This window comes from Acomys russatus, chromosome 1 (assembly GCF_903995435.1).
Source record: "Acomys russatus chromosome 1, mAcoRus1.1, whole genome shotgun sequence".
Classification (NCBI taxonomy): domain Eukaryota; kingdom Metazoa; phylum Chordata; class Mammalia; order Rodentia; family Muridae; genus Acomys; species Acomys russatus.
In genome coordinates, this window is record NC_067137.1 from 112,934,122 (window position 1) to 113,077,307 (window position 143,186).

Consider the following 143,186-nt stretch of genomic DNA (forward strand, 5'->3'; position numbering starts at 1 on the left):
ACTTCCCCTGCTCCAAAAACTTTCATCTCCCTCCACTCGTTCACAGCCCACAATGTGGCCTCCCATGGTGGGGGGGCAGGGCAGGGAGGGAAGGGCGGTCGGGGGGAAGGAGGTCCCTCTCCACCCTGCACCTCTCATAGCTTCTTTGGCTTTACCTCAGTTGCCCCCGCCTCTCACACTGGAGCTCAGGGTGAAAGTATGGTCCCAGGATAGAGTGCTTGCTGGGAGTTGCTGGGAGCTGAGACCAGCTGAAGGGAAATCGCATCCATCTCAGTTCTGTCAGCTGCCCTCAGGACTAGCTCTCCCAGGTCTCCTTCTTGCCTTTGTCAACACAACTACAGTCCTCACAGCATCTGGCTGAAAAGCAAAAGCTCATACACCTGCCTGGAGAGATGGCTCAGAGGTTAAGGGCACTGTCTGCTCTTCCAAAGGTCCTGAGTTCAATTCCCAGCAACCACATGGTGGCTCACAACCATCTGTCATGAGATCTGGTGCCCTCTTTTGGCATGTACATGCAGGCAAAAGATCGTATTCAAAAAAAGCTCATACAGCTTGCACCCTGCTCAGTCCCTCCAGAGGCCCAGGCCTCCTGCAACCAAGAAGGCCTGTGTGTTTTCCTTCCAGCCCCACCACGGCAAACTACAGACACAGAGCCATGATAGTTGCTGCTGGAGACCCCGTGCTGTCATGTACTGAGTTCTCCAAGGCACTGTCTAGAAATGAGAATTCCGCACTTGGAATCCATGGCGGTATCAGGATATCAGGAATATTAGAATCAGGGCCCAACCTACTCTCCAAATATTGTTACCTTCTAAAGAGCTGGGTTCGGATGTTGGCGTTTCTTTCTTTCTTTTGTTTTGTTGGCTTTTCAAGACAAGGCTTCTCTATATAGCTTTGACTGTCCTGGACTTGCTTTGTGGGCCAGGCTGGCCTCAGACTCTCAAGTGCCAGGATTAAAGACGTGCGCTACTACCGCCCAGCAATATTTTTTTATTTATATATGAGTGCTCTGCCTGCATGTACACCTGCATGCCAGAAGAGGGCATCAGATCACATTATAGATGGTTGTGAGCCACCATGTGGTTGCTGGGAATTGAACTCAGGACCTTTGGAAGAATAAGACAGTGCTCTTAACCTCTGAGCCATCTCTCCAGCCCAATGTTGGTGTTTCTTTGGGGGGAGGGAGATGCATTGCAAACCCTAAGCCCCACTAAACAGTGGAGTCAGACCTCAGACTGATGGCATAGCCTCACTCTTTGCCCCTGAAGCCGATGCCAGTGGCAGCCAGCACTTCAGGTGGCTACGGTGGCAGTGCTCTTGGCATTTAAAACTCACAAGCGCCCCACAAGCCAAGCACTGGGACATCCCTGCTGTAGGGTCTCTGTATATAGCCCAGGCTGTCCTCAAATTAAAAACTCTACTTCTGCCACCTGAGTGCTGGGATTGCAGGTCTGTGCCATCATGCCAGGACCTTTTTAAAGGTGAGACGATTGAGTCATGGGGGGAGGGTGGGGGCATGGTATAGGAAGACTCCTGACGACAGGATCTCATAGGAACAGAGCTGGAATTTCAACTGCTGTCCTTGACACCTCGCTGAATTTCCTCAAGACCCACCTTGCTGAGAACAGGGTACAATGTGCACCTATGTTGCTGGAGTACCCTAGGAGCTCTTTAGACAGGCCGCTGACCCCACTGACCCAGCGCAAGCACTGGCAGAGAGGAAAACCTTGGAAAATCCTTCATTGAAGAAAGCACTTCTCAAGGCCTAAATGGCAGGGCTGGATTTAGCAAGGCGGAGCCAGGGGATGGTGGTTATATCAGGCTGACTCAAAGCCCTCTTCTGGAGCAGAGGAGATAGGAAGGGGACAGCTTTCACCGAGAACCGTAACTGCGGGAGGCTGTGTGTGGACTTAACCTCCAGGTCCCTGCTCCAGTGGAAATGTCCTTTGAAAGCTCCATTCTACTCATGAGTGGGGACATCTCAGCAGGGGGTGGAAGCCTGAAGAAAGGGGACCAGCTGAGCAGGCCCTGTGCCTTTCTCCTTTCCACAGATCCAGAGCCAGCCTGCACCCCAGCCCCCAGAACCCAGAGCGCTGAGTGGTGAAGCTGCCAAAGGGGCAGACCTAGATCCATGTTAATGTCCAGAGCGAAAGCTCCCAGGGAGCCAGTCCCGCTGCCGGGGGTCCATTATCTGCGTCAGGCGGTCAGCTGTCACAGCTGAGTGATATTTGACAATTGGATAATACTTGTATTTTTAGGCATGGGTCACAGAATCCTTTTGTCTGCTGCCAGGTCCGCCCCCGACACACTGGGACTCTAAAAAGTAGAGCCTCTGGGTGCCCAAAATTAAGGCTTTTTGTAAAAGTGGGTGGGTAGAGTCTGCAAGGCTGGACACTGTGTCCTAGGGTGAGAAGATCTCTCCCCGGGAGAGGGGTCTCTTTAGTATCTTGGCACAGTGTGGTCACTGTAGCCGTGCTAGCCTACAAATGGCCAAACCCATGCCCTTGTGGCCATGCAGGAGGGGCAACATACAGGTTAGTTCCTCTGCACAGGATGGGTGCCCACAAATGGCCAAACCCATGCCCTTGTGGCCATGCAGGAGGGGAAACATACAGGTTAGTTCCTCTGCACAGGATGGGTGCCCACAAATGGCCAAACCCATGCCCTTGTGGCCATGCAGGAGGGGCAACATACAGGTTAGTTCCTCTGCACAGGATGGGTGCCCACAAATGGCCAAACCCATGCCCTTGTGGCCATGCAGGAGGGGCAACATACAGGTTAGTTCCTCTGCACAGGATGGGTGCCCACAAATGGCCAAACCCATGCCCTTGTGGCCATGCAGGAGGGGAAACATACAGGTTAGTTCCTCTGCACAGGATGGGTGGTGGCATGTGGTATGGTGACAGGCAGCAGGTGAGCACACCCAGCCAACCTACCAGGATCAGCAAGATCCATGAGATGCCATAGGCAGGCTGCCAGCATGAAGCGGTGTGACGTGTGACCAGAGGGGTCTAGTCAAGCAGGTGTTCGGAAATAGAACGCCCAGATCAGGGGACCAGCTGCGGATCAGACAAGGACAGTGCTGGGCCCCAGGCCTCAAGCGGGGCTCCTCACCCCTGGGCACTTGGCCTGTAGGACCAGCTGGTTCTTAGTCCTGGGTGACTGTCTTCTCCACTATTGGACATTTAACAGCACCCCCTAGCCTCTACCCAGCAGACAGCAGCCACAGCCCTTCCCAGCTGTGACAATAAGTCTCCTTTCACATCTGGAAGCCCTGCCATGGTACATGATGATGCAAACATGGCCTCTCTGGGGCACACGGTGGGAATCCAGCCTTGAAGGGACAGCAGGAGCAGCAGCTGGCTCAGGGGAGAAGGCATGAGACTTGGGTCCCAGTGGTATGGCTATTTTACATTTGCTTTGTGTTGAAGCTGGACTTGAAATTGTCACTGAAGGCAATTAGATAGTTATACTCTCATTTAACAATTTCCATTTTAACAGAGAAAGCCCACTGCATCCAACCCCTGTTTCTTTTCAACTCTGCTTGGAGCAGCCTCAGGTCAAGCCTTACCCGTGAGCACCTGGGGCTGCCCCTAGAATGCCATCAGAGAAGCAGCTGTGTGGGGCCAGACTTCACCCACAGCAGGCCCCAAAATGGCCGCCGACAGAGGCAGGGGAGTTGCTGCCCTTGGCTTCACTGTCCTTATGTGTAACTGGGCGTGAAGGGGCTGCTCACTCAGGGCAGTGGAGCTGAACTAGGTGAGGTACCACAAACATGATGCACAAAGATGGAGGGGAAGGGTTTAAAGTGCAAGGGTTCAAGTCCCCCTTCAGGCTGGGTGCTCTGAGACATTGCTAGAGGCTTCAAAGCGGTTCTCACCCAGGCACATTGGAAAGAAAGCACACACAGATGCCTGAGAAAGTAGGGGGCCCCTCCCCTCACTGTTGTGAACAGAGCGGTGAACCCGGATGTGCTAGTGTTCATGTAAGAAGGATCAGAGTTCTGTGTGTGTTCCCAGGAATGTATATGATATGTACATATGATAGGGGTGTGTGTGTGTGTGTGTGTGTGTGTGTGTGTGTGTGTGTGTGTGTGTGTGTGTGTAGAGACATCACCATGTATCCCTGGCTGTCCTGGAACTCATTCTGTAGACCAGGCTGGCCTCCAACTCACAGAGAGCTGTCTGCCTCTGCTTCCAAAGTGCTGGGATTAAAGGTGTCTGCGCAAAGATGTCTGGCTGGTAGTCCTATTTAACGAATGAATAATAGTGAAAAGGTGATATATAAATAAACAATGGAATTAAGTGGGTTTTTTGTCTTGTTTTGTTTTTTTGTTTTTGTTTGTTTGGTTTTTTTTTTGAGAGGGTCTCACCATGTAGTCCTGATCGGCCTGGAATACAATAGAATTTTATTCGGACAAACCAAACCACAAAGCTTTCAGAAAAAGTATGAAACTGTGTAGTGCTACCTCAGGGCAGCGATCTGGACTCAAAAAGACAAAATGTTATGCTCTCACATAAGGAGCCTGGCTCACCAGGTTCGGCTGTGTGTAAGTGGGGGCGAACATAGAAAGGGAGCATGAGAGACGGGAAAGAAGCCTTGAAAGGAGGCAGTAGGAAACACAGGACAGGGGAGTGGAAAGGAAGCTGTGGGGAGGGTAGAAGAGTGAGGTGCGGTCAGGGGGATTGGGGGGGGGACAGGGAAGGGGGAAGGAAAGCAACGAAAATGCGTGTTGCTAGAAAATGCCATGAGAGAATCTATTATTGTGTTTCTAACTTTAAAAAGAAAAAAATAAAAGAGAGAAAGTAGGAGGAGGATTGTTTGCAAAGAGGAAGACATCAGGAGCAGGGAGAGGTGAGAAGAGAGAATAATGTGAGGTGACGTGTGAGTGTGTTACGTGTGTGTGTGTAATGAAACCCATTATTTATTCATTTTATAATATTAATTTTATAATTAATATACACTAGTAAAAAGGTTTTAAGAAGCACAAATATGTCTATAAAGGATTTTATACCAAGCCCAGCACATTGTAAGTCTCTGGCCCATGACATTGTTATTTTAATTACTATAAGAAACAACACAGGTGGAGGGGCTGGAGAGATGGCTCAGAGGTTAAGAGCACTGGCTGCTCTTCCAGAGGTCCTGCGTTCAATTCCCAGCAACCACATAGTGGCTCATAACCATCTATAATGAGATCTGGTGCCCTCTCCTGGCAGGCAGGCACACCTACAGGCAGAGCATTGTATACATAATAAATAAATCTTAACACACACATACACACACACACACTTCAAATGAGATTTATTTTATTCCACTTTTGTGTGGATTGGTGATCTGGATGGGACTCAGCTGGATGGTTCTTTGAGTCTTGGCTGGGTTTGTACACAGGTGCAGTGTCAACTGGTACAGTTTAGCACATGTCATTGTTAGCTTGTGTGATGGGCACAGAGGACCTGTGAGTTGGTGTGTTGGTTTCTGATTGTGGCTATAAGTTGTCACACACTTGGAAGGCTTACCAATCACACGAATTTCTTATCTCACAATTCTAGAAATGAGAGTTCAAATGTGGAGCTACAGTCAAGATGACAGAGGGCGTATGACTTCTGGTGGATCGGGAGATAATCAATTCCTTGATACTTTTTAGACTTTTTTCTGTGCATGGATGGTTTGACTACATGCAAGTGTGTATGCCATGTGCATGCCTGGATTCATGGATGATTGCTAACAACAGATCCCAGGTCCTCTGCAAGAGCAACAAGCCACTGAGCCACCATCATCTCTCCAGCTCCATTTCCTTGACATTTTAAGCTTCTGGAATTCATGTACATCCTGTGGCTTGTGGGCCCTTGCAGCAATGCGGCAGTGAGGATAAATAATGAGAGTGGATACATGCATACATACATGAATGAATGGGTGGGTTGATAAATTTACAGGTGAGTGGATGAATGGGTGGGCTGGTGGGCAGATGAGTGAATGGATAGATGTACGGGTGGGTAGACGAGTTAGTGGGTGGATGAGTAGATGGACACATGGACAGGTTGCTAGCTAGATGAATGAGTGAGTTGGTGGATAGATGAGTGGATGGGTGACGGAGGCATGGATGTATGTATGAATGGTTTGGCTTGTGTGCATGCGTGTGAGCGTGTGCGTGTGTGTGTGTTGATTAATGGGTTGACTGGTGTATGTGCCTGCATATATGGTATATGTATATATGTTGGATGGATGGATGGATGGATGGATGGATGGATGGATGGATGGATATATGGCTTTGCTGGTGTCTGTGGATGTATGGCTGGTCGATTGGTTGGTTGGATGGATGAATGGATGGGTTGGCTGGTATGTGTGTGTTTATGCATGTATGTATGTTTGGATAGACGCATGGATAGATGAATGGGTTGCCTGGTGGGTATGTGTATGAATGGACTAATGGGCGGGCTGTTGAGTGGGTGAGTAAAGGCATGTAGGTGTATAAGTATGGATACTCAGAAAGCCTTCTGGCATCCCCAGTACTGAGACCATTGAGGAATATCTTCTTTTCCACCCTAATTCCAGAGCTGTCATTTTCTCCCCATCCATCAGCCTCAATGCTTCCCACCCGGCTTCAGGGAGGGAACCTGCTGTCTTTCCAAACCTCCCACAGAACTAGTTGGCTCTAGTTATGGGAAAATAAGTCTGCCACTTAGTCACCAGTGATGTCAGTCGGAGACCCTTTAACAAAGAGATTCGTTCTGCTTTTATTTGTTGCTACAATGAAGAGCATGAAAATTTTAACAGCACCCTAATGGGGACCAGCTGGGAGAGACACCGGCTTTCAGAGCCTCCTTGCCTCTCCCACCTTCCAGCAAAAGCCCCAACCCCTTAGGACAACCAATGTAATGGACGCTCTCACAGGGCTGCAGGTTCTGGCCCAGCTCAAGAACGCCTGCAGTCCTCTGGAACACTGATGATGTCACACTGGTGATGTCACACTGGTGATGTCACAGTGGAACTAGATATGAAGTTGGGCTTCTCCTGTGCTTTGGGCACCTGTCTTTATTTTTTCCCACACAAGGGCTTCTTGTGTTGTAGAATTTCTACCCATAAAACCCCAAAGCTTTGAAAATCACACAGGATTAAGCTGGACTTGGGTATGTGCTATGCAGCCTTGGACAAGTCAGTGATGTCTCTGGGACTAAATTCTCTGCTCAGAAAAAGAGCCAAGGGAAGACTTGAGTAAGATCATGCCTGTCAGAGCCTGATAGACTCATACTTGCGACCCTCTGGCTACGTGGGGGAAGAGACGGAAGGCAGACACTGAGAGAAAGACTTAAAGGCACATGGCCAGTAGGTCTCATGTGGAATTAGATCTGAGAAAAATCTTTTGGATTATTGAGAACAAAGCTTGCAGAGCCGTGCTGTTTTGGGCCACACCAGCCTAGAGACACACATGCATACAGGGTGCATGACTATTTTTTTAAGTATTTAAATTTGTCACCACTGGGCTGGGAAGATGGCCCATAGCATGTAAAAGCACTTGCTACATAAGCTTCACGACCCGGATTCCACCCACAGAGCCCATGAGTAACACCGGATGTGGCGGGCCTCTGTAATCCTAGAACTCCTGCCGGGAGATGAGGGCAGAGGCAGGAGAATCAGCCAGAAGCTCATGGAGAGCTAGCCTGGAGGACTTAATGTAGAAATGACAAGGGGAGCCTCTGCCTCAGAAACAAGATGGAAGGAGAGAACCCACTCCTCAAGGTTGACCTCTGACCTCCACATGCACACGGTGGCATGCACACGCCCATACTCACGCAGCAAGCAAACAGTTACAGTTTTTAAAAAAAATAGTTCTTACGGGATGGAAAGATGGCTCAGAGGTTAAGAGCACTGGCTGCTCTTCCAAAGGTCCTGAGTTCAATTCCCAGCAACCACATGGCGGCTCACAACCATCTATAATGAGATCTGGTGCCCTCTCTGACTTGCAGGTATTACATGCAGGCCGAACACTGTATACATAATAAATAAATCTTTTTAAAAAATAGTTCTTACTTGAACTCTGAAATCTTGCTCCTTCTTTGAACACGACCTCTTGGCTGTGGGCAGGTCCCCAAGGCAAGAAGACTCTGCTCAAGATGCCCTAGCTCTGCTTACCATCCTTAAGGTCTTGCTGGTCTCTGGGTAGCTGGTGGTCTAGGGACTGCATTCACTCCTTGTACGTTGTTGGTCTCACAATAGGTCACTCACTAGAAGGCAGAGCTGGAGGGCTACTAAGCCACCTTCAGATCATGGCCCTGAGGTAGCCTTCCTGCCTCTTTTTAGACATTTGTTGTTGTTGTTGTTGTTGTTGTTGTTTTGTTGAATCAGTAATTTACTCTGTATCCCAGACTAGCCTAGCACTCATGGCATTCCTCATGGCAAGAGATGGGATTCTGAGAATGAGCCATCCTTTGACAGCTGTGGCAAGGATCAGGCGCAGCATCCTGCAGCACCATGGGTGGAAGGGCCCAGCGGCTGTTGATGCTCCCTTATCATTTAATGAAGGGTACCATGAATCACTGCCACCCCAACTCCACTAGATTCTGGGTGACAAGTTCCACAGACTGAGGCGTTAACTTCAAAGGAAGGAGGTCTCCTGAAACCGGTTGTGGAACTCTTGGCTGGAAAAAAAAAATATTGAGCCCTAATTCTCATGGCAATTCATCTATTCTATTCCTCTGCTTATCTACAAGATGTTCCTGATAGCCTAGGCCGAGATTTTTAGCAAGAAATTGGATAAGAGACCATCTCTTGAGATGGAGTCACTAGCCATGACCTTATCTCCAGGAGAACCAGCACTTCACTTTATAAATCATTTATAAAATTGTAAAATATTATTATTATTATTATTGATAAAAACTTTCCCAACAACAAAGTTTCATATGGTTATACGTGTGTTGTTGGAAATGGGCTTTGGTATACAGTTAAGAGAGCCTTAAATAAAAAATTAAAAGAGTTTAAAATCACACCTTGAAGATTCACAGAAGCATAGATTAGACACTACTGACCATAAGAAATTTTAACCTGCTCTTGGAATTTTGCCATTCACCTTGGATAATTTTGTACTTTCCTGTGCCAAATAACAATGATGCTCTCTGTCCTATCCGTGATTGCTCCACTGCACACATCTTGTGTTCTAATCGTGATTGCCTCACTGAACACATCTTCTAAGAGTTGTAATATTTGTTTCATTCTGTATAAAAATCCTTGTTTGAGAGCTGCAAAATACACTCAGATTCAAACTGCCTCTGTGTTTGTTTTCTGTTTGTCACCGCCAAATCCTTACCCACCTAGTCTTTGGTCCTCATCCCAGGGACCCTGGCACCCGGCTGGGGTGGTCCGTGGCACATCACCATGGAGTGCTGGTCTCCATCCCTCCTGTCCCTATTTCCAGCACACACTCAGATTTTAATACATGTAAATGAGAGATATTTTTTGTTTGGCCCCTGCAGTTTCATTGGGGGTAGAACATGCCTTTCAGCAAAGATGTAATGGCAAGGAGCTGGCTGATTTGTGAAATGCCTTCTCTTGGTTTATAGCCCAGCATATCCCTGTGCCCCAAAACTCTGCCTGTGGCTGTTCAGAGGCTTGCTCTGACTGCATGGAGCCCCAGTACCTTCTAACCCCTGCAGAATGCCCCCTAGCCCTTCTCCCACAGCTAAGAGTGATCATTCGATTATCACAGTGTCTGTAGCAGAGCGATGACTCCAAGTTCAGTTCCTAGCTTCCAAAGGATTGACTTAATCAGACCCAGAACTGAAGCAGGGTCCCCCAGGAACATGCATCCAGAGCTCCATGAGGTACAGTGACTGACTGAGTTATGTGTACACATCTGTGTATGTCTCTGTGGACATGGGTGGGTTTGTGCATATGTGTGCCTTATATACATGATGATTGTGTGTGTTGAGTTCCAGTCTGTAACTGTATGTAATTCAGTATTATCTGTGTATGAAGGCATTATGTGTATTGTACATGTGCATTTGTAGAGTGAGAGGATGTTCATTTTAGGTTATGTATGTAAGCATGTGTATGATGTGTATGTGTTTGTGGTATATGCTTGTGCATAGTATATTCAGGTTTGCATTTGTGAAGCTCATGTGTTTGTGTGGCACAGGTTATGACATATATGTGCATATGTCTATGGTATTTGGGGTGTGTGTGTGTATGTATGATGTGCAAATGTGTATGTAGTCTGTGAGTAGTGTGCATGTGTGAGAAGTATGAGCATGTGACTGTCTATGATGCATAGCATGTATATCTGTCAGTGTGCATGTGTGATGGCTGTGATTGCTTCTTCCTACCCTTATGTGACACTTGGCCATGGGTGTAGATACAGGGCTCCCTGATACCATCTGGTACCTTGTTCTCTCCATATGACCCACAGTGATGTGGAGCAAAGGTTTGAGAAAGGCTGACACTGCCATGAGTCTTGTCTACCTTTCCTCCTCATCACCACCACCACCATCATCATCACCACCATCACTACCATCACTACCATCATCATCACCACCACCACCATCATCATCACCACCATCATCACCACCACCATCATCATCACCACCATCACCACCATCATCACCACCACCATCATCATCACCACCATCACTACCATCATCACCACCATCATCACCACCACCATCATCATCACCACCATCACCACCACCACCATCATCACCACCACCATCACTACCATCATCATCACCACCACCACCATCATCACCACCACCATCACTACCATCATCATCACCACCATCACTACCATCATCACCACCACCATCATCATCACCATCATCACTACCATCATCACCACCATCACTACCATTATCACCATCATCATCACCACCACCACCATCATCACCACCACCATCACTACCATCATCATCACCACCACCACCATCATCATCACCACCACCATCATCATCACCACCATCATCACCACCACCATCATCATCACCATCATCACTACCATCATCACCACCATCACTACCATTATCACCATCATCATCACCACCATCACCATCATCATCACATCATCACCATCTACATTATCTATCTTCATTCCTGACATACAATAGGAGCTCATTAATCTCTATTGTTTTTTGCGGTACTGGAGATTGAATCTAGGATCTCTCCCATAATTAGCCAAGCATTTCACCAGAGCCACCCCTCCCACCCGCTAGCCCTGCAAGCCTGTGAGCCCTCTAGGAATGTTCTCAACAATCATCATGTTCGAGGGCTCTTGCTAGATGAACAAAAGAGTTCACCCTGTGCACACCAGTCCGCCTCTACCTCCAGCCTACCCCATACTTGCTCATGAACAAAGAGACATGGTGGGAAGGGTGGTGGCAGCCAATTCTCATGACTTAGTACATAGGCTTAGGACATCAAGATCAGATGAAAACTCGCAAAGCATAAAAATGCACACATTGCCAAGGAGACCGTTAAATGAGGTGCCACTCGCGTGGGGGAGCACATTAGGAAGGGTTATCCTGCTGTTGGTCTTGTTTGAAAGAAATCATGTGGAAATAGAGACGGTGTGAATGTGAGCATGCAGAGGTGGCCCAGTGAGGTGCTGTGGACTTGCTGGCTCGTTGCCCTTGAAGTCCTTGCGAAGTTGCTCTTCCATAGGGCAGGAAGAGTACAGTGGAGCTGCCATTTGCTTTGCCCTTTGTCTGAAAGTTCTGGAATATGATGGGGCTTTTCCAGCTCAGATGCTCTGCAAAGAAGGGGAGAGTAGGAGGAGACAGCTGCTGAGAGCCATGACTGCGTTGTTATAAGTGGCAGTGGAGATCAGGAGACCCTTCCATTGGCAGCTGCCATGGTTCAGCAACCCCTCGTGATGACATCATCAGGTTCTCTATCAGGAGGGGCCAGCCTGGACCCAGAGGAGGGTATAGGGTTGGAGGGCTGCTCCTCGAATCTAGACTAGACTCAGTTGTCTGCAATGAAACTGATTGATTCTAGAGCCTTCCCTCCATTAGTCTCCCCCAGGACACTTGGGTGTCCTAGTGTGGTCACAGAGCTTTAGTATCAACCTAAGCACAACGAAGAACATCAAAGCAGATCATGGACAGGACACAGTACTGCAGATCTGCCAGGCAGGATTGAGAAAGCCTTCCTGAGCAAGCGGTCCCCTGCCCTTGTTTAACATGCAGACGGCATGTTCAAGTACCACCTCACGCAGTCCTTACAACCCATCCCTTCAAGGACACAGTCAGGGAGACTGAGAACTTGCTCAAGGTCTACCGCCTTAGAGTCGCTGTTACTCAGGGCCCATGCTCACCAGGCTGATCCAAACCTGCTTGGGTTCACTGTTCTGAAGAACGAAAATTAAGAGCAAAAGAGAGCCAATGAAGACTTTTTTTTTTTTTTTTTTTTAAGAAATAAAAGTTTAAGTTTGGAGGGATTTGAGAAAACCTGCAAAAACAACAGAGAAGTCCCACTATGCTCAGCCAGCCCAGCTGACCCCTTACATACCACGAGCGTTTGCGAAAATCAAGAGGACATTAACACTGGCACAGCCATGTTAAAGGAACTCCAGGCCGCATTTCATTGGCCTCCATCTAATGGCCCCTTGCTGTTCCAGGACACAATCCAGAACACATACCACACTTAGGCTTTCTCTTTTTTTTTATACTTATTCTTTTTGCTACCTTGTCACCTCCTTCCAAAGGAGAAGGGCCTTCAATTACTTGCATATGCTCAAGGCTGAGAAACACACACAGGCAATGTGAACCAGGCTGTGGCTCAGAAAAATTTTAAGCAATTTCCCTTTACACTCTTCGGTGGATGAGCCCTCTTGGAGAAACTGGCAGCAGAAGGCCATGGGACAGACTGAGGCAGAGCAGGGGCAGCTCTCAAAAGCCAGATGCCAATTGCAATGCTTTCTAACCATGGAAGTTCCCAGAAACTCAGGGTCTCTGCTCAGGATGCCTAATCTAGGCAAACTGCACAGAAGGTCAGGGGCAGCCAGAGCTGGCAAGGACCCATAACAGGAGAGGCCCAGGCCAAGGAGCAGGATAACGTTCTTGCCAGGGGGCCACAAGAGGAGGATGGGCCTCCCTGCTGGAGCTTGTCACGGTTGGGATTGGAAGCCATGGATGAAAACAGAAAGAATTGTTTCACACCTGACTCAGGAAAAAAAAAAAATCACACAGTCGTAAAACTGAATGAATCACCCAGCCAGGCACACGAGCACTCTGGGCAGATTTAGAAAGCATGTGTGTGCTTAATGTTAGTTGTACAATGAGTGGAGTGCTAATGGAAAGGAGATGGGCTGAGTGCAGCTTTCAGAAAACATGGTTTTTACACTGTAGTTCTTCTTTCTTTCTTTCTTTCTTCTTCTTCTTTTTCCTTCTCCTCCTTCTTCTTCTTCTCTCCTCCTCCTCCTTTGGTTTTTTTGAGACAGGGTTTCGCTGTATAGCTTTGACTCACCTGGACTCACTTTGTAGATGAAGCTAGCCTCAAATTCAGAGATCTGCCTGTCTCTGCTTCCCTGAGTGCTGAGATTAAAGGCAAGTGTCACCACTGTCTAGTGACATCATGCTTCTTGACTCACGGATGGATACCTCTACAGGGAAAGCTGCCTAACAGCACACTATCACCAATTCCACAGGGAAGCCCAGAGTGGAGGACCCCACCGCAAAGTCTTTACAACACACTTCATTATTATTGTTGTTATGATGACTAGTTAGAAGGGGAGGAGCCTCCTTATTCCCGCCATAAGACTCTTCGGAATCCTTCTGAGGGTACTCAAGGTATTTAAGACTTTAGACCCCATGGGCTGAGGGAACCACTTTCCTTCTAGTGTAAATGCCCCGTCACAGGTGTGGTCTTTTGTCTGACTAGCAACAGGGAGGCCTCAGGAGTGTCTGCTAACCTGAGGTGAGCCCTGGGTCACTGGCTGGCTTCTCAGACCTCCCTATGAGCCAGCAGCATCCCTTATCTAGGAAAGCATAGGCCACGTGATCCAGGCTGCATCTCAGAACAATTTAGAACACTTCCCACATAGCATCCCACACAAGCAGCATACACATGTACAGGCACACGCACGCACCCACACCTACCTGCCACATCCCATGTGGTTCACACTGCAAGCTCTTTCATTCCCTCCATTTCTCGCCTGTAGCCTGATCTTCAAACCTAAGAACAGACAGAGCTACAGAGCCTTGGTCCACAGGGTTGGTGGGTACTGGTCTCAGGCCCAGTTTTATTTGCTGGTGTCCAGACACACTGGGGGTCCTGTCTTTCTCTTCAGGCTATCCACATGTCCCTGGGAACCATGATGAGGGAGGTCCAGAGGATGCTGAGGACATTCAGAAGGATACTCCTGGGCTGATGTTCTGGCTCATGTGTTGCAGTGGCCTTGCCTTCTTCCTCTGCACAAAAAGGGATTAGTCCTGAGTCAGGCAAGTATAAGACAGTTTAGTACTCTAGGACCCTATTTGGTTTGGGGTTTTGTTGTTGTTTTGTTTTCTTTTCTTTTTCTTTTTCTTTTTGCATGCCTCCCTTGAAATAACGTACCTGGCAGCCTCGCTCTGTCACCTGAATGTACCATGAGCACACACCGTTCTCCAAACAGTGCACTAGCAACCTCAGATCCTCTTCAATCCCCTTCCTGCACCAGACTACATGCATTCCCAGCTCTCAACAATAGTGTAAGTTATCTCACTCCTAGCAGCAGTCAAATACAGATGATTCTATTCCAGTGTGTCCCCAGCATATCCGGGTCCAAAGAACACAAGAAACAAACTGGACTGAACTAGTTTTGGGTGCATGTGCAGTGACTTAGTCACTGTTCTATTGCTGTGAGGAGGCAACACAGCCAAGGCAACTCTTACAAAGGAAAGCGTTTACCTGGGGGCTGGCTTACAGTTTAGAGGGTTAGTCCATGATCATTGTGACAGGACGCAGACAGGCATGGCGCTGGAGCAGTAGCTGAGAGCTTTACATTCCAATCTGCAGGAGGCAGTCAGAGAAAGAGACTTGACTCTCCTGGGCTTTTGAAACTTGAAAGCCCACCCCCAGGTATGTACTTCTCACAACAGGGCCATGCCTTCTGATTCTTCTCAAACAGTTGTGCTAACTGGGGACCAAACATTCAATTATCCTATGAGAGCCAACCTCATTCAAACCAGGAAGGCAAAACTATATCTTCTACTAACTTTTTAGGGAGAGTCCCCTGTGGGTCACCATATGCATATGCATAATTGGATATGCATGTGATTAAAATCAGATGCATTATAGGAAGGGATACATAGGTTAGGAAAGAAGAATATGTGACCTCACGTGTCCATCAAAATAGAGAGCCACCCAAGTCATGCCCTTAGTAACCGGCCCTTCCTTCCTTCAGACCACAGAAAGGTCTCAAACAGTAATCAGCACCATCAACTTGAGCATGTCTCTTCCTAACCTGCGCTATTGCTTTGCTTTGAATAATGTAATCTTGGCACTTATGCAGATATACATAAACCTTATTTTCTTTTTTAAAAAAACCCTTTTTATTGATTCTTTGTGAGTTTTATATCATGCACCTCAGTCCTGTTCATCTCCCCATCCCCTCATATCTGCCCTTCGCCCTTGCAAACTCTCCTCCAAAATAACACACACACACACACACACAAAACCAACAAAAACAAAGCATAGAAAACGTCTCATCATGGATGCTGTAATATGTCAGTGTGCCCCACAGTGTATCCTTTTGTCCACACATCTTCACCTGCAAATGTTCACTGTAGTGAGTCATTGGTCTGGTTCAACATCTCTGGCTTCTGTGATACCATCAATATTGGATCCTCACCATGATTCCTCCCAGTTATCCTGTTGTTGCCCTGTGCCCGGGAGATCCTGAAGTTTGGAACAGCAAGACAGGCCATTTCACACATCCCAACCATTCACAGATGATACAGATGTTGGGGTGGGCCAATTCATCTGGGCCTGGGTGGTAGCTGAGTGGTCAGCCTGCTAGCTCTCCTTTATCCATAACACCAAGGCGAGTTCTTCAGAACTGCTCCAGCTAGGCCACCCAGCACAGCCATCAGCATGAGGCAGGGGCAGCTCTCCAGCTCTCATGCCCCTGGGCCAGCTCATCCGCACCCATGCCTCCAGACCCAGCTCCACTGTGCTGCCCAGTGAAGGAGCAGGGCCCACTCTCCCAAGTGCTGCTGCCGGTGAGGGGCTGGGCCAGCTCTCCCACTCTCACTCCCTCCGGGTTTTCTCACCCATGTCTTTGCCATCAGAGCCAGTTCCACTGTGTTGCTCAGGCGAAGCGCAGGGCCTGCTCTTCCAACTGCCTCAGGTGGTGAGGGAGGAGGGGTGAGGGGGAGGGGACAGAAGGCATCATCTCCCCCTCATGATCCCCATCCACCCAGGCCACCTCACAGTAGAGAGGTGGCAGGGCCATCTCTCACAGGATCTCACCCACTCTCAGGACCCCAGGGCCAGTTCTCCTGACTGCTGCAGGTGGTAAGGGTCCAGGATGAGTCTTATTTTCAATTCTTTGATTAGGAAGCCATTAGCCTTGAAATACCCAGCCCAATCATCAGTAATCATCCTGTTTAAAAACAATGTCAAAATAATTCAGCCATAATCCTGTTGCATCTTCTACCTCATGGCTTCCCCAGATAACTCATGACTTGGGAAAGGACTTACAACCAGACAATATCTCGTAGACCAAAATAGAGCTTTTTTATTTGCAAACATAGAGCAGATACATTAAAAAAAAGAAAACATAAAACAACAATAAAAACATGAAACCATCTTAAAGAATACTGCTGCCACCAAAGTGAACAAGACGCAGGGACCTCCACGCAAGTTTACAACAGGAACCCAAGGGCACACATGGCCCCTTCCCACAGAGCTGAGAGATGCTGAGGCTCTCAGTCAGCTCTGGACTTGATATGAACCAAGATAACACACACATGTTCCAAGACAGTCATTTGGCTTCAATTCTGCCTGCCTTCCCAGAAAGCTGAACTTATCAAAAATTCATGTTTTATAATCACAGAGACTGTGACAAGAGGAGATGGTCCCTCTGTATTGTTAATATAAGGGAACATTTTAAACAATGAATTCAATTGCTCTGGACACCAAAATGCATTTATGAAACACACACACATACACACACACACTTATGCACAAATGCATGCACACATGTACACACACACACACACACACACACACACACACACACACACACACACACTCACACACCTCCCTGTCCACCACTCCATCCCAGGAGCTTCAAGACTTTCCCAGCCATTGCATATTTGCTTTTCTAGAAGAATTTGGTGCCACACATAGCGTTCTCTCAAAGCAACTCTGCCCTGCATCTACCCCTGACATTGGTGGCCTGTGTCTGTTTCCAGCCCTGCCCCTGCGCCCCCCGCACTCTGTCCTAGTGCTCCCAGCTCCCATTGGCAATGGAAGCCAAAGAGCTTGCTGACAGAGTAGACACAGGCGAGAAAGCCCACAAACCCTTCCAACAGGCTAACCAGATGCTGGAGTAACAGTGGTCTGTGAGGGAAAAGCAACTAAAGATGAAGGTAAGCTCCACACAGTGGCCAACTGTGTGGCCAGTCACCCCTGGGTTCAAACACTAAGTGTCTCGCCCACCAGCTAGCTGCTTTTAGGCCGATTCCTAGCCCTGTCTGTGCTCTGGGTTCAGTACCTAAGCATAAGCTCTCGACTTCATAGCACAGGCTGTCAGGTGGGAATCGGGCCACACTGCAGACCTTTCCTTGCGGATCTCTTTTGCTTTCTTCCCTCAGAACTAGAAACGTGGCTACAGGTTCTGTCCCTCATCCAGTGTCACCAGGAGTTCAGGTGGCCTGGCTGTTGGGCTAGCAAGGATCATTCCAGTAAGAAAGCCTGGGATCTCTTGGGATGCTGAACTCCCTCTGCCATTGCTGTCTCCTGTGTTCAGGGATGCCTGGGTACCACTTTGTGAGCACCTATGATGTTACCATGGGAACCAAGAGGGCATCAGGTGCTGGAGGAGGCGGCCGGGGCTGGGGAGGCTATCCTGTGAGGCTTGTGCTAGGAGACTCCAGGCTTTTGTTCTTTTAGTTGTGTTTTTAAAAACAACTCCCCCTTGTTCTCATTTGGATAAACCAAAGACCTTCTTCTTATGCCTTGGGGCTGAGAAAGAAATGTCAGCTCAAGTCTTTGGGTTGCAACTTTGTACTGGAGGGGCCCCTGGGCTCTGTCTATTTGGCAACAGTGGGTCTCAGTGACCTGCTAGAAGGTTAAATGCTGGTCTGGAAAAGCTGTGACTCTCTATCCCTCTCCTGCATTTGCTCCCAGGAGCTCCTTGTGGCCAAGTGACTGGAAGTTACTGTAGCCTCCCAGAAGATTTGAACACAGAGCAGGGTGGCGAGCTCAACCCAGGCTCTACAGGACGGGGGGGGGGGGGGCTGTTTCTACAGTAAATCTCTTCACTCACGGGTGGGTGTTCCATGAACAGACTGAAGGGCTCGGGACGCCTGCTAACCAGCAGGTGCTGGCAGGCAGCACAGAAACCATTCCTGAAACTTCAAAGGGCCATGCCTCTAAGTTCTAACAGAACATAAGCCCCAGATGTGGGGCTCAGAGTGAACCTGAGATTCTTATTCCAATAGTGGCTGTAAACCTAGGTACCATCCAGATCCATTCTACCTTTCTTCCTTCCTAAGAAAAACTGGATTTTACTGGAATGTTCTAAAGCTAAGGTGTGAGGTTGAGAGAAGAAGCAGGTATGAGTTTACTCTTCTGTGTGGCCTAGGATTAGGTATTAGAATGACAAGCAGGTACTTTTCCCACAGGACAGATTACTAGTAAACACTTGAAGCAGTTTGCGGACCAGAAAGTCCATTCAGGCCTGAGAAAGAAGAAAACTCAACGATCAACTACTCATGTCTGCCATGGCTACACTAAAGATCAACTACTCATGTCTGCCATGGGCACAGTAATGAAAGGAGGGAATGGCCCACCACTTTCCTTCATGTTGTACTGGCCAGAATACAAGATTAGAATGAGGGAACAGCAGAGCCTCCACTGTAGGCTGAGCTCCCTGAGAACGGAAGTGGATGTGATCCCTTCTGGGCTATATCTGAAAACTTAGATGTCCACAGTCATACATAGCCTTGGTCCTCCTGCCAGGCTTCAGTGCTCAGAATCTGCACAGCTCAAGGATCTACCTTGAGGCCTCATGGGCTTCCTTTCCTGTCTGCTCTGCCCAGCTCCTGTCTTTCTCTTGCCCCTTATCTGGCCTCCATAGTATATTTCTGCCTCACAGTCACAACCACATTTAATTAGCAGAGGCTGTGAGACACCCTCCCACTTATCCCCAGCTCCCCGTGTCTTCTCCAAGGCCCTCTAGCTCCTGGTGGGTTGAACAGCACCTGTGGGAGTGCAGATGAGCCAAGTCAAGGGCCAAGGTCCTAGTCTGGGCTCAGCATCTTATACAGAACAGATAACTCCTGATCTAGGAGAGCCAGAGGACATCTTCCACCATGGATGGCCTCAAGAAGGAACTCCAGGGGCCAGAGAGTTGGCTCTGTGGCTAAAAGCACTGTCTGCTCTTCCAGAGGTCCTGAGTTCAATTCCCAGCAACCACATGGTGATTCACAACCATCTATAATGTGATCTGATGCCTTCTTCTGGCATGTAGGTATACATGCAGATAGAGCACTCATATACATAAAATAAATAATCTTTAAAAAAAGAAAAGAAGACACTCTAAGGGTTTGTTATATGGGTTAGGATGAACAAGGGATAGGGCACTTCCTCTATCTCTATCTATCTATCTATCTATCTATCTATCTATCTATCCATCATCGTCCCCTTTCTCCTCTCTTCTCCTCTCTCTCTCTCTCTCTCTCTCTCTCTCTCTCTCTCTCTCTCTCTCTCTCTCTCCCTTCCACTCCCCACTCCTATCTCCCTTTCTTTCTGTCTCCCTTCTTAAACAGTGGAAAACACATGCAACATAAAGCTTGGCCTCACAGCTACCTGTGTGCATTGAGCGGCTCTCAGCCTATATGGTCTTTGTCTCTGCTCTCCTCTGTCCCTCCTCCCCATCTGATTAGCCCAGCCTGGTCATTTCCTGTGTATACCTTATACCCTCTGCAGAGCCTGCTGATAGGGTCAGTCCTGGCCCCACCTTGCATGGAAGAAGAACGGGCCCCTCAGTCTCTCTTACTGTCAGGGAGCCTGAGCATCCTCCACAATGTGGCCTACACCATTGGCATCCGGTCTTCCAGGAGTTGCTCATCAAGAGCCTGTCCTTCTCCTTGTCCGAGGCTGTAGAGGAACTCCAATTTCCTTCCTCTAAAGCATCTTAGGACCCTAGTCCTACAGGGAAGTGAGGCCGACGATGGAGGACTTCACAGTGGGGCAGAGGAGGCCTCCACTCCAGGGTGTATGGCAATTCCTGCCTCAGAGCAGTCAAGGACTGATGACCTCCAGGGATAGGCCTGCTGAAGTGATTCCACAGACTAGCCCACAAGAAGGTAACTCTCCCTAACCCCACCCCCATGGATCTGAGGGCAGAGCTGCCACTAGTGAAACAATTTTCCGAGGCCACAGAGATGGCAGCTTGATGGTGCCGACCTAAAGCCCTCTACTCCCAGTATGGACTCCAGGGTCCAATAACTGTGGATTCAAGTCTCACCTGGCTGTGGGCAAGTGGCTTTATCTCTTTAAAAGAGCTGGTTTCTGAGCTCACACTCAGGGGTGAAGAGCTATCAGGTCTCAATCAGGGTGGGCAGTGTGAATATCAATGAAATGCCAGCCCTTCAGTGCCAGCTCCCCCACAGAATGCATCACCTTTGTCGAGTGGGTGGCCCCTCGGCCCTTCTAAACAGCCCCCTCCAGGGCTTCCTGGCTCACCTCTGTGCTGACCACTAACTCCACTTCTCCCTCTGTGGTATAAGCATATTCTCTGCTCCGGCAAGTACTGGTCTACACTCGGAGAACAGAGGGGGCAAAAGGGCAGACAGAGGGGCACAGGTTAGGGGACCAAAGGCATTGATATTACTTGCTCGGATCCTCACACACACACATGCATGGGATGACCTATGATGGCTACACGTGAGCATCGCCTGCAGGATGGAGGAACAATAACACACACACACACGCACGCGCGCACGCACGCACGCACGCACACGTGAGCACACAGCTCTGATACTTCTTTCTAGGGACACCTTCCTACTCTCCATGGTAATTGGCTAGGACACAACATCACAGTAGCAGGTATTTGTACCCACTTTAAGCAAAAGAAGTTACGGGTGAAAGGTGCCCAGAAAGGGCTAGCATCTTATATTCCAGCTATATTCATATGAAAATAGTAATAAAAAAATCAGTCCTCTCTGTTAAAAGTTATGCAAACAAGCAGTCCCCACTGTCACTGTCCATAGTTAAAGATACAGATATGTTCCCCACCCCACCACTACCCATGTCCTGCAGTTTCACCCTCCTGAGCATTTACCACGAGACCTGACCACATTCATAGTAGACTCTGTTTTTTGTTGTTGTTGTTTTTCTCTTAAGTGCTGATTGTTGACCCAGGACTCCTACCTGCTAGGCAAGTGCTCCCTCACTGAGCCATGTTCTAGCCCTGTTTGTTTTTCCTGGGAAGGAAAATGTTAGGAAGTTTTGCTGTTAACAAGCACCTTATCCCCCGAAGACTGTGGTGACCAGCTCTATAGATTCTTGCTGTGTGGCTATGGGGGAGTTGCTTCCCCTTTCTGGGCCTCAGGTTTCTCACCTTTGCTGATGTCCTTTGCCACAGTTATAACCAACTGAAAGACCGATGGTCTTGGTAGCACCAGGATCAGCACCAGCTACCTGGGTCTAAGGTCAGGGTTCATCAGCCTGATTTCCCAGCAAAATGGCTGGATGCAGGGAAGGCCTTGTGCCTGGGGTTATAGACCGAGTCGGGTCACGAGCCCCAAGGTGCTGCTTCCCTGCTTGCCGATGCCCACTGTTTCCTAGGTACTGTGCTAAGGTGAGAACTGCACATGGTATGGCCTGACCCAGCTTCGGGGGGAGTCAGTGCATGTTCATATGGTGGTGACCTTGGAGTCCTGTCCCTCTTAGGGCCTCAGGACTTGTTGGGTTTAAAGTGCCTCTCTAACGCTGTAAAACTGTAGTTGTGTAACTTATGACCAGGCCGAGGGCACCCCCCACTTAACAGACACATTCCATCTGTAAAAAGGGAGTGTTGGCCGGGCGGTGGTGGCACATGCCTTTAATCCTAGCACTTGGGAGGCAGAGGCAGGAGGATCTCTGTGAATTCGAGGCCAGCCTGATCTACAGAGAGAGTTCCAGGACAGCTAGACCTGTTACACAGAGAAACCCTGTCTCAAGAAAATAAGCAGGGGCGGGGGGAGGGTGGTGTTAAGAATTTTATAAAAGTTAAAAAGAAAAAGAATGTCAGTTTAGGGAAAACCTGATCCAGTTTTAAAGCACTTAGGAATCATTCCAGAATTCCCTGGTCCTCTTTCCAGCCTTGGCCATAACCTAGAGTCACCCAGATGTATGCCTGGAGCTCACCTTGCCTGCTCCTGCCCTGGGCCCATGGAAGAAGAAGATGGGACCTGCCCAGCCCTGTAGACCCAGCAGTCTGAACAGTTCTTTCATGGAAGGGAAGAGAGACCTGTTCCAATGGGCTGAGTCTCTCCTCTCTGCCTCGGGTGGGCTCTTGGCCCCTGGTCTGGTGGGGCAAGTGTTTCCACCCTGCTCTCAGCTCAAACCGTGGCCTGTAGACAGGCCAGCAACAGCGATGGCACAGGCCACTGCAATGTGCTTTGCCTTTGGTGCAAAAGAGTCAAGTTCATCTCCTTTTACTTTCTCCTGGAGAAAACACCCAAATGAAACCCCAGCCACTCCCTGAGACTCAAGTGAGAAGCCTGTTTTCAGAGAAGGGCTTGAGGTCACTCACAGCCCAGGCCCCGCTACCATCCAAAAAGTAACACAATTTATGTGTCTGAGGGCTGCAGGCAAGCATCTGCTGGCACCGAGCTGGCTAACACATTGGCAGGACAAACTTAATAAATCATAATTATTCTGTTTATGCAAACAAACAGGCTGAAGTTGCTGACGGAGCTGGAGCTGTAGATGACTTGAGGCCTGGAGAGAGCAAGAGTGGCTGCTGCGTGGGCGTGGGGCACTAGGTGCCATCGCTCTGTGGTGCTCAGTGGTGTCCTGTCTTTACAGCTCTTCTGTTGCTCTCTCAGTATCCCTGTCACTTGTCCCATCTCACTGCTCGGGCTGTGCCTGGCCATCACCACTGCTCTTTATCTAGCCCTCAGCCCACAGCCCTGTGGCTTGAAAACAAGCCACATGCACAAGAGTCCCGGGGCTCTGATTCCATTCAGCTATGTTCACCGCTTGGAGGCTTCTTCACTAACATTTGGATTTCTGGGTGACAGGTTGTCAAAAAAGTAAAATATGATTTTTCCTGCCATCCAGGGATGACACAATGCTAAGGCACAAGTGCCACAAATCCCACTAGAGAAACACATAGCTGGGACTTCCCTAGGCACAAGGAGACACCGTGTCTGAAGTTATCCACACTTGGCATGTACATACAAGGCATGTAAAAATTCTGTACATATTCCCTAACCACGCATAGTACGCATTTAGTATAAATAGACAGAAATGACATCATAGAAAAGGCAAGTTTGTTCTGGGAACAGATGCAGCATTTGGACTGAGGTCGCTCTGGGGGAAGGGGTCTGGTCAGCTATCATCCAGCTTCCCCCAGCAGCCAGCCTCAGGGGGCCTGCAGAAGGTCACCTGTGTGTCCCAGCGGGCTAGGTGGGCGGGGGGCCGTTGTAACGAAGCATGAGTGTGAAGGAGCGGGCGAAGTTGTTGGCCAGGGCGCAGGTGCGCTCCTCCTCGCCAGCTGGCAGCAGGAAGAGCAGGAGCAGGAAGAGCAGCAGCAGCAGCTGTAAGGGCAGCGCCACGCGGCAAGCTTTCCGTAGGAGAGAGCAGGGACTCCACCTCGGCTTCTGCCGCCTACTCTGTGAAAGGACACAAGATAACAAGAGGCACTGTGAGTGACTGGGAGGCTCAGGAGGAGTGGGGCAGGAGGACACGCTGGATAAACTGTGACCCCAGTGCACTGTGGAACGGGGCTTGACGCCTAGTCCTGAGTGTCAATCTAGAATCCCTATGGAAACGAACCTCTGAGCATGTCTATGAGAGAAAGGTCTGGATTGGGGTGAGGTGGGCACACACCACCTAGCAGTGGGTGGTGCCATCTCATGGGCTGCGATCCTGAGCTGAACGAAAAGGAGAAAGTGATTTGAGGACCAACATCCATCTCTTTCTGCTTCAGGACTGACAACCCAGTGTGACCAGCCACCATGATGCCATGGTACCTCCAACCTCCTCCCTGAGCTGCTTTTTTAAGGTATTTTTGTCACAGCGGTGAGACAACCAAGACATGCAACTGAGTTGTGCCAGCCACAAAGATCTCAGCAGCTTCCTTAAACCATTCAGGGGTTTAAAAGGAAGAAGAGTATACCAATAAAAGAAAACCAGCCACCAGCAGCCAGTGGTGACAGAAATCCTTGCCTTGGGGACACAGTCCCCAACTTAATAACGGTTTGATTTAGAAAGTCAAATATACTCAATGGAACCCCCACTTCAGGCTTTAAGCTTTGATCTGTTCTTGGGCTAGGTAGAGCCACGTGGTCCCATGTCCCCCTAGAGATGCTCAGTAGTAGGAGTGAACAGCTTCCCGTCAGCTACACAGTCACAAAGGTGGGTGGGTGAGTGGCCACCTACCAGCTGCTGTGTGGCTGACCTGGGACCCATGTTGGACTGCTGAGGCCAGTGTGCCTTGTGGTAATCTTTAGCCATGGTTTATTATGGGATACACCGTGTAGAGTGCTGAAGAGAGCCTGGGTTTTACAGTGTTGACTGAAGTTGAGCTAGGGCTATTGGCCTTAGTTTCCTCCTGTGTAAAACAGGCAGAGGTCAACCAGTCTCCCAGAGCAGTTGAAAGCATTTAGGAAGCTCATGGCCAAGGTGAGGAGTTGAGCGCAAGGCCTTGGGTGGTGTGTGTGTGTGTGTGTGTGTGTGTGTGTGCCTGTGTGTACCGCAGTGTGTGTGTGTCTGTGTGTGTGTCTGTGTATGTACCTGTGTGCACGCATGACAAATGGAGCCCAGATGTTCTGAGTGGACTATTGGGATAGTGAAAGTGTCCACAGACCATGGGCAGTGAGTGTGTCTGTGGTCACCCTCTGGGTACTGACGGATAGGCAGGTTCTGTGTGGAAGAAAGGTAGCCTCAAGTGTGGTTTGAGGCCAGTCTGGGTCAAAGACAGTGTGGCTGAGTGGAGCCCAGCTATGCACTTAGCTGTGACCAGGGAAGAAGCTGACTTGAGCTGCTTGCTGAGCTGTGTGCAGGTGACTCAGAAAATTCAATGACTCCACGATGCTCCAGCCCCCAATGGCCTTGCTGTGCATAGGATGGAGGAGGAAGAGAGGCTGTCGAGAGTTTCCACAGCACCTGGCACTTGGAGATTTTTGTTTTAACCTCAGCTGTGACAGCCATCCACTATCACGGGAGGCCAGCCAATGCCTTCTGAGGTCTGACATCGCAATGCGCCACCTGACCCAGGCACATGTTCAAAGGCAACCAAGAAAGAAAGAGGGCTTTCACAGAGGAGCTGGGATGCTTGAAAAGTTTTCATAGAAGAGCTGGGGTTGATTGCAAAGCTTCTGGGGGATGCTGTGGCTCAGTAGGGAAGTGCTCGCCCAGCATGCATGAAGCCCTCGATCTCCAGCCCTGGGTAAACTGGGTATGGTAGTGCCCACCTATAACACAGCACTTAGGAGGTAGACCTTCATCCTCACAGACATAATGAATCTGAGCCTAGCCTGGGCTATGGGAGTTGAGGCTAGCCTGGGCTATGGGCTATGTCCCTCTGTGGGAAGGGACAGAGGGAGGAAAAGGGAGTGAAGGAGAAAAACCCACATAAAGAAGCTGCACGAGGGTGGGGGGGGGGGCAGGGGAGGGGGTTCTGCCTTTGGTGGGGATGAGGGCACAAGTATAAGGACCTCCCAGGAAGAAGAGCCAGAGCGCTCCCCATCTGGTTGAAGGGAGGAGAAAGAAGCTATTTCTGGAGAATTTGAGCCATAGGCAGGGACTCCCCCAACAGATGGGCTACTTGTGTACCCCACAACGTAGCCCAAAGAAAACCAGAACAAACTGCAGTCACCAGCAGAGATTTGGACTCCCAAGATTCCTAGGTGAAGATGCCCTGAGAGAAGGGGGAAGCAATCCTGACCACTGCCTGGGAGAACTAGATTGGAACAAAAAAATCTAAATTCCAGCGAGAAAAAAAAATGTAAAAAACAAACAAATCATGAATCTTAAAACCTCGGAAATGCAATCAGGTAAACCCAATGCCACTCCCAGGTGGCACCACAGGTGGTCTGTGTACCAAGAGCCCCACTGTGTGCGTGCCCAGTGTACTAAGGGTCCCACTGTGCATGCCCAGGAAACACCTGCACCTGGCCCCTGTAAGCCACCCAGCCTGCTCTGGAGAAGAGCAACCCCAGTCGGACCAGGACTCAAGTGAAAAGACTGTTTTCAGAGAAGGGCTTGAGATCACTCACAGCCCAGGCCCCGCTACCATCCAAAAAGTAACACAATTTATGTGTCTGAGGGCTGCAGGCAAGCATCTGCTGGCACCGAGCTGGCTAACATATTGGCAGGACAAACTTAATAAATCATAATTATTCTGTTTATGCAAACAAACAGGCTGAAGTTGCTGACGGAGCTGGAGCTGTAGATGACTTGAGGCCTGGAGAGAGCAAGGACGTGCAGAGAACCAAGCACACATAAGTCCTCAGCCCGACAGAGGGTGTCTTTCTTCCCTGTGAACTGAAAATAGTATATGGAATGTTTTAAAGCTGGTGAGAGTACAGCCTCTGCAGAAGGCACTTCTGTTCTACCTGGCTGGCCTCTGTGTGTGCATGTTCATGTGTATGTGTGTGTACATGTGTGTGTATGTGCATGTGCATTGCGTGTGCGTGCGTGTGCATGTGTACACATGTGCATGCATGTGTGTGCACATATATGCATGTGAATGTATGCGTGTGCGTGCGTGCGTGTGTGTGTGTGTGTGTGTGTGTGTGTGTGTGTGTGTGTGTGTGTGTGTATGGAGCCCTGTCATATTTGCACATACCTAACCAGCTAAACATCAACATGAGAATTGTGAACTTGGGCCTTGAATATTCCACAGAGACTGAGTTAAAGAACTGTTCCCCAGGCTTGCGCTATTTGGAGGAAGGAAATCCTTAATAGGCGGGGCTGCAGATGGCTCAGCAGCAAAGAGTGCCGTGTGCTCTTGCAGAGGAACTGGGTTCAATTCCCAGCACCCACACAGCAGCTTACAACTGTAACTCCAGTCAGTACTTCACTACAGGCAAAAACAACAGGGACAAATGACCCCAGATGGGAAACTCTTAAAACGTTGTGAACCAAATCATCTTTCCCTCTTCATAAGCTGATTTCCTCAAGCATTTTGTAATAGTAACAGAAAGCTGACTAACACAAAGCTTCTGTGGCTCTGCTATTTCTGATCCTGAAGGAAGTAGGGAGTGTCTGAGGCCCTCATAGACATGACAATTAAGAGCTTCTGTAACATGCCAATTGGTAGAAAGAAACTTCCTGGCTTTAGTTTAGAGGACTCATTTCCTTCGTTGGAAGATCATAATCGAGTTATTTCCCAAATGTCACACACACACACACACACACACACACACACACCAATGACTGAGCCTGGATTTGAACCCAGAGCATAAAGTACCAGTTCTCAAAACATGGTTCCTGACCTAGAAGAGTGAGCAACACCTGGGAATGTATCAGGAACACAGATTCATGAACTATCCAGGCCAATGGATCAGGATCTCAGTAGGGCTGCACACAGCCATCTGGGTTTGCAAGTCACCCTGTAGGTTGTCTCTGAACACCGAGCAAGTGCGTTTGAGTCAGTGTGGATGAGCATGTAGAACTTTCTAGATTGTTTATTCAACAGAACAATGGCTGACATTTCCTAGCTGTAGCTCAACAGGGCTATTTGGTGAACCTCAGGGCCATGAGCCTTCAGGCTCCTACCCCTCAGAGACCTCTGACCTGGAGACTACCAAACCCCAGCTCCACATACTGTTCCCGCCACCTTGCACCCAGCCAGGTACACAGGCTTTAGGATGGCACACTGTCACTCTTGTTGATTGATGGATTCTGAGCACCTTAAACAGCATTTGGCACAAAGCTATCAATGACTCAATACTGACAAAATAAATGAATGGCTAAGAGACAGTCAGTGGGCACCATGACTGTACCAGGGACCCAGATGTGGCTAACTCTTAGAATCTTCCTGACAGAGGCACAACCTGTGTCATGTCACAGCTAGGAATGTTGTCCAACATAAAACTACAAACTTACTTAAAACATTGTAAGGTTTTTTTTGTTTTGTTTTGTTTTAAGAAAAAAAAACTCTTTGTAACTTTGTAGAATATAATGTTATGTCTTGGTGTCAAAATGTTGGACACGCCTCATCACCAGGTCTAGGCTTCACACATGAGGACTCCCGACCAACTACAAGCAGACTTCCATCTCTCACCAGGGGTCCTCTTTCCTGATGCCTCTGCACTCCATGACGGTCACATAATTCTAACCAGGGAGAATCCTGGGGGACACATCTGCCTTATTATGCTCTGCCTTGCATAAGTCCTCAAAATCAATTCACGGAGCAAACTAACCCAATGTTGATATTTCCATTTCACACATGGGGGGCAGGGGGCCCCAGGACAAGGTGATTTGTCAAGGCCACAAAGCTAATTGAAGAGCCCAGGGTGCATCCTTGGTCTCCTGAGGCTGCCAGAGGCCAGGAATGAACCCAGGGTGCCCACACTTGGGATGCAAACTCTGGGGGGATGAGAGCTCTGAAGTGACCCCGGGTCTTTTGATCCAAGTGTGCTGGGGGCTCATATCATTATGGTCAATGTTTGGCAAGAAAACAAGAGCAACAGTGGGGACAGTAAAGGTCAAGATTGGGGACACTCTCCAAACCCTGGGAGGCCTCCAAGGTACCCTGTGACAGGTTAAAGCATTGGATGTTGAGGCCTGAGGGCTGATGCCAGTCAGCAGCCACATGCCTGGTAGACACATCTGCTCTTTGAGACATCTTTTTTGCCTCAGGCTTAGAGCTGAGTTAAGAGTGCTACTTGGGAGCTGGCATGGTGGCATATGCCTGTAATCCCAGCACTCAGGGAGGCAGAGGCAGGCAGTTCTCTGTGAGTTCAAGACCAGCTTGGTCTACAAAGTGAGTCCAGGACAGCCAGGGCTACTCAGAGAAACCCTGTCTCAAAACAAACAAACACCCTCCAAAACTGAAAAACAACAACAAAAAGAATGCTACCTGGTGTCAATGGCAGGGCGCAATCAGATGCCCTAGCCACAACTGCCCTGGCTGAAATTGAAAATGTCCTGATAGTCTCATGGTTTTGGCTGTTTGGTCCCTAGCTGGTGATCTACACTGTGTATGTGGGGTTCGGAAGTGGAGAGTGGGGAAGTAGAGACTATGGGAGTCGGGGCCTAGCTGGCCAAAGGTTATACCAGGTCTCAGTACCCAATTTCTCCTTCTCCCTCTTCCTCCCCTCCCCCTTGCCTCTCTCTCCCTCCTCCCTTTCCTACCCTCTCCCTTCCTTCCTGGTTGGTCAGGAAGTGAGTGGACAGCCATTCTGGGTCACAGGCTCCCAGCATCCTGGGACATACTGCCCAAGCACAGGAGTCCTGGATACCATGGCCGCATTCTCTGAAATCCTGGGCCAAAGCAAATCCCTTCTCAAGGTTGTTCTCTGGGTTTTGGGGCACAACCCTGGGAAGGGAGCTGAGATGGCTAAGTGCTAGACCTGGCACACAGAGACTGGGCAGTGGGAATGCCAGCTAGAGTGCAGGAACAGGTACCGCTCCCACTTTAGCTGTGAATGGCATAGGGAGAGCCAGAGCATCACAGTGGGCATCAGTGGAAGTGTGCCTGGTAGAGCAAAGGGCTCCACTACCCCTTTCTAATGTACCCCCAGGGGCCAAAGAGGCAACACGATCCAATTTGTCCCGAATAGTCCAGGCTCCTGGGTCAGTCCTGGTTTGCACCTGCCATCACACGTGTAACCAGAGCAGCATTCAGTCACTCTCCAGAGTGCCCTGGGTCTGGGTGACAAGTCCAGAATCCCTCTTCCACGTGTTGTGTCAAGGCTAAGTCATCTACACACGCTTGTCAGTCCCTCCCCAAGCCTGGGGCTTCCTTAGAACACATACCTCAGGGGCCCAACCCATCACAAAACAAATTGATTCCTCTGCCCATACTCTCCAGATTGTATGGAACATTCTAGAAAACCCAGACACCCTGCCCCAGAATCACAGGCCTTCCACATTGCACATTCTCTGCCCTCTAGCTGTGTGGAGCAGATGGCAGACGCTTACCTTCTGGAATGCAGTCAGCTCCCCGGGAGAACTCTGCGTCTGTTATTTTAGGGAAGGGGGAAGAGACAGAGTAAAAATCAGCTAGGCGCGTAAAACTTAAACCCGAGCAGAACCCGTAACAGAATATTCATTTTGTCAGGGGAGTATTTCCGTCAAACTGCCGGTCATCTGGATGGCCTGCGCCAGCAGGGGACTCCATTTAATGAGCTTTTTAACACACTTCAGAGCCAGGTGGCACTGTCTGGATGGGCTTGGCCAGGGCTAGGGATGTGGTCTGTATGGGTTGGACTATGCTGACACCTAGTGGCCAATGTGGCAGTTGCAGGGCCAGAAAAGCCTGGAGTGCCCCAAGCTGTGGATTCTGGGTTCTGGGGCCTGAAGGGGGAGCCCTAGAAGGCCATCTTACCTACTTCCAACTTCATTGTCTCACTTTTGTCATCAGCCTGGAGGGAAGGATGCCCCTGTCCTACATGGGCGTGTTAGGAGGCCATAGCGCTTAAACAAAGGCTGTCATTACCAGTGGTTTGCATAGTCCAGGAGATAAAAGCGCTATATCACCGTCAGAGGGAGAGAGGAGCTGCAACCCATGCGCCCCGATGGCAGCACCACACCCCAGGGGTGTCACAGAATGTTGTCTCTGACAGTGAAGAGCTCCGTGAGCCAAGCTTTTACCATCGGGGTTAGGGGTGGGGGTCAGCTATCCCCTCTGGAGGCTGAGGTGCAGCTATTCCAGCAGAAGGTAGTTCTAGGACCAAATGGGAAATGACATAAAACTGTGACTTGGGGGGGGGGGGCGGGGAGTAAGAGATCCTTATGTACTAAGCAAGAACCGCTGCCCTTATTCCTAGGACTCTAGCCTCACTGAGTGAGATAGACAAATAATATTATGTAAGTCAAAAGCCTGAGACCCAGGAGTGTCCCTCTCTTCCTTTGAGTTGTTACAATGGCCTGGAATATGGATGCACAGGAGTGAAAACACATAGATCCAGCTCTGTCTCCCCAAGACACGGTTGCCTCCTGGGGCCCCCAACCTCTACCCCCAGCACCTACCAGCAGGTGGCCAGAGTCTTTGAGTTTAGATTTGTACAGCATCCAACGGTAGCGAAGACCTTCCAGCTCATTGGAGGGGTCTCTTGCTGGCCTGAGACGAAGCAGGTTCTCGAAGAGATGCTGGCCCTCTGGGATGCGAGCCTCCAGCTCCTGAGAGAGAAGGCAGTGTCATGCCACAGCTACCCAATGGCTCAAGAACCCCACCTGGCTGGAAGGGGTGGGCTAGTCAAGCACCACCTGAGGTATGCTGGGAGATGTGGACAGGACCAGTAACAGAAGACTCTCATCCATGGAAATGTTGTTTGTTTGTTTAATGTTTTGTGGGGCTAGAGAGATGGGTCAGTGGTTAAGAGGTTGCTCTTGGGAGGACCTGGGTCCAATTCTCAGCACCCAAATGTTGGCTTATAACTATTTTTAACTCTAGTCCCAAGGAATCTGATGCCCACTTCTGGTCTCCAAGGGCACCAGGCATACAGGTGGTACACAGGCACACATGCAGGTAAAACACTCAGACACATAAAACAAATAAATATTATTTTAAAATTTGGTTAGCCGGGCAGTGGTGGTGCACACCTTTAATCCCAGCACTTGGGAGGCAGGGGCAGGTAGATCTCTGTGAGGCCAGCCTGGTCTGCAAAGTGAGTCCAGGACAGCCAACAATACACACAGAGAAACCCTGTCTTAAAAAAAACAAAAATAATAAACAAAAGTTTATATGTATGAGCATTTTGCCTGTATGCATCAGTGTGAACCATAGGTTTTGCCTGGTGCCTGCAGAGATCAGAAGAGGATGTCAGAGCTAGGCATGGTGGTGCACATCTTTAATCCCAGCACTCAAGGCAGAGGCTATCCTATTCTACAAAGTGAGTGTGGGAGGGCCAAGGCTACACAGAGAAACCCTGTCTCGAAAAACAAAAACAAAAACAAAAAGAAAAGAGGGTGTCAGATCTCTTAGAACTGGAGTTGTAGATGGCTGTGAGTTCCCATGTGGATGCTGAGAACTGAACCCAGGACCTCTGTGAAAGCTGCAAATGTTCTTAACCACTGAGCCATCTTTCCAGCCTTCATCCATGCATCCAGAATGTTAGAGAGCTCCCAACATGTGAAAGGGCAGTGCGACTGCTGATGGACCACAGTGGTTACTTCCAACGCTGACATGCCGGGAGGGACCATGAGACGTTCGTCATGGCAGTCACCAGCATAAAGGGATTACCGTGAAGCATGCCACTCCGCTGGCATTTCTAAGGCCGGCAGAGTTGATGATGAGTTGGGTAGACTTTTTCTAAGTAGACCACAGTGCCCCCCTAGGGTGATGCTTCCTCTTCCTGGGAGGCCTGAGAGGTGCTGCAGTGTGGGGTGGAGGGGGCATCTACAGGCTAGAGCCTAGGCTTCGAGGCCAGCTTTCAGCCCCGGCTAAGCTGCTCAGAAGCCACCTCAGGGCAGGCTGGACAAGAAGTCACTTTTTTATATGACTGAAGTAGAGGGCGGGGAGGTGGAAAGATTTGCTGTGAGGTGAGTTCCATCCGCAGGATGGGCCATGTGCCGAGAACACAGTGCAACATGTGGACTAACAGACAGGGGAGAGTAATCAGGACAGAGCTGAGGAAAGAGGGTGAAAGTACCGCTCCATGGCAAAGCACTTGCCTCGCTTGTCTAAGGCCCTGGGTTCGATCCAAAGCACAGCAAACAAAATGAAACCAGCACAGAAGGCCCAGGGATGGCCAAGAGCCCTGAGAAGTGAGGCCTCTGTCCAGACTTCCTTTTCCTCTTAGAACTTTTGCCAAGCGGGAGTGGCAATACCAGCTTTGAAAACAGATCTTTTTTTTTTTTTTTTTTTTTTTTCTTTTCCTTTTTTTTTTTTTTTTTTTTCCCTGCAGCCTCTCAAGGGTAAAGGTGATGAAAATAGAAGCCTGGGCTCAGGAAAGGCTTATACGTCATCCCTTTGTTGGATGAGATGGCTGCAGACTTATTCTCAGAGTAAAGGGAGCCGTAAATGAATCTGGGCCTTGAGTGCCCTTGTAGCGTAGGCCCCAGATCATCTTAGTGATCTAAGAAACTACAAGCCTTGAACTTGGACTCAGTTGTCCTGGAATCATAGAAGCCCCCACTTTTTGTCAATAGCAAACAAGATCATCTCTGGAGAAAGAGATTATCCTAAGTTCCAAACTAGTCTTCTATACATTTTTGCCTACAAGAACAATACATGACATAAAGAACGAGAAGCAAAAATATATAACAGAAATATTCCTAAATGCCCAGAGATAAGAGAATTAGTAGGCAGTGCAATTACGGTGGGTTACAGTTTGAAGAGTTAAAAGACGAGCCTGAACATTTCGTCAAGGGTGTGATGGAAGCCAGAGACCGTAACCAACCACACCAAACAGAACCGAATAGAAGTTCATGATAACCGAGTTAAGACCTTAGTAGACATATATGACAGCAAATTAGACACAGCTAAAAAGTGAACTAGTCAAGTGGAAGACGAGGCAGAAAAAAAAAAAAATTCAGAATTCAACACTCTGAGTCAAGGGTGAAAGTACACAAAAGAAACAGACAAAAATACAAAGTGGGGGGAGGGAATGTAGATTTCAATGACGTTTGAGAAAAGGAGAAAAAGATATCAAGGCAGAGGTAATATTTTAAGAGATCTGGTCAGATATATTCCATAAAGACCTTACACCACAGACGCAGTCCAAATGATTGCCAAGCAGGGTAAAAAGTAGAAATTTGGACCCTAACACACGACTGATATTTCATACAAATACAGAAGGGGGGAGGTGGAGTGGGCGTGATGAGGGAGGCTGTGTACCATGACTTAGGTATGAACGCCTGCAGGAGCAGCCACGACCTGGGAGAGGGTCCACCAGATGGGAGGCCAAGTAGGAAGCTGCTGCCACAAGCAGGTCAACAGCAGGTGCAGAGGGGACAGAAACATCCAGGAAGTGGATTGGAGAAGGGTTTGGTGACTGTCCCTTCCTAAACTCATGTTGACTGTACTGGGAGATAGGATCTCTGAGAGAGATGACCTGGCCCAAGGGTAAGATTAACGACCCTCGAGGGTGGGACTGATAACATCACAAAAAGGCCTCTTTTAGATCCCCTCTGCTTCTTCAAAGCTATCACAAAGATAGTGACTAACCAGGTAGCCGGAAGGAGAGGGGAGCTGTGGAAGACCAAATACAAGGGTCCGGTTCCCCACCCCCACCAATACCTTCACACCAGGCGGTGCAGTCTCTTTTCCTTCTCCTTGAATCTGGGATGGCCTGCTGACTTTCTCTGTGCCACACAACACAGAAAAAAACCATATGACACTAGCATGTGACACTAGCAATGTAGTTCTTAGTCTAGGCAGCCAAGGGCCTTGCCTGTTCCCACATGCTCCCTCACACTCTGCAGCCACCTGGAGCAGTCTGGGCTATCCCACTCGAGAATGAGACGTGTATGGTCCATGTCAAGTTTATATCTACCAACGTCCAGCCCTCCACCACAGCCACCTATCTGACAAAGGATAAAGTTGCCCAGAAGATGTGTCTTGGACTCCAGAACGAGCAGAAACCAGGCTGAGCTCAAATCAGCAAATGTCAAAACTGTGGGTTAAATAATAGCTGTTGTTTTAAGTACCTCACGTATCAGGGCGGTTTGCGATACAGGGGCAGCTAACTGATACTGCAATCAAGTGCTCATTATTTTTCGAAATAATAGAGAAATATAAAGTGGGATGGATGGATACATGGATAAATGGATCATTGGTGGTTTCATGGTTGGACAGATGCAAGGAAAAGTTAATTCTAAACTATTTAAGCCAAGAAAAAAATTTAAAAAAAAACATTACTTAGACTCAGGATGGCTCATGTACGAGCATTACATATGAATCCCTCTATCTGAGAAACTCCTGGTGGCGTGAACCACATTAAGGATCATTCCTTGAAACAGACCTGCAGCTCCCTCCCTCTGGTCCTCAAGTCCTTGGAGGTGACTGTTTTTACTGTGGTGAGTCTAAGTAGCTTGGAGTTTTCTGCCTGTAGCCACTGTTCAAAGTCCCTCAGGCGCTGGGCGTGGTCTTCATGCTGGTCACCTTCTTCCACTAGGTTTGCCTGCAGGAAAGCATGGAAGGAGATGTGAAAAGGGCCTGCTGGCCATGTGTCCTGCGGGCCCCACTAACACAGAAGGGACCTGGAGGGGATGGGAGAGGCTCAGAGAGATGAACAGTTCTCCGTTAATTCACATTTAGGAGCCAAGAACATCCTTCACCATCATTTTTCTGGAGCCCAAGAAATCATCACCATCCTTAACCAGGTTGCCTACCCAGTGGCCATTTTCCTCCATTCTTGTGGAGACCTGCACAAAGTGAAATGAAAGCCAGTCCAGCTAAACCACTCCTTGTCCACTGGTGGTGCCTCACTCTTCCCTGATGTGGCTGGAGAGCACTAGGTTCCAGTTCTACAGAGCTGCCTCCCTCCTTCCCTCCTCCCCCTCCCCCTCCCTGCTGCAGCCTGAAGCTGCATGTCAGCATCTTGAACTTAAGCTCCGTCATGGTCTCTGTATATACCATGTCCTTTACTGAGAACACAGCTGTGGCTGTTTGAATATGTCTCTATAAGCTCATATGCTGGAATGCTTGTTTCCCAGTTTGTAGAAATATGTGGGAAGGATTAGGAGTGTGGCTTCATTGGAGAAAGTGTATCTATCAATGGGGATGGGCTTTGAGGTTTTAAAAGCTCACGCCATTCCCTGTTGGCTCTCTCTGACTCATGCTTGTGGATGAAGATGTCAACGCACAGCTACTGCTCCGGCATCATGCCAGCTTGCTGCCGCCATGCTCCCTGCCATGATGGTCATGGACTCTAAGCCTCCAGAACTGTGAACCCACAACAAATGTTTTCTTTTATGAGTTACCTTGGTCATGGCAACAGAAAAGTAACTAAGACAAACGCCTTCCCTTCTCTCCCTGTCCTGTTCAGACCTGAGGGTGCAGCTGAGATTTCACCATCACTAGAAAGGCTCCCTCACCCCAGACCTGGGTATAGCATCCAGCCTAGCTGTCCCAGAATGCAGCAGGACAAACTATGTGCCTAGGACTTGTTAACAGTGCAGTATTGGGCTACTGGGTCAGGACCTGCACCTCTGGTTTGTTTGCAATCTGGAGTCAGCAGTAAGTTTTTAACCCCAGTCCTCTCCCCACATGGGCTGCTGCAGGGGCTCAGAGAAATGAGGGCCAATTTTGTCCTGGGTGTTCCTGACCTTCTGGTGTGACCTGGAACCTCTGGACCCCAAGACCCTCCATCCTCCAGCAATTAATTTTTTTTTTCCTGAGGTCCCATCAGGGGCAAGACCCAAGAAAGTAAATATATCCTGTGAGCTAAACACGCAGTCCAGGCCAAGGAGGTAGCTGTGCTGGAGACCCCTACCTCCTCCCGTGACACCGGATGTGTCCTTTCTTTCAAAGCCCACGAGACAGACTCACCCCATGCCGTCTCCTGGGAATGGGGTCCCGAGGGTTGATGACAAAACCGGCCTTTGGGATGTTGTTGGTGAAAACCAGCTTCTTCCCCGTGTCCACCTCCGTCCTCTGCAGCTGTTGGCTTCTGATGAGACTGGGATGATAAAGGCACTTATTCAAGACAGCCATGTGATGAGCATCCATCAGGCCGCAGGAGAAGCAACACACCAGGGTACCAAGAACAACAGGGGACTTGTGGGCTTCCCTCTTGACAATGACTTAGCAGCCACCTTTTGGGGGGCCATCAGAACACTTCCTAGGCATGCTCACTCTGTTTCTTATTTTTAAACCCACCTTACCAAACCAGGAAGGTACAGACACCTTTTGATGCAGATAAAGAAGCAAGCTCAGTCAGGAACAGGCTGGAGGCCAACTCCCTAGTGAGGGATGACCTCAGATCCTTGGAACTCTATCAGACTCACTGAGTGGGTCAGACGTGGGGGTACCCCAGGTTCCTGGCACCTTGCCTGGTGGTGGGGAGGCAATGTCTGAGACAAAGTGGGGAGCAAGCAAGGCCCTCACCTCAGCATGTTCTCCTCTAGCAGCCGCAGGGCATGCCAAGACTCCGTCAGCTTCTTCAGCTCCTCCTGGACCATGGCAGCCCCTTCTGGGGAAGACTTCTTCATCACAAGCTGACCCTGTGCTTGGAGCAGGGAGAGCTGGACCTCTTTCTCTGGAATCTCAGACAGCAGCCTCTGTGGGACACGTGGATGAACAGATACACATGTGAGAGACTGGTTTGGGGGACATCTCTGTGCCCCAGTATGAGAGTCATCCGGAATGCTTTAGGGGAATGCAGGTGGGAGAATGAGTCAGCATCTTACCTCAAGGCCAGCCTCTTGGGACTTGGCACCCCATGGTTGCACATCCCCTTGGTGTGACTCCAGCGTCTGTGTGGTCATGGTGACCCACTGCCGCAGCTCCGACAGCCGGTGACTGAAGGTACAGTGTTCCCGTACATCCTGTTGACACCTGTCCACGAGGCCCTATGGCACAGCCAGGAGAGCCAGGGTTCTGAGTGCTGCTTGGGGCAGACCCTGGGTGCCACCCCAACTCTGTAAGGTACGTAGACCTGGCTGCACTCTCAATTTCCCCCAACAGGAACCTCACAGGATGGTGTTCCCTCTTCATGGTACAGACCAATTCTGCCTAATACACTTGAGCCTGCATTGTTTTCACAGAGACTACCAAGTGTAGGTGAGGGTGGGGCTCCCATCTACTGTGTGCTCTGTGAATCTGGGAAAACCAGGGGTAGGGATTTGGTAAGGCTGAGAACAGATGCCATGTCTGACCCAGCCATGACTCCTGCCTCCCGGAAGAGCAAGATGCTGCCTCTAAGGGACACACGCGGAGTATCACCTGTCATCAATCCAAATCAGAAGCCGGAGAGATGGCACTGTCTGCTCTTCCAGAGGTCCTGAGTTCAATTCCCAATAACCACTCACATGGTGGCTCACAACCATCTATACTAGGATCTGATGCCCTCTTCTGGCATGCAGGTGTACATGCAGATAGAACCTTCATATACAAAAAATAAATAAATCTAGGAGGAGGAGGAGAAGAAGAAGGAAAAGAAGGAGAAGAAGAAGCTATCCACAAAAGTAAAACGGAGGGATAGGGGTAGCTCAGTGGTAGGACCCTTGCCTACTGTGTGAAAAGCCCTGAATTTGATCCCCAGCACAGGAGCTGTCCACTGGACAGAATGTTCTATAGTAGCAAGAACAAACAGCCCCAGAAGAGATTTGCAACAGAGGCTTAAACTGGTCAAAGTACAGGAGCCTGTAGTGGACATTTTTATTCAAGCCACCACAGGGGAACAATATCAATGTTGCATTTAAGGCTAAGAAGTCAGCCATCACATGCTCTCTGTAAGAGCCATAGGGTGCTACAATGTGACACAGCTGGTGCACAGCTGGTACAACTGCTGTTACCTGCATAAAACGGAGCCAGTTAATACTATAGGTTGGATGAGGGAGGGGCTCATGAGACCTCGTCCCTGTCTGAGGAGCTGCTGGCAGTTGAAGGCTGCTGGGGTATGGGGTGTCATGCTTTACTTTGGGGCATGGCCTCTGGTAGGCTGCCTGTGTCCCAGTGGACAACCTGCACCCATTCCCATGTGGGCGGCACTAACCACTCAGCAGATTCCAGCAACCACAATAAGAGGGTGTGAACGCAGGGACATGTTGGTGATGGTTCAGTGGGAGGGGGAGCCGGGTGGATAGGATGAAGATACAGTGTATGTGCAGATTAAACTGCTAAAGAATAAATACAATTAGTCTTTAAAAAGGAACGAACAGCTTGCGATCCCCTGCAGCACTGTGCAGAAATCTGCATCACTGTGTGGAGGCAGAGCGAACAGCTCTGAGGGCAGGGCAGGCCTTCCAGGGCAAGCGATGACAGACTATATACAGCAGAGCACGAGGAAGGCTGGTATCACCCTAGGTTTTGTCTGGGGTGCTTACATGGGTCTGTTTTTTCTTTAGGATGAGCTGAGCCACGCCACCATGTTTTCTTTTCTGTATATGAACAATTCTATATAAAGGTTTTCAAAGCCACTTTGCTTACCCCGACTCCATTCCTAGGTCCTGTTTCCTGGGCCTGTCCATTTCTTAGAAGTCTGAATCTCCAGCCTTTCACTTCTCTGTCTTCAAGAAGGCTGGTACTGTCCTCAGAAGGATGGCCATTCTCCATGCTTTTGCTCCCTTGCCTTGGCCTCTCTGAGCCCTCCAGGAGCCATCAGGACTTCAGCCGGCTGACACTATCCTACTGTATTACCCTGCAGGCCTCATGCCTCTGCACTGGGCTCCCAAAGACCCTATTCTCTCTGTATTCCTCCCCCCAAAACCCACTGGCAGAAATAGGGGTGCCAGGTCCCTGCCAAGAGGCTGTAAGTCCAAAGAGGGGTTCAGCGTCCCACATACTGCATCTCCTTCAACAACTCATCAAGGACAACCTCAAACACTTTCTAAGCCTTGCTTCTCTGAGTCTGCAGTGCCAGGGCCTGGGTACCAATGCTAGGTAACCACCCCCATCGGCTTCCTGCCATAGCGCAGAAACAAGCCTCTGGGCATGCCGCTGAAGGACTGTCTAGGTTTGTTAACTGAGGTGAGGTGTCCTACCTTACCTCATCTCCCCTTGCCTTGCCTCACCTGGCCCATGTGAGCCACAGCACTCCATAGCTGGGGTCCAAGGCTATGTGAAAAAGGAGGAAACTGCAAGTACTTGGGTATCTGTGATTTCAAGGCCAGCTTGGCCTGCACAGGGCCGTAGAGTTCACTTCTCTCTATGTCCTGACTGAAGATGCAGGGAGACTGGCTGCATCATGGCTCCCAAATCATGATGGACAACACCCTGCAACTGTGAGCCAAGCTGAGCCCTTCCTGCCTAATGTTTTCTTCGTCAGACATTTTGTCACAGTGATGACAGGACACGAAAGTCACCTGGCTGTGAGGGAAGGATGAATTTAACTTCACCAGACTTACCAAGCACTGAATGTCTCAATTAAAAGAGGTAGTTTCTCTTTACAGAAGCATGAATTGATGTCACCATCTTGTGACCTCTAATGACACTCAGTAAAAGTGTCCTCTAATGACCGGCCTAACTCATCATTTGTATATAGTTTTTGGAGATGACATTGGTGGCTTCTAGAAGGTAAGAACAGTGCCTTGTCTCCCTAGTTCCCTTCCTTCATCCCTGGGACTACAGATGCTAGTTTACTGTGTGGAATTAGTGGATTCATCCAGACTCAAGGTGTTGCTTAGGTGGACAGGGCTCCCTAGGTCCTCTGGAGGGCATCGTCACTCCTAGAGAGCTGTGGAGCAGACAATGTGAATGCCATAGGTGCTCCCACTCCATGGAGGGAGTGCAACAGAACTGTCCCATGCCTCACAAATGGCTATGTGGGCTATGTCGATATATCTGCCCATATCCACAATGACTAAAAACCTATTTGTTGTGGCCCTAGGGGTCTAACTCCACACACAGGTACAAGGTCTTTGAAGTTCTAACAGGAACACTGGCTTGTCCCGGAACACACCCATTCTATACACAAAGGTCTTTGCTCTGGTTTTTATCTCACCGCTATAGGCACTGCTGGCCACTCCACCTGATGTGACATTTGTGGCTGTGACATGAAGGGAATGTTTTCTGACCCCTTCCTTATGACCATCTGTAGGAACTTAGGTGTGACTTGATTATAATGTCTCTTTAAGAATTTCTTCTCATTCTCGTCATTTCCAAGTTGTCAGTGAGTGTGATGTGCCCACCTGTGAGCTTCAGGATGGCAAAGGATGTGTTGGTTATGGAAACGGTGTGCAGGGCCAGGTGGGCTGGAAGAAGTTAGCCTAGTATTGAGTTTCCTTGAGCTGTGGCTGCCAGGGATCAGCTCGAACTCTCTCTAAGGCTTGATTGAAAGGCAGACACAGGCCTGTCTAAATCAGTGCGTTGGGAGCCTGGAGCCTGGAGCCTGGTTTTCTACTTGCCTCAGCCAACTGTCAAGAAGTCCCAGGGCTGCAGGGAGCAGAATCAAGCCTGTGCTTGGGTGGCCACTAGAGGGCGCTGAAGATAAGGTCTCTGAGGCCACCAGAGCTGGGGGACAAATACTGTGCACATACACAGGCTGTTGGGCAAGGCCACCTTTTCTGCTCACCTTCTGTGGGCCTCATCACAACGTGAAACGCTTGGCATCACTCACTTATTTGCTGACTCGCTGTCCATCCACCCAAGCCCCAGGAAAGGAGGGCCCTTGTCTGTCAGCGCATGCTGCTTCACCATGAGAGCCCAGAACAGCAGCCAGTGTATAGGAACTGCTCAGCTATCAGAAGTTACACAAATGAGGGTGAGAAGAAAGGGAGGATGGAGGGAATAGAAGGCAGAAGAAAGGACCCAAGAGTGTAGGATTCTAAGACCCGACCCTTGCTGCTCGGGCCCTAGACTAGCCACTTACCTCCAGGGACCTCTGCAGGGTTTGCTGGTCAGAGGAGACCTGGTCTACTTTGTGCTGGTGGCTAGAGTTCCCCTGGGCAAGAGGTCTCACAGCCTCTATCTGTGTCCCCAGATCGAGCCCCTCCTCCTGCAGCCCCTGTGACAGAGAGAAGAACAAGTGAGCTCGGCTACCTGCCCCTCCATCCCAGAAGCCCCACCATCCTGGAATCTCCTCCAACTCAGAAGACACCCCCATCTCAGAAGCCCCTCCATCCCAGAAGACCCTCCAACCCAGAAGCCCCGCCATCCTGGTATCCCCTCCAACCCAGAAGACCCTCTATCTCAGAAGGTCCTCCATCCCAGAATTCCCTCCATCCCAGAGGGCCCTCCCAGCCAGAAGACCCTCTATCCTGGAAGACCCTCCATCCAGGAGACCCAGTGAGGTAGGGGCTCCGTGTGGGAGAGCTGCTGGTTGGACTCCAAGACTAGCATGCTCCCTCTATCAGTGGCTGCACCATATGGGTGGGTCCGATAGATCCCTTTTCAGGGCAAATGAAACTTTAAAATTCAGACACAAGTACCCCAGGGGCACTATTAAAATAAACTAAAGGAAAGGTCCCAGACAGCATCTTGGGAAAGAAACTCACGTCGGGATGCTCACTTGGTCACCATTGGTTGTTAGGAAGAATTATACCCATTTCAGTATTGAAGGCGCAAATGGACCATGCTTAATGCTTTCCAGAGAATGCTGTCAGCTTATACATGAACCGTGTTTGGTTTAAAACAACAAACATTGTGTCATGTGCGTGATAAAAACCAGGAAAGCTCCTCAGCCGGCCAGCAATTACCAGTGACCCGCCTGTATGCAGTCCACACGTGATATAAAACATATCTTCCTAATCTCAAAATTGGTTTATTCAACTGAAAGTCTCCAAACTCACCAAGAACAGTTCATATGATGGTTAATCTTCATTGCCACCCTGACTAGATTTTTATCATCTAGGAAATACCTCTGGGTGTGTCTATGAGGGTGTTTCCAAATATGATTAGCTGAAAAGGGAAGACCCATATTGGATATGGATGGCACCACGCTATGGGCTGGAGTCCCAAACCAAATAAAAGGAGAAAGCGACTTGAGAGCCAGCATTTACTGCTCTCTGCTTTCTGACGGCTCTTCAGACCTCGGAGACCAGGGGTAAACAAAAGAACTGCTTGTCGCTGAGCTAGACTGGAGACTCAGGAGCTTGGGGGTGCATATCCCCCCCCCGACCCCACCCCCCCCCCACGCCGCGGAGGCCAGAAACTGCCAGCTGAATAGGCAGAGATTCTATGGAGACCCAACTGCAGTTAAGGACCTGAACCTTGGGCTCAGGATGGCGGCTGCTTTACAGCTTGCTGCCAGAAGGGGGCGCTCTCTTGCAGACAACAGTGGGCCTGGAGACTCTTCTCACCTGCAACCTTAGAAGCTGGACCTGCTTCCCAGGAAGGTCCCGCTGAAGCCCTTTCTCTGCTTGAGTCCTGGCTTGGAGATCTAGGAGCTTCCTGTGTAGGGGGTCAAAGGCCACCCCGAAGTCCTTGTGCTGGACAAGCAGGCTCTGCAAATAGAACCACGATGAAGAGCTTTCCTCATGGTGCCTCATAACTCTCTCTATCCTAGCTCCTGAACCACCTCCTCCAGGAAGCCTTCCCAGGTGGGCCGCTCTTGTGTTCTCTTATCACACTTTTGATTCTCAGCTATAGAGGCAGAGTTGAGCCAACTGCCCTATAGACTCTGGCACCTTCACTGCCTGGACCCTCACAACAGCAGCCTGTAATCCAGAGATTCTCAACCCATGGGCCGCAACCCCTGTGGGAAGTACCCTCTCACAGGGGTCACCTAAAACTATCAGAAAACACAGATATTTATATTATGATTCAAAACAGTAGCAAACATACAGTTATGAAGTAGCAACGGAAGTAATTTTATGATTGGGGGTCACCACCACATGAGGAACTCCACTAAAGGGTCGCGGCATCAGGAAGGTTGAGAACCACTGCTCTGGATGGACCACTGCTGAGACCTTTCTGCAGACACCTCCTGTGACTGCCTGTGTGTACCTGTCTCCACCAGCAGCCCCAGTGGCTTGAGACAGAGGATCTCACTTCCTGACTGGTTCCCCATATCCTGCAACCCTGTCTCATCCTGCTGATGAGGTGAGATTGCTGGATTGGAGTCAGGTGATGTAGCCTCACCGCTGCACTAGGAGATACCTGCCGGACTCTCCTCACCTGTAAAACAGGGAAACGGCTGCACCTCCCCCATAGTGTCAGCAGGACAGGGAGAAGCAGGTGCCTGGCCCAGAGCCAACACCTGTGGACTGCAGCTATTATTATCATCATCATTACCGGCCACTCAGCAAACTCTTGGCAGCTAGAAGGGCTGTCTACAGAATGCCAAGCTATCGCTTTGATTTAGGGTACCCAGAAGCTTGCCATTAATAACACTCATTCCTAGGATAACGGTGGGTTAAAATTAGCAAATGGTCGCATCTGCATTTTCTATTGCATTTAATTTGTCTGTGTGTGTGTGTGTGTGTGTGTGCGCGCGCGCGCGCGCGCACGTGTGTGTGTGTGTGTGTGTGTGCACAAGTGGGCCCTGGAGACTGAAATCAGGTAGAAGCTGGGCAGCAAGCTCCTTTACTAGTTGAATCATCTCACGCACCCCGTCTTTGCTTGTCCATCAACTCTACGGAAGGTAGTGGGGGTTGGCTGAGATGTAGAGAACAGGGTTACGAGTGCCCAGCAGCAGACAGCTGGCTGGGGAGCCAGTTAGAGGGGTCATCCTGTCCTGTCTACAGATGGAGAACCTGAGACTGTGAGCCACAGGGACAGGGGGTGGAGCTGAGATCAGAGTAACGCAATCATGCACGCACGCACACACGCATGCACACACGCACGCACGCACGCCAGGCTCCAGGGTGAGGCCGCTGATGCTAACCTGCAGTTTGCTCTTCCTCTGAAGGAGGCTGTTGTGCAACAGGTCTCTGTCCCTCACAGAACTTGCCACCTGCTCCAGGAGAGCGGCTGCCCTCTCCTGGCCGAAGATGCTGCCCAGCAGGTCTGTCTTCAGCTGCAGCATCGCCAGCTGCTCCTTCAGGCGGGAGCTTTCTGTTAGAGCTGCCTGTGGGAGACAGTGTATCCATGAACCCCTGAATTCCAGCATCCATGTTGGTTTTCTTTTACCACACACTTCCCACCCCCATGCATCTTGCTACCAAAGTCCAAGTAATAATCCACCCTCTCTCCTGTCTCAGAAACCATGTTCCCCATTGTCACCAGCAGCCGCTATAGCACACGCTCAGCCTCTCTCACCTGCACCTCAGTGCCTGCCAGCCTATCACTTCCAAGCTAGTGCCCCAGAGCTGACCCTCCACACCTCACCAGTGTGAGCCTCTATGCCTCTACACAGTGACCCTCCATCACCAACAGACCCTCCGACATCCTGGAAACACAGCCCTTCTGCCCCTGTGCAGTTCCCACCAAGAACAAGAGGCAAGAGGATCTCTGTGAGTTCATGGCCAGCCTGGTCTGCATAGTAAGTTCTAGACTAGCCAGGGGTACAAAGGGAGACCCTGTCCCAAACTAAAAAAAACTAAATAAAATAGATAATTAAGGAGAGATTAAAGTTGGGGAGATGGCTCAATAATTGAGGTGCTTGCTGAACAAGCCAGAGGAAGAGGTGACAGAGGATCCACCCCTAAAGCGAGCTGGTTAGCAAGACTAGTCACCCCAGTGAGCTCTGGGTTCAATGGAAGAGGTGAAAAAGCAATCAAGGGTGATTTCCAACACCAACCTCAGGCTCACACTCATGCAAGCTCCAGGCTATGGGGTGAGCAGCATTCTCCAGGGGAAGTGGGGCCCACCCTGGTTAAAGATTCTCCATCCAACACCCAAGTAGGCCAGAAAGGGTGAGGGGAAAACTACTGTTCTGAGATGTTGATGGTGGCCCTGTGCCTCGTGGGATGGTGGGTAGTTTTGTTTCATTTGGGGGAATCTTTAATGTAAGTGTATTTTAATATAAAATGAGGTTGACACCTAGCATGTTTTCATGCCTCTCTCCCTCTGTCCTTTGTGTCCGAGCATCCCTGGACACAGCGCATCTCGTGGACCGAGAGCTCAGTGGCAGCATAAAGCAGAGCTTATGAGTCAATCAAAACCCCAGTGTTGAGGAACTCTGCAGTAGACGTTGCCAAATACCCTCCCTACTAGTCCTCTTTCTCCAAACAGCCAACATTTGTTTTGGAAGCAGAGTGCCCAACTGAAGGCCCAGTGTTGTTAGTGTTCCGGACACAGCCAGTCACGTCAGACTCACCATCTTCAGCCAGGCACTGATTTAAGGATGGTCATGTGACCTGCCTGACCAATGATGCAAAAGGTTTTCAGGAAGGCTTCACCTCTTTGTTGGCAGTGCAAGTGGTGATGGAGAAAGCCTTTGGACCCCTGTGACCCCTGTGCAGTTCCCACCAGTAACAAACACTGTTTGTTCCTTGGAACTAGGCCAGCAAGAGACAGGGCTTGGAGCCAGGCAGACCTGGGTTCCAGGTGGCACTGCTGAGCCGAAAAACTGGCCTGATCACCTCTGTGCTCTCTTATAGAACCATTATTACTCTACCTATGGTGAGGTCCCCAAGGAAGACAAAATCCCATGTAGGAGATCATGAAAGTCACACCGGGCTTTGCCTCTTCCAAAGAACTAAGGGTGACTTCTGTCCCTGAGAATGAGTGATGGCCCTTCCTGTACACTTGGTACTTGGATGATGCAGGCATCCCAAGGATGCACTCGTCCCTGGGAGAGTAGCTGAGGTGCCACACAGTGGGCCAGCAACCTCCCCTGCCCCACAAAGCCTGATTACCTCAATCTGGGGCAGAAAAGTGTGAATGGAGGGCAGGTCCGGTAGGCTGGTGGTGATGTCCAGGAGCCTCTGAGCCAGGGACTTCCACAGCTGCAGGTCATTGAGGGGCCGCTGGAAACGCTGCCATAGCTCTGCCCTGGTCGCATTGTGGAGCCTGGTGTTTTTTCCCTTCATACTGCCAGGGCAGTGTAGGACACAGATCCAGGGAAGTGTGTGTGTGTGTATGTGTGTGTGTGTGTGTGTGCGCGTGTGCGTGTGCATGTGCGTGTGTGTGTGTGTGTGTGTGTGTGTGAGAGAGAGAGAGAGAGAGAGAGAGAGAGAGAGAGAGAGAGAGAGAGAGAGAGAGAGAGAGAGAGAGAGGTTAGTCTAGGACTAAGGCCTCTGCCCAGGCTGCCAGGGCAGGGAATACCCTCCTAACAAATGGGCTGCTATGAGTGTGTAAGGACACACCCACAGGAAGCAGGTGTGCGAACACTTTATAAGCACTGACACAGAATGGCACTGAGCACATGCCTGGGGTCTTCCTGAGGGTACACCCTCGGCTCCTTCAGACTCTCACAGAGAAATGAGATACATGAGTGTCCTCCGGGTCTGCAGTGTCTAGAGGCAGGCAGAGCTGCTGTGACCTGCATGGCTTAATGCTGCCAAGCCCCAGTTTCCTCATCTGAAGAATGAGTAGCACACTGCCCCTCACACTGCTCCCAGAAATGCTCCTAACCTGGGATGCCCCTCACACTGCTCCCAGAAATGCTCCTAACCTGGGATGCCCCTCACACTGCTCCCAGAAATGCTCCTAACCTGGGATGCCCCTCACACTGCTCCCAGAAATGCTCCTAACCTGGGATGCCCCTCACACTGCTCCCAGAAATGCTCCTAACCTGGGATGCCCCTCACACTGCTCCCAGAAATGCTCCTAACCTAGGATGCCCCTCACACTGCTCCCAGAAATGCTAACTCAGGATGCCCCTCACACTGCTCCCAGAAATGATTCTAACCCAGGATGCCCTTTCACAACTCCTAGAAACGTTCATAAAGCCAGAGGATTCTTCTAGTAGCAGAAAGCTGGAAAACTGCCTTTCCCACTTAGACCCAAACAAGAGCTTAATCCAGGTTTTAAAAAGAAATAAATGATAAAAAAACTATTTTTTAGTCTGGGGGTTGGAGAGATGGTCAGTAACTAAGAGCACTGGCTGCTCTTCCAGAAGTCCTGAGTTCAATTCCCAGAAACCACAAGGTGGCTCACAACCATCTGTAATGGAATCTGATTCCTTCTTCTGGTGTGCATGAAAACAGAACACTCATATACATAAAGTATAAAACAGGAGTCTGGGACCCGGAGCTATGTTGAGCCTGAGAGCATCCTGGAAGAAAGTGCTGCAGAATGAGCTAGCCTGTGGTGTCCTGTCCCCCAGAGTGAGGACTCCAAATGGGTAGGTTCTGATAGCTACACCATTCCTGAGGCTGGGCACTCGGGATAAAAGGTCACTGCTGCAGAGCTGTCCTCACAGTGAGGTCCCCTGAGTTCAAGCTGGGATGCAGGGGACCAAAAGCCTTCGGTATAAACTACAGAGATCCTAACCTTACTGCCTGGTCAACGCAAACCAAAACCCTTGCTAAGATAGCATCCCAGGGGGCTGGAGAGATGGCTCAGAGGTTAAGAGCACTGGCTGCTCTTCCAGAGGTCCTGAGTTCAATTCCCAGCACCCACAGGGTGGCTCACAATCATCTATAATGTGATCTGGTGCCATCTTCTGGCCTGCAGGTGTACATGTAGGCAGAGCACTGTATATATAATAATAAATAAATAAATCTTAAAAAATAAAAAAATAAAAAAAAAAAAAAGAGGCAGGCAGATCTCCCAGTTCGAGGCCAGCCTGGTCTACAGAGTGAATTCCAAGATAACCAGGACTACACAGAGAAACTCCTGAGGAAAAGAAAAAAAAAAAATGTTTCATCCCAGGCTCAGCTGCTCTTACAAGTAAGTTTCACATACAAGGTTCAAAGCCAGAGAAAGCTGCCCGGATTCTGATAACTGGGCAAGACCAAGCTAAGGGAGGAGAAACCCTTGGCCACTGTGTCTTTACCTGCTCTGTGTATGGGAAGTCCACTCCCCAGTCTAGCCCTGTGTCAGCATCCTGCAGTAGGATCTAGGCACTATCCCAGTTTTACAGATGTGGGGCTTAAAAACAGCTGTGGGTGAGAGGTACTTGCTTCTTGGGGGGAGGGCATTACTCTACTCGTTGCTGAGCCCAACTGTGCCCGTGGCAGAGATAAGCAGAGACTGTGCTGAAGGTACTGTCAGCATTGTCAGAGGCAGAGGAGTGGTGTTCACTGTCAGAGAGCCCTCCCTTATGACACAGCATGGCGAAGCCCTGTTGACAACTCCAAGAGGGCAGAGCCTAAGCTGAGTAGAGACTTGCCATCCCCAGACTCCAAGCCAGCCCTCCACACACAGGGTGCCAAGTATCCAGCACCCTGAGTCCCACCCACCCTGAGTCCTGCCCAACCCTGAGTCCCACCCACCCTGAGTCCTGCCCAACCCCAGCCTCCCGGGTACCTTTGATATTCCTGAATGGTGGCCACCACGCTGTCAGAGAGTGATTGTAGGTCCGGGAAGGTAACAAGTTCCTTCAGCTGAGTTTGTAACCGGTCTACACGGGGTTCCTCTGAAGCCAGTGCAGCCCGTATCCCCTGCAAGACACGACATTCAGGCGCTGGTTAGGTTCCTTACGGGGGACTATAGTGTGTGTGCAGGGGTTCAGTAGAGGCTGGTGACTGGCCAATCACCAAAGGCATGGGCTGGGGCATTTTACCCTTAGGCTCCACCCTTGCTCTCCAATCTTGACCTTTATGTTCCCTGTAGCTGCCTGGTTACACATAGTACCATTTTCCTCACAATGACACTGTGACAAATGCTAGCTTCATTTTATAGTAGCTGTTCCCACTGGAGACAGCCTTTCCCTCTGGTTCTAAGATCATCTTGTTTTTGTTTTTGTTTTTTTGGTTTTTTTTTTATTAATTTATTCTTGTTACATCTCAATGTTTATCCCATCCCTTGTATCCTCCCATTCCTCCCCCCCCCCCCTTTTCCCATTATTCCCCTCCCCTATGACTGTTCCTGAGGGGGATTATCTCCCCATATATTTTCTCATAGGGTATCAAGTCTCTTCTTGGCTACCTGCTGTCCTTCCTCTGAGTGCTCTTAACTTACACCCCACCTCCAACACACACTCTCTCTCTCCTCTCCTCTCTCTCTCTCTCTCTCTCTCTCTCTCTCTCTCTCTCTCTCTCTCTCTCTCTCACACACACACACACACACACACACACACACACACACACACACACACAAGATGACCATGAAGAATAAGGCTTCAACAGAAGGGATTTAGGGGGCGTGGACCATTGGTTAGCAAGCAGGACTCATGCTAAAAAGCATGCATGGTCCCCTTGTAGAAAGAGTCAGGGTGACCTGCTGGGACATGGGATGAAAAAGCTCTCAAGAGAATAAAGGATGGTGTGGTAGGGCAGAAGGGAGATAGGGTGACTTTTTTTTAAAAGCCATTTCCTTTCATGGCTCCCCAACCCCTAGAGGTGTTAGGGACAGAACCTAGATCTTCATTAAAACTACACAAGTTCTAATCCTGAGCTCCAGCACGAGCCCCAGCTATTTCCTTTGACCAAATCATGATATTAGCAATAAGGTCAGGGGTTGGAGGAGTGTTGGGGATCTTTAAAAACTGGGCAAGTCAGACTTCCTGCTATGGTTTGACAGCACTGGCAGCAGAGCCTCAAGCTTTTAGGAGGAGGAGGAGCCCAAGGGGGGGGGCATCCTTAGGTCTTTGGAGGTGTGCCACTGTCTTCCTGACTGGCCCTGCTTTCTGGTTTGTGAGGTGAATATGTATATGAGGTGCCATAGACTCTCACCATGACATAGTGTCCCTGCCGAATGCCCAAAGCAATGCAGCACCTCCAGAACATGAGCCACAACAAACCTTTGCTCTTCATAAGTTGGTTGCCTCAGCTGTTTTGTTACAGTAAAGTGAAGGTGACTTAAGATTTCCCGAGTGGGTAGGAGCCCACACTGCCTTTCCTAAATGGGTATCCTTGCTCGACCTCTGCAGACTCTGCCTTCTGTTTTCCTGTCACCATCTCTGCACTATGAACGTCCCTCCACCTCTAACCTCCCTACTCCCTCATCCCACTGCTGAGGAAGGAAAGGGCTTCAAAGCCCATGTCTGGATGTCCTATTTCAGGCCTCAGTTTCTTCATCTGGAAAATGGGAATAAACACCTGCTGTCAGGGAACTCAGGTGCCAGAGAATGGGGCACACCAGAGAGGGTGTGTAAGGCCGATTGTGATTCTTCACCACAGAGCAACTCCAAGTGGCAACCCAAGGCCCAGCACACCCCTGAACTTACTGAGAAGACCCTCCAGTGGGCCAGCAGCTCATCCTCTGTGGCTGTCTTCACCACGGGCTCCGAGCCCTCCTGAGCCAGCCTCTGCAGGCCTTTCTTGAACTCTCCCAGTTCCGCCTCCAGCTGCTGGCTCTGCTGCTCACAGGCCCCCTTGGACTGCAGCAGGCCACGCAGCCTCCCTTCTTCCTCTTTCCAGAGGACTCTCAGCTTCCCCAGGACTCCCCGCATCTCCTCCAGCTCCCCTGAGATCTTCTCTGCACCCAAAGGGGAGGTGTTCCGAATGACACCCACGGCCTGCGCCTCCAATCTGTTCAAAGACTCCTCACCCCGAAGGAAATCCTTGGCGATGTCCTGCCGAGGGTGGTACGGAGACAGCAGGAAAGCCAAGGTTAGCTTTGCTCTTGGAGCAGACCTGGGGACCATCGCAAGCGTGGACTGTCAGCCCTAGACACCGTGGGCTTGTGAGATGGGAACTGTTGGCTCCTGTCTCTTCCAAGCCACTAAATATTTACAGGACAGTGTCTCTGGTGGGTGTGTCTGTCTTCAGCACTGTCTCTTTTAATGTCACTTTAAAACAAATCGACTTGAAGCCACCAGCAAGCTATGCCATGGAGCCACAAAGAATCAAGGGCACCAAGCCTCACTGTGTGCACTGTGTGTGTGTGTGTGTGTGTGTGTGTGTGTATACCTATTTAGATTTTGACTCGTATCTATCTATATCACTATATCTGTACAGGAATGTAACTTATGTAGCCCAGGTTGGCCACAATATATAACTAAGTATGGCCTTAAACTTTCCCGGTACTGGGATTACAGATATGTGTAACATGCATGGTTTTTATATCAGTTACAAATGGCACTGGCTTCCCTTTACAACAAGTTTTCTTTCCCTTTTTATGATGGGATGTCATTATAGACCCATATATATGTTTACCTTTACCTTTCCTAGGCCAGCCTCAAAGTTGCAACCATTCTACCTTAAACTCCCAAGGCCTCAAAGTTGCAACCATTCCACCTTAAACGCCCAAGCACTGGGCTGGTGGCCATACACTCCCACCAAACTCTTAAGTGTTCTTTCTAAATAATGTCCATCACCTTCTTCAAAGGCAAGTGGATTTAAACATAAGTTAGCAGACTCAGTGCAGGGAAGGCACAGGAGTGGACTGTGGATGATAACGGGCTGCCTGGTCCAAAGGCAACTCCAATTCCCCCAGACTCCAGCAGGTAGTCCAAATATCCCAAAATGAGCTCATCCTGGACCACATCCCTGTTACACGCAGGCTGTGCTCACCATCTAAGCTCCTGCTTCTTCTCTATGCTTCCTCCATCCTCTACCGCCTGCTGTTCTCCCCTCCCTTGCAGACACCCTGGCCACATCCAGTCCGCTGGCCATGCTCAGGCTACCTCTTTCTCTCTCTGTCCTGGACTCTTCCAGATGCCTTTGGCTGTTCTCTCTGTGTCTGTTTGTCAATCAAAACTTTCCCCTTAACCATAACATAGAGCAGTCATGTCTGCTGTTTATTTACTGCATCCCTCCCCCTCCCCACACTGCATATATCTGGTGCCAAAACTCTTGCACATACTAAGTGCGGGATCTAGAAGCTCCCCAAGACCATGCAGGGTGGCCTGAACCCACTTCTCCTGACCACAGTGTGGTACCCACCCAAAGCTCTTCACCCTGGCATGACTGGCATTTGAGTGGGATGATTCTCCATTGGGGTTCTTCCCTGGCCACTGTAGGGTGTGTTGTCACATCTCTAGCCTTCATCATCTGGAAGCCAGGGGCAGCACCCACCCGGACTTGTAATGAATAAAAATGTCTCCTGACATGCCATGCACCCCACATCTGAGACCCACGGGTCTAGACCAGGCTACTGCTAATCCTGCAGGTCCAAGCTGTCATATGACACCCCAAATGCTTTGCACTAGATCCCCTGATTCTCTTCCCAGGAGTTGGTGCTGTGGCGTGACAGCGTCTGGTGTGACAGCTAATATAAATCCCTACTTGCAATAACTACATAAAGGCTCTCCCTCAGCAGGCCCCCGAGCTGCCCTAGCTGGGACACAGCGTCCAGTCTGGGTCGCAGTGGTGTACCTGTAGCGCAGAGAGACGGTGCTCCGTGGCCAGCTTGCAGGTCCTCCCCAGGCAGCCGTGTACCTTCTCCACCACCGCCTTCAGCCACAGCTGGAACTCCTTCACGTGCTCCCGGTACTGCTCGTGCTCCTGCGCCACCCGTGTCAGGAGGTCCACTCTGTGCTGTAGGGGGAATTGCCTGCCATGAGGGTCCCCAGCCTGCCTAGGAGCCCACTGCCTGAGGCTGGGGTCCTTTAAGGCCAGGAAACAATAACTGGCTTGGCAGGCAGTGGGGGGTGGGGGGGGGAGATTCTGTATGGATGTGTGAGTGCGTGACCGCAGCAGAGATGCTGGGGTCAGAGCCAGACCCTGAGTTCACACATGCCAGCGCTGGCCGGATCAACCCTACAGCTGGCGTTTTCGCCTGCTATGTATGAGGAATGCCACTTGATAGGGTATGGGGATAGCATGAATGGCATATTAAGGACCCAGAAAACTGTCCCTCTGAGCCCTCGCCCCCTCGCTCTCACCCCAGGGTGGATGAGCTAGTTCCATGCAAGCTCTGTAAACTCTCCTCCTCACCCACAGGGGTCTCTCATTTTTACCCCAACTTGACAGACAAGGACACTGAGGCCCTGAGAGGTGAAGGGACATCCCCAAGGTCACCCAGCTAGGACAGCCAAAGAGGTGGAGGTGGGGCACGGGGTGGGGGGGGGCGGTCAGGACTGTACAAGAAAGGTAGCTGAGCCTGCACTCGGGAGGCAGAGGCAGGCGGATCGCTGTGAGTTCGACGCCAGCCTGGTCTACAAAGCGAGTCCAGGACAGCCAAGGCTACATAGAGAAACCCTGTCTCGAAAAACCAAAAAAAAAAAAAAAAAAAAAAAGAAAAGAAAGAAAGGAAGGAAGGAAGGTACTGAGCATTACTTAGAGAGGACGCCATAAAGCAAACCAGTAGCCATGTCGTGTCCCTCAGCAGTTTCTGCTTCAGTTCCTGCCCTGATTTCCTTCCGCCGATGGTGGACACTAACCTGGAAGAGGAAGCCCAATAAACGTTTTCCTCCCGGAAGAAGACTCACTTCTGGTCAGAGCTTGTATCACACCAACACAGAAGCAAAGCAGGCCAAAAGGAGTTGCAGAGAAAGCGAAGGCAAAAGAGGCTCAGGGGCTTTCTCAGTGCGCCTCTTGTGTGGCGGGCCACCCATAAGCCATAGTGCCTCTTGTGTGGCCAGGCATCCATAAGCCACAGCCTGCTTAACAGCCACTGATCATGGGATATGCCCTCCTGAGAAGGTGCATGCCAGAGTCAGGAGGATCTGAGACTCTCATGGGGCCCAAGCTCAAATCCAGACAGCAAGCAGGAGACTACACTCTCCAAACCCACAGAGGGATGAAGGGGGGACCCTCAAGCTGGGGGGACCCCAGACTGTTTCTATCAAACTAACCGCTTTCGGCTTTGCCTATCATGTACCATCGTCTACTGCCATCTTACACAGTCACCTGGAAACTGCTTTCATTGTGTCATGTAACCAGCCAGACAGCGAGGAAGAAATGGCCTTGTTCCTGTCAAACCTTTCATTACAGGTCCCACAAAAACGCGAACTTCATGTCACTTTTGTACGTCATGAAACAGTCAGCTTTGACATTTTTCCCTGCCTGTTTCTACACCTAAAAGCTGTTCTTAGCCCAATGCCAAGCAGCCACTGGAGAGGCCAGAGAGCATAGCAGCTGAAGGTCGGTGACCTCAGCACCTCGCTGTGGAGCAGGCCACATCTAGGGAGGCCCTGAGCCTGTGGGAAGCTGAGTCACAAGTCCTCCACTGAGGAGGGCAGACCAACTGTCTGTGCGCAGTTCTTCTCCTTTGAGACACTGTTCATCCAAACTATACAATACCAACTCATTAAACCTCTGCAGTAACTACAGCAAGCACACGAGAGAGCGCGCGCGCGCGCGCGCGCACACACACACACACACACACACACACACACACACACACACACACTTTAGAGAGGTGGCAGCCAAAGCTTAGGACCAGGGTACTTAGGAAAGAGATGAGAATTCAAGATAAGGACCACCTGCATCCCAAAGTAGAGCCTTGGCAGTGGCCACCCGCTTCCATGATCAGTCATTGACCTCCAGGGAGTTGCTGGGACCTCTTCAGTTCCCTCAATGGTCTCCACTTCCTGCAGTGCGCTTTGCCCATAAGCACCCTCCAATCCCAGGAAAGGCTCATGGATGAGACACAGTAGGGTTGCAAGGAGCCTTAGACTCTAAGAGCCTAATGGTGACAGATGAGGGTGGGAGGGGGCCCTCCCAGGAATGAATGGTGGTTAACTCTGCCTCTGTGAGTGATGAGGTGCTGCCCCCCAAAAAGTCCAGAGTAAATAAAAGTCTCAACGATGAAGTGAGTGGTGGCAGGCAGGAATCCAGATCAGTGGAGTGCCAGGCACAACAGCCATTTCAAAGCCTAGCTCAACCAGTGGGAAGGGTGACTGAGCGGCTGAGGGCCCTGCCTTCTCATTAAACCAAACAATTAAACCATCTGCAGCAAGCAGAGTTGTCAACAATGTCAAAACCCAAGCAATTAACAGGGCGGCTTGGATTTATGTCCCCAAAAAAGGGCTGCAGAAAGTCTAGGACCCATGGCCTGATGCCAGGCAGCCCTTCTCAGAGGAAGAGGGAGGGTGTTGCTGTTTGCCACTCGGAAGCAATGGTTTCAAATCAAACAAGGAAGACACTCCTAGCACTAGCTGGGCTGCCTGCACTTTCTTTTTGATGCTTTGAGAGGAGAGAGACATTTGTTCAGCTCTACACTTGGTCTAGAAACTTCTTCTGGGGTGATCCCAGAAGCCAAAGGTGGGGGAGGGTTCTGCCCCACCGATGAGAGGCTTCAATGTGTCATATGTTTAACATCTATAAAAACAGACCGGGGATAGTGAGGTGCTAATCAGGTATCTGCTCCTCTGCTGCCAAACCTGGCAACCAGGACACACACAGTAGAAGGAGAGAAGGTTAGAGAGGCAGCTCAGTAGCTCAGCACACTGGCTGCTCTTATAAAGGTTAGCAGGCTGGGGAGCCCCATATCCTCAGGACCGGGTATGTATGTGTGTGTGTGCATGTGCGAGTATGTGTGTGTGCCTGTGTATATATATGTGTGTGTGAGTGCATGCATGCATGCATGTGTATGTCTGTGTGGGGGAAGGGGGTGTTGGAGGGCAGGTTTCTTTTTTAAAAATATTTTATTTATTATTTTATGTATGAGAGCTCTATCTGCATGTACAGCTACATGCCAGAAGAGGGCATCAGATAATATTATAGATGGTTGTGAGCCACCATGTGGTTGCTGGGACTTGAACTCAGGACCTCTGGAAGGGGAAGAGCAGACAGTGCTCTTATCCACTGAGCCATCTCTCCAGCCTGAGGGCAGGTTTCATAAGCAGTTCCAAACATGTGCTATGTGTCACACAAAGATGCTGCTTCTGCCTGTCCTTCATTCTCCTGAGAATAAAGGCTATCCTTTATGGTGGCCAAAAACAAGGGTTCAAAACCTAGTAACAGTTAATGAGCAAGGCCCGCCCCCCCGGGTAGCAGCAGAGCCTGGCCTGGAACCCAGTCCCTGCTCAAGCGCTTGGCATCTCTAATAGATTTCCATTCTGCTATTACATTTTGGATGTGAATGTCCCCTCATGGCTCATGTGTAGGAGGCTTGGTCTCCAGCTGGAGGTGCTCTCGGGAGGTGACTGGATCCCGAGGGCAATGACTTCATCAATGAGTCAACCCACTGATGAGCTTGAGTCAAATGGGCTGTTGGAAAGTGGAGACTTGTGGCTCCTCCTTCTCTGCTTCCTGGATGAAGAGGTAAGCAGCTTGCTTGACCACAGCTCCCTTCTCCCCTGATGTTCTAGCTCACCTCAGGCTCAGAGCAGCAGAGTCAGACTGAGCCATCTAAAACTGTGAGCCAGATTTAAACCCTCTCACCCTTCAGGCTGTCTTCTCGTGTTTCCTCGCAGAGATGGAAACCGACACCCTGGCATAGTATAGAACGTCTTTCCTGCCGTATGGTGGTGGTACTTGTGTTAATCCCAGCACTCAGGAGGCAGAGGCAGGTGGATCTGTGTGGGTTGGAGGCCACCCTGGTCTACATAGTGAGTTCCAGCCCAGCCAGAGCTACACAGTGAGACCCTGACTCAGAAACAAATAAGCACACTCACTTCAGAACCCCAAGCTAGCACAGTGACAGAGAAACAGGGACAATGAAGGCCAGTTCCCAGGCTGCCTGGCTGAAGGAAACACACTGATGTGTTAAAGGTAGGTGTAGAGATGATCTCCATTCACATTGGATTAAGGTTTGTCTATGTATATTCAGTTGTTAACTGATGAACTGGCAGTGAGCTACATTCTGGTATTGTCATTACTATGACCCATTACCAGCCTCCTGTTTTGAAATCCTACAGAAAATGCCAAGAGTATTATCAGACGTATCTCACTGCTGATCGGTTGTTATAAAAATCTGACGGCCAATAGCTAAGGCAGGAATGGAAGGCGGGACTTTCTGGCAGAGAAAGGGAGTCTGGGAAGAAGAAAGAGGGGGTCCTTCACCAGGAGAGACAAAAGGAAACAGAAGTGCAGGCCTAGCTAGTCACGTGGTAGAACAGGGCTGGGCTGGACAGGCTAATGTAAAGAAGCTAGTTTGAGAGTCTGCCCAGATAAGGCCTATGGTTTAATATGTTAAAAAGTTGCCGTGTCTTTAATTTTAGCTGGCAGGTCACCAGGTCTTACAACAACTGTCATAGCAAAGTGGAGCATGAGATCCGAGGTGAGGGCACTAGGCGAGCTCACAGAGCTTCAGTATGACTGAAAAGCTGACAGGGAACTGATAATGTGTGCTTGAAACTGGCCATCCCCAGAACACAGAGGTTAGAGGAAATTAAGTACAGAGGGAGTTTGGAAGTGCTGAGAGAGAAAAAAGTAAATGCACATAGAAAGGGAAGTCTCTGGAAGAGGGAAAAACGGAAATAGAAATGTTTTGAAATGTGCTTAGGTACCAAGGAAAGAAAAGAAATTGGATATAGACAGTCCTAGAGGGAAAAATACTTAAGCTAAATAATTAGGTGAAATTCCAAAGGAAGGAGAGAGAAAGAGAAATAGAAGTGTTTTGAAAGGTGTATGGACACTAAAGAAAGTGAACATGGACAATCACAGAAAGAAATACTGAGTTTGAATATAAAGAGTAAATTCTCTGAGGGAAGGAGAAAGAAAGGGAAATAAAGTCTCCGAAGGAAAGAGAGAGAAAGGGAAATAAGTAAAAATGTTCTGTCAATGTACATAATAAAGTGAAGTCTCAAAAGGAAGGACACCATTAGCAAGATTAAAAAGAAAATATTTTCCATGTTAAAAAAATGGAAAAATACGTCGGTAGTAGAGGCACACGCTTTTAATTCCAGCACTCAGGAGGCAGAGGCAGGAGGATCTCTGTGAGTTCGACGCTAGACTGTTGTACAGTGTAAGTCCGGGACATCCAGGCGTACATAAAGAAACCCTGTCTTGAAAGATTTTAAAAAGGAAAATACTATAGCAGAAGGTCCTTGGACCATATAGTTTTGTTTTAGTTGTCATCACAGAGCTAGTTACAGTGTGTTCAGTAGTGATTACAGTTTTTGTGTCTTCTCTAAGAAACTTCAGAAGAAAGTCGTGCAGCTCCATTCTGCTTTGTCCCTCAGCTTTCCGGATGCCCCTGAACACCAAGCGGGGAGAGACAGAGCAGAGTCTAGAACGGATGGGCCCCGCAGGATTCTGGTCCAGCTTGGGGCACAGGGGAGAAGGTTTTCTCCAGGGACTTGAGCATCATAGCTCTCTAAGATCAGTGGGCGATTGTTGCTCTTCCCCAAGAGGGACAAGAAGAAAGGAGCAGAGCAGCTCCTCTGCCAGTGACAGCAGGGGCTCTGGCACCAGAAGCTAGGCCAGGCGGCAGCAGGAGCTCTGGGCTCTGAGACTTGGCCAGGCAGTGGTGGTTCAGCTGGCGGAGGCTGCAGTGGATGTGGTGGCTGTGGCAGCTGCGATGGCCACAACAGGAGCCTGACCAGGGGTCCAATGATGTTCTTTGGGGGGGAGGGGGAGAGCTCGGTAAAAACACCCAGTCTCAGATGATGCTCAGTGAAGTAGCCTGTGCTCTTTACTTGAGGTGGTCAGGCACTGTGTAAACCATGGTCAGTGGGAAGGGTATTTGGGGGTGAACGCATTCCATTGGCCAAGACTAGAATACTGGCAATGCTCTATTTACATGAGGAAGAATTCCAGGTGCTGTTGCTACGTGACTGGCTACCTGTGACCACCTTGGGGGTCACCGTGCTACATGCTCAGAGGCAGGCACAGATACAGGGAGGGAGCTGTCCCATTCCTGCTGTCCTAGGATGAGCTGGAACACGCTTCACCGTGTCAGTCGTATGCCAGTTCCTCTGGTGGCACAGTCCACATGCCTCACAAAGCAGACTTAGGTAAGAAGAGAACTGAGACGTGGAATGCTAAATTACAAGCAATTAAAAATAGAGGAAGGGCTAGGCATGGTGGTGCACGCCTTTAATCCCAGCACTCAGGAGGCAGAGGCAGATGAACTGCTATGAGTTTGAGGCCAGCCTGGTCTACAAAGTGAGTTCAAACAAAGTGAGTTCAGGATATCCAAGGCTACACAGAGAAACCCTGTCTCAAAAAAAAAAAAAAAAAAAGAATAGAAGAAGGAAAAAGGCTCTACCCAATAGAATAAAAGAAATTGATAGCAACTGAAACTCAAAGCTCCCTATCTATGAGATGTTTGTCAGCTCTTTGTGCTAAGGGTTCACTAATGCAGTGTGGCAACACCGAAATTCCAAAGACGAACAGCCAAGGCTTTGCTGCTATAGCATGAGATAAAACAGCTGACCCAGAACTTAAGACTTTCCTAGTTTCTTTGCTTGATTTTGTTTGAATTTTTTTTTCCCTAATAGTGGGAATAACTCATTAGCAATTATGGAAAGAAAGATTCCAGAAAACAGATATTTTGGCAAACTGCTAGAAATGATAAGTGACCAAAGTTAAAATTACAATTACATGGAGTTGAGATTTAAGGCTTAGTGGATATCTGAGCAGATGTAACAGTAATTTCTCTGGATTCTTAGAATCCAGCTTGGCCACTTCTATGGGTATCTACACAGCTCCTAGGAACTGAGACATTATCACAAGTAAAACAAAGTATGAAATGGATTAAAAATATAGGACCAAAAGTGCAGATAGGAAAATTAAGGCCATATGTGGCAGATATACTCATGAATATATGGGGAAGAGATCTATTGCAACAATGGGAGACAGGGATTAGCATCCCTCCAACTTTAGGGATAAACCATAGGATAGAAGATATTCCTCATAAAGGTATTAAAAAGTGTCTCCCAAATAGTTACAGACTGTCCAGGTTGTCCATAAGCAGGACACAGGAAAGGTTGGCTCTCTGAATTTATGAAGAGGGCTCTACCTTTAAGATGGTTAACTGACAAGCCTGTTGGGGTAGAGCCCTAAAGTGAGGATGGTTGATCCAGGAGCAGCCAGAGGCTAAACATATTGAGTCTACCAGCCCTTGGAAATTTCCTGTATTTGTCATTAAAAATAAATCTGGAAAATGGAGGATGTTAACAGATCTAAGGGCAATTAATAAAGTCATTCAACCGGGCGTGGTGGTACATGCCTTTAATCCCAGCACTCGGGAAGCAGAGGCAGGCAGATCGCTGTGAGTTCCAGGCCAGCCTGGTCTATAAAGCAAGTCCAAGGCAGCCAAGGCTACACAGAAAAACTCTGTCTCAGAAAACCAAATAAATAAATAAATAAATAAATAAATAAATAAAGTCATTCAGCCTATGGGTTCCTTACAACCTCAAATCCTCTTCACTTACTTGTTACCTTAGGCATAGCCTATTACAGTAATTGATTTAAAAGATTGCCTTTTCACACTTGGGAGGCAAAGGTAGGCAGATTTCTGTGAGCTCAAGGCCAGCCTGGTCTACAAAGTGAGTCCAGGACAGCCAAGGCTACACAGAGAGACCCTGTCTCAAAAAAAAAAAAAAAAAAAGATTGCCTTTTCTTAATACCCCTTGAAAAACAAGATAAAGATTTGCTTTTACTGTGCTCATACTTAGCCATAAAAAGCCAATTTGAAGACACCAATGGAGTCTTGCCATAAGAAATATTAAACAGCCCCACCTTGTGTCAATACTTTGTACAACATCTGTTAGAAACCATTTGTAAATGCTTTCCTCAATCTAAAATTTATCATTATATGGTTATCTTATTGGCTGATTCAAATGCAGATGCCTTAGAAAAAATACTTGATGAAGTAAAGGGAATTTTGCCTTGCTAGAGATTACAAATTGCTCCTGAAAAAATACAAAGAGGAGATCCTATCAATTATCTAAGATATTATATAGGTTTACAGAAAATTCGACCACAGAAAGTACAAATCAGGAGAGATCAATTACAAACTCTCAATGATTTTCAAAAATTTCTGGGAGATACTAACCAGTTATGGCCCACAGCTGGATTAACTACTCAAGAGCTGAGTAACTTATTTGAAGCCTTACAAGATGACAAAGACCTAAACAGTCCAAGAAAATGACCAGCTGAGGCTGAGAGAAAGAAATTACAGGGTCCACATGCAGATCGGTTGGATCCAAAGCTTGATCCTCCTTCAGTTATTTTGTCTTCTTTGTTTTTATTTTTGGCCTGGCAGATCACCAAGATATTATGACAGATAATATCAGCTGTGGGGGTGTGTACCACACCCTGACGGGATGAGCTCAGTAGGAAATCACAGAGCCAACAGGAAGCAATCTACCCATAGAGGAGACACAGTGACACGGAGTGTGCACCCCTCCTGCTTCCGTTGTTAGACACATGCTTACTAACAAGTAAGGACACAACCCCACTGCAGGCAAAGGGACATTTTTTTTTTAAAGGAAAGGAACAGGTGGACATCCTAAAGACCAATAAAGAAAAGCAGAATTTCTTAAAAAGTAATCATTTAAGACAATAATTGAGTGAACAGCTGCAAACAGAAGTCAGGAGGAGACAGGGGGATGGGCAGAAGGACTGGAGTCAGGCGAAGAGCAGCATCAGATGAACTTAAGGGATGAAGGGGAGAAACCAAAGATAAGAAAAGAAGGGAAGTGGGAGGGAGAGAGAGAGTAGGAAGGATGGAGGATGATGAGAAGCCACGGGGGACATGGACAGCACATTCCAGCCATTGGTTTGTGCGGGTTTATTGGGCATCCACAAGTGGACAAAGTGTATAAATGGTGGCATATGGGTAAGGAGAAGGCTGGTGGACAGGTAACCAGGTGCTGACTGGATGAGCGAGTGAAAAAGGATAGACAGCGAGTAGGTGGTGGGCAACAAAAGTAGATGGAAAGGATCAGCACATGAGAGGAGGATGGCTTGATGGTGAGGAGACGGGTGGGGCGGAGGGCTGAGTGGATGAAGAGATAAACAGAGTGGTTAGTCGGTGAGCGGTAGACTGATGAATGAGTGACCAGATGGGTAGGAGAGAGAGGAGAATGTGTAGATTGATGGATGGGCGGGTGATAGAGAGTGAAAGGGAGGCTTGGTGATACCCTAGGGAAGGGAGCAGATGGACCAGGAACTTGAGTGGAAAGTAGGTGGGTAGATAAACTGATGGTGGGTGGCTAATGAAAGGATGGGGAGGAGACGGACTGGCAGGGAGTGAGCAGAAGAGGGCTGGATGGGCATATGGGGTGGAAGGTGGATGGTTGATGGTTGATGGATGATGGAGCCATCCGTGACTTGCCTGTGCCCTGGCCTTCACAGCATCATACTCAGCCTTCATCCTTTTCTGGGCATCTTCATCCACGCTGGGGTCTCCAATCCTGTTGAAGAGGGAGCCTGCCTCCTCCAGCAGCCGGTCCAGGAGCACAGCCTGATTGTCCACATTGTGTAGCATCACCTGGGCATGGCTCAGCTGCCACTGCTTCTCCTTCAGCCCCAGCTGCAGCTCCACAGGGGGCTCCAGCGTGACCACCATCTTCTGGAACCAGCGGTAAAACTCATCCCGAGCCAGCAGATACTCGCTCCAATGCAGCCACACCCACTCGATGCGACTGTGGGACAGAGATGGTGAGGCTGAGAGGCCTGCCCCCTGGCTCCTGGGTAGAGAGATGCTAGCGCTGCCCAGACACTAGGAGCTGTGTTATGGGGACATGGTTGATGCCTTCTCTGCACCAAGTCACACTCCAGATTCTAGATTCTACTTATTTCCCATGAAACCTCGTGTCCTATAAGAAACCTCCCAGCTGAGGCCAAGCCCAGATCCTAACCTGCTGGCTGGGGTGGTGGTGGTGGTGCGGGATAAGGTTCAGGGGCCCTGAGCCACCCCAGATTAAGACTCTGAACTCCCACTGCCAGTATACAAATCCTTCACTGTGTACACAGTGGCCCCAGACCCTTAGCATATGCTGCCTGAAAGCAATTAGCTTGAGACTGTAATTGATATTGGGCCGAAAATAAACTATCTGTGGGTCAGTTAGTGGCCACCAGGTGGGGATGGAAGATGAAGGGCCTGTGTGAATGCGCAGGGTATGGTAGCCTCTCCCTCTTCATCTGCCTCAGTTTCCACCTCTGGTGTGGAGATGCCTCTATCTTGGCAGCCAATGTCATGACATTTGTTTGTAATGTTGGCTAGAAAGGTTTGGAAGGCAGAAAGCTCTGTTCAGTCATGTACCACCATGCTCAGATTTACATGAGCTCTGGGGATTTGAACTCAGTTCCTCATACTTGCAAAGCAAGCACTTTACCCACTGAGCCATCTACTTAGTCCGGGCCAGGCCTTCTATGTCTCCTGTTCTGCAGAGGACACATATGCAAACCTATTAGGGATGCTGGTGCAACAAATGGAGTGTCCAGTGTCCACCTGCCATCAGCATCACGCTTACATGTTATTAGAAAGAGGCACCGGCCTGAATCCAAAGAGGACATGCTGTACTGAGAACCCCCTAAAGCCTGAAGAAGTGTAACTCAGACAGGAGTCTCGAGATGGTATGGTGATGGGCAAGGCAGGTCACCAGCATTTGAGGATGTAGCAGTGACATCCCCTGACCGTCCCCACCTGTGGCAATGAGTCATGTAGGTGACCGTCTCTTCCCACTGGGACTTGATATCCCTCAGCTGGGCCAGGATCTTAGGCTTCTGGCCCTCCTGGCAAGTTGCCAAGAGGGCCTCAGCCGCCCGCAGGACCAGTTCCACCTTCATGCATCCCTCAGGCTCCAGATGGCAGATTTTCTGTGGATAAAACAGCCAGTTTCCCAGGGTCAGACACACCAGGCACAGGCAATAGTGTAGCACCGAGATCTGAATTCCAAGGCTAGAGTAGTTTCACCTCAGCTTGAGGCCCTACACTCCTCTGATGTGCCCTGGGCAAGCAGCTGAGGCCTTTGGGAAGAGAGAGAAAGCTCGGGAGTTTAGTCATGACCTTGTCCGCTGGGCTGTGTCCAGACAGGGCTCATTCTCTCCTGGGATGTGCCTTTTTCGTCCTGTATGAGCAGATCAACCTCTCAGACTTCTACATGGAAGAAAAGGGCAGGCAGTGTACATCACTGTGTGGCCATGAGGTGACGCCCTCAAGTCTGCTGTCAGAGGCTATTGTGGTCCCCACCCAACCAAAGCTCAAAGGGAGTCTGCCACACTGCTTTGCCCTTTGCTCCCATTGGTGACAGGAATTCTACATTCCATACTCCATTTCTGATAGGTGACTCACTCAAGGACACCTCAGAGCCTTGCCTACATCCATCCAGTCTGTGTCTGGCCTGTCTCTCCCAGCCTCTGCCCTCGTCATCTCTCTTTAAACTTGTGTGTGTGTGTGTGTGTGTGTGTGTGTGTGTGTATGTGTTGTATGTGGGTAAGTGTGGGTGCATGTATGCCACACACTGTACATGTAAAGGTCATAGGAGAGGACAACTTTCGGGGGGGTCTGTTCTCTCCTACTGTCGGCCCTGAAAATCAAACTTGTGTTGCCAATTTGACAAAAGTTTGTCAACTTTTTGTCAATTTGACAAAACCTAGAATCATCTTCCAGAGCAGATGACCCTGTCTGTGAAGGAATTGTCTTGATTGTCCATTAGTGTGGGAGAACAGCCCACTGTGGGTGGCACCATCTCTAAGCAGGTGGGCCTGGGCTGTAAGAGAGAGAGAAAGAAGGCAAAATATTCCTCCATGGTTTTTCCTTTGAGGTTCTGCCTCAGCTTCCTTCAATGATGGATTCATCCCTTTCCACTCCAAGCAGCTTTTGGTTGTTTTTTGTTTGTTTGTTTGTTTGTTTTTTCAGAACCACAGGGGAACAGTGTGTAAGCCCCTTTACCCTTCTGATCAACCTCGCCAGCCCTGTACCGCATCATCTCTCAGGGATGCACCTGCTCATAGATGTCCTGTATCTTTTATCTCATCCTGTCTTCAGCTCCTCCGAGGACCAGCATGGGGCACGGCAGATGGTTAACCTCAGCTATTGTAACTAATAATTGTTACTATTCCATTTCACAGACATAAGCTTGGCCTCCTGATCAGGTGACTGGACCAAGTCCAGGGCCATTTATAGACTAGGGCAACCTTTGGCAAGCATTTTGTTAACTGTTGCCTAATTGTACAGGCCCTCCCCCAACACAGTCCCCGGCACTCTTTTTTGCTTCATACATAAAAGCTAGTCCAGATAACGACTACAGTGCATGGTGACAATGTGAAGACTTCCCACTCACACGTGTTATAGAAGAGCGAAACTAAAGAGCCCCTCCCCCTCCTCGCCCCTGTCTCTACGTGGGACAAGGTCAATTGAAGGTGGGGAGCTTCCTTACAGGAGAGAAAAGGTGTGGGGGGCCACCCTTAGTGGCTCTTGGCTTAAAACATAGGCAATTCCACCTTGCCTGTAGGCTCCATTTTCTACCCCTCCAGTTGGCACGTAGCAAGCTGAGGTCCTGGCCCAGGAAGCTGCTTGCTTACCTTATCTCTGCAGCTGCATTCTCAGAACTAACCCTCCTATCTTTGAAATTTTTACTACTGAGATATATAGCAGAACAACCTTATTAGGTCCTAGGAACCCGCTTGCTTATCACCTTCGCTTACTTTCTTATCTTGAAGTTTTTACTACTGGGCTAGAGAGCAGAGTAGCTGCCATTAGGTTTCCATAGCAACCCTGCTCTTGCCCCTCTGAAATTCTATAAAAACCCTGCGAAATTTTCCAATAAATTGATCAGAATTCAGACTTGCCCTCATTTCTTCATGTCTCCTGTCCTTTGTTCGCTCCAGCATCCCCTCCCAGGTTCTGTTTGAAGACCCCGCAGGCCAGGGCAGTTTGGCACCCAGACGTGTGGCCTGAGGCACGGGGGAGCGTGCAAGGAGCACTGTCTTAAGACTACAGTCGCATCATACATTGAGGTCCCCGCAGAGAAAGTCCACTCTGTGAGTGAAGACCTGCACAGAGGTCGCCGCGGAGAAACGCCCACTCCATGAGAGAAGATCCAAGGTAAGCAGACGGTGATATTATGGGACAGGGAATTAGTGTACATGAAAAATTCATAGGTGGACTTAAAGATTCTCTCAAGGCACGAAGAACTAGGGTTAAGAAAAAAGATGTAGTTCATTTTTTCCTCTTCCTGAAGGACATTTGTCCATGGTTCCCGCAGAAAGGAACCATAGATGAGAAAAGATGGAAGAGAGTGGGTGATGCTTTGAATGATTAAATGTGATTAATGATATCTTGTGTGTTAGATACTTTCACGAGGATATTAAAAATGTATTAGAGGAAGGTAAAATTTTTCTTAAAGAAGAACTTAGAAAAAGTCTGGGGAAATGTGAAAGTCGGCCTACCCAGTCCTCCCTTAAGGACCCCTATTAAGCCCAGTCTGCAAATCTCCTCTGCCTGAAGAGTCCCCTGCCATACCTGGACTCTAGTCAAGGAATTAGGTGAGGTGGCTGCCACCCTTCTTTGTCCTCCTTGTCTGTCTCTCTGTCTCTCCACGTTCTTTAGTTTCGCTTTAAAGCTCGAGCATTTGAGTTAGTCGCATGGTCAGGGTTGCTCTTTGCCAGTGCCAGGAGGCTGGAAGACGTTCCTGACCACCAGGAGGGGGAGTCAATCCCCCCTCCACTTGGGGAGCGCTCACAACCTGCCTGATCACCTGGTCCGATCCCTCACTTGGTTCTGGTTTTGGTGTAATCCAGATTATTGCAGCTTTTTGGCACCGTTTTCTATTTTTGTTTATTTGTGTCTATTTGTGTGGACTTTCTCACTATGAGACAGAAAGAATCAACCCCCTTGATTGTTGTCTTAGACTACTGGACGGATGGACGGACGGACTGGGGCATATAACTTGTCCCTCATAGTGCAGAAAGACAAACCTGTCACTTTTTTGTCTGTCTGGTGTTTAAATGTTTTTTTCTATATTATGTTCTGTTAGAGAAAAAAAGAACAAACTTTCATCTGCTGGCCGTTAGTTCTAACTCATTTCAATGATTCTCAAGAAAAAGAAACAACAAAAACCGATAAACTAGCACTGTCTGTTAATGCCTGGCTGGTGCTCTGGAGGGGTCCAGGGTGGGGTCCCTGGTGCTGGATGCCCTTCCAGTTTGCTTCACCTCTTGGGTGGCCAGAGCTGATGGCTCAGGCAACCGATCAGAATTGAAAAGGACAAAAAGGAAAGGGAAAGAGAGCCCAAGGTTTCTTCTCTAGGGACCGGCTGTACTGAGGCCGAGGAGAACTTAAACTGGCCACAACTTTCCTGTGGCTGAGGCTGTAAAAGCGGCTTCTGGCTGGAAACTGCACAGGGGCCATAAAGGGAGGCTCTTTGATCTGTAGACAGGCCTCTTTGCGGAGATCTCCAATAAGTTGGTGTAAACTTAGGCTTATTAGCCACAGAAGGCTGATAGCCCTGAGTCGGCTAATTTATTTGTGAATCTACAGAGAAATAAGAAGTAAGAGAGAGAAAATAAACCACTCACACACATACATTCAAGAGAAGAGGATCAGGAGAAAAGGTGGATGAAGTCAGGCATCTTAACTTCAACTGAAGTTAAGCTTCTCAATTCTCCCCACCACGTTTATTGTGGAGGACCGTGCTTGTACTTCTGAGAAAAGGAAATTACCTCATAGTCAAAAGAGTGCAATTAATCACAGAAACAGATCAATTCTAAAATATAGCAGGTTACATGTTTTAAATCTAAATATTTCTTATCTATGTATCCACTACATAAGTTCATGGTGAGCTCAGAATGACAAAGGTTGACAGGGTCTAAGGTTAACTGGGTCTGAAACTTACAAGAGTAATACAACTTATCAATTAGGATGGACCTGACTATACATTATCCAGCTGTCTCTTAGAAACTGGTGAGTAAAGACGATGAAGACAGTGGGACTTAGGAGAGGATCTGGGAGCCTTGTGAATACAAATATGCTTGTGTCCCAGTATCTGAACCCACAGGAAGCAGGCAGTCCTCTTTCCATTTCCAGGGCTGCATGCATACACGGACACACACTCACATAAGCACATATACAAATACACATAAACTCACACAGATACACAGACACACATGCACACACAGACATGTACACATACAGACATACACACATGTGCACGCATACACACAGCCCAGCCAACCGCCTAGTTAGCTCCTCTTCACTCCCTTTCACGCCTCACAGCCCGCCAGCAGGTGCAAGCTTTCCCACAGCAGGCAGCCGAGGAAGGGCACTGGAGGACAGTGATGTTGCAGGTCGGAAGGACGCCAGGAAGCCAGTTGGAATCAGAGAAGACTGGCTACATTTCATTTCACATACTCACTCACGGCAACCTGAAGGGGAGACAGTGTAGTGTAGTGTAGGGTAGGGTAGTGTAGACAGGCTTAGTGTAGTGACAGGAAATCGAGGAGGAGCATGTAGGCTTGTGAGAGGTGACAGCGGGGGGCAGGAATATCATAGATATGAAGGACTAATGCTAGTGGCAGCTCTGTTTTGCTTTGGTCAACAATGGGAACCATGGGGGGTTTCAGAGGGACCAATAAGTCTCTTGATGGCCAATCTCAACTGTCAACTCGCCTGAATTGGCAGCCACCTGGGAGATTGGCAGCACATCTCTGGAGGTGTCTGTGAGGTCTCTGACCAAATCAACACGTATGTGCCCTGTACATATGCCACATATGTGTCCACTGAGGCCAAAAGAGTGTCAGATCTCCTGGAGCTGGAGTTACAGGCAGTTGTGAGCTGCTGAACATGGCTGCTGGGAACTGAACTCAGGTTCTTTCAAAGAACAGCAAGTACCCTTAACTGCTGAGCCATTTCTTCAGACTCTCCCAATCTTGTAAACACATTTTTATTTGTTTGGTCTTTCTTTCTTTCTCTCTTTCTTTCTTTCTTTCTTTCTTTTTTAATTTTTTATTTATTTTTATTTTTGTTTGTTTGTTTTTTTTCAAGACACAGTTTCACTGTCCTGGAACTCACTATGTAGACCATGCTGGCCTTGAACTCCCAGATATCTGCCTACCTCTGCCTCCCGAGTGCTGGTATTAAAGGCATGGTGCCAGAGGAAACTGGAAGACAATAGATCCCCTATAGCTACAGTTAGAGATGATTGTGAGCTGGCTGACATGAGTGCTGGGGTCCAGATTCTAACCCTCTGCAAGAGCCGCAGGCATCACTCCAACCTTGAGCCAATGCTTTTCAGCCCCTCCCACAGAGGGTAGAAGCAGATCGTTCCAGACTCATCAGAAGCCTTGGATTCAAAAAGTAGGTACTGGGCAGAGCCAAGCCTGAGCCAGTAGAGTTAAGAGACCCATCCAGATATATAGATGCACCCCCTCAGATCAGAGGGACAGCCCCTGTCCCTTGTGACCAAAATATGGACAAGCAGCAGGGTCATCTTGTAGAACTTTCTGGAAGATCGGAGCCTCAGCTCCAGACCCCCTGATCAGAATGCATATTTAAGCAAAATGGCCCGGACATCCGAACACAGTTCCGAGCATAAACAACACACTGATCCCTCAGCCAGAGCAGGAGAGAGATGGCCAACTCCACAGAGCTGCCAAAGTAGGGCCACTACTTACCTCTGTCTCCCGTAGCCGTGCCTCCAGTGCTGCTCGGGGCCCTTGCGTGTTATCATTGACCTGAAGCTGCTCCTGTACCACCTTCATCCACGCCTGGGCATCCTCCACGCTCCTGTCAAAGTCCTCCTGGGGCTGCTGCGTCATGGCACCTGTATAGACTGGTAAGGACCACATGAGGTCAGAGGCTACAGAGAGACACCAGGCAGTAGACACAGAATACCAACCCCCACTCCCACCCCACACAGTGCTCCCCACTTGGCACAGCTGTCAATCCTGTGTCCAGAGCTGGACATGGGCAACACAGGCCTCAGCTCTACTGTGGTAGCGTTAGGCCAGTAGACAGGTCCTTGGCGTGTAGCTTCTCTGTCTAGTTCTCTAGCTTGGGAGAAGGGTGGCTCCTATCCACTTTCTCGGGCCCTCCACAAGAGACTCTCAAAGCTCACAGACAGGGAAGTCACAACCCCAAATGAACTTGATTTGAATGGACCCAAGCCCTCAGTGGAAGGAACATTGCCTCTGGCATCAGCCGGACCCACAAAACCCCCAGAGCACTCAAGAAATGAATGTGGCAGGGAAAGGAAACGAAAGTATATTATCCCTACTTCACACCAACTTGGGTCTCTAGCAGTTCTTGTTTGTGTCCCTCCATGGCCCCGGGGGCAGGGCTCCTCACCAACGCAGGCAATCATCTGGCCCAGTCCCTCTGATAAAGCCCACCTGTTCCCTAGGGACACCTGCCAGCTGGGCTAAGCCACCCACCCCCACCAATCCCCTTGGCTAGGCTGCTGCTTCTAGCCTCACCCTGCACTGTGAACACAAAAAGTCTCAGATTTCTCATCCAGTGTTCTTGAAATCCCACTAAGCCGGGGACAAAACTCGTCTGTGCATGTGTGTGTGTGTGTGTGTGTGTGTGTGTGTGTGTGTGTGTGTGTGTGTGTGTTCCGGCTCTGGGTGTCAGCTGACAGTGACTAGAGCCTGCTTTGGATTAAGGCTATTTACATCCACATTCCATGTAAAAGGATTGGGTCTGACTTATCTGCCAGTCTCCCACGATGCCTTGCACAGTGACGCCAAGGTTGCTGGCAGGAGCAGCCCAGAATGGATGTACATTGTAACATCAAGTGCCTCCCCAGGCCATGGTCTCATTATTTTTGTTTTATTGCAGTGCTGGGGTAAGAGACAGGCTTGCATCTCTGCTAAAGGAACTAGCACGGAGTTGCCTCCCAGCAGTGCCATTTAAAATGACAAAATGGGTAGGACATGAGAGTAGGAGGTGCCTATAGGGCAGGAAGTAGGGGTCTAAAGAGGGGGAAACAAGAGAGTGTGATGGGCAGGAAGGAGAGAAAACTCCTAAACTATCACATGCTCTCTCTCATATGTAGACTCCGTGTTTAATTATATCACACATGTAATCAAAGCAGAAGGGAGACCATTTGGAATGAGGATGGGGGACAGAGGGAGTGGGCAGGGGACACTGTGACAGGGCAGGGGACAGAGTAGTGAATGTGACCAAAGTACAGGGATATATCTGAATCAAAAGTCAGAGACCATGGACCATGAAATCTATTATTCTGCATGCTAACTAAAAAAATTAATAAAAAATAAAGTGGTTAATAGAAAGCAACCCCCATGCCCAACCACAGGACGTGCATTATGTTATATGGCCCTACTTGCACTGGAAGCTCCACAGCAGCCCACAGAATGCAAGCACAGCAGGGACTTGTGACCACCAAGGATGTAATACCAAGGAGTGGGGCAAAACTCCTTGCATTTAGTAGCTACAACTCTACACCTGATTCCAGCACTCAGGATCTTGGAGTTCAAGTTCAGCCTGGTCTACAGAGCGAGTCCAGGACAGTCAAGGCTACACAGAAAAACTGTATCTCAAGCCGAGTGGTGGTGGTACACGCCTTTAATCCTAGCACTCGGGAGGCAGAGTCCAGGGCAGCCATGGCTACACAGAGAAACCCTGCCTCGAAAAACAAAAAACAAACAAACAAACAAACAAACAAAAAAAAACCCTATCTCAAAAAATAAGGCCGAGCAGTAGTGGCGCAGCCTTTATTCCCAGTACTCAGGAGGCAGAGGCAGATGGATCACTGTGAGTTCGAGGCCAGCCTGGTCTACAAAGTGAGTCCAGGACAGCCAAGGCTGTTACACAGAGAAACCCTGTCTCGAAACAAAAACAAAACAAAACAAAACAAGGGAGAGAGAGAGAGAACACCACCAACAGGAGGTTGGATGGACAGCTCAGCCATTAAGACCACCAGCTGCTCTTGCGGAGGCCCTGGGTTCCATTCGCAGCGTTTACTCTGTGGCTCACAACCACCTGTTACTCTACCTCCGAGGGCATTTGACGCTCCCTTCTGGCCTCCACAGGCACTGCATGCATATACATGGCACACAGACATACAGAAAACAGAAATAAACAAACCTTTAAACAAACCACCTCTAAAAAGGACAAAAATTTTAAAACAAAAAAACGCTACTTGCATAAAAAGGTTGGGGACTCCCCATTCCTGGCCCATGTAACTAAGAGTTGAGGGTGTGTAGAAGTAGGCCAGCCCCTCCAAGGCCAGGTTGTCCATACATATGACCTGAGGCTTCTCCCATGGGGAGAGCCACTGTGGCCTCAGAAGCCATTTGGCTTAAGGATAACTGTCCACGCCTGGTAAGATCACCCCTAAGGGTCTCTTTTCTCTCATATTTATTTATTTATTTTAAAATAGTTGTTTGTTTTTAATTATGTGTATGCATGCATGCATGTCTGTGGGTGCCTGTGGAGGCCAGGGCTGTCAGATCCTATGGAGCTGGAGTTACAGGTGCTTGTGAGCCTCCTGATATGGGTGCCGGGAATTGAACTCAGGTCCCTTGAAAAAGCAGTACTCCTAACTGCTGAGCCATCTCTCTAGCCCTCTTTTACTTTTGATCTCACAAAATTTTGTGAGATTTTTCAGGAAAGAGCAACCATCTTTTTTCGACTGAAAAAAAAATAAATAAATAAGAAGAAAGCCCTAATTCCGAACATGACTAAACCTCTCCAAAAGCCTTGACTGGGAATCTGGCTGGCTCAATTCCCATGGCACTGGGTGGAGGAATTTGTGGCAGACAAAGAAACACAGACAATGGCCGTGCCAGCAGTGTTGGGCCAAAGGACATGGGCATGGGTGGGTGGTGCAGAGCAGCCTGCGTGCTAGGAGTGGCCGCTGCTAATTCCAAACTCAGCCCCCAATGCGTTGTTTTGACATTTTTCTAGAAACTTAATATGTACCCACGGCCACTCCCTGCCTCTCAATGCTTCTTCTGAAATGCGCCTCCACGTGTGCCAGCCTCTCCTGCACGTGTGCATCAGTTCTTTGTGGCTCTGAACTGCTGTCCTGTCGCATGTCTTGTCTGGCTTCTGAGATCTCTGTTTTTCTTTTTTGCAAAGGAATGCAGGGACAGAAAATCATCCCCTGAGCCTCAGAGGACAGCAGTTTCTCCCTGAGACCATAGCAGTGGGTCTAGCAGAGCCCTTCCAGGGTGGGGCTTGCAGAGGGAAGTGCACTGGTTAGGTGACCCAGTCGTGCACCTCACAGCAGGCAGGGCTCAGCCCAGCCTCGGGTGGCATCTATACTGGCTGAAGAGGCTACAGGTAGAGTTCAGGGCATCTGAACCTCTTGGGCAAAACTGCCACACCCAGGAATTTAATTAAGGAAGCATTCAGGCCCCTGGGCACTGCAGCCCCAGCAGTAAATAAGCAGACGCCCCAACAGACAGCACTAAGACTGGCAGCTGCTTACAGTGCATGTGTGACTGCAGGTGGTAAGGCCCTTAACAAGTGCAAAGGATTTAAGGAAACCAGCCATGACAGGACCCACTTAGCAAATATTGAACACAGATAGACAGACAGACAGACAGACAGACACACACACACACACACACACACACACACACACACACACACACACACACCTGCCTTATTAACACAGTAAATCACACAATCTGAACCATGGATCTTATAACTCCTGGAAGTCTGAAATAACACTGAACATAACCAACACTCGGAGACGGGTGACAGCTGCACCATAAACTAAAAATACATGTGACAGAACACCAGCCCTGCAAATAGCAAAGGAGCTTTGCTGCTGCCTGTGTAAGTGCCGGAAAACCATCAGCTCCAGGTCAGGTCGAGGTCAAGGTGGAGTCAGTTTCTCATCTAACCTCATGGGCCCCTGAGTTCTATTCAGGGGCACCCCGAACACTGAAGTCTAGCCAATGGAGAATGGAAGTGAGTGTAAGAAGTGAGCAGGTGAAAAAGCAAACAAAAGGCCGGAGAGATGGCTGAGGGGTTAAGAGCACTTACTGCTCTTGTAGAGGACCTGGGTTCGGTTCCCAGCACCAACTTGGCAGTTCACAACTATATGTAACTAGTTCCACAGGATTCAATGTTGTCTTCTGGTCTCTGTGGGCACTAGATACGAACATATTACACACACACACACATACACACTCACAGGCAATCACTTAGACAGTATCCTTGGTTATCAATTTGACTACATTTGGAATTCATGTAAAGCCAAATGGCTGGATATACCCGTGAGAGAGTTTTTCCTTATAAAATCTTCTGAAGTTGGGAAGACCCACTTTTAAGTTCCACCTTTAGTTTGGGCCACACCCTCTGCTGGCTGCCTATGTACATGGAAGAAGGGAGCTCTTTCTCCTTGCCTGCTTGCCCTCACTGTCACTGGCAAGCCCCTTCCTTCACTATGCTTCCTATAACCTGTTACACATTTTGTGAAGAACTAGAAGGAACTAGAAGTTTCCAAATATGAAGAAAGCGAAAAGAGGGCCACTGAGCACAGGAGAGGGATACTGAGCATGGGAGAGGGATGCTGAGCACAGGAGAAGGATGCTCAGCACAGGAGAGGGATGCTGAGCATGGGAGAGGGATGCTCAGCACAACATACCTTGTGCATCAGTACGGAATTTGTACACTGTGCTCATAAATGTGTGTGTTATTGTGTGTCAATTTTTTTAAAAATGTAAATTTAAATAAAGTCTTAATCCTACAGTTTTGGCCTCCATATACACTGTATTCACTTGTACATAACCACAAATACACATAATGAATTTAAAACCTTTTTTTTTTCTCCATAATGTCCTTAGGGTGGGAAAGGGAAGATATGAGCGATGGGGCAACAATGTAATGTGAATAAATTATAAAAAATTAAAAACTAAAAAAAGAAATAAATGCTCTTGAAGAGTCTCTTAGATACCAAACATATCTTAAGTAAGTTCATTACTTAAAATTAATAAACATCCTTTTTTCTGACTGCTCTTTCAACCCATATTTGTGATTTAGGAGTCCCAGTTATCTGGGAGATTATTTAAGACTTCCGTATGGACGCAATGGAGCAAAGGAACCAAAAAGCCGCCACAGGACAAAAGGGCCCTAGAGATCAGCCACTAGAGTGCAGAGAAAAGGGGATGGTGACATCACCAGACCTGGGCTGGAGGTGGCAGCCACTGTAGCCCAAAACAGACACCACAACCACAGGACTCCTCACCCAGCAGGACAGGCCACTTGGAGCAAACTCCAGCCTTCTTGTGGTCGGCCTAGGTAGAAGGGCAGCGCAGCCTTCAAGGGATGGCCTCCCATTACTGTGCTGGGTAGTTTTATATTAACTTGACATAGCTAGATTTATCTAAAAGGATCCAATTGTAAGGCATTTTCTTTTTTAAATTTTCTTTCTTTCTTTGTGTGTGTGTGTGTGTGTGTGTGTGTGTGTGTGTGTGTGTTGTTTTTGTTTGTTTGTTTTTTGAGACAAGGTTTCTCTGTGTAGCCTTGGCTGTCCTGGACTCGCTTTGTAGACCAGGCTAGCCTCGAACTCACAGGTAAGGCATTTTCTTAATTAGTGATCCATGTGGGAGGACAAAACCCATTGTGGGTAGTGCTGTCCCTGGGTTGGTGGTCCACAGTCCTGTAAGAAAGCAGGCTGTGCAAGTCACGATGAGCAAGCCAGTAAGCAGCACTCCACCATGGCCTCTGCATCAGTTCCTGCTTCCACGACCCTGCCCTGTTTGAGTTGCTGCCCTGGCTTCCTTCAGTGATGGGCTACAATGGAGAAGTGTATGCCAAAACAAACCCTTTCCTCTCCCACTTGCTTTTGGTCGTGGCCTTTCATTGCAGCAATAGAAACACTAAGACAATAACTGTAGGCACGGATGGGAGGGGGAGAGGCAAGTAGATGGGGGCTGGGCCAGAGCCGAGCACACTGCCCATTCGAAGGCTCCCTTTACCCTGATTCTAGCTCCCAGAGCAAATGGCTGAGCTACAGTTGGTGTCAAGGGACCAGTCTTGCAGGAAGGACAGGGTTCTTGGCATTGACAAGAATATGTAACCTGGCCTCCTGCCAGCTTGGCCTCCCCCTGTCTCCCAGGGTAAAGGAGACCCCCCCTCTTCTTTCCTTTCCCAAGCTGAAACTGCAGGGGAGGGCCCCTCCCTACTGCCACTGGTAAGATGCCAAGTCCTAGCCTCATCCTCCTGTGCTGGTTTTTTTGTTTTGTTTTGTTTTATTTGTCAACTTGATATGAGTTGGGGTCATCTGGGGAGAAGGAACATCATTTGGGAAAATTATTCCAACAGACTGACCTGTAGGCAAGTCTGCGGGACCTTTTCTTGACTAATGACTGAGGTAGGATGAGTGGAGCCACCCTGGGCATGTGGTCTTGAGTGGTGTAAGAAAGCAGGCTGAGGAAGCCATGGGGAGCAAGCCAGTGAGCAGCACTCCTCCATGGCCTCTGCCTCAGCTCCTGCCTCTAGTTCCTGCCCTGAGCTCTTCCCTTCATGATATACAATGAGTTTAATAGCCTTTTCCTCCCCAAGTTACTTTCTGGTTATGATATTCATCACGGCAATCAAAAGTAAACTAAGACAGACGGTCTCACACACACACGTGCACACACACATGCACACAGGTACACACGCACACACACACACATGTACACATGCACACACACACGCACACACACACACACACACACACACACACACACACACACCCCACCCTGACGGCCCTTTCTGAAATCCACTGCGCACTGGCATAGCTGCAGTATTACTTGCTTTCCAGTGAAGCAGGGCTCATAGAACCCTGCTCAGGACACCCCTAAAACACAACCACACCCCCTCAAATAAAGCAAGGGGCAAAGTCAGGCTCTCAAAGTTACAGCACACGTCCAGCACTGTCAGCCCCATCCCACGGTGAGGAAACCGAAGTCAGAGAAGCACAGAACCTGCCTAGAAGCGGTGATTCCAGCTTCCAGGTGATAACAGCTGCAGCCAGCACTTCCGGGGCGCCCTTCACGTCCCTGGCTCTATAGCAGAAGTTCTCAAACCTGTGGGTCTCGACCCCTTTGGGGCCACCAGAAAACACAGAATTTAAATTACAATTTGTAAAGTTATGAAGTAGCAACAAAAATTATTTTATAGTTGAGGGTCACCACAACATGAGGAACTGTAGTAAAGGCTCCTGGCGTTAGGAAGGTTGAGAACCACTGGTCTTTAGGAAGGGTTTATAACTATCCACTTATTTACCCTACAGAGAGCCACGTAGGCACCTACAATCCTTCTGTGGAGATAAGAAAACTGAGGTTCTCCTGGACACAAAGAACTAGCCCTGCAAGTAGCACATACTGGACTTGAACCCAGGATAGCCCAAGCCTAAGCCCTTTGTTCTTAGCTCTGAATGCTACAGAGCTTGCCTGCCCCTGCCTATGCTGGGCATACAGAGCAGCCAAGTGATGCAGGAATCTGGGGCTACCAGCCCTCTATGGGCCATCTTCAGAGACCTGGGCCATCTTCAGAGACCTGGGTCTCAGCTCAAGAACTTAGAGTTTTAGACAAGCCCTATAGGGGCAGCCAGACCCCCTCAAACTTGCTGTACCAGCGGTTTCATGCTGTGCCCTCCCATCTGGCCTACTGGCACTTTGTTCAGGACCCCAGAAGGTATGGAGAGGAGATCATGACCAAAGAAAGGTAGGTCCTGCGGTGGCCTTCTGAGCACTTACATCCTGGTGCTCCTGCCTGGTCACCCTAGCTGGCCCACCACAAACTGACCCTCAGTCCTGAGGGACATGCTCCCTGGGCTGTGACTCACCAGACACCGCAGTGACTCAAGCTTTCCCTGCCACACATGGTTCCCACCCTCTGATTCTCCTTCCCTCTGACCTCAAACACACAGAAGGAATGTCATGATCTGAGCCACAGCTGGTTTTAATCCCAAAGCTCCTCTGCGCTACCTCTGTGCTAAGGGGGATGGCAGAAGACGCGGCAGAGAGATGACTGCCCAGAGTGCCAAGGGCATTGCCCTCAGGATTTTCTTTCATGGTGTTAACAGAAGGTGATTCTAAGAATGGAATATAAAAAGGAGGGCTGGGGGACTCCTAAGAACATGGCCAGCAGGAACTGGCTGCTGAACCAGGCACCTGCATGCTGCCCGGTTAGCCTTGCACTTCTCCAGGGCAGCCGATTCTAGAGTCTGGAATCATCTCAATGTTTTATCACATCTTGGAGGTAACAAAACAGTAGCAAACAGGCTCAGGGACTGAGTGAAATGCATACAAGCTCTGGGGAGGTGAGGTACCACTGCCTCTCAGTCTGCTAGCTATGTAGTCAGTCCTCTTTGATGCCCATGGCTTCCGCATCCATAGATGGAGCAAACCACATTGATTGTTTGGTTGGTTGGTTTGTTTTGGTTTTTCCAGACAGGGTTTCTCTTGTAGTCCTGGCTGTCCTAGACTTGCTTTGTAGATTAGGGTGGCCTTGAACTCACAGAGATCTTCTTGCCTCTGCCTCCTGAGTGCTGGGATTAAAGGAGTGTACCACCACACCCAGGCATTGTATGCTTTTTGAGATAGGGTCTCACTAATCTTCGTTGGGCTAGAACTCACTGTGTATACTAGGCTGGCCTTGAACTCATAGATATCCTCTGGCCTCTGCCTTCTGAGAGCTGGAATTAAAGGAATATGCCACTCTCTGGCCTCAGTTATTTTTGTTGTTGTTGCTGCTACTGTTGTTATTTTAAGTTGCACTTAAGCTAGGCACAGTAGCATATACCTGTAATCCCAACACTTGGGAGGTGGAGGCATGAAGATCAGGAGTTCAAGGTCAGCCTCAGTTATGAAGCAAGTTTGAGGCCAGTTTGGGCTATATGAGGCCCTGACTCAGTGCGTCTCCACCACCACCACCAACAAAACGATAAAACTCTTGCATTCATCAGCTAGCACACTCCTGCAATCCAACCACATAGGACATTAAGCCAGGAGGATTGCTATAAGTTTGAGGCTATCCTGGCCTACACAGTAGCTTTCAGGTCAGCCTGAGCTACATAACAAGACTGTGTGTGTATGTGCAGATAAATGGTCCATAGCTGAGGAAACTGGCTGCTGTCAGGGCCACCTCTGTCCCTGGATAGGCTGCCTGTACAACAGCATCTCCAAGGAGCTGCCCCACGCTCTCTATCTATAGGCTTGGGCTGGGGGATACCAAGATTCCTCCTGGGGAACTCTGGCATTGGCAACTCAAAGGCAGGAGGCCACTGTGGGCACCCCTGATGCAGGACAGGGCTCCAAAGGCTTTCATATGGCTCTCTAGATTTGGGTGAAATTAGCACAGGTTTCAGGAGGACCTCCAGTCACAGAGGCCCTTAGGGGTTCCCTGCCACAAGGTCAGCTGCTGATAGAGTGGGCAGAATGGGTCTGCAGGCATGGGGCTGAAATCTGCAATAGGTAGATCATGCTGAGGTGGGTGTTGGGACCACTGAGACCTGACCTGGTTGAGATGTGGAGTGCCCCATCCCCAGCTGATGCCAGCCAATCCACACAGCTAAGCTCTATAGGAGGCATGTTAAATATCAGTATTTCACACTGAAGGTGGTTATGTACACACGCATGTGCACGCGCGCGCACACACACACACACACACACACACACACACACACACACACCTACACAAACCTCTGAAGACCAACAAGCTAGGTCCAGTGGCACCTACCCTCAAACCCTTCAGAAACTCTGGAAGTCCTGCTGAACCAAATTGCCAGAACTTATCTGTCAGTTTCTAAAACAGTGAGATAGGAGCTAGATCGAGGACTCAGCATCTAAGAGAGCACTGCCGTGCTTCAAGACAACCAGAGTTAGATTCCCAGCACCCCCGTGGAGGCTCACAACCTTTCAGTTCTGGGGATCAGATGCCCTCTTCTGGCCTCTGTGGGCACTACATGCACAGGTATGCATGCAGACAAAATGACCAGACACATAAAAGACAGTAGTGGGACAGAGACAGAGTGGAATCAGAGCCAGGGAGTGGGGTGGGGGATGGGGAGGGAGGGAGGGAGGGAAGGAGGGAAGGAGAGAGAGAGAATAAGAGAGAGAGAGAGAGAGAGAATGAATATGAGGGAGTATGTGAGAGTACATGGGCACGTGTCCATCTTGGCTCCCTGCACTCTGACCTATCCTGCCTCATCCATTTCTATTCCAGAACACAGAGCTGCCTTCCTCTTTTAGAGGAAGACAGGCCACAGACAGGCTCCCAATTCTAATGGTTGCCCTTACAGGAAGCTTCTGGTAGATTTTGTAGAGTAATCAATAGTCCTGCGTACTGTTCTCTATCTCCCCAGAGGCACGGAAGGTCACCTGAGAAGCTGGCTGTTCTCCAGGATGGCAGGGCTCCCTGATGTCACCTCCCTGTGGCAAACATGTCTCCCAGACCTGGAGCTCCCAGCAGTCTTAAACTCCAGCTTCTGTTGCCTTTTCCCCCAGCGAGCTGTCTCTCACATACCCATGGAGTTCAGTACCTACTCTGAGGAAAAGGCACCAACAGAGTCCCACTTGGGAAGTGTGGTCAGCGGAACAGACAAGGCCAGAAGCCTTCACTTAGAGACAGAGCTGCCCCACCCACACCTCAGCAGGGAACACAGCTCTGACATGTCCAAGAACTTGCAGAAGGACTATCGAGGGGCCTGCCTCACTGGGAGGACAGTTCACCAGCCCCTGGCCTGGGGAACCTCCTGGGAAGACCTGACTCAGCAAGGCGGAATCCTCCAGGAAGTCACATCTTGTCCCCACAGGCACCTGTCAACCCCAGCATGCCTGTGCTCACCACTCGCTCTGGTACTATCTGGTCCTGGAAAATTAGGCACATACCAAGCTAGCATGGGCCCAATTTCCAGTACCTCTGTCTCCACAGACAGGATGCTTGTCCAGAACCCACTAAACCTGCCTGGCCAGCTAGCCACTTCTGGGCCTCTCCCAGGAAACTTGTGCCTCCTCAAAGAGCTGTCAGCCACAGTGACCATGGTCCTCTCACTACATACCTCCAACTGAGACCTCAGATATAACAGCTCGCTGTCTCCCCCTGCCCCCAAATCACTCCCTCTTGTTTGACAAGACAGTCTTGCTATGCTGTCCAGGTTTCAGACTCCTGGCTCAATGGATCCTTCTGGCTCATCTTCGTGAGTAGCTGGCACTATATGTGTACCACCGTGCTAGCCCCATCTTGCTGATTCTTACACTTACGTTCCAGTATTCCCTTGCTGGGCTTCTGAGCTTGTAGACTCCACCACTGCCCAAGGCTCTCCACCCTCCACGCTCCCTAGTGTGCTAGTGCCAGGCACTGACTGGAGGCCATGGGGATGAGGAGCTGAGTGATGGAGAGGCACATAGCGAACAAGAACCTGATCCAGGTCCAGGGGGGATATTATCTGTCAACTCCTTGAATAAGTGGCTCTCTGAGGACAAAACCAGATAGTCTGAATCAACAGGCAAGAGAGTATAAAACCAAGAAAACAAATAGAGTCATTCAAGATGGATGAGGCAAGCTGAGCACCAAAAGGCACCTCCACAAGCTCTGGCCCATCCTCCTGCAGGCCCACATCAGCTCTCTCCATAGGATCTGGACTGCCATGTAATTTCTGAAGCTGCCACAAACATCATCAACACTGAAGATCAAAAACGTGCTAAACAGGCCTCTGAGCTCCAAGTTTGTATGCCCATGTGCCTTGAGAACATAAACACACGAGCCAGGCACAGTGGTGCACGCCTGTAATCCCAGCACTTGGGGAGGCAGAGGCGAGTTGAACTCTGTGAGTTTGAGGCCAGCCTGGTCTACAAAGTGGGTCCAGAACAGCCAATGCTACACAGAAAAACCCCTATCTCGAAAAATAGATAGATAGAAAGATAGATAGATAGATAGATGGATAGACAGACAGACAGATAAAAATAAACACACACAAGGCCTTGCCCCGGCCTGCTCTGATTCCAACCCCTGGAACAGCAAGCACTCCCAACATGTGTGAATGGAGAGTTGATGAATCTGGCAATGTTCACAGGAATCTTCCCCCTGCTGGAGTTTAGTAGGTCCTCAAATGTGCTCCCTCCTTATTTCCTTCCTTGATATACACTTTCAACCAGCTCAAGAAGCCTGAGAAAGGCCAGACCCAGAGGCAGGAATGGACTTCAGATAATGCCCTGTTCACACTCAAGTAAGAGCTTTCTGAAGGCCACAGGTGTGGGACATAGGTCCTAGGGCAGGCTCCTCTGCCACTGAGCTCTTTACTGCCAAAACACGACCAGTGCTTAGAACCTGTCTTCCAGGCCCTTCCGGACGGGTGAGCTTTAAATAGGAAGGGGCACTTTGATTCCCCCAGGACATATTTCTAACAGACTCACTGGAAATACCGGAAATGCTTGCTGCCCCAAGAATGAAACACTATCATTAGCAACTTCTGTTCTAACCTTCTAAAGGCGAACTGTGCCTCGTTACCATGTTACAACTGTGTTCCAAGGCGTCTTAGCCTTGGGCTGGAAAACCAGCTGCAGAGTGGCCTTAAAACAGCTGCGTTAAATACGTCATTGTTCCATACTACAACGCCAGCCCTTGTCTACAGCGCTTCACACTGCTCTAGGGGCAAATCCTCCAGAGCAGAATGCTATAATTAGCTCTATATTATAAATAAGGAAATGAGGTAGAGAGAAGTTAAATAACCTGCTCATGTGCCCGAGGAACCAGGCTGGAGGCTGGAGCAGCTTGGCTCCAGAAGTTTCCCACAGCCACTTGCTCAGCATCCAGTTCGTCAGTAGGTTGTCAAGTTGACCAACTGACTGTCGAGTAAAATAACAGCCGCTTCTGGGAAGCAGGTGAGAGGACTGCTTCCCAGAAGGCCACTTCATGGTGGTCTGTCTTGCTCCCAGCTTCCATTTGTCCACCCTCTAGCTTTGGTTCAAGGTTTGCTGAAGGACCCTGTGAGTAGAACCTTAAGCTGCTTTCCTCCCTGGGAACCTGCAGCCTTCAGTGCACAGGACCAGCCAGCATGCCTGTCTATTCAACCCTGGACTGCTAATCCATCAAACTGTGTCCCCTGCTCAGTGCACAAAGCCCCCATACAGTGGCACAGAGGAGCTTGCCTGTTGCTGTTTACCCAATGAGCATTCACCGACATTCTCAGGAAAACAAGCCTGGCTCTAGCAGGGCCAGGCTGGGACCACCCAGAGCTGACTGCAGTTCTAAGTCTCTGGCTGCACAATAGAGCCCCCTAAAGAGCCAGAAGAGGAAGGTTCTCGGCAAATTCCTCAGTCTCTGCATGTCCCATGGATCCCGTACTTAGTTTTTCACATATGAGTCTGAAGTTTAGCCAAGAGTCTCCTGGGATCTTACTTTGAGATGACATCTACTGAGCCAAGAGTGGCTTCAGACTGGAGGGAGCCTCGCTTAGTCTCCCAGAGCACTGGGAGCACAGGAGGGAGAGATACATCTAGCTTGCCAGGACCACAGAGCATCGCAGGGATAAAGCTATGGCCAGGATTCAACTTGGCAAAACCAAACCAAACCAAAACCTGGAACCAGGTGTGCTAGCACATTCCATTAGTCCCAGCATTTAGGGAAGTAGAGGCAGGTGGATCATTGTAAGTTCGAGGCCAGCCTCATCTACAAAAACGAGTCCAGGACAGCCAAGGCTGCACAGAGAAACCCTGTCTCAAAAAGAAAAAGAAAAAGAAAGAAAGAAAGAAAAAAAGCCAAACCAAACCAATATAACAACAATAAAAACCTGGGCCTCTCTGGAGGATAGGGAGGGGTGTCCTACTTCTTCGCCAGGACCTTCAGATAAAGAAATGATTACCCTTATATAGACAGATACTTAGTTTCCATCAAAGGCACAAAGAGTATTCATCTGGAAAGGATGTTTTCAACAAAACATGTTGGGCATAGTAACAACTAGCTGGAGCCCTCCCTCCTTCAGACCAAATACAAACCCTAACTCAGAGTGATTGAAGACTGAGATGCAAGAGTTCAAAACAAACTGTGAGGAAAACACTGCCCAACCTCAGCCCTTGAGAGGTCAGAAGCCGAAGAACCAGGTGTTCAAAGGTCATCCTCTGGCAACAAGCCAGCCTGGTCTACATAAGACTTCACCTCAAACAATATGAAAAACTGTGGGCCCTCAAGATGGCTCAGCAGGACCAGGCATGGTAGATAGAGCACGCCTTTAACCCCAGCAGTCAGGAGGCAGATGCAGGTGGAATTTTGTGAGTTTGAGGCCAGCCTGGTCTACACAGAAAGTTCCAGGACAGCCAAGTCTACACTGAGAGACGCTGTCCCAGAAAATAAAACAAACAAAAACAAGCAGAAAGGTGGCTCAGCAGGTAAAGGCACTTGCTACTGAAACTAACCCCTAAATCTGATTCCCAGAATCCACAAACCCACGTAGTGAAAAGAGAAAACTAATCTCACAGTTGGCCTTTTATCTTCATATGTATATTGTAGCTTGCACGCACACGCGTGCACATGCGCACACACACACACACACACACACTAATTGTACAAAAGAAAAGTGACCAGACAGTCTCCACAGCCAGTGCTACTGAAAGGTAACTCTCCCCAACTTTACGGTAATCAGTGACCTACAACTGAGCTGTCAAGGTCATCTACGTATGCCAGAGAAGGGTCCTGTAGCTTGAATCAAATGTTAACAATTACAATCACAATAGCAGGATCTCCCACATGGGGCCAGCCTAGCAGTGGCCATGTGTAACTACACTGACAAGCTGAATACCAGGACTCAGGAAAGCATCCCTCACACGTGTCTGTTGTCAGCAATGATGCCAAGCAGGGAACTGGTAACCCGAATGAGGAAGTGAGTCACAATCAATCGAGGGGGGCTTCCTTTTTGAGTCAGAACAGGACATCCCCCCACACCCAGAAGACTGCAGAGATAGACAAGGGTGACATCTCAGCTCCATCGGGCTACCCCCTCCGTGGGAACATTCATCCATGATGTGGGGACAAGCATGGTAGCATGCATGGTTTGGGCTTAGAGCTATTAGGCCTGGTGAAACATCCTCGTGTATTCCCAAAGTACAAGGCTGCCAGGGAGTCTACAGTAGCATTGGACATAGCATGGACAGCAAAGTAGACATTATCCCCAGTCATGTGGGTGAGGCGCCTCTCATCTTCCCACAGATACCATGGTCAGCATCTCTTTTCTCCTGAGCCTGGGAGATGCCAGATTCATCTGATGACAGATCATATTTCAACGCCCACTCAAGGCTGGTGGGCAAGAGATCACAGAGGCCAACAAGCAGGATTGTGCCACCCCAACACCCTGCTCTCCGCTGACCCTGACCCAACCGGTCAGCCTTGTCCCTCCACTGGAAAAATGGCTTCCGTACTGAGTACTCACCACACCTGTGCCTCAGTTCCCCAAATTTGAGGCCACCTTCAGGAACCCATCACCAGAGTATATGTGTCCTTTGGAGGTGCTCACTAATGTCATTTTCCAAAATGGGTCATTGTTGGGCTCCTGGAAGGGACACCAGGTGCCGTGTACAGCTGTCACTGTATGGAGCCTTTGGGCCTGTGTTTCTCTCCCAGAGAGAATGTCTGAAATTCTTATGAGCCTCCCTACAGCTTTTGACCCAGGGAAAACTAAGGAGCTTACCACAGCGATCCTGGCTATTGCTGTACAGGGCCCAGGCGGTTCTATAGAGGAGATGGCTTGAGTTCTCTCTCTCCTGGGTTTCCTGATTCCTAGACAGTCATGATCAATGTATTCAGATTTCTCAGTACAACTGGATGTGTGGATTATCATTTGCTTAACTGCTGGTAAGCCCCAGCGCCCTCAGATTGGGAGGAAGCAGAGTTCTTCAGGGATAAGCCACCATAGACCCCTAGGCACTGCTGGGTTTGGCCTTCTATATAGCATGGGGCCAATTTAATCAACAAGCCACCATTTGTGGTCACTTGGGCCAAGCAGCCAGCCATCAAAGAGCAGAGCAGAGCTAAATCTGGGTGGTGTGGGCTGCTGGGTGGAGTAGGACAAACGCCTGTGAGTCACAGCCTGAACAACTGTACACAGGGGTTACCCTGCACATGGCCGATTTCCTCAGGACACTTCTTTACAGCTGATCTGAGCAGGAGAGTCGAGAGGCAGCCTGCCTGGAATCAAGCCTGACTTTAACACAGCACCAGCCAATGGCTGTCACGCCTCCTGCTCCATAACCAGTCCTGTGACCTGCTGACTGCAACCTGAGGTTTGCTATGGCTAAAAGTGCTTAAAACCTGTGCCCTGCGGGCACACAGTGGGCTCTGCATAAGTGTTTGTTAAATCATGCATTCACCAAATGACTGCCCGCTGAGAAAAGAAAGCAGAGGTGCACGGAGCAGTCCAGCAAAGAGAGAACGACAAAGGAAAATAAGTGGCATCCAACCCCATGGAACACTCTGGGCCATTTGCCTTGAGAAATGTGGTGACTAATTGAGGCCAGGGCTGAAGAGAAGGAAACAGGCTGCCCAACAGTGTGCTCCTGGACCAGGCACCAGCCAGCAAGCTTTCCTGGAAAGGGTCAGACAGTAAATACACTATGTGGCCACATGGTCTCTGTCACGGCTCCTCAAACCTGCCCTGAGGGTGTGAAAGCAGCCGCAGATGACCCCTGAAGGAGCTGGCTATGCTCCAACAACACATGATTGACAAGAGCTGGTGGCATCTGGCCAGTGGGCCACCATTTTTAACCATACTGTGCTCAGCTTCATTGTGTCAGAAAAAAGTAGAGATGGAAACAAATGTGGAAAACAGCACAAACAGTAATGCTCAGTACACTTTTGAGATATAATCTAGCTGCTGCTGGTACAAGCCTGAATGGCCAGCACTAAGTCGTCCTCTGCCACAAAAGGATGCCAAGGCCAGCCTGGGCTGTGTGACATCTCTTCTCAAGTAAGAATAATGGTAACAAATAAATTTCCTTAAATCAACAGAACTAAGGGCACTGGTATTTTGATCTAATTTTTAGATTATGTGCAGGTGTGTGTGTGTGTGTGTGTGTGTGTGTGTGTGTGTGTGTGTACACCCAGGTATTTGTATGTGAGTGCAAGTTTCTAGGGAGACCAGAAAAGAGAATCAGATCCCCTAAAGCTAGAGTTATAGATGACTACAAGCCTCTGACCAGGGTTCAGGGAGCAGGAACTCAGATACTCAGTAAGACCAGCAGGCTAAGCCATCTTCCCAATCCTCATTTTTTTAATTGAAAAGCCTCTGGCAGGAGCAGCGGTGGTGGTGGTAGTGGTAGCAACGCACACCTTTAATCCCAGCACTTGGGAGGCAGAAGCAGGAGGATCTCTGAGTTTGAGGCCAGCCTGATCTACAGACTAAGTTCCAGGACAGCCAGACTACATACAGGAACCTTGTCTCAACAAAACAAACAAAAGAAGGAAGGAAGGAAGGAAAAAAGGCTGGCTTTACGGCAACAAAGGTAGTAAGTTCAGAGTTCCTAGATTTTTCGTGTTAAGAGAGTCCAGTACAACATTCCCTGCCCTCGATCTAGAAACCAGACAGGCTTCCAAGTCTTCAGAGTGACAACTAAATCTGGCTTCCTCATCTGCTGGCTGCACTACCTCAGGGTATTAACCTCTCCGCTCCTGGGTTTCCTTATGTGTAAGGTGGGTGACTTCACTTTCATTCTGAGGAAAATATCTTCGCCAAATCTCAGGTCCTATAAAACAGCCCCAGAGCACTCGGGTTTAATCGATTTAATAACAGGGCCAGGCTTTTGGAGGATAAGGGGAGGACCTAAAATGCTCTTGGTGGATGGGGGTGGGGGTGGGGGGAAACACCAGGGTACTTCCACTAGTTTCTCAGAGAATCTTCCAGGGTGTGTGAGGCAGAGGGATGAGGGTCTTGTGAGGGACTAGCCGTGTCTAAGCACGAACTCTTCCAACAGCCTGGCGCAGGACACCCAGGATGCTCAGCCAAGCCGCTCCCCTTTCTCTGCCCTTCTCCCTTCCTACTGCCTGTCTTCCAACATGGCTGCTGTAGCACGGCCCCATGCAGCCCCTAGGTTCACCCCAGCTTGCCTCTGCTCCTATGGGCCCCTCCTTTTCCCCCTGCCTCCCTAGTCCCCATAAACGGACATCACTGCTATCAGGATACCAAGTATCCAGCAGAGTTCACTTAAACTCCTTGAATCCTCCTGTTGCCTTAGCTGCCCTGGAGCTCTCTCTGTAGACCAGGCTGGCCTCGAACTCACAGAGATTTGCCTGCCTAGCCTCCCAAATGCTGGGATTAAAGGCTAAAGGCCCACACCATCACACCAGGCCCTCCTACTCCTTAAATAGATAAGAAATCTAAGATAGCCTGACAGTGGTGGCACTTGCCTTTAATCCCAGCACTTGGGAGGCATAGGCAGGAGGATCTCTGTGAGTTTGAGGTCAGCCTGGTCTACAAAGTGAGTCCAGGGCAGCCAAGACTACACAGAGAAACCCTGTCTCAAAAAAAGGAAGGAAGGAAGAAAGAAAGAAAGAAATCCATGACAGATTCAGAGTGGCTAAGTAACCTGAGCAAGGTCACACAGCAAGTCATTCTGCCTCCTTGTCCTTCCCAAAGGACCACAAAGAGATGGGGAGAGAGACTCCATCCTTAGGCACATGCTTTACATACACAGGTGGTCATCCTGATGTCTCCAAGCCTTGCTAAGAGCCAGTACATTCTTATTACAGTCCCCACAGCCTGCCAGCCATGACTCTTGGTCCCTAGGGAAATGAAGGCCCCCCAGGAGACAGTCTCTGGTGTGCCACAGGTCTTGCTGCAAGTTGGGTGACAGAAAGTCACATGGCCCAATGGGTGACCCCTTGCAAACACAGAATGGGGACTAGTCAAAACCCCTAGGGAGCCCTTTGTTTCCCAAGCGCTGACTGCACTGGCCTGGGCCTCAGTGGAGGCAGACTGCTATCCTTCTTTCTCAGCTTTGCTTCCCTTCCCCTCCCTCTGAGGTGGCTTGTGTTGAGTGAACACAGTCAGACCAAAGAAGAGAACAGTGCTGGCGGCTGTGTGCAGAGCTCTCTCCAGCCAGTGCAAGCTGGAAGGGCTCTCACTCTCCCTGGAGCAGCTGAAGGAACCCAGCTAGCTGGTGGAAAAGGATGGTCAGAATGTAAACCCCCAATTTTCACCCCCTCTGGGGGTGGGGCATGTACACACACACACACACACACACACACACACACACACACACACACACCATGCATACAATCCCACCTAGCTTTCTAAACTGTCTCCTCCCTCCTCTCAGACAATGTTGGCTTTAACTGAGTTCCTGGAAGAAAGGGACGGGCCATGGGCTTTGCATGAAAGGCAAATGCCAAGGTCCCAAGTGGACCCACAAAGAACAAAACTGCCACCACATTGTGGGAGGATGCATTCCTTTGGTCACAGCGGAGGGCACCTTATATACTGGCCTATGCATCTTGTGATCTCCCTAGAGCTGTTGAGCAGCTGGCAAGGGTTGCAGGTCTGACCACTTATATGGATGTATGTATGCATGCATGTACATATGTCTTTATTTACTTATTTATTTGTTGTGTCCGCACACTTTCTCAAACCAGGCCACACCTACTCTAAGCACTGGTCCTAATCCCTAGGGCTTAGGCACACCCTATGAGCCTATGGGGACATTTTCATGTAAACCACCACAGAACACACTTACGTGGCAAGTACTGAGCTCAGGTGAATTTTCCATCTGAGGCCAACTGAGGGCAGTTGACCACCTACTTCCATCCTCATGCCCTCCCCCAAGGCCCTCCCCTCCCCTCTTGAATACTCACAGTATCCTGCAGCCTGTATGTATGCTCTCAAGAGTTGGCCAGAAACCAAGCAGCTTCTTCTGGGGACCACAAGGGGACACTTCCACCAGGGATTGATGGCTGTGTGTCCCCGTCTCTACACTGGACAAAGAAGACCCTGGCTCAGCTCATCCTGCTTCTAAAGTCAGCTGCTTCTGGTCAGTCTTTGCCTCCTGTGCCTGAGTTTCATCTCCTGGGGCCTCCTCCTCACCCAGCTTTGACATTCAGAGTGACACTGCACACACCCAGTGAACTGAGGCAACAGCATCTGTGAGGACACACCCACCACCAAACACAAAAAGGAAAACCATGCAGAGCATGGTGCAAACGACTGAAATCCCAGCACTTGGGAGGTCACAAGTTCAAGACCAGCCTGGATTATAAAGCAATCATCAGGCCAGGGCTACATAGCAGGACTTAAAAACAAATAAAACCACATAAAAAGTAATAATCACCATCATAATATAAAATGAAATTTGATCTGAATTTTTTTTTGAGACATGGTTTCTCTGGCTGTCCTAGACCCACTTTGTAGACCAGGCTGGCCTTGAACTCACAGAGATCCACCTGCCTCTGCCTCCTCAGTGCTGGCATTAAAGGCATGCACCACCACATCCAGCTTGATGCTGAATTTTAAAATACAAAACACCAATGTTAAAACTAGTCAGAGACTTAACTCCAGTGTTTCTGGCACAACACCTGGAGGACTCAATTCTTCCAATGGTCACTCCAGAACCCTGTTTCTGGAACCTTCTGAAAGCTTCCTCACCTGTCTAGAAGAAACTCGGAAAAACATAATCCTTCCTAAAGATTTGTGTGTAGGCTGGAGCCTCTGACCTGGAACTCTCTGTGGAGCAATGCCCTCAGTCTGGAGTCACCCCTAGCTGTGGGGGCCTCCACAATGCTGGTCCTCCAAGAATGTGCGGCACAGCAGGAAGGAGTTATGAGAGCTCCCGCCCCAGGGTAAAGAAGCTGATTAAATTAATCCCGTCAGCAAGCTCCCAGATCAATTGGACGTAAATTCCCGAGGGGGCCCTGCAAGGGCATTGTTGAAAGAGCTGGGTATTTGCTGAGCAAATGGACAAACAAGTTCCCTAACCCAGACTCCCAGTCAATCAGCAGACACCGCACAGAAACCTGCTTCACACTACTGTGGCCAGACTGGAATTCACAGCAATGCTCCTGTCTCAGCCTTCCTAAGTATGGGACTACAGGCATGAACAGGAACCAGCAGCCCCCCCATTCCCTGCCTGCCTCAAGGCTCCTGAATGAGCGATGGGCCCCTGTTCCTGTGAGGTTGTGGGCACCTGTGGGTGCAGAAGCCCTGTAATATATTCTCCAAATTTACAGGACAATGGTGACTCCAGGAGAAGATTCTGAGGACCAGAAAGAAGATCTCAGAATGCTCTGGGAAGAGGCAAACACACCATAGTGAGAGAATTCCCCACACCAGGCCCAAGGGCTGACTCAAAGCCTCCTGGGAAACCCCTATGTTAACCCTCAGCCACTCCAGTATACCCTAGCTCCCTGGAGAGTCCTGGGTTATCAAGACCTGAGGTGAGGGCTCCTCCAGGACATCGGGCCCATCCCTTCGGCCACTTGTACGCACAACGTCATGCCTGAACGTGTGCACGCTCAGCTTCCCGGTGTGGTACAGAATTGCCAGAGGTCTTGCAAATGTGTCTCAAAGGAATGAATGGAGCCGCCACAAAAGTGTAGATTGTTCCTTCATTCACTCCTGACTTAAGTAAAAGGAAACTTCTTACCGTTGCCTCACATAAGGAAACAGGATCAATGGCACGTCTATTACACATCCTAAGAAACTAGCGAGCTGGATAGACACACATTTGAGTACGTCTCTCTGAATGGTGTCTCTAGTTTGCACAGAAGCTTGCTCCTTGATGGACAGTGAGGGGACTAATGGAAAGAGGACAAATTAGTGCCACCCTGGAGTGTCCCAGGCTGTCCCAGGCCACCCCAGGGCTCTCAACCATCCCCACTCATTAGAATTGCCTGGGAGTTTTAAAAAGAAATGGCCTTACTTGCAGAGATGCCTAATTCTATTGGCCTACTAGCAACCCAAGTGACCATGGAAGCATCCTTTAATCAGTACTGTTCAAAGAACCAGAAAGAGCCAGGGATGTAACTGAGCATGCAGAGTGCCTTCAAGGTACACACACAGCCCTAGGCTCAATTCCTAGCACTGCCTATACCAAGTGTGGTCATGGCACATGCCTGTAATCCCATCACTCTGGAGGCAGGAGGATCAGAAGTTCAAGGTCACCCCTTTCCACATATCTGGTGCCCTGACCTTGTAATACCCAATGTCTCTTATCAGTCCTGCATTGTCCTTGGCTTGGAGCTCTGCTCTGAGTTCTACATTGAGAACCAGGAGGTCAAGGCTGGAAATCAGACAGCAGGTCCCACTGTGCTGGAGACCTTGCCGCTCCCCACACCCAGATTAATCCCATAAGAAAAAAAGGCAAAAGGTATGCAGCCTACAGCCTGTCACCTGAGCTGAGGACAGAGTCACCAGCAGCTGTGTCCGCTCAACTCCCTGCAGGTACGGTGGGTGGAGGGGGCAGAAGTGCTCAGCTTCCTGCTGCCTTTCCTCCATGCTTGGGAGTACCCAGGGAGGATTGTCCTGAGGGGGATGGATGCTCAGGGGGCAGGGAAGGTGTGGCCAGCCACTTGTCAGTTAGTGCTGTACCAGAAGGTTATGACAACCAAGATAGTTTGCAGGCTAGAGAACCCAGGTCCCCACCAGGCCTATCAGACTGTACCTCAGGCCCAGGGGAGAGAAAGTGACTAAAGTGTAACCGATCTTTGCATAGGAAGAGAGATGATATAAGAAATACTTGGCTCTGTGAGGCCTCCTGACTTCTTGGGGGACCCAGCAAGATGATAAAAGGAGCTCCTCCCTCCCCACTCTTCCCAGAAGAGGGAGTTGAGGCCCAGCAAGACTGACTGCTCTTGGTTGAAATGAAAAGGCCTTTTCCATCAGCCCGATGACTCTGCAGGTGAGGGGGCCTGCCATCAAGGCTGATGACGTGAGTTCCATTCTCCAGGACCCACAGGGTGGAAGCAGGGAATAGACTCCAAATGGTTTCCTCTGGTCTCCCCTGGAACATTATAATATGAATGCACTAAGTGTGTGTGTATGCACATGTGCACATGCTTGTGCGTGCGTGTGCTCGTGCGCATGCGCATGCACATGTTTAAAGGCTTTCCAGGCCATGCACAAAATCTTTCCTGGTACCCCTCCCAGCCCTCTGAACTTCCCTCCCTCCAGGCTATCACCAGCTGGCAAGGCCGATGTTCGAGCATCCTTCTTATCCACCAAACTGTTCCCACTGAGCAGGGATGTGTCCCTTGCATCCCGCTACCCATTCCATCTCAGTCAAGGCCAAGTACATTGAAAGAATGCAGTACTCCAGGGTATGTAGGTTACAGAGCGGAAGAGCTCGGGTCCCAGCCACAAGCACGTGTCTCTCTGGCTTCCAGACCACAGCCAACTCCTGCTAGGAGCTTTGTGACTAACCTTGCCACTTCCTGTGGATGACAAACACAGGAACTCACAGGCCATCCTCAGTCCTCCTCCATGAAGCCAAGACCTCACCTCGGAGCAGCCAGCCTGGCATCTGGGTGGTTTTTTAGCCAGAGGGAAAAAGCAGAAACAAGAAAAGCCTCCAGAAAGAACCTTTTCAAAATACCCATTCCTTAACACCATTTCCATGCAAAGTTGAGTTGGAACTCCATAAATAGACAAGTAAGCAAATTACTCAATCAGGCTGGCTGCCCAGTGCTGAGTGAACAACCGACCCGACCGACCGTTTAACCTGGCAACCCCAGCTGGCTCACGTGCTACCTACAACCTCCAGCCTGTGGTCAGCAAGTCTAGGTTGCAAATGGAGTTCTGGGGAAAATGGGGGAGGGAATGGGGAGGGTGCTCCAGGGTGGGGCCCTGGCTCTGGAGGACTTAAGGCATTCCTGGGCCCATGGCTTGGGGGAAGGATTTCCTGTGAGGCCCTGGAGCTACAGAGGAGAGCTGCCTGACCGGGAGGCTGGAGGTTAGACTGGTTTGCTCTCCATCTTCACAATCAGGCTGAGATCCCTGCATCCGAGCACCTGAATTCAAACGTCTAACTCCATTGGCACCTGAAGCTGACAAGGGCAGGTTATTTAACCCTCTGTCAAGCAGGGGTGATGTCAGCGTGCCTCTCTGAATTGCTGTGGTACAGAAGGAGAGATAAAGAACACAGCGCACAATGCTGGCCCTCAGCAAGTGTCTCGCTGGCTGGCGGTGGAGGCAGACTGGGCAAAGAATCTCCTCTATGCCCAGCCCACCCATCACTGGCCCCATGCGCTTGTTCCATGGGCACAGTCGACCCTCCACATCCACATGCAACCAGACAGACAGAAAATACTATTCAGCGAACAGAAGCAGCATTGCCCTGAGTAGACTTCGTTTTAATCTTCCCTGATAATACAGCCTAGTGACAATCCACATGGTATACACCTTGGGTTGGGATTACATGTGATCTAGAGTTGGCTTCAAGAGCGCGAAAACCAATGTGACGGCTCATGTTACAATCCCAGCCCCTCGGAGGCTGAAGCAGGAGGACCACAGCGAGTTCTAGGTCAGCCAGAGCTACGCAGTAAGAGCTGGGTGTAGTGATGCTTGCCTGTAGAGGGATCCTAAGAGCAAACAGAAGCACACTTAAAAGAAAAGAGGGGAAAGATGTGTGTAGCATGCGTGAGTTACTTAAGGACATGTTTTATATAGAGATCTGTGCGTCATCCATTTGGTGTCTGTGATAACTAATTTTCATTGTCCACTTGACTGGATCTGGGATCACTACGGAAACAAACCTCTGGGTGTGGCTAGGAGGGTGGTTCCAGAGAGGATTACCTGATGAGGGAGGGCCCACCATGAAGATGGGCAGCAGCACTCCTGGGCTGGGGTCCAGGCTGAAGTAAATGGCAGAGAAAGGGAGCCAGCACGCCACACTTCCCTGCCAATAACAGATCGTGCGCTCCACCCCCAAGCCAAGAAAAACCCTATCTCCCCTTGATCCGCTTTCCCACAGGTGTTCTGTCACGGCTCATCTAAGTGTCTGCAGGGTTCCTGGAACCGACCCTCGGGGAGATGCCAGAGGGAAACTGTACTGAGTGGCAACGCTGGTTGGTTTCTGTGTCGCTCAAGTTTTTGGAGAAGAGATAAGCCAATGGGCAGGGCCCAGAGCTCACATTTCAGACAGTGGCCCAGAGATAAGAGATAATGACAGACCTTGCCTTGAATGCTGGAAGGTGCTACTGTGTGGGCAGAAAGATCTCGCAGGGGCTGGGACCAGGAGCCAAGATCCAAATGGGAATGCTGGGGCGGGAGTGGGAGTGTATGTGTGTGGGTGTGGGTGTCCCAGCCAAGGATAGACGATAGGTGTACACTCTACCAGTGAGGCCAATTCATCTCAAGGCTCCAGGGCTGGCCCTCAGATCTCCCGGAGCAAACAGACCCCTGACTGACAAGGGTCCTTGAGAGATAAGGACAGGTGTCACAGCTTGTCTTGGGGTCTTCCCTTCCAGAACTCACTGAGGCTCTGTGTATCCTGGAAACACTAGGGTCTGCCCCGCCCAGTTCATTCCACAGCCTGGAGCATCTGTTCCCCCCCAGCATTTGTCAGGTCCTCTTTAGGCTGGAAAGCCTTTTGTCTAAGTCATAATTATAGCTACCACTCTCCTGGCTGCCAGTGAGCTGTGCAGATGAATGGGCAAAGCGGCAGGTGGGGAGCCAGGCTTGAGTTCTGGAAGCCAGTGATTAAGAAGCAAAACAAAAGTACAAGAAACAGGAAATGGAAGCCCATGATGGGGGGGGGGTGTTGTGGGGAGTGTCTTTTAGGAGGCGCTGTCTACCAGGTGTGGAAGGAATGCCAGGGAAAGGCAGTTGGCAGAAGTAACTGCTTGCCTCAGGTAGAGAGGGGAGGAAAGTCAGAATGAAAGTGTGGCTTTGTGGGACCCAAAAGAAGCCCAAGGACAGGAAGGGGGCACAGAGCCAATGTTAGGGAAAGGGAGATCTAAGGTCCCCGAATACCTACTATAAGGCTTCTAAGTGGACAGCCTTCATAGACAACTAAGCAGAGCCTCCCATCGTAAAGCGGAGGCAATTAAGACTGGTGAAGGTCAAGTGTCAGCTCCTCCCACTATGGGAAAAAGAGGCTGCCTCAATGAGTCAGCCTTTGGCATTATTCTAGTAAATGTTTCTTGGGAGGGGCTCAGCCATTTTAGATCTCACATAAAACGAGGCTTAGCCAGAGTCCCACCACTCCCAGCGTGGTGATGATGGCCTGGGCCTAACCCAGTAAACCAACCTCCCCATGCTCATGAGGCCACAATGTCGTCACACTACCATCAACAATGGCATGGAGGAAGGTAACTAAGAGAGAGAGAGAGAGGAGAGAGAGAGAGAGAGAGAGAGAGAGAGAGAGAGAGAGAGAGAGAGAGCGCATGCATTGGGCAAGAGGCAGGAGGTCCATTCTTGACCCTGACATACTAGAAGATTTGAGTTGGCCAGGCTGGGGAGATAGCTTGGTTGCACGAAGACCTGAATTTGATCCTTGGAACCCACATTTTAAAAAAGGTCTGTGTGTGTGTGTGTGTGTGTGTGTGTGTGTGTGTGTGTGTGTGTGTGTTGGTGGGACACTGGTACACTTGTAATCCCAGTACTGGGTGGACAACAAACAGGAGGACCCTTGGGGAAGAGGTAGAGAGAGAACACTCAGGCTCCTTGGTGGCCAGTCCAGCCACATCAGTCAAGTCTCAGGTCGGTGAGATACCCTGTGTCTCAAAAATCAAGATGGATGGCTAGCTCCTAAGGAACAAACTCCCCACATTGATCCCTGGCCAACACACACACACACACACACACACACACACACACACACACACACGTCTGCTTGTGGAGACTCAGCTTCCCTGTATGCAAGGTTATAGGCTCAGACAAGGCTATCTAGAATTCTGGAATTCTCTTACTGTCCAGTGCAACTGTCACTTATAAGCACCAGTTGAAGATTCCTAATCTGAAAACTGGAAATGCTCCAACATCCAGAACTTTACAAGCACCCCCATGATGCTACATGTGGTCTCCTGTGTTCAAAAACACAACGGCAGTAAGAATATCTCATACACAAGGTCAGGCCAGAAGAACACCCTCCGATGGGAACAGGGAAGGTTGCTAGGAATTTGAGGGTGTGCCAGATACACCGGGACAAAACCAGGCAGGCCTCCGGTGCACCCCACCTCTGTCCTGCAGATGGCTCGTTCTGTGCATGAGGGGGTGTGGCCAGGCTGGGCTGTCAGCTCAGAGCCTCCTGCAACCTGACAGCTGCAAGGACCCCACCCATCTGTTTTCCACAAGGCCATTTCCCTGTGGCCTGCCAGGCTGGCCTGACTTTCTGCTTCTCGGGAGTAAAAACAATGTGTCCATAGCCCAGTACATGAAAAAAATGAAAGAACTGTCTTTCCGGTTCTCACTGAAGGTTCTCTTGCCTTGCCATCATCTGCAGCGGGATTTGGAGGAAAGCACCCCACATCAGTGAACCCGTTTCCCTAACAACATATGGATACTGACCATACCCAGGGCACTATGCAGTCTGGGGATGAATTATCAAGCAGGATGAGAAAGAGCAGCTGCCTTAGAGGTCTGGGAAACGAGACTCCAAGCCAAGCTCCTGTACCGCCTTCGGGGATGCTTCTATTCATGAGTCACTTTGCACACTGTGTCTCTTCCGTCTTCTTCAAAATGAAAATAGTCAAATCAGTGTCATCTCAGGCGTGACACCTGTGCAGCCCCACCTGGCCTCAGGAGGAGGCTGAGATGCCAGGGAGTGTGGCTAGTGTGACAGGTGGTATTCCTGTAAGAGTCATGCACAGGTGTGGCCGGCCATTGTGAACTGTCCGCCTTCTGTACATATGTGCCCTATGTTGACCTTGGCCAGGACATTTCTCTGGGTGGTTAAACCAGCAAACTGAACCAGGTGACCTAAGGTCCCTCCAAACTCAAAAATGTCATAATTTTACAATTCGGAAGTGCAAATCACTTAGGCCAGCATGTGTTTGAGATTCCCAACTTTGCCATCGCCAGGCCTTGTAGGATGAATGAAGAGGGAGCTTGTGTCCCCAAAATAAAGGGAACTCATGTGTCGTACAGTGGGACGCATGTGTGTGTGTGTGTGTGTGTGTGTGTGTGTGTGTGTGTGTTAACCCAGCCAGATGAACACCCAGGCCCAATGAATAATTTTCTAAAAGACTCTGAAAATGCTGGTTATTATCTTTCAATTTTACATGTACTATGCAAGACATCTCCTATTTATAATGATGGAATATGGAAATGTTTTTAAAATACATGGGGATGGCTCAGTGGATAAAGTCGGTTGCAGATAAGCCTGACAATGTGAGCTCCGTCCCCAGCCCCACGTGGTGGAAGGAAAAAGCACAATCCTGAAAGCTGTTCTCTGACCTCCACACACATGTCATGGCATGCATGCACATTTACACACAATAAATAAATGTACTTTAAGATACACACACACACACACACACACACACACACACACACACACACACGAGCCCTCTACTGGGCTGAAGAAAAAGAATAGAATGGCTCCTCCTAAGAAGGGAACAGGCTTAGCCAGGCATGGTGGCGCACGCCTTTAATCCCAGCACTTGGGAGGCAGAGGCAGGTGGATTGCTGTGAGTTCGAGGCCAGCCTGGTCTACAAAGTGTGTCTAGGACAGCCAAGGTTAACACAGAGAAACCCTATCTCGAAAAACAAAACAAAGAAACCAAAACCAAAGCAAATCAAAACAAAAAGAAGGGAATAGGCTCACCCCTCAACAGTTATCCCCCGAACAGCCTTGCTGGCTTCACAGTAACCACCTCTTGCCCTTCTTTCTCCTGTACACCTACTTAAACCCTGCGCAGCAAGGCATGTCTAGAACCCCAGCAGTCTAGAGCTGACGCAGGAGGCTCATGGGTTCAAGGCCTGCTTGGTTTGCATATTGAGACTCTGTCTCAAAGTAACAAACTTGACCTCAGAATGTAGCTCAACCAGTGATGCTCTTGTGCAGCATGCACGGAGGCCTGGCTTTGGTGCCCAGCACCACATAACTCAGGTGTAGTCACACATGACTGCAATCCTAGCACAGGGGAGGTAGAGATAGGAGGGTCAGGAGTTCAAGATCCTCCTCAGCTATTTATTCTAGGGCACCCTAGTCTACAAGAGACCCTCCCTCCTTTGCCCCCCCCTCTCAAAACAAACAAACAAATAAACAAACACAGGCTTATGTGTGAAGTTAAATCTCCACATGTACTATACAAATTAGAATGTATACAGATGCTTAGCAAACAATTGAAATGTGATTTCTTTCCTAACTGCCAACATCCTTCCAGCCTTGTTCCTTGCCACCTCATGGGGTGTGTGATTTCCAATTAAGGTCGGTGGTTTATCCTCACCCTTCCTAGGTGTGTGCCCTCCACTCAGCCCACCACTATTCTAGTGTTTTGAGCTTTTGAGTTTCCTCAGCCACTTCCTGCTGCACTGAGGAGATGCTAGGCTTGTGCAGTTTGGGCACCAGGCCGAGTGAGGTCCAGGTGACATTTATGTTGTAAAGGCAGTAAAAAGGCAAGTGACAGGGGGCTGGAGAGATGGCTCAGTGGTTTAGAGTGCCGCCTGCTCTTCCAAAGGTCCTGAGTTCAATTCCCAGCAACCACATGGTGGCTCATAACCATCTGTAATGTGATAGGGCGCCCTCTTCTGGCTTGCAGGAGTACATGCAAGCAGAGCACTGTATACATAATAGTAAATAAATAAATCTTTAAAAAAAAAAAAAAAAAGGCAAGTGACAATATGGACCACGACTGTCGCCTTTGGTCTGCCCCACCCCTCTAGGCTCTGGGGAGCATGGCCCTGACCTATCTTCTCAGACACCCTGAAAGGGAGTGACATCACATGAGAGAAGATGAAGCCAGGGCTCCAGATTTGGTGACTTGTCCCCATCTGTTTCCCGGCCGCACAGTCTCAGGCATGCGCGCTAAGTCCAAAGCTAAGAATTCTGAGGTTGGGAGGTGTCATGTCCCTTACTTCTATTTGCTCCTCCTAGTTTCTGTCTTGGCGCCAAAAACTTATTGATGTTACAGGGGTGGAGGAATGTTCACAATCCATGTTCTCATTTCTTTCTTTTTAAAAAAAGATTTATTTATTTATTAAGTATACAGTGTTTTGTCTGAATGTATGTCTGCAGACCAGCAGAGGGCACCAGATCTCATTTTAGATGGTTGTGAGCCACCATGTGGTCGCTGGGAATTGAACTCAGGACCTTTGGAAGAGCAGGCAGTGTTCTTAACCTCTGAGCCCTCTCTCCAGCCCATGTTTTCATTTCTTTCCCTCAGCGGCTTGCTGATGACTGGGATCCACCTGATGGGCAGTTTTTCCAGTGACTCACATGCAACATTGTCCTTGAATTGTCCCAAGACAGGATGCGTGGAATAATAAACAGCATTGACTCAAAGGTCTGGAGTTCAAATCCGGGACCAGACACGCAGCCTGTGGGCAGGCAATACAAGTCTCCTCACCAGCAGGATGCCATCATAGCATCTTTGCTTCCTCCTTGGGACCCGGGAACTGTACAACAGGACACTCCACAGCCACACCTGAACGCCTCTATAGGCTCTCTGTGACCACCCTCCTTCCCAGAGTCAAAGACAAGCCTTCAATATTGAGAGGACCCCAAGGAAGTGACCTAGATTACAGACTGTTTGACAGATTTGGGGAAATCGAAGCAGAGAGAAAAAAGACAGAACAGAGAAGATCCCAGGTACCCTAATCAAGCCCCCCATACACCCCAAGCCACAAAACCAATTTCTTCGTTGCTACATCCCATCCACATCACATGACACAGTGTCTGAGAATATCACGCCCCCTGCTCATAGCGCCCAATGACACAGGGGCTGTGGGGAGCCAGGGTGCCCCTTTTCTGAGACTGACAGGTGAAACAACGAGCCCGAGGTCCCATACTTAGGTGAGGCCAAAGGTCACTCCGATCCCTTACAGCAAGATGACACAGGAGGCCAGAAGCTTCTAGGCTTACAGACTCCAGAGTCCTTTGGAGGCAATGCTCTCCTGCCCAGCCATGCTTTCCAGAGTGGCCGCACCAGGATCCCCAGCAACCTCAGGTCTCTGTATCACTAGACAAAGGGGCTGTCCAGGCAGGGCTGGAGCCATAGTCACTCCAAAGCATGCAACCCCCCAGCCCCCAACACTAGGGTGGACAGTTGTTCCCACAGAGACAGAACAGCTCTGCCACACCCTGAGGCCTTTGTAGGACTGAGGGGACAAACGAGCCTGGGTTCTCATCCCTCCCTCAGTGACTCCAGAGGGTCACTATGACTCCTACATAGACCTCCCCTGGAAGGGCCTCTCTGGCTCCTGGGAGCAGCTCCATTCAGTTGTGGCTGTCAGCAGGCCTGGGGAAGGTGGGAGCCCTCGTGTGCTAGTGTCTCTCTGGAGCACAGCATAGGAAACCCAGCAAAGGAACCCGCTGGCACAGATACACCTTCCTGCCTCCCAGCTCCTGACCCCTGTGAGCTCTTGGCTCCCCACCTCTCCCCCAGCAAGAGGCAAGGCTGAGTAAGCCCTTTCGTGAAAGCCAAGTTCCCTTGCAATAGGGATTCTGGCTGGTGCCGCCTTGAGCAAGTCACACTCCACTCCCCCCCCCCCCCCCCCCATCTCAGCCTGTTTCTTCTCTTCTGGGTAGATGAACGGGGTTGTCCAGTTAGCCTTCAGAACATAGTTGCCGGGCTAGAAAACGAATCGCTTTTCCCCACCCATAAGGGATGGGGTGTTCCATCCCCCCTGCCCCCGCCGTCGCACCACCCCTTGGCACTAAACCCACCCTACAAGCATACCTTCGTTATCCATTATAGAAGAAACCATTTCTACAGAGATGAAGCCCCAGAGCCAAAGATATTAAATGTCAACCACTCTTGGACGGAATACACCACTTTTCAGTTCTGAAACAGACGCCAACTAGGCTATGTGAGACGCCCGCCCAGTTCTGACTTCAAGTGAAGGCAACATCTGAGTTCCCCTTAGGAAGGTAGGATGGGCATCAGCAAGGCTGTGCTGTTCGCCCAAGGTTGCACAGCAAGGCAGATGACTGAAGGAAACCGGGGGCACCGGATGGGACTTCCCTTCCTCACTGCGCGCTCTCAGGTTCTCCCTGGCGAGCTCGCAGTCCCCAGCTTGGGACGTTCCGGGCCCTGGGGACTTGTGCGTTGGCAAGTCTGCCCGCCCCTAGAGGCGAAGAGGGGAGACCAAGGAAGACACCCGGCCCACGGGACGCACAGCTCCAGGCACTGCAGCGTCTTGGGGCCGAGCTTCTAGTGTGCCCGGCATTTCGCAGCGGGTGGAGCGGTTGCATTTGAACCGAAGCTCCGCCCGCCTGCAGCTGTCACGCTGGCCCCCGCCCCCGCGCGCCTCCGTGGGTTCCCCAGACTTCCCGCGGTGCGGTTCCCGGGGGACGCGCCAGGACTGGGGGACGCTCGGGACTGGGCGCGACCCTCTCCGCCCCCGTGCGGCCTCCCACCTCCCTTTCCTCACTCACCTTGCCGGGAGCGGACGGAGCGAGGCGCCGCGGGAGGCTGGGCCGAGTCCCTCCTGCGCCCTTCGTCCCGGGCGGCTCCGGGGCGGGGCGGGGCCGGGTCAGGGCGGGGCAGGGGACACCACGACTGTCCCGCCCACTTAGGGACCCGCCCCGAGCCCAGCCACGCAGCTGATGGGGAACCTGGGCGTAGGACGAACCTCGCGACCAGGAGGGCGGGAATATCGTGTCCATGTCAGTCTAGAGGGTCTCTGGATCCGATCCGAGGTCTTCACTTGCCTCTAGTCCATTCCAGAAAGTCGTGAGGAGAAGGAGGTCGTGGGAAGAAAATTAGCTCCCTGCCCAGACTTGGGGAAAGATCAGCAGGTGTTGTCCTCCTAGAGAGAGCAAGGGACACAGGCAACATCATCAAATAAAAGAATGAGATGACACCCATCAGTCAACCTGATAGAAAGTACTTACTCTACCCATACCTTCCCACGCCCCAGCCCACTAGCCTCGATGCTGTGAACTCCCACTAAGCCCAAGACTCAAGCATGTCCATTTCTTCTTTCTGCTGTTCTTGCCCCAGCTCAGCATCTTCCCATCCCACTGGCCAATCCCAGTTACAGGCTCCACCCCCTCAACCTTGCTTCTGAGCAGAAAGTGTTAAGTTTCTGCTTCTGGGCTTTTGCGCTTGCATCTGCCTAGGGCCAGACACATTCCACCTGCCAGGTCAGCTTCCCCTCAGACCTTGTTCAAACTCATTAAAACAAAACAAACAAAACACCCTAGGGCTCCACAGTTATCTCTTCCATGCAGTAACAGATCCTCCGGATTGAGTCTGTCTCTTCTGGATAGAATGCCCGCTGCTAAAGAGATCATAACTTGAGAAACTAGTACCACATGAGTCTCTCTCTGTCTTCATGACTGGGGTGTGTGTGTGTGTGTGTGTGTGTGTGTGTGTGTGTGTGTGTGTGTCCAGTCCACTTTATAAATGACAACAGAGAGACCCCAATACAAACCCAAGGACAGTCACAGTGCCGCCCTCCTCCCGTTTCTTAGCAGAGCTGGCAAAATAAATTGGTGTAAAAGCCATTGTCCTAAAAGAGATTAAATTCTCAACCAGAACGTATTGGTACTAGAGTGTGTGTGTGTGTGTGTGTGTGTGTGTGTGTTGAGGAGGAAGCAGAAGAGTTACATAAAGCCCAGGATTAACACTGGGGGGTGGACCGAGCTTGAAGCACAAAGCCAGAGGTTCAGGCATTCCTTAGTTGGAGCCCATTCATTAAGTCATAATTACCCTGAGAAGATCACACAAAGGGCCTCCTCCCCTGGTCTAACACCTCTAGTGCTGGGTCCAACAAGTTGCTGCCACATGTCCCTGGGGTTACAACAGCCAGCCGGTGGGGGTGGGGCGGGGTTGGGGGCAAGTGACTAACAGTTACTATAATTCTCACCTTTGGATAAGGCTTTTGCTTTTCAGAATGCTTTCAACCTGAGTCGTCCCCCCCCCCCCCCCTTAGATCCTTACTCCATCTTCCAAGCAGTTAGGAGGGTGTAATTAGCTTTGTCTTAAAGGGAAAGCAAAGCACTGAGGGTTCAGGCGCTTTGTTCTGGGATGGAGCTGGCTCTGTCGCTTCTGTAAATGCATCAATTGGCCCTCTGAAGTCCCATACCTGCAGTCTAAGCTGCACACCTTTAATCCCAGCACTCGGGAGACAGAGGCAGGCAAATCCCTAAATTCAAGGCCAGCCTGGTCTCAAAAGTGAGTTCCAGGATAGCCAGGGCTACACAGAAAAACACTGTGGGTGGGGTGGGTGGGGGGTGGGGTGGGGGGACAACAACAACAACAAAACAAAAACAGCCCTCACAGCCCTCAGCTGGTTAGTCATTCCTGGTTTCCGCTTCTGTTAAAAAGGTCTAATAATAGACACTTGAATGGTCTTGTGCCTGGTGCTGTGAGGACCACTTGGCAGGAGCAGTTGCATTATGGTTCTGAGTCTGATGTGATAGCTAGGGTCCCTGGCATGTGGCTGTTCGAGACTTACCTCAGACATCTGCAGAGGCCAGCCATACGCTAGTATCTGGGAATGTGAGGAGAGGTTTACAGAGGTGAGCTCTCTCTACCATGGACAAGACATTCAGAGCAGTGGGAACTTGAACTCCAAGACTTGCCTCTCTCCGGTTTATCAGCTGAGCCAGGTAACCCCTTCGAATACTTGAGGGGGTCAGCAACGCTATCACACAGGTTAAAACACATAAAGTGTGCACTGCAGAATGCCATCAGATAGTAAAGTGCTGGGACAATTGCTTGGGGGGGGGGGGGGGGGGGGGGGTGGGGTGGGAGCAGGGGAGGTGGACTACAGGAGCTCTCTGGCTAGCCACTCTAGCTGAAACAAGCTCCAAGTTTCAGCGAAAGACCTTGCCTTAAAAAAAAAAAAAAGTGGAGTGCAATAGAGGAAGACATTTAATGATCTCTGCCCTCTGCATGCAAACACACCAAATAACACACCTAAAGTGTTGCATATGTAGATAGATAGATAGGTTGACTGTCCTTATTATCCTTGGCTTGATGCTTTTCGCAACATGCTCTTCGCTTTTCATAAGGCTGAGATGTACACCCATCAAAACCAGGACTTCACTCACTGTGTGTTAGTATTAGTATTTAATGGTATTGTGATTCTGGGTTCTGGGTTCTGGGTGGAACACATTGGGCTACTCCCATACCGCGGCTTTGTGTGTGTGTGTGTGTGTGTGTGTGTGTGTGTGTGTGTGTGTGTGTGTGTGTGTGTTGGGAACTTAGCTTAGTAGTAGAGCATTGCCTAGCATGCAGAAATGCAGAAGGCCTAGGGTTCTACCCTTGGCTCCAGAAAAAATAAAATAAAAATATTTTAAAATTTACATATCTTTATTTAACTAAAGGAGGAATCTGGAGCCATAGTGAGCACGTGGAGGTCAGAAGACAACTTGTGGAAGTCGGTACTTTCTTTTACCATGTGGGTAGGTGCCAGGAATCGAACTCAGGTCATTAGGCTTGGCAGCAAACGTCTTTACTACTGTACCACCGAGCCATATCTCTAGTCTAGGGCTTTGTTTTTCTTCTGGGATCCTTTCCCACTTGGAAGCGGCCCACACAGATGGAAAAAGCCCTGAGGACGCTCTGAGAGCGTGGGGAGAATGCGCAGCTAGGAAGGCATTAACTGCTACTACAAAGTAAAAGTACACACACACACACACACACACACACACACACACACACACACACACACACACACCCTATCTGGAAAGAAAATTCTGGCAACCGGCTGGGGGAGAGCCCCTCGTCATCTCTGGAGTTGAGCACAGGAAACCCCGCCTGAGGCCTCCCTTTCAGAGGCAGCCTGCAGAGGCAACCGCAAGAAGGGCACTAAAATTATGCCTTTCGGAAATTCTGACTCACTCTGTGGGGCTGTTTGTGCAATGCAAAAATGTCTCCCAAAAAGTGAAGTTCCCACTGTTCCTGCCTCCCTCTGTGCTTGCGACTCCACCAACACTCACTGGGAAGCCGGGACCCACTCAGCGAGCCCAGTGTCCCTACACACTGGCAGCTGCTTAGCCAGCCTCTCCAGCAGGCGGCTTCTACATTCTGTCCGCGTGATTTCCTATTTGTTTATGTGTTCAGCCTCCACGGAAAGATTGAGGGGAAAGTAGGGATGGCTTTGCTGTAGCTTATACAGCCCCTTCGTATGAATGGGTAAAACGAGGCAAGAGGGGAGGCAAGAGGTGCACTCTCCGGAAGTCCCACGAGTGTCAGTGCTGTACTGCAAATGCACGGTTGATTCTATCTCCCGCCTCTTGGCTAAGCACGTGTGGAAAGCTCTCACCGGGATGTCCATTTCTGGGGTATCCATTTCTGAGGTGCCCTGGCAGAGAGGTCCTTCTCTGAACATGGAGAGCTGGTTTTCACCCCCACCCTGCTCTCAGCGTCTTTTTTTTTTTTTTTTTAAAGTAGCTTTGTTTCTGTCTTTTGTTTTTCCAAATGTTACTTTATACCTTTATACCTGGGGTACATTTCATACCTTTATACCTGGGGTCCTGCAGGAGCCCACTGCCCTGGTGTGTTCGATTCTCTGGGTAAATTGCCTTCCCTGTGGGCAGCTGCCTCTCAGGGTTACCTCTCAGCGCAGCACCCCAAAGGACTAGAGTGAAGTGTTCTAGGCACAACTTGCTCTGCTTTCGTTGTTGTTTTGTTTTAATGTTTGGATTTGTATTTATTCTGCAGTGCTGGGAATCGAACCTAGATCCTCCTGTGTGCTAGGCAAGCATTCCACCGATGGAACCATGGCCCCAGCCCTTGCCTTGATCTTAGAAAATGAGACTACAGGAGCCGGGCGTGGTGGCACACACCTTTAATCCCAGCACTCTAGAGGCTGAGGCAGGTGGATCTCCATGAGTTCAAGGTCTCAAAAAACAAACAGATAAACAAACAAACAAATGGAGTCCAGGACAGCCAAGACTACACAGAAAAAAAAAAAATTTAAAAATAAAATAAAATTAAAAATGTTCTGAAAATTGAAATGCATCTTTAGAGTGAAGCAAAGAAAGACTTCAATTAATGACTATGTAATTGATAAATGTGCAACTTTTTTTCTGAGGCTTTTTTTTTTTTTTTTTTTTGTCTGTGCAGTATTCACCGCATCGTTCAACAATGGCTATGGAGTCTTACAGTTACAGATCTGGACAGTTGCCAGAAAAGGATATTGAGAACAGATAAAAATGCTAAGTTATAAAGGGCTTCCTTGATTTTGTTGCCATTAAACTATCTGTGAAAATGGTGGGGGAAAAAATGAGGCAATGGTATGGGGTTACGCAGAGCTGGATTCTAGGGTGTCTGACTGAGTTCTAGCCTAGTTTCTGCGATGTCAGTTTGGACTTTTGGGGCTTTAAAAAATAGTCCTGGGTTTGCTTGTCTGGATGGTCAGTTACATAGTTGGTTTTTCTGACACAGTCTTGCTACTTTGTAGCCCTAGCTACCTTGTATCTCCTAATGCAGCCCAAGCTAGTCTGGAATCAGTGGCAATCCACCTGCCTCAGCCTTCCAAGTGGTGGGATTACCACTATTCTTGGCCGGGGTCGGGGGTGGTGGTATCTCTCTCCTAGTTAGCTGGGAGATATCTCAGTTGGGAGATTGTCTCCATGAGGCTGGTCTGTGGACATCTTTCTAATGGTGACCCTGTGGGAAGTACCATTCTTGGGCAGGTGGTCCTGGGTTGTATTATGAAAGCTTCCTGAGCAGGAGCCAGGGAGCAGCATCCTTCAGTGGTTCCCACCTTTACTTCGGCTTAAGTTCCTGCCCTGACTTCTCTCAGTGATGATGAACCTGGAAGTGTAAGTCAGATAAACCTTTTTTGGTCCTGGTGCTTATCACAGCAACAGAAGCAAACCAGAACAATTTTTTTAAGTTAGCCTTTTAGGATATGGCTAAGCTGGAAGAGCACTCGCCTAGCATCTGTGACTCCCTGGGTTCGGTGCCCAGCACTGCCTAAGACAGGCATAGTGGCACATGCCTGTGTCCCAGTCATTGGATGATGGAAGGAGGAGAAGGAGAAATTCAATGTCCTCCTTGGCTACACAGTGAGCTTGAGGTCTTCCTGTCCCAAAATGAAAAGTTTAGTTAGTTAGTGTACATGGGTTTTATTGTAACATTTCTAGCACTCTCTATTTATATATTATATAATGACACTATATTATATATATTTACACTTTGTTCTGATTCACCACCACCCACATTCCAACTGCTGGCTCCACCCTCTTACTGGTCACTTATAAGTCTTCCAGTTGTGGCATAAGGAAAGTAGAAAAGATCATCACTAGCATATCTCTCCAACTTAAGTAGTTGTGAACATCTTGGGACTGGAGTACCTAGGTCATATTCCCAGCACCCACATGGTGGCTCATAGTCATCTGTAATTCCAGTTCCAGGGGATCCAATGCCCTCTTTTGATCTCCTTGGGCACCAGGCATGCATATGGTGCACAGACACATACATGGCGAACACCTTTACACATAAAATTCTAAAAGTGAGGATTTTGATCTTGTTAGACAAAACCACCATTCACTGTGACTCGACATTATTACTGCTAAGTTCCAAGAAATAAAAATACTAACATACAGTTGACAAACTTTGATTCTGAAAGCTGAAAGCCTTCTGGAAGAGGCTCCCAGAAGCCATCGTCTAACTACTTGCTTTACTTGGAGATGATTTTAAATTTACATGCAGTTACAAGAAGTTGCACAGCCCCTCTCCCTTGCCAGCTCCCTTGCTGACAGCATCTAGCAGAATGAGAAGGAGTCACAGGAAGGACACTGGACAAAAGACATCAAGACAAAACATTCTGTCACTGCAAGCTGCCAGCCTGCCCCATCTGCTCCTTTTAAATGCTGGGACCATCAGCCCATTCTTCTTTCTGTATTACTATTTGTTGTTGTCATTTTAAGATAGTTATCTCTACCTCAGATCCTCTGGGTACAGTGGCTTAAGTCTGAAATCCCATTACTCTAGAGGACAAGGCAGGAGGATTTGGAGCTTAAGGTCAGCCTGGGCTTCATAGTGAAGCCACGCCTCAGACACATGCAGAATGTAGCCTTTTAGAGTTGGCTCTTTGCACTCTTTGGTTGGAGCAGATAGTTACACATCCCCCTTGCTGAGCCCTGGCCCATGGCATGGATGTATCCTGGCTTAATCATCTCCCTATGGAGGGACATTCATTGCCTCTGGCTCAGTTCTCCCTTGTGAAGCTGCACTAAGCGTTCCACAGATGCGCCTTCATAGCTTCAGTTTTTTGGTATAGTCCCCATAGGCAACCCACACCCACTGTGTTCTTCCTAATTGTTTATTCCTCCACTGCACATGTTTGTGCGCCAGTAACTGCTCTGGGCCAAGCTTGGAACTGTGGAAATCCAATAAAAGCAAATTACATGTTCCTGCAGAGCGTGTGGGGGTAGCAGCCTGAGAGCACATGGGGCACGGAAACAGCAGCAAATGCCAGGCGGTGCTGCAACATGGACTCCCGGAGGATCCTAGAGACAGAAGCAGGGGAAGGCCTGGGGGCTGAGGGAAGGCCCTCTGGAGACTCTGGGTTATGCATTAATCTTAAATGATGGAGAATACTAAAAATATTTAGTGTTTTCTGAGGGCTTACCAAGAGGCAGGCGACACGATGATTCTTTCCTGTAGCACGACTCTTCTGGGTAGCCTTGATTGCCATCGCACTTTACAGATAAGGGAACAGAGAAAACAACCCCTTGCCCATCATCGCCCAGCTACCGCAAGCCTGCCTCACCAGATATACGACAGGCAATTCTACCTTAGTGTGTGTGTGTGTGTGTGTGTGTGTGTGTGTGTGTGTGTGTGTACATGTGAGCCAGAGGTCAATGTTGGGTTGTCTTCCTCAATCATTTCTTCCTTCACCTTATTTTATTTCTCTGCAGCAGGGTCTCGTCCCTAAATCTGGAACTTACCGCTTCTGCTAGAGTGACTGGCTAGCAAGTCCTAGAACCTGCTGCTTCCTAGCATGGGGTTTTAGGTGTACAGGGCCAAGTCCAGCATTCTTTACAGAGCTGCTGGGGATCTGAACCCAGGTCCTCGTGCCTGTGCAGCTAGCACTTTACCCACTGACCATCTCCCCAGCCTCGCAGTCCATACTGCTCTTTTTGTTTATTTGTGTTGTTTTTCGAGATGGAGTTTTTCTGGGTAGCCTTGGCTGTCCTGGAATTCACCCTGTAGGCCAGGCTGGCCTCAGACTCAGAGATTTTGCCTGCCTCTGCCTCTAATTCTTTATAAAGAAAATAATTTAATTTCCCCTCTATGTGTATGGATGTTTTGTCTGCATGTATGTCTACACCACCTTTGAGCCTGGTGCCCATAGAGGCAGAGGAAGAGAGAGCTGGATTCTTGGAACGCTAACAGAGGGTTATACGTGCCAGTCAGATGCTGGGAACCAAACCCAGGCCTTCTGTAAGAGCAACAAGTGTTCTTAACATTCCTTAGCATCTCTCCAGCGCTAAGGTGTCTTTGTTTGTTTGTTTGTTTGTTTTTGTTTTTGTGTCTCTGTGCATGATGTGTGTTTAGGGCAGGGGTTGTGCTGGAGTGGTAGAGGAGCTTTATGGGGCCAGCTGTAACCTCCTTCCACCTTTATGTAGGTTCTAGGGACTGAACATCAGTGGCCAGACTTGTGTAGCAAGCACCTTTACTGGCTTAGCCATCTCCTCAACCTCTTAGTCACTCAAATTCTGTGTGATAGCCATAGCAGAGGACCATTTTCTGGGTCATGAGTAAATTCCATTCTGTTTCTTAGGCTCTATTTCCATGCAAAGCTCTGTTTTGCCCTAAATGTTAAAGCTTGCTCAGGGTCAAGGTTATCGATAAGATAAAATAAGACAAGAAACAGCTAGCTCTGGTCACACAGAGAAGTCACTTGATGGATCTGGGGCCTCAGGGCATGAGCCAGGCTCAGTACCTCACCTGGGCATGTGCAAGCCAAAGTCTTCTGGTCATGTTTATTATCTGCCTGCCCAGCTTCGGGCTGATGCCACGGAGGAGCATGCAGGGCCTCTGAGGCCGCTGCACATAATGAATGTGGTTTTGTTTTCTCGGAATTGCTGTGTACCAGGAAAGTCACATCCCTGCTCAGCTTTCTCCTTGGTGACTAAACACGAAATATGTGTTCCCGGCGCTGAAGGTCACCCACCCTCCGAGCTTCATCATTCATATTTAAACAGCAGCATACTGCAAACCTGGCCTGTTGGCTTATTCCTTTTTCTTTTGAAATCCACATGCAGACTTCATAATATCAACGGTTCCAGCCCTGGGGTTATTGGCAGAGCAAAAAAGCTCCCAGAATCAAAGCCTCCTGACTGGGTTCTTCTCTGGGCCTGACAAACCCAGCTCACTGAGCAGGCCCAGATGTTTTATCACCCAGGACCCCACAGCCATGAGAGGAACCACCAGTTCCTGCTGTCTTCCCAGTGACCGCTCTCAGGAGGATCACGTAGAACAGTGCTGTGAAGGGCAAGATCTGCCCGAATGTGCCCTGTAATAAACTGACTCCAGCTCAGAACCTTGAAACTGAAACCAACTCGCGAAAAGGGTTCCAGTGAGGAAGTATGGCTACTAGGTGGGAAAAGGAGAGTTTTGGTGTTTGCTCCCTGGAGACACAGTTTTCAAAGTCACTGGAGTGTTCTCTCTCTCTTTGCTTTCTGAACCTGAGATAATATTAGAAGCTGTGTGATAGGCAGGGTGCCCGGCCCTGGCTGACTCCTGAAGGCATGGCCTTGGCATCCTAGTCAGGGCCTCAGAACTCAGACAGGCTTTGTGATACTTCCGTCTGTCCATGGACAAACAGGTGCTCTGATTTTAGGGGCCTGGGCTACCTCTTGATCTGAGTGGCAGGGCTTAGAAATGTCAGACAGGTCCCTGTGAGGGCTGAAAGTGACTTGTTGGGTGCTGTCCTTCCAGCACAATGGCCATTACCATCTTCACCAGCACAACTGTGACAGCCAGCAAGAGTCCTAGGGTGGGGGTTGATGCTTCCTTGTGAAAGGAGGAGGGGCTGGGAAGAGCAATGGGAACCTTACCTGAGATTCCAGCCTCTTCTTTCTATCCCCTCACCGCCAGTTGAACTCTTGGGAGAGAGACAGAAAGAGAGAGAGAGAGAGAGAGAGAGAGAGAGAGAGAGAGAGAGAGAGAGAGAGAGAGAGAGAGAGAGAGTGAGAGAGACAGGGAACATACAATGTGGAACATTAATTGAAGGGATGAAGGTGGGGATGGGGGTGGGGCACAATTCCACTGATGCAGCTATGGGGAAGCTGTATCTGTGCTTGGGTGAGACTTTTCAATGCTGTGGTTGTTTGGGGTCACTCACAGTCCTATGCATAACCCCTCAGCCATGCTTGTTAATTAAGCCTAGAAAACTCATCGGTTCCCCACAGCACTCTTTGGTGGACTCCTGCTTTGGCCAACACTGGTACCCTATGGGGTGAATAGACATTTGTTCACATCTCCCAGGAAGTGTTCACCAAACACTGACCAAAATACATCATATGTATAAAATTGTCGAATAATTAAACTTCCTCAATAACTCCGCCTTATTTTTGGGGGAGGGTCTCTCCTTGAATCCAGATCGGCTAGTCTGCTGGCTGGCAGCTCTGAGGAACCTTCTGTCTGATACCCTAGCATTAGGATTATAGACCCTTGCTGCTATGCTGAGTATTGGACTCAACTCCTCTCTCCAGCCTCATCTTGATCATAACTCTTGATTGATGGGATACTTCTTGAATAGTGAAGACCGAGTTTCACTATGATAGCCTAATTTCAGGAAACTTTATAATCTTGTTCCTGGTGACTGGCACCTGACCCAGACAGAAAACGTGCTTTCCAAGTAATCACTGCAAGCCCTAGACACTGCAACTGCCTAAGACTTTAAAGAGCTTTGGTTTGAAATTTCCTCTTTGATGGTAGAGTGGGTACACAGAGAAAAACAGCAAGTACCACTCAATATGCTCCCTGGTGTGGTGAAAAGCCATGGTCAGCAGGCAGAAAACAAGTCTTGTAGAAAGGTGGTGCAGCCTGGAGTGTAGAGTGGGGGTGGCGCATGCCTTTAATCCCAGCACATACATGAGAGGCAGAGGCAGGTGGATCACTGTGAGTTCAAAGCCAGCCTTATCTACAAAGTGAGTGCAGGACAGCCAAGGCTACCCAGAGAAACCCCGTCTCAATAACAACAACAACAACAACAACAACAGCAACAATAAAAGAAAGGCAAATAGAAGGTACACCCATCCTAGTGGCCTTGGACATGGAAGGTCTTGCAAGCACCAGGCAAAAGGGTCAGGTACCAGTTGAGGCAATTCCTTCAATCCCTTGCAAATTCTTGTTTGTTATTGACATATGTGAAGAAAATGGCTGGGCCCTCTGCTTACTTCACAGGCTCTCCAGATGGTGTAGAACACAGACTCACACACAGGGGCCACTTACAGTTGGAGAAGGGTGGCAAATGCCCAACTTTTTGCCAAGCTGAAAGGGCAAGTGGTTGCCTGTGGTCAGGACTGAGTCCCCAGCACTTCCTTCACTGCCCAAAGCAGGAAACCTGGGCCCTCGCCTGGCCTCACTGTGGCTTGGACATTTTCCATCCCTCTCTTTCCCTCCTTCCTCCTTTTCAATCTTCATGGCTGTTCTTCCACAACTCTACAGACCCAGCATTCATCTTCACCTGGCCTTTCTCTCCAGGCCCATGCCTACCTCCGCTATTGATGAAAAGACTTCTATTGTAGAGGTGATCATAGGAACAATCTCCTCTACGACTATAGCCTGATGATTTAGACGTCCCTCAGGTGCCTTGAGAAGTACAGTGTCCAAAAGTGACCCACGTTGTCTTCTGACCATCCGTCCTCCCATTTCCCCAAATCAGCAAGAAGCCAGCAGGGCTGAGCAGAACCTACAGCCAGCCAATCACAACGGGTGCTTTCCTCCCGTGGGAGCCACCACACTACCGGAGATAAGAATGGTTCCATTTTCCTGGAGTCACCTAAGTGGCTGCTGTATGGGCTCGCTCAGCTTTCCTACCGTGCTCTCCTGACTGAGCAGGCAGAGGCCTTCTGGAGTCTTGCCTCGTAAGGAAGGCCTCCCCATCAGACCCCCCAGCCAGCCCACATTTGCCTTGCCCACTTCGCTGTAAGGCCTATGTCCCTGTCCTGGTTGTTTCCTCTTTCTGGATTTTTCTTCCCTCTTACAAGGAGGCTCTTTTGAGTTGCAGCCACAGTGCTACCCCCTAAGCTTTCTCTGACTCCTGAGGTCCTCTTCGCATGTCCCCTTAACCCAACTCCTGCCAGCTCTTAGAGGCATTCTTTCTTGCATACTGAGTTGCAAGACTGAGGTGTTTGGGACTGTGAGGGTGGGTCTCCTCCTAATATCCTATCTAGCACAGCAGCAGGGGCTGTGGGTGCTGGGGACTGAAGTGAAGGCTTTGCGCATGCAAAGTAAGTGCTTTACCCCAGAACCGAAAGCACGCAGGTGTTTCTCTTTCTATGGCATCTATGATCAGCATAGCAGCCTTTGCTTAGAAGCAGATTTGCTTCTCACAACTGACCAAGGTCCAAATTTATTAAATAGAAGCTGCCAAAAGTAAATTTCTGAGTTTTAAATTGAACTCCTTCTTGGCAGCTTCTGCTACTTGTCGTCCCACTGTCCTGCTGGGAAAGTTAACCATCCTCTGTTCAGTGTATCCACATATACTACCTGCCTGTGAGCCACATAGCGGCTGCGTTGCTCTTCAGCTCTCCTGTTGTATATTGCAACTCTTGTATTCACGTCACGCTATTTTACTTGTGTCCTCAGAGCACAGGGATGTTGGTAACTTGGGTACGTCAAAGAGAAGCTGTAAAGTTCTTCCTTACTGGGAGAAGGTAGAAGTGCATCGAGAGGCCAGTCACAGATCGTTCATGACAGTATCGCTACAACTGTCCTGTTACTATTATTGTTCCTATTGTTCTTGGTTCTTGAGTTCATTTATAAGTTGGCTTTATCACGTGTCTGTAAAAACATAGTATATAGAGGGTTCAAAGTTACTTGTGATCTCAGGCACCCTCTGGGGACTTGGGAAAGGGGGCACTATATTTTAAGTTTCACACTTTGGGACTTGTTGAGATTGTCCTGGATTGTAGACTGTGTTTCATGTTTGTTATTTTAGAATTATGCAGCAAGCAGACCCTACAGACCAGGGATTATGTGAAGGCACCAAGCCACACAATGAATCCTCTTTGGGAACTCACAGGCTAGTTAGTGGCTGAGGCATAATGAATAAATCAATAGAAGTAGGGGCCAAGCAGCCACCAAACGTCATGACACTTATGTTCTTTGGCGCCTGCCACTGTGCACCTTCGACTACATGGCCCAGTGGTGCTTACTACACTTCTTAGTGAACAGGGCCTCCTGCCAGTTCGCTGCTGCCTCCACAAACCTGCTGTGGTTATTTAGGAGGAGGACTCCATGCCCTTATCACTCAAGCACCACCTGATGAACAGTGTCCCAAGGTGCTGGCCGTGGACTAACAGGACGGCTGTCCCAGAAAACTGTTCCACCCGTATGATGAAGGAAGAAAGCATCCATCCCCTTGAAGTTTATTTGCTTATTCATATTTTTTTTTTTAGAAGCAGGGTCTCTAGTCAGCCCAGGCTTACACCTAAGGCTTCCAGATGCTCTGTTTTGGTTTGGTTTGGTTGAGGGAAGAGGGGATGAGGGTGATGGGGTCTCATGTATTTCAGGCTGGCTGGAACTCATCGTATGACCACGAATGACCTCGACTCTCTGGTCTTTCTGCCTCCACCTGTGATGGGATTACAGATATGCGCCATCACACCCTATTCAAGCAGTGCTGGGAACTGAACTCAGAAATTCCGGCAGGCTAAATAAGCATTACTACCAACTGAGCCACACATACCCCCTTTTAAATCTCAGAATATCTGTCAAGTATCAGTCAGTTGTTACATATGCCACAATAAGTTAGCTACTCCATAGGGAAGGAGAAGTGCAGATTTGGGAAATTCATTGATTCCCAGACTACATTATCAGCACTGCTCCAGCTTCTGCAACAACTAGAGACTAGTGCCCCCTGCTGGTCTTGTGGGGTAAGACGGGAGACTCACAAAAATGCCTAGTTCCCCCTCCCCCAAAATGAAGAGACTCTGAAAAAAAAAAATTTTTTTTTAAACTATAAGCAACTGCACGTATTATCCTTGGCTGGTGCCATAGGACAATACGTGCAGTAAACTTCGAACCCCTACCCAGATCTAGCCAATGGACAGGACATTCTCCACAGTTGAGTGGAGAGTGGGGACTGACTTTCACATGAACTCTGGTGTCCCATATTTGACAACATCCCCTGGATAGGGAGACCTGGTGGCACTCAGAGGAAGGACAGCAGGCTACCAAGAAGAGACTTGATACCCTATGAGCATATACAGGGGGAGGAGGTTCCCCTCAGTCACAGTCTTAGGGGAGGGAAATAAGGGGAGGGGAGGGAGCGAGGAATGGGAGGATAAAAGGGATGAGATAACAATTGAGCTATAATATGAATATTTATTCATAAAATATATTTAAAAAATAAACTATAAGCAACAATTTCTTTAAGAGAATCTTATTAAAGCCAGGAGGGTCACAAGGAGCTACAGGCAAGATCCAAGGCAGGGTGTGAGTGAGTGAGTGTGTGTGTGTGTGTGTGTGTGTGTGTGTAAGAGAGGGGCGGGGCAGGATCTTATTAGCTTCCTTAGTCTAGAACACATATGAATTATCACAGGTCTACAGCTATACAGTGTGAAGACAGCTGTGCAGATGGATGGCATTTTCAGGGTAGGACTAACTTGGACAAGTAGGGCTTCACAGAAAAAGTCACAGGAAGGCTGGATCTCGGTTCATCTGAAGAAGGAACCATCCTCTCTTTGCTTTTTTGAAAAACAGAATAGTTTTTTGTTTTGTTTAAATTAAAACCCTCTAGAATTTGGTATCTTACTGGGTTATACTTTCAAAAACACAACATATAGATTAACAAATGCTATTGTTCTGGCTAAACAGGCAGAAAAAGAAATGGTTCTTAAAACTTCTCTCCCAATTTTCTTCTGAAAAAGAGAATGAAAACTTATTATCTCTCCCTATTTTTAACTGGACCACCTTGGCCAAACCCCTGGGGAGACTTCTATCTTGGCAAGGGGAATCCTGCATGCAGTGGACTCTTGTGATAGCAATGTTTTGAAAACATGACATTATCTGGCCTCAAACGTTTGGCAAGTGCCCAGTGAAATTCTGACTCAGCGGGAGCCTGAGGTTCACTCCTCACTGGGAAGAAAACAAGCTTCTTATGTGTTCTTGTGGCCAAGATTATCAGAGGGCCCAGGGCCTCCTGGCACTGACTGGCTCCTTGCTTTCTATGTTGTAGTCCAGGCACCTCCTCCTAGGTCTTTGAGAGGCAATGTGAATGACAGAAATTATCTGCTATTAAAAACCAAACCAAACCCTAAACAAAATGACACTGCATATTAAGTAAGCAGTAGGGGGAAGTGGACAATTTGGGGGAGTTCAGTAACTCCTTCTACCATGTGGGACCTGGTGATGGAACACAGGTCATCAAGCTTGGTTGCACACCATTTGACCCATCTTGCTTAGTTAATTCTTGTACTGTTTGATTCTTTTTTTTTTTTTTTTTTTTTTTAAGAGACAGGGTTTCTCTGTGTAGCATTGACTGTCCTGGACTTGCTTTGTAGGCCCCAAACTCACAGCGATCCACCTGCCTCTGCTTCTCAAGTGTTGGGATTAAAGGTGTGTGCCACCACTGCCCTGCTTTTTGTTTTTTGTTTTGTTATACCATTTGATTCTTAATTCAATTTTACAGGAAAATTTTCCTGTGTTTTCTTTTAGACTTGGTGTATAGTAAAATTCTCAATAAAACAAAGTCTGACAATTGTCCAACTTTAAAGACATATAGGCGGGGTGTGGTGTGGTGGTTCACCCCTGAAATTCTGGCATTTGGAGGCTGGAAAGGAAGACTGCTCTGCACTCAAGGTCAGCGTAAAACCCTGTCCCTCAAAAGAAATAAATACTTAAAATAACGGCATCTGGCCAAAGAGTTAAGTCCTTGGCTTAAAAAAAAAAAAAGAAGAAGAAGAAGAAGAAGAAGCCTGGAGTGGTAGTGTACACCTTTAATTCCAGCTCTTGGGAGGCCGAGGCAGGCAGATCTCTGTGAGTTTGAGGCCAGCCTGGTCTACACAGCAAGTTCCAGGACAGCTAGAGCTGTTACACAGCAAAACCCTGTCTTGAAAAGAAAAGAAAGCGGGGAGAGGGGAAAAAAAAAAAAAAAAAAAAAAAAGCAGCAGCACTAGGACAAAGGGAACAAGAGCAAGCACACTTTCAGAGGTAAAAACATGGTTTGGATTTTCTCATTAGAGGTATGATGGTACACGACAATGTTATAAACCATAAATATCACTCTTATGTAGATATATATGTATGTGCACATAAATACAGTATGCATGTGTTTGCAAGCCAGAGAGCTCACTTAGTATTCTGCAGGACTTTCTGGTATTGCTATAGCTCAGCAGGAATTTAAAAGTGGAATATGAAAGTAACAAAATCCTATGGCCTGCACCCTCTGTTTTGTCTTTCTTTTTTGTTGTTGTTGGGTTTGTTTTTTTGAGACAAGGTTTTTCTGTGTAGCCTTGGCTGTCCTGGACTCACTTTGTAGATCAAGCTGGCCTTGAACTCACAGCAATCCACCTGCCTCTGCCTCCCCAGTGCTAGGATTAAAGGTATGTGCCACCACGCCCAGCTTTTTGTTTTTTGAGACAGGGTTTCTCTGTGTAGCCTTGGCTGTCCTGGACTAGCTTTGTGGACCAGGCTGGCCTGGAACTCAGAGATCTGCCTGCCTGTCTCCCAAGTGCTGGGATGAAAGGCGTGTGCCACCACGCCCACCTCCCTCTGTTCTTTTTGAAGGGGCCATCTTCAACCTGAAATCCTCTGGCTTCAGTCGCTCCAGTGCTGCTGGAAAGACAGGCACACACCACCGCACCTTGCACCCTAGGCTTACCCAGGGAAGGTCAGAGAAGTATTTATAGAAGCCACAGATTCAGGGCCTGGAAGGACACACCAGAAATCCCAGCCTTCAGGAAGCTAAGGCAAGAGACTGTCAGATTTCGGGCCTGACTAGGCTCTAATGGCATGACTGTCTCAAGAAATGTAACAAAAATTAAGCTATAACCAAATTGAAAGTAAAATACAAACCAGTTGTGGAGATAAAGGGAGTCAAAATCCAAGGCCTTGCTACCTCTTGGGGGATGAAAAGGTGTCCTGGGACGGTGGGCTCTGCCTGGGTTCCCACATGCTATTCTAGGTGCTGCCTGGGTGTCAGGTTAATGGCAAGGCCATGATGCTCTGAAGTGACGGGTTACTGGTGAAGTGTCTCACTGGGATGGGCCATGCTTTAGCTCAGTTTCTAGGTCCCAAGAGCCACCTTCAGGATAGGAATGTTTGGTGGCTCCAGCCCTGTAACCCTAGCAGCCATTTCTCTCTTAGGGCATCATCTTCAAAGCTCTGGGCAACAGGGCCAGGCACACCTAGATCACCTGGTCTTAGGAGCACTCCCCCCTTCTAATTTTTTGCTTAATGTGTATTGACTGTTTTGCCTGAATGCATGTCTGTGTACCATAAGCACACAGTGTCCAGAGATCAGAAGAGGGTGTTGGGTTCCCTGGAGCCAGAGTTACAGATAGTTGTGAGCCACCATGTGGGTGCTAAGAATTGGACTCAGGACCTCTAGAAGAGCAGCCAGTGCTGCCATCTCTCTAGCCCAGCCTCCCCCTTCTAAGAGCTGGCTGCAGTGAAGGACACAGGTGGTGGCACCAGGTGTGAAAGAAGGAACAGGACAGTGCCTGGGGCCCACTCTAGCTGGTTCAGGGCTGAGATACAGGAAGACTCATCAATTTTCACTGCCATCATGGTGGTTTGGGAGATGGGTAGAAAGAAAGATTTGTACCAAATACAGCAAAGCCTCATCTGTGTGCAGGGGAGGAAAGGCACAGTTAGATGCCCGAGTCAACATGTTCCCAGGGGGAATTTGGGGCTCTAATTATGTTTTTTAACCCAAATCCTAGGACTCTTGAAAGTAAACTTCCACTCCTCTTCCCCACAAGGACGCACACCCACAGCTGACACACAGGGCGCTAAGAGGGCAATTCTGACCACTGCTTTAGAAGTGTGCCTTTTCACATTTTCACGTTCTAAAGAAAGCCACAGTGTTACATCACGCACACACACTTTAAGACAGTCTTACTTCCAAGTGCTGGAATCAAAGACATGCACCACTACCCAGCTGTGCTACATTAAAAAAAAAATGGGCTCAACGATCTTCCCATTCCGTTACTGTAATGTTACATGACAGCTGAATTAGACATCTGACAGCTTAGAGAAAAAAAAAACTACTTCCTAAGGCAACAAACTATACACTGGGTCTATATAATGGTTTGGTCTTTATTGTCCACTTGTCTGGATTTACAGTCACGAAAAAAAAAAAAAACCACTTCTGATGTGTCCATGAGGATCTTTCCAGGAAGGTTTAAGTAGGGGGCAGGGGGGATGAAGGGGGGTGGGAGATGGGGGGAAGGGGAGACCCACCCTGTTTTGGTTTTTTTTTTGACACAGGGTTTCTCTATATAGCCTTGGCTGTCCTGGACTCACTTTGTAGACCAGGCTGGCCCTGAACTCAGAGATCCACCTGCCTCTGCCTCCTGCGTGCTGGGATTAAAGGCACGCACCACCACTCTTGGTGACTTTGGGTATCTTAGCCGGTAGGGTGGGGACCTGGAGCTGAGCAGCAGCATGCACCTCTGTTTCCTGGCTGTGGATGCCATGTGACCAGCCGCCGCAAGCTCCTTCCAGCAGGTTTTCCTTGCCATGACATCGATACTCTCAAACTATGAGACGGACCCTTGCTCCCTTAAGCTGTTTTTGCCAGGAATTTCGTCACCACTAAGAGTCGGCAACACACCATTTGCTGTTACTGTGTCTACAAATTCTCCTCCTTCACCCAGTGGACAAAAAAGCGAATCAGATGGTTTAGAGTAGGCAAGACACACAGCTTCCAGAAGCGAACTGCTGGTAATTATTTATTTCATTTTTTAAAAGTAAAACTACTCACAGCAATGTAAGCATAAATAAAAGCTTGCTGACTCTGCTGTTAAAGGCACAGAGGCTTGATTTTCAGAACAGATAATTCACCTCAGCATTTCTTGTATGTCTTTACATGATGCCTGGAATCAAAGGGTCTGCAAAATAAAAAAAATTTTAGTTTTGGGCTCATCATTAGAAAGGGAGCAAGCATCAATAAAACTGACTGACGTGGAAGACATTGCCAGCTCTGTCTTCCTAGTTTACTTGGCTCAGGTGTCCCACTGAGCCATTATTTCATGGACCTCACTGCTTACTTGTGTGCACTTTCTGATTTTACATTTACTCCTCAGATGCAAACAGGTCACCTCCCGCCACATATTTAGTAACCAGAGGCTTTGTAGCAGTACTTAAGTGTCCAACAGAAACCACTCTGTCTGCTAAACAATATCTTGACTGCAAAGCTTCTCTGACTGTTGGTGGATCGACAATGACACAGGCCCAGCCATTATCACCGTGGCAACAGTACCCAGAAACTATCAGAGGAAAATTGCACATGGAACCGCTGCTCTCGAGCAGGCATGCCTCAGCTTCCTCCGGAGTATGCTTTCTCTGCAAGTCTGGTGTGCTCTAGGGTACCACCAACCCAGCGCAGGGCCGAGACTACAGATCAGACAGCATGCCACCGAGTCCTGCTGGCCAGCATCTGGATCCACGTGCTATTTACCAGGAAGAGCACCTATCATGGCTGGAGCTCTGTTCTAGGGAGTAAGTGCATGTCAAGCAATCCACAGACTGGAAAGTAAAGCAAGCAGTAGGCCTTCTCTCTTCTGCACTAACACAAGCAGATGTGCCTGCACGTTTTGTGCAGGAACTCCACCCAGTGGCCATCATCACCTGTTCTGCACTTGTGTGCATGTTCTGGAGGTGGAGTTCAGGACGTCGGAAAGCGATCTACTACTGAGCTATATCCTCACACTTTCTGAACATCCCCCCCCCCTCTTTAAAAGGTCTTGCTATACGCTTCTCCTTGTCCCAGTTTCTAGTGTGCCGCCACTTTGCAGACGACGGCCACCGGGCCCAGCTCCCATCAATTTTCTAGTTTTTTCAATAAACCTTCCTGATCCTGGTTCAAGGGGTTAGGTGGACAGAAAGGTCGTCACCGAGGTCCCCAAACCAGCTGTCCCACAGCTAGGGCGTTTTACACCTTTCTAACATAAGAACACCATTCTAGAGGCCAGGAAGATGGCGCAGCGGGTAAAGAGACTTTTACTTTGCAAGCCCGAGGTCTGTATCTGGGTAGGAACAGGACTCACGAAGTTTTCTTCTGACTTCCACTCACACGCTGTGGCAGCTGCATGCACGCAGATCAGACACACAATACAACAGTTATATTTTTATGCTAAAAAAAAAATCATCCTAGAGGAGGAATCTCACGCGAAGCAGCAGGACACGGCTTGGCTGTACACGTGCACGACACGGGTCTGAGTCTCGGGCAGGACGAGACGTGAGGCCGAGTTCGAGGCTGGAGCCCCGGGCAGGCCAGGACACGCCAGGTACGAGGCTCACCTCAGCTGATGAAGCGCAGGAACCTACCACCTCTCTGGTTCGCGCCATCTCAAGACTACCGGCCGCGTTCCCGTAGCAATCAGACGCCGCCAACGGAACCGGAAGCTGCGTCCGGAAGTGACTCCTTCCCGGCGTGCCACGGGCTGCAGAAGCCCCGCCTAGTGCTATCCTGTTATCCTAGGGTATCCGGGCTGTCCTCGACCTCCCACGTGAATAAAGTCGTCTTCCTGTAGTCGCGCCTCTCGCTGCGCTTCATTGTCCCTGATGGACGTCTAGTTTGTCCAATCAACACGCAAAGCGGTCATTCTCGCTCACTGGCAAGCCTGTAGAACGCGGCTTCCAGGGAAAGCCCACCGTCAGGGTGTGGGCGATGTGATTGGTGGAATTGAGTCACTATTGTCCAATCACGAGACTCGCCCAGAGCCTGTCCAATGAGAGCCTCCGGTGGGCGGGCCGGGCGCCGCGGCCACCGTAAGCTCCGGGGTGGCCTCAGAGGCGGTGGGCAGCGAGCGGGCATGAGCGGGTCCCTGAGCCGGGCGGCGGCGGCTCTGCTGCGCTGGGGGCGCGGCGTAGGTGGCGGCGGTCTGCCAGGGGCCGGCGTGCGGGCGGCGAGCTCGGGCGGCCAGGCGGAGCAGCTGGACGCGCTGGTGAAGAAAGACAAGGTGGTGGTGTTCCTCAAGGGGACACCCGAGCAGCCCCAGTGCGGCTTCAGCAACGCCGTGGTGCAAATCCTGCGGCTGCACGGAGTCCGCGACTACGCGGCCTACAACGTGCTGGACGACCCGGAGCTGCGGCAAGGTCAGGCCCCTGGGATCTGGCGCCGAGGGCGCGGTGAAATTGAGCAGATCCCGAGCAGCGAGGGCCCTGGTTGTGTAAGCCAGCTGGGCTGGGGGTTCGCCTCCCCTCATCTGGGGGAGAGCTGTCTCAGGCGGCGTCGGAGGAGGGTGGTCAGCCGCGTGACCCCTCGCCGGGTCGTCTTGGGAGTGGCTCGCTGAGAAGGGGACTCGCAGCGAGTACCCGCGACTTGTTTGCACTTTTGGGGGACACTTGGAGGGGCTTGTAAGCCAGCGGCCTACTGGATGGGGGAGGGACTCATGGCTGCGTGTGTGCTGATGAGGTCAAAGGCTGGCCTCGAATGTTTAAGGCCCCGAGTGTCAGGGACTTGTCTTCTTTCTGCAGAGAGGGTTTCACCATAGTCCAGCCGGACTCATGTTTGGATCTGATCTGTGGGGAAAGACGCGAACTTTGGTTTTTAGATACCGTAGCACAGAAGGGCGGTGTGTGAGGGCCGGACCTTGGGAGAGGTTCAGCTGGAAGAGCAAGTCACGACTTCTGACCCCCACCACATTAACAAAGTGCCGAAAGGTTGGAGCCCAAAGGGCAGAGGTCAGAACAGCCAGAGCAGTGGCTTTTCACTGAGCCTGAGGCAAAGAGACTGGGTCCTGATGTCTAGTTGACATGTTAAGCCCCTGGTACCTTACTCAATCTTCTTGCTCTTGAGTGGGGAGGAGAAAAGCCAGGGCCTTGGGCCTGATCCTTGGCAAGTCAGGCTAAAAGTTGGCTGCTTGTGAGGCTCGGGGCGGGGGATAGGGGGGTTATCTGGTTTAGGCCATGCTGTGGTTTTGGATCAGGGGTGGCTCCTTGCTGGGGAAGATAAGCAGGCCCCCGACCTGGGATCTGCCCTGCAGACGTGACTCTTAGCAAGCAGACAATTGCAATGTGGACATCTTGCTCGATATGAAGTCAGAGGATCTTTGGTTAGAATTTATGTTCCCTTATTCAGTGTGCCTGGACGTTAGATATAACGGAATACAACTGATGTGACACTAATAGCGGGAAGGTGGTCTGTCTGTCTTCCATCTCACATGTCTGGCCTCTGATCCGTGTCATTAGGTACTCAAATGACAGAAGAATTTATTTATTTATTTTTTAATTTTTAATTTAATTTTATTAATTTAGTCTTATTACATCTCAATGGTTATCCCATCCCTTGTATCCTCCCATTCCTCTCTCCCAATGACAGAAGAATTTAAATCTTGTATTTTCTTGTTGATATTTTGTTGTTGTTGTTGTTGTTATGCAATTTTATTTTATTTTCTAGACAAGCTAGCCAAGCTGGCCTAGAACTCACTGTATAGATCAGGCTGGCCCAGAGCCTGAATTGAGCCTCCTGCTGCTCAAGTGCTGGAATTACAGGTGTGAGTTGTTGCCCAGACACAGGGGCTGTGGAGAGCAGATTTGCCTTGGAATCATCCATCTTAGCTAAGGAGGAAAACCAGTTTTTGAGCCTAATGCATGGCTTGCCATTCATTATTCCTGGTACCACTAGCTGGCCTTCCTTCCTCTGCTTTACCTCAGAGTCTGGCCAGTAGTACTATCACGGGGAAGAAGTGCAGAAAAAGTACCTTGAGAGCCATGAACTTTGATTATAAAGTAGCTGCCATTTAGTATGTGTCTTCTGTGCCAGAGAGGATGGCATTATATACAATGTATAAGGGGATAGGGGAATTCCCACAATGCAGTGCAGTCTGGCCTTGACCTGGTGATCCTCCTGCCTCTGCGTCCAGAGTGCTGGGGTTACAAAAATGAGTCAGCTATAACTTCTTGACTGTTGATTTCATTGCCTTATTGGTTACTAAGTATGTTATCTAAATAAATAAACCTGTGTCTCCCGTGGCTGAGAAAAGTGGAGGTTGGTGGGAGGGCTGACATTTGGATAGGGCAGGTTGATGTGAGTGTGTTTCCCCCTCTCTTCCCCCCCCCCCCCCCCCGCCAGCCCCATGGGGCCTTTGTTAGCTAGCTTAGGCCTCTGCAGTGTGGGGACTCTTCAAGTCTTTGTCTATACCCTGACTCTGTCAAGGAGCAGGCAGGCAGCTCGTGCTTGCTTTGTCAGGCAAGGAGGGGCCATCTTACCTGTTGTACTGCAGCACGGGGACACTGTAGCATTAGCCCTTCCTTTTCTCTTTTGCCAGAGTTTTATAAAGGGCCCTGGTTCTCACCCAGTGTCCAGGAAGTGTAGTGCAGAGAGATGCTTTCTGGTCCTCACTTTTATTACTTGGGGTACATACAGGCCACAGCGCAAGGCTCCTGAGGAACTTGGGCCACAATGCTGCCCCATTGTTCCTTGGGCAGTCTTGTTGCTGCAGGCATTTTAAGACCCTGCCTGTGTGTGTGTGGGTGGGTGGGGGAGGCTGGCTTACACAATAGCCTGTGGTGCTGGGAATGGTGCTTGAGCCCAGCAGGCTTTCTGTGACTGTTGCTGACTATGAGAGGCTGTGGTTAGTCACAATCACATCACAGACCTCTCTGTGAGCGCTCCAACAGTCCTGTGTCCATCTCCGTGTTCTCTTTAAACCAGGAACAGTGTCTGCCAGAGTAGGGACTGACTGTTGTTGAACGCATAACTCTTGCCCTATGTTTTCTTGTCCTTGTACCGTGCAAACTTTTTTTTTATGTGTAAGCCTATGTGACATTGCCATATGCTTGTGCATTATGTAACACCATCAGAGTAGCTGGCCTAGCTGCCACTTTGGTTTGTTTGTTTGTTTGTTTTTGTTTGTTTGTTTGTTTTTTTGAGACAGAGTTTTTCTGTTTAGCCCTGGCTGTCCTGGACTCGCTGTGTAGACCATGCTGGCCTCAAACTCATAGCCATTCGCCTGCCTCTGCCTCCAAAGTGCTGGGATTCAAGGTGTGCACCACCACACCCAGCTTAGCTGTCACTTTGGACATGTCGATGGCTTGTGGGACATTTGAGTCCTCTCTGCTGGCAGTTGTGTGTGTGTGTGTGTGTGTCTCCCACAGTTTTCTCACTGGTTGTCAGGTATATTAGAAGCTCTTCTTTGAATCCCACCTATCTGTGAGCTCTCTTTCCTTTAGCCCCCTTCTCCCAGTCTGTAAGTGTTTATGAAGCAGTGTCTGGGCATTCAAGGCAATAGTTGGGTATTTACTAGTCTGGTGAATATTGGAGATTGGATATGCAGTTGTATGTGTGTGCACTCTTGTGGACCCAGCCATGTGCTGTGGGCATCTGGCACCACACTTTGGGAGTGTACCCTAACAGTCAGTGTGTCGGTGATGAGCAGAACTGTTTCCCTTCTCCCAGTGAGATAGTCTGGGGTGGAAACAGACTACCTTTGTGAAGGGACAGGCTGTCAGTGGGCTCCTGGGTCCCCAGTGTCTCCGTTGCTCTGTTGTTGCATGCTGTATGATCATTGAGTATGCTGAATTCAATAAAACTTTATTCGTAACTAGATTGGTGGTGGCACACAACTTTAATCCCAGCACTTAGAAGGCAGAAGCAGGTGGATCTCTGAGTTGTAGGACAGTCAGGGCTCCACAGAGTAACCCTGTCTTGGGGGGGGGGGAGGAGACAAAAGACATTTAAAACTTTATCCACAAAGGCAGGAAGAGGTTTAGCTCTAAGCCAACTTGTCCAGTGCCTCAGGTCTAGAGGGTTCCATATAGGATAAGATACAGGTGTAAGGTATTTATGACAACATGGCTTATGGTGGGAGTGAGCCAACAAGATGGCATCTTGGTTTTTTAGTAACAGACATACTAGGTCCTGGTGTACTTGACATGGCTAAATATCAGACATGTTTGGTCAGAAGTAAGTGGCAAGGAGTACTGATGGCTTAGTACTGTCTGTGAATAGTGATATCAGGTGTTAAGTCAGTCCCACATGCTGTACACGCGTGGGCAGTGAGCATGAGCAGGTAGCTGTGGGCAGGACAAGCTGCAGCCAGGCCATGGATTTAGAGGCTGGCTTTAGATTTTAGAAACCTAGATGCTGTTCTGGGTCCACCACATGCTAGTTCTGTGACTGTGGGCAAGTGACTCACCCTCTCTGAACCCCAACCTCATCCATAAAACAGGGATAATATATCATAGGTCTGCATTGGTTAAATAGGGTTGTTTATGGAAAATACTTAAGGAGCATGAAGTGCTGCAGCCCTGAGCTCTGCAAATGCTACTTTCTTATTACTGCATGGACACTCAGCTCGTGTCATTCCTGTGTTCTTTCCCCATGCTTTCTCTTTCCTGTAACAAACAGGACAGCAGACCCTTAATGGGGTGGGGGTTGTGGGGGGGGTGCATGTACATTCATAAGCCATATCCACGTGGTGCTTGACACTGCAATAGGAAGTCATTTCAGCAATTATTTATTGTTTGATATTCTCAGTAACTCTATGAGGCAGCATAGATCCACTTTACAACTGAGGAAACTGAGTCTGGGGCTCTTTGCTGCATCTCTGAGACTGCATCTGGAGGCCAGTGAGCCTGCTCCGCTGATGTGTATGCCTGAGCCTTGGCTGTCCTCTCTCAAGGTACTGCAGTTTCCATGCTGAGATCCCCAGTGTCCAAGGTGGGAGAGATGAAGGAAATGTAATCCTAGGATGTGATGCACGTAGCTCAAGACCATAGAGCCCGATGGGACTCTGGGGTTACTCCACATCCGGGGACCAGGAAAACCACAGCCATGTGCTGTGCTTAGGTGCTTCAGTGTGGAGAGCTCCTGAGAGTGGACAGGGCAGGGGGATTTTTACATATATTTTCTCTCTTTCTCTTTTTTTCTGGCTTGATAAGCTGTTATGTTTGCGGGGGAGGCACAAGCATGGATGCAAATGCCTGTGGGTGTGGACACCGAGGTCTGTGTCAAGCGTCTTCCTCAGTAACTCTACCTGATTTTTTGAGGCAGGGTCTCTTACTGAACCTGGAGCCAGCAGACTGGGGCCCTCTCCTAGCCCTGCCTCCAGAGCTGGGAGTTACAGGCATGTACTGCCGTGCCCAGCTCTTTGACATGGGTTCTGGGACCTCAGACTCAAAGTCCTCACGCAGAGGAAGCACTTTAGGAACGCAGCCTGGCAGTTTCATCTGCTTGGGTTTGTTTGTTTTTGATGGCAGCAGTGGGTGAACTGAGTCCCTCAGCGTTTCGGCTCTATTTAGGGTGACTTCCAGTCAACAGTCCCCTGAACTTGATCGCTGTCTAGACAGCATGATTACCACTAAAACCCGTTCTTAGTCTGAGCCTCCAATTTTCAAGAGGTCCTACCTGACTGTCATTAAATATTGCAGTTTTGAAAACTAATTGGGGGGTGGGGCTGGAGAGATGGCTCAGTGGTTAAGAGCACTGACTGCTCTTCTGAAGGTCCTGAGTTCAATTCCCAGCAACCACGTGGTGGCTCATAACCATCTGTAATACAATGCCCTCTTCTGGTGTGCATGAAGACAGTGTACTCATAAACATAAAATAAATAAATCTTAAAAAAAAAAAAAAAGAAAGAAAGTCACACGTACTCTGGTGCCTCATATTTGACCACGTCTCCTGGATGGGGAGGCCTGGTGGCACTCAGAGGAAGGATAGCAGGCTACCAAGAAGAGACTTGATACCCTATGAGGATATACAGGGGAAGGAAGTCCCCCTCAGTCACAGTCATAGGGGAGGGGAGTAAGGGGAAAATGGGAGGGAGGGAGGAATGGGAGGATACAAGGGAGGGGATAACCATTGAGATGTAATATGAATAAATTAATAAAATAAAATTTAAAAAAAGAAAACTAATTGAGAAGTAAACAAGCCGTATTTAAACAATCCCTACAGGGCACCTTAGTGTTAAGGTACAGATCTCTAGTGATTGGACCTTTACTCACTTCCCGTCTTCAGAAGAGTAAGAGATTAGAGACCACCTGACCTATTGTGGCTCACAGGCCAGGGCCTGTGTGGCTCACACCTGAGGTCCAGCACTCTGGAGGTGGAGGCAAGAGTAACTTTGCAAGTTTTGAGGCTAGAGCTTGGGCTACAAATGGCATTCCAGGCCATCCTGGTCTAAAACAAAAACAAAATAAAAACCTCCCAGCAAGCATCAATCACAACAAAAGTAATCCCGATGACCCATCAGCATGTGGCACCTTGAGTCCTGCCAAGACGCTGCCCTTTGTCCTTGAGGTGCAGTTCTTGAAATGTGAGCCATGAGGCCAGACAGTGGGCAGAGTGGAGCTGTGACAGTCTCTGGTCTGAGAGCCACTTGCTGGCAGCTAGGTGATGGGTGTTGTGGTGGAGAACCCTCAGTGACACAGTCCTTAGGAGCAGAGTCTCCCGTGTGTGACCAGCCAGGGCTCGGGTGAAGTAAGGAGCTATAAAAGTGGTAGCGTGTGGCCTGCTTCTGTGACTTTCTGCCACTATGGACTGTGAGGGCAAGCTCTGTCTCTCTGGGAGATAAGTAGATGAACAGTGATGGTGGAAAACACTTCATTCTTTTCTCCCAAAGGTTTTACTAAAACTGTTTAGCGTTCACTGTAGTTTGGGGTGGCCTTGGGCAGCAAGGATATTTTCATTTTGATGTTTCAAATCAGTGGATGCTCAGCAAAAGTAATCAGTAAGTTTCTAGGGAAGAAAAGCTGAGCTGTGAAACACAGAGGCGACGCGCACAGGGGTGGTCCACCTCAGGAGACTCAGCGAAGCCTGTGTTTAAATGGTTCCTCACTCCCACACCCCACCCATTACAAGGGAAACAGATTTGCAGCTGATCCATAGGCTGGTGGTATTTGAGGGTCAAGTTCAAGGTCCAAACACGACCCATGTACAGAGTAGTCTCAGGGTTCCGTGCACCCCACATCAGTATGGTGAAAGCCTTGGATTCAGCAGGTAGTTTAGAGTACTAGATACCGGAGACTGTGGAAACTGGTAGGATTTGGCCTCTGTTGGAGCCCTTCCCTTCTTGAGAGGGCCTCTGGGAAGTCCAGGCCAGCCTTAGCCGAGGGCTCCCACCACACCCAGCTTGCTACCATTTCTCAGTGTTTGCTGTCTGGAGAAGCAAGATAAACGCTGTGACCTGGGCTCCCTCCAGCTCTGTCATTTACAGCAACTCTGCTTTGTAGAGAAAGATGGTAACTTAAGAGATTTTGAGACCATTGGGATGTAACTTAAATTGTGTAATTTTAGTTGTAAAGAAGTATTGACTGTTAGGGTAGTAAGAACAAAGCTTGTGCTTTAGTTTATCTACATAAAAAGCTCACCATGTGGTTAATTTTCAGATTTATATATATTGTATTTTTTGGAAGCACCTGCTCACTTATTTTGTGTATTTGTATGTTCACTTTTGCCATTTAAGAACATCTGCCTATAGTATTTATGCCTTTGTTAATTTTTTTGCTGAACTGCATTCGCACTAGCCAAATGCTCTCCTATTGAACTTATATTCCCAGCCCTACACACACACACACACACACACAGAGGCATATAATACTAATCACCATGTGCTACATACATGTGTCCGTCACCAGGCTCTGTAGAGTCGGCCATCCAGGGAGCTGAGAACCTGGGGCTTAGGAGTTACAGCATGGGCCAGGGTTTTCTGTGTCTCTCAGTAATCCTCAAAGGCAGAATGCACTCAGTGTCTTGAGTGTAGGTCAGTGGTGGTCCTCACCGCTCAGAACCATGGGAAGAAGGCAGGGGTGGGGTCACCCAGTCAGCCTGCGAGTTCAAGGTGGACCCATCTTTCACAGCACATTTGGAAATGACATTTCTTCCCTGAAAACATGACCTGTATGGATAATTATAGCTTTGCCTGTCTCACGTGCTTTGGTTGGACAGTCCCATTGCCAGGGTGAGTCCCCTGGCTGATGGATCTGTTTTACTGAGAACCTTACCTGATCCTAACGCAAACCACAGGGGCTGAAGGTTGGGGGAGGAGCTGTGCTTTGTCAAGTGATGTGCTGTCCGTTTGGCTCTGGGACCCATCCTAGGGAGGGGCCTGGATTTCTGCAGGAGCCAGGGTGTGATATCTGTGGTGGAGGTTTCACTGGCTTCTGATCACTTCAGTGATGTCTCTCCCATCTTTCCACAGGTATTAAAGACTATTCCAACTGGCCTACCATCCCGCAAGTGTACCTCAATGGCGAGTTTGTGGGGGGCTGTGACATCCTTCTGCAGATGCACCAGAATGGGGACCTGGTGGAGGAACTGAAAAAGCTGGGGATCCGCTCCGCCCTGACAGATGAAAAGGACCAAGACTCAAAGTGAGGGCTCCAGTCCTCGCTGAGCAGAGTGCCCTCCTCATCACAGTTGCTGCCAGAAAAGCCTTACTGAGTGGTGTCCTGTTGCTGCCTTGGTTGTGCTGGGCCTCCCGGCTTGCAAGTGGGCAGCTGCTTTTTCTTTGGTCTTTGGCTCAGAATACCCTCTGGTGAACGTCTCACCACTGCACTGTAAATCAATGTCGTAATCCGGTATTGCTGTGACCCAGATTTGTTCTGACATTGTCTTGTATTCTCTGCCGGCTTCAGGGGTCACTCCCAACTCTTGTCTGTGAGTTGGGTTATAAAGATGGCAACCCCCCTGATGTTTTTGTAACTTCTAAAGGGAAATGGTGGACAGAGAAGAAAATGTGATGGCTGGAGTGTTGTTTTTTAAATAAATTGCCAACACAGACCGTGTGTGTGTATGAGTAGTTAACCCCAGCAAGTGTAGCTCTGTGGCATGTTGAGAACTAGCTGCCTTTCCTTTGTATTTTCTTCCTTTGCCCCCCCCCCCCCCCCCCCCCCCCCCCCCCCCCCCCCGCACCTTCTGCTTCTCACTACTCCCCTACCCCCTTCTGTACAGCCCAGGCTGGCGTTGACTCATTACTTAGCCAGAGGTGAACTTGACCTTCAGATCCTTTTGCTTCCACCAGATACCTCCTGCCACCATAGTGCTGAGAATGGACTCCCAGGCAGTGTGCAGCCCCAGGGCTTATCTGTGTGCTCTCCCACTGAGTGATTAGTCAGCACTGACTCTCACACTCACCCAGGCTGCCCTGCAGTTTCTTAGGCGCCTCGGGAGTACAGGTGCCCTTGAGCTAGGTGGTGACACCACGCTGGAGGGAATGTCGGTGTGCACCCCCACCCCCTCTAGATGGGGAGGAGGCATCAATTGGCCTCTGAAGCGTTTTCTTCCTCATGAAATGGGGCCTCAGAGGAAATAATTGGAACTGTGTATATTCCCCAGCACAGTGTCTTGATGGGACTTCCCCAGGGCTGATCCATCCAGAGAGTGCTGTGGAGGACCTGACTCCTCATCCTGCACCTGTGGGACACACCCAGTATGCCTGGCTTTGCTGGAAGCCACATTCAGTCTCCAGGGGCCAGACAGAACTGCCTAGAAATCACAGGCAGGAAGCAGATGGCCTTTTCCCATGGAAAGGGCACAGAGTATTGGACTCCCAGAAGCTAGTCGAGGAAAGCTTTGTGTATTTAGACCTCTTGAGCCACACTCCCTTCCTGAGGAAGGGTGGAAGGGGCGGGGCTCCCAGGGTTTAGGACCCCCCAAGAAGGGAAGGAAAGTGTTGTCCCAAGGCCACCCCTCCCCCTTTTCACTAGAGACCCTGGGGGGGGGGCTTGGAGGTTGGGTGGGGGCGCAGATCAGAGGATAACAGCCCTCATGAGTGACAACCTCCAGGCTAAAGGGAGAAGAAAAGGCGTGTTAGTCTGTGAAGGTCTATACTACAGTAATTGCACACTCAGCTCTTTTGAGCATGTAGCTGAACCCGCGTGGATTCCGCATAGATCGTGGAAGCCTTTTGTCCAGCAGGTAAGGGAGGAGCCCTGGAGGGAAGGCGGTGCTCAGGATCCTGCCTATGCTGCCAGCCCTGCCCCTTAACCATGACTCCTGCCTGTACATGAATGCCAGGCCGTGGGTCGCACACATCAGTCTGCGGTTGTCCCCTTGCTGCCACGCAAGCTGTGGAGTGAGTCGCTTTTCCATTATTGCTGCCTTTGGCTTTTTTCTGGATCTGCCTATGTTCCTTAGGCTCATTTGGGAAACACTGAAATGATCAAACAAAACAAAAACAAACAAAAAATGTATTAGCTAAACCACACTGTGGGTATTCTCTAGAATGTTAGCTGGACTAGAATAGGCTGCCTGGGGAATGATCCCGTTGAGTCTCTGGAAGTAGTGTGACATCTTCCCAGAGTTGATGAACAGTGCTTTCTGTATGCTTTGCACACCATAACCAAGGGGAAAGGTTGAAGATGTTATCTCGTGGGAGTCGGCATAACTCATGGTCTGTGTAATTAGAGTTCAGTGTGAGGGTTAGACTGGCATGGAAGTTCCTCATACAGACAGCAACACACCAGCCCTCCAGTGACATTAGATAGGTCCACACGTCTGGCATTAAAGTCGGTGCCGGGAGACTGAACCGAGTCTTCTATTAGTGTGGTGCTCGTTCTTGGCCATGGAGCCATCTCTCCAGCCCAAGAATTAACATTTTTATTTTTATTTTTTTTGAATTAACATTTTTATTTCAGGTGGTTTTTGTTAGCATCAGAGACTGGCAGTGCCATCCATGAATGTCACCAGCTTCATTTCAACTATCTTTCATAACTATTTTAGGATACAGTGTAACTTTTTTAAAAAAAGATTTCTTTATTTATTATGTATACAGTGCTCTGCCTGCATGTACACCTGTAGGCTAGAAGAGGGCATCAGATTCCATTATAGGTTATTGTGAGTCACCATGTGGTTGCTGGGAATTGAACTCAGGACCTCTGGAAGAGCAGTCAGTCCTCTTAACCTCTGAGCCATCTCTCCAGCCCCCCAGCGTAACTTTTTGTTTATTGGTTTTGTGACTCTCAACCCCAGGTCTCCTGTATTCAACACTGAGCCACACCTTCAGTTCCCTTAGCCCTGTTGAAGTCACTCATGGGTAGGAGTCTGCGACAGCCATCCAGAGAGGTCTGGCTGCCCTGGCTAGGTAGCATATTGCATAGCAGGGTGAACTGAGGAGAAGTCAGATCCTGTAGTCGCCTGAATGAGGAGTGTCCCCCACTTACTCTCCAGCTGGTGACAGGGTGTGCACACAGTCGTGGAACCTTCAGGAGGTAGAACCTTGTCAGAGGAAGTGAGTCTCTGGAGGTGGGCCTTGCGGCTTTGTAGTCTGACTACTTCCTGTTCACACTGCTTCCTGAGTGTGCGTGTGATGTGATGAGCCAGCCTCCTGCTCTGCCACCATGCTTTCCCTGCCTGCTGCCACACCTCCTCCACCATGATGGATACTGTTGCTCTGGAACCATAAGTTGCTCTTGTCAGGATATTTTTATCACAGCATCAGGAAAAGAAATCAAGCCGGCTCCCTTGTCTGTGGGGGGTATGGTGGTGAGGGAACGAACTCAGAAGTATGTGAAAACTGGTGATCCCTCCTCGCTCATGGGTAACACAGGTAATTTTGTAGCTGACCAGCTGATCAGCACAAGCCAGTAGCTCAGAACAGCATTTTAAATTTGTGCTTCTGTCTTTCCCAGCTGTGCAGGAAACCTCGGGTGGAGTACATTCCTTTTCCTGCTTGATTGACAAGCACAAATGCTGTATTTACCTCAGACTCAAAACAGGGCCATTAAAGAGGACTTGGTGTGTGGTTATGCTAGCCAAATAAGGACTTTATATGGCCCTGTCTGATTTGCCGCCATTTGAAGGCTTAAAGGGAACAGAGGGAGGTCTCTGTCTTGTGGCAGAACATGGCTAATCACGACTCGGAATATAGCTCCGTTTAGTAGAATACCTGACACACAGGAAGCTCTGGGTTTAGTCCCTAGGCCCACATCTGTGCTCATAACCACAGCACTTAAGACGTGAAAGCAGCAGGGCAGAAATGTAAGGGCATCCTCAGTGATGGAGAGCGACCTGGGAGTTGTTTTATGACGTAAGCCCATGCCTCCCCAGCTTGTTTTTGGTCATGGTGTTTGTCACTGCAAACTTAGGCAGAAGGTACTCCACACGTCTGTTAGGTCGGGTTCAATAGATGGCCAAAGGGTTTTTAAAATACTTCCCTTTCCCGTTACAGTAGAAATCTCTAATGAGCTAAAATGTTGGGCTTGTGTTGTGTGGAGTTACACTCAGAAGAGCAGTTTAAGCAGAGGCTATCCCATTTTGTCAGTAGCAAGTACTGTGGTCCTGGGGTCCCCCCTGATAGAGATGCCTGCTGATTTCTTGATGCATTGTGGGAAATATTTCCAGATGACTGATGGGCCCATCACTGGTGCTTCCTGGAGAAGTCACCAGAGCCCTCAGCGATGGGTTCTCTTCCTGTCCTGGATTGCGGCTGGCCTGGGCTCAGCTGTCAGCCATGAGGGACCAGGGTCGGCATAAACGTACACATACTTTGAACCTGAAGGAGAAGTTGCTCAGAGCCCTCACAGGTAAGCTGGGCACAGGTCGCCCATTTCCCACCATCCTGGCTTTAAAATTGCAGAAATGCCTTGCACACCATCATCCTAAATACAACCTCCTGTGAACGGTGGTGCTGGCGTTCTCTCACTGTAACACATACCTGAACTAGAGAAGACAGGTCTTACTTTGCAGGTCCCAGGCCATGACTAGGTGGCTCTGTTGCCCTGGCAAAGTAATTAAGTATAAGGGGGCAGGGGTTGTGTGTAGTGGGGTTAGTACCTCTCTCAGCATGGGCAGGAGGTGAGAGCACCAGATGGGTTCCATGCTCTTTCAAGGACACATACCAGCTATTTAAAGAGTTCCCACTGGGCTGGCACCTTTTAATAGCCCTGCCACTTTCCCAGTGTGTAACTCTGGGAAGAAAGTCTTAGCACAGAGACCTGTTTCAGATCCATGCTGTAGCCTCTGCAGAGCAAAGCACTGGGCTATAAGGCGAGGGTGAGGGATGCTGTTTAGTCCACTGCTTCCAAAACAGTTGCATGTGGGTGTCCTGACCCTCATCCCCAGAACTTGGGAATGTTACCTGAGACCCAGCAGTGGGAGCAGGGAGGTCACAATCAGAGCGGAGGTGTAACAAAGGGTGTCCTTGAGGGTGACAGAAGGGGCTGAGGGCTGTGGATTGTGGATTGCAGTCAGCCTATAGAGGCTAGAAAAAGCCAAGTAGGGTGTCTACTCTGAAGCCTAAGTAAAGAGCACAGACCTTGATTTTAGTCTAGTGAAACTGATTTTGCACTTTAGACCCCTAACTGTAGGATGGAAAAATTCAGTCTTTTAAATCTCTAAGTCTGTTATGGCAGCCCTAAGAAACTAGTGTGTCTGCCTGCCTGGGTTTTTTATGGTGGACAGACACCATGTGGTACGGCAGCTACGTAAGGGGACAGACATATTATTGAGATTATATATTTCACTGACTCCTCACAAAAGATTAGTGCATGTGCGGCATGATTTCCTTTTTAGCAAATGACCTCACAGAGAGCTCATGAGATCAGGCTGCGTGTCTGAGGTCACTGCCCAGTGAGTGGCAGTGCGAGCCTTGGGCTGCATGCTGTAATTTACTCTAGGTGTCGGGCTAGATGACTTGTGTCCTGCCTTGCCTGGTGCTTTGGCACAGCTCTGGTAAGGGGTCTGAGAGAAATAACTCTTGCCCACTGAGGGTATGTTCATTTCCTTACCAAGAACCAGGGGAGGCCAGGCCTTTGAGACTTGCTCCTTGGTCACCCATAACCAAGGACTTGAGGTAGAAGGTCCCAGGGAGGAATCAGTGGCAGCGGCTGAGCCTGGGTAGATGGACAGACAGTGAAATGTGATGCCCAGAGAAAGGCACCAAGGCTCTATGTGGCAGATGAACGTGTGGCCAGGCCAGAGTCTTCATGGTCTCCTGTGACATCCCAGGAAGCGGCTGTGTAAGGTCCGCCCCCTGCAAGGCTCGCCCTGCATCTCCTCTCTGACCCTCAACAGCCTCCCTGTGTCTGTTGCTGCCTCACTTAGAGCCACTTGTTGTCTTGAGTGCTAAGTTCTCACTTCCTGTCTACATTCCTCCCAGCCCTCACCTCCACCCTCCTTCCTCTGTCCGCCCCATCAGCCTCTCCCTTTGTCACAACTCCCCTTCCCCCACTCCTGGCAACATAGTCAAATAAGATACAGGCTTTCATAACCCCACTCCTTTTAATTTTAATTAATTAATTAATTTATTTATTTATTTTTAGTTTTTCAAAACAGGGTTTCTCTGTGTAGCCTTAACTGTCCTGAACTCACTCTGTAGACCAGGCTGGCATTGAACGCATAAAGATCCACCTGCCTCTGCCTCTTGAGTGCTGGGATTAAAGGTGTGCGCCACCACCACCCGGCACTTCTTTGAACTTCAAACCAGCTAATTTTTATTTCATCAAAACATATAATTAGCAAGATGGTCAAGCTCTAAAGATGAAAGCCGTCAGTCCCCTGCCTCTGACCTTTCTGCTGAGAGTCCACTCTCCAAAGGCTGTAGCTTTCTGTTGCTGAAGTTGTTTCTCCCGCCTCTGGAACAATGCTCTCATGGCACTGTTGCTTTACTAAGCATCTTCAGGTATTTCTGTTTTTTTTTTTTTTTTATAATTTAGTGAATAAAAACATAGTGTCTTTATTTCATTGCTGGTCTATCCTATTTCTGCTTTCCACTTAGTTATAACAATGGTGTTTACATTATTATGGATTTTTTAAAAAGCTTATTAATTCATTTATGTGTTCTCTTCTACCATGCACGTTCTGGGGATTGAACCCAGGTCCTTAGATTTGACAGCAGGTACTGTTGAGTGTCCACATGATCCTGAAGCCCCACTTGCTGGAGGACAGATTCTTCCTATAATGCTGGGGCCTATTGCTTATGGGAGAGAGCAAACCATGCTTTCGTACCCCTAAACAAACCCATTTAAGCCAGGCTTAGTGGCGCACGCCTTTAATCCCAGTACCCAGGAGGCAGAGGTAGATGGATCTCTCTGAGTTCGAGGCCAACCAAGGCTACACAGAGAGACCCTGTCTTGAAAAAACAAAAACAAACGAAAAACAAATCTGTTTGACCCAGCTGCACCGCATGTGCCTGATCACATGTGGGCAGGGACTCCATCAGGAGGGCCACTTGCCCCTGATGGGATGTAGGTGGGATAAGGTATGCAAGCAGGACGTATGTGAGGATATATGCTTGCCCTGATTGGATCTGATGGGAACCATGGTGGCCTTGTGGTTTTGCCTTTTTTAAGCCTTGGCAAAATATGACTCTGGCCAGGAGTTCATCATCTTGGCCAGTATTTAATTAAAACTTGCTTCAAATTTGGCTCAAAAAATTGTGAAACTGGTCTTTTTCTTGCCAATCTCAGGTTTAACAGTGTCTTTATCCGTTAAACCATCTCTATGCCACTATTGAGATGATTTTTTAATCACTAGCTCAAATGCTACATTCTGATACAATTTCCCTTCCCTTTGTTTTGTTTTGTTTTGTTTGTTTGTTTGTTTGTTTGAGACAGGGTTTCTTTATGTAGCCCTGGCTGTCCTGGACTCACTTTGTAGATTAGGCTGGCCTCGAACTCACGGTGATCCACCTGCTTCTGCCTCCTGAGAGCTGGGATTAAAGGCCTGCGCCACCATGCCCCGCCTTTGTTATCTTTTTTTTTTTTTTAATAAAGTTGATTATTTCTATTTGATTTCCATTGTACTACTTCTTACTGGATTTTCATACAACACACAAACCCCATGGATAAAGTTTTCAAACAGAAACATTCAGTAATTAATAGTCCCCTTTTCTTCCTCCCAGCCCTGTCTTGGAATCCTCCACCCCACAGTTGCTCCCTAACACCCTGTGTTTGTTCTGGTCCCTTCCAGGGCCAGGGTGTCCCCGCTCCTCAGTGCCCTGTGGTCCAAGGCGTTGACTTTGGTCTTTCTTTTTATACTTTATTTCTCCCTCTGCTGGAGCATGGCCTGTGAGAGCACCATGAAGGTGCATGGGAGGTTCACTCTGTGAGACCAGCTCTTCTGAAAAGGTCTTGTCATATCCGTTGTGTTGTTGAAAGGCTTGACTGTGACCAGAGACATTTGCCCTCCAAGTTTGGTAGCATGGCCTCATTATCATAAACAGCTATAGCTCTGGTAGGAAAGCATAGTGGAGGGTATTTGTGACCCATCCCCCTTTTATGAAGAAATCACTTCAAGATCTTTTTAAAAAAATCTTTGGCGTATGTGCTTCCTTATGAGCCACATCCTCCTCTCCCCTCCCCTCCTCTCCCCTCCCCTCCTCTCCCCTCCCCTCCTCTCCCCTCCCCTCCTCTCCCCTCCCCTCCCTCTTTCCTCTCCTCTTTTATCTTCCAGTGGCTTTCAGTCTGTAGAGCCAGGTCTTTCCATTCTGAAGCTTATTCCAGTGGCTTCTTGGGAAACCCCCCTACCTCTGATCCTTGTTAGTGATTGTTTGGATCTCTTAAACCAATTCTAATTTAATATTTTCTCTCCTCTTTTCAGCCTTTGGGTGCTGTTCTCCTTTAGGAAGCTCTCTCTGGTTTCCTTTTTCTGTCCCTCAAATGTCTGTTATGTTTCTCTTGGTTGAGAGGAAACACCACAACTACTCTCCCTGGGCTTTTGAGCATGAGACCAGGGTGTTCCATGCCCACTGGGTACTTTGCTTCTGCTTCAGGCCTTGTGATGCTTCTGGGTACTGGGAGGTATATTTGGAGGTGTGTCCAGTTGTGTTAAGTGCAAAGGAACCCAAGGAGGGCTGGGATCAACGGCTGATGCACGCGGGTGGAGCTCTGGGCCTCCTTTAGTGCTTTTAATGGGCATGTGTTCTTTTGGGGATCCTGTGCCAAGAAGGTTTCCACAGTAAGGGCTGCTGGGGCTTTAGAGAGAAATAAATGGATGGCCACAGGCATGGCACTCACACCTGCCCCTGGGAGCAGCATCTTCAGATCCCACAGTGGGGAGGGAGGAGCCTCTGGGGCTGGGATGCCTGATTTGGTATCTGTACAAACTGAGGACATGACCGCTCTAAGGTGTGGTTAAGTAGAAGGCTTTAGTTTTTGTTTGTTTGGTTTTTTTTTTGAGACAAGGTTTCTTTGTGTAGCATTGAGCTGTCCTGGACTTTGTAGACCAGGATGGCCTTGAACTCACAGAGATCTGCTTGCCTCTGCCTCCCAAGTGTTGGGTACTTAGTACGCTGTCTGGAGAACAAGCCTCTACCGCTCCTCCAGAATTTCAGTCGGTGTCATCTTTTGTGCCTTGACTCATTCATGACATTCCCCATACCTAAGCCAAACTTGCCATGTGACCCCTGGTGCACGTGTTTGGATACAGGCACGCACATAGTCTATAGGCATGCATACATGTGAGCGTCATTTAACACAGCAGCACCGATGTGGGTATTGTAACTGGCTTTATGTGCCGACTTTATGGGCTGTGTTGCATCTCATTAGGTGGACTAAGTGTTCTTCGGGGTTCAGCGGAGACATTGGCTTCACAAAGATGGGGAAAGGAAGGCCAGGACGAACAACAAAAGCAGCCTGGCCAGCTCAAGCACTTCTCTTGTAAGGCAGAGATGGGAGAAGGAACGGAAGGACACTGGTTGAAGAATATCGGGTTACCTTTTGGGGAAGGATTAAGGGAGAGAACTTCAATACTGTGCCAACCGGCGCCAGGCTGCTTGGGGATTAAGCTGCTATTTTATATAGTTCCCGTGTTCCTCAGAAGGTCAGGTACCTGAGGTTTGGTTGGGTGATGTGAGACGTTGGTGTGAATGACTCCATGTTGACTTTCTGGTGGTTTGGAGGTCCAGTGAGGGAGCCTAATCCAAACCTGCAGCCTCCTGTAGTTCTTGTTTAATGAATACATTTGTGCACGTGAGTCTTTGTGTGTAATGGCACAGCTAAGCCCTCATTGCATGGAACTTCCAGAAAGGCAGAAACCGAGTCTCATTAGGAATCAGTACACCTATTTTTTAAAAATTAATTTATTCAGATTACATCTCAATTGTTTTCCCCTCACTTGTATCCTCCCATTCCTCCCTCCCTCCCTCAATACACCTATTTTTAAGTAATCAAAAAATGTTCGGGAGGCAGAGGCAGGCGGATCGCTGTGAGTTCAAGGACAGCCTGGTCTACAGAGTGAGTCCAGGACAGCCAAGGCTACACAGAGAAACCCTGTCTCATTAAAAAAAAAAAAAAAAAGTTGCTGGATGTGGTGGCGCACACCTTTAATCCCAGCACTCAGGAGTCAGAGGCAGATGCAGACATATCTCTGAGTTCAGGGCCAGCCTGGTCTACAGAGGGAGTTCCCGGACAGCTGGGGCTATACAGAGAAACTCAGTCTTGGGGGCGGGGGAAGAAAAAGAAAAAAAGGAAAAATCATAAAAAATGTTTTACCTTTAAACTCTAGGTGGATGCAACAGTTAAGTGTTTTAAGTTTGATCGCCAACAATAGAAGATCAATGGAATATTTCCAGAGTGCCTGAGATGTTTTGGGTTTGGTGTCCTAGGGGGTGAAGGGTTAGGGATGTTATACCATAGAAAACCAGAAGATGGAGCCATTGCTTCCAAAATGAGGTCCTCTCTGCCTCTTTCTAGAATTTTTCCTGTGGAAGCAAATCAGGCTGCCGTACATTGTCCCCTGTACAGCATCTGTGCTTCCCCTCACAGAAGCAGATCTTGCTCTCAGGCACTTGGGTGCAGGAAAAGAGTTTTGGTATCAATCATATCCGAAATGCATAGTGTGTCTCACGTCTGCAGGCAAAGCAGCAGAGCAGTATCTGGTGGTCTCCTCAGGCTGAAAGCTGTTCTGGAGACAGGGGAGGAAGGTTGGGGATGGAAGACTGGCTGCCACTTAACATGCTTAAGTCACTCATGTTCTCTGGGCCTCAGTTTCCTCATGTGTACATAGAGGTGATTAATAGCTCCCGTTAAAGAATAACTCAGAGACAAAAGTGATAAAGAACATCTGATTTTCTTTCTTTCTTTCTTTTTGTTTTGTTTTGTTTTGTTTTTT

General features: G+C 49.2%; 2 protein-coding genes and 1 non-coding gene across 4 annotated transcripts; 1 reads left to right on the forward strand and 2 right to left on the reverse strand.

Annotated features, from left to right (window-relative positions):
• Nucleotides 1-23,491: 23,491 nt before the first annotated feature.
• Syne3 (spectrin repeat containing nuclear envelope family member 3) lies at nucleotides 23,492-103,608 on the reverse strand. Of its 2 annotated transcripts, XM_051150979.1 has the most exons (18): nucleotides 103,458-103,608; nucleotides 70,456-70,613; nucleotides 64,487-64,659; nucleotides 63,173-63,482; nucleotides 53,374-53,535; nucleotides 51,282-51,629; nucleotides 49,421-49,554; nucleotides 46,864-47,038; nucleotides 44,949-45,131; nucleotides 43,423-43,566; nucleotides 41,994-42,128; nucleotides 37,873-38,034; nucleotides 37,571-37,743; nucleotides 37,013-37,142; nucleotides 35,484-35,642; nucleotides 31,549-31,698; nucleotides 30,499-30,537; nucleotides 23,492-24,017 (listed from the first exon to the last, which is right to left on the reverse strand). In XM_051150979.1, the coding sequence occupies exons 1-18, from the start codon at nucleotides 103,489-103,491 to the stop codon at nucleotides 23,808-23,810; spliced, it is 2,979 nt and encodes a 992-aa protein (XP_051006936.1). In that variant the 5' UTR covers nucleotides 103,492-103,608; the 3' UTR covers nucleotides 23,492-23,807. The 2 variants fall into 2 exon arrangements, with proteins under 2 accessions (XP_051006936.1, XP_051006945.1); XM_051150988.1 differs by lacking the exons at nucleotides 64,487-64,659; nucleotides 103,458-103,608 and having other exon boundaries at nucleotides 70,456-70,511.
• An 18,712-nt stretch (nucleotides 103,609-122,320) lies between these two features.
• On the reverse strand, nucleotides 122,321-122,596 carry LOC127197278 (small Cajal body-specific RNA 13). Its single transcript, XR_007831639.1, has one exon. It is a non-coding gene; the product is annotated as a small Cajal body-specific RNA 13 (non-coding RNA).
• A 1,397-nt stretch (nucleotides 122,597-123,993) lies between these two features.
• Glrx5 (glutaredoxin 5) lies at nucleotides 123,994-132,917 on the forward strand. The gene is made up of 2 exons (XM_051150996.1): nucleotides 123,994-124,291; nucleotides 132,337-132,917. Exons 1-2 carry the CDS (start codon nucleotides 124,009-124,011, stop codon nucleotides 132,510-132,512), a joined length of 459 nt encoding a protein of 152 aa, XP_051006953.1. The 5' UTR covers nucleotides 123,994-124,008; the 3' UTR covers nucleotides 132,513-132,917.
• The last annotated feature ends 10,269 nt before the right edge of the window (nucleotides 132,918-143,186 follow it).

Excerpts from the sequence above, each read along its gene's own strand:
- Syne3 (XM_051150979.1), bottom strand. The coding sequence starts at position 103,491 with ATGGACACGATATTCCCGCCCTCCTGGTCGCGAG. Across the intron at positions 42,129-43,422 it reads TCCAGCTTCTAAGGTTGCAG|GGGCTGCAGGAGGAGGGGCT; the intron begins GTGAGAAGAGTC and ends TCTCTGTCACAG. Across the intron at positions 24,018-30,498 it reads AGCTGACTGCATTCCAGAAG|AGTAGGCGGCAGAAGCCGAG; the intron begins GTAAGCGTCTGC and ends GTCCTTTCACAG.
- Glrx5 (XM_051150996.1), top strand. The coding sequence starts at position 124,009 with ATGAGCGGGTCCCTGAGCCGGGCGGCGGCGGCTCTGCTGCGCTGGGGG. Across the intron at positions 124,292-132,336 it reads CGACCCGGAGCTGCGGCAAG|GTATTAAAGACTATTCCAAC; the intron begins GTCAGGCCCCTG and ends ATCTTTCCACAG.